Source organism: Lynx rufus, unplaced genomic scaffold (assembly GCF_022079265.1).
Source record: "Lynx rufus isolate CCGP_SWC_20201006 ecotype Redwood Valley unplaced genomic scaffold, mLynRuf1.p SCAF_8, whole genome shotgun sequence".
Lineage (NCBI taxonomy): Eukaryota > Metazoa > Chordata > Mammalia > Carnivora > Felidae > Lynx > Lynx rufus.
The window spans coordinates 97,216,807-97,360,985 of NW_025814896.1; positions in this window are offsets into that span (position 1 = coordinate 97,216,807).

A 144,179-nucleotide genomic window follows, 5' to 3' on the forward strand; every position below is an offset into this window, starting at 1 on the left:
GACACTTTTGCTTATCAGAATGCTGCATATCCATGATTTTGTATATTACTTACAATAACCTTAAGAAGTAAGAAGAGATGATATGACTGTCATTTTAAAGATAAGAAAACAAGGCTCAGGGAATTTAACAGGCTTAGAGGTTACCCATGGTGGTTCCAAAAAACCTGAATTCCAGGCCAGGATTTCATTAAACCAGCTGTTCCTACAAATTAGTTATATTCTCCAAGGTGCTCAGTTGTCTTCTTGAGAACAGCAGGATTTCTTTAATATTTGTTCCATAGATAAAGTTATGAGAATGTATAGCGTATCCAGCATAGAGAAATAATTGGCAGAATTGGGGTGAGAATTCTGTTCTCTAATTCAAAGCATATCTAATACATAACTTTGCTCAAGGTACTTTTTTGGGGGGCCTGAATGCATAGGAATGGTGGTTTGGTCCAAATAAAATATCTTAGTGGCTGCATGGGAATGATAGAGGAGAGTAGATAAGAAAGCTGTCAAGTCTTAAAATATTCTTATGGCCCCTACAAGTGTATGAGCAGGTGATGAAGATATTGTGTCAGCAGGATGAAAGTTCCAAGTGAAAGGCCATGGCATATTTATAAATTATAGTGCATAAAATATATGAGTAGTCCATATAAGTAGTTTTAAGATAGCTGAGATTGGTGTCCGGAAGTTGAGTACATACAGCTTTTTTAATAACCCAGATGGATTACAAAAAGTAGTGGGAATGCCTAGGAAGGAGTCTGTAGAAACATGGTAGAAGGATCATGTAAGTACTTGACTAGATGTGGAGGGATTATAGGCTGAGCCTCAATGTTTGTATTGGTCAACAGGTAAATATTGGTGCCATTCTCCAGGGTGTTCTCCACAAGCACTGCCTCAGAAACTTTTCACTAAACATCAGTTGAAAATAAATCAGTAACTCTTTTGCTCTCAAGTTTGGACTACTAGGGTCACGTGAGTTACCAAGTTACCAAGTTACCAAATTAGGGTATAATTTATACCAGCTAAGAAGCTGGTCAACATGTCAACTCACCCAGGTGATAACATTTGTCATTTATTTTCTGTGAGTACAAGCTATCTATTGGGAAAAAAAAATTCCACTCCATACCCAATAAATACAGGCAGAGTTATTTTAAAAACACGGATGAGTGAAGTTATGATAGGAATAAAATGTTAAAAAATATTTTCTCCATCCCCTGAAAAACTGTCACAATAACAGAGGATATATATGCTTTTATCATACATTTCTTTTGGTTAATAAACCAACAAAAACAGGGAACTCTAAGGACAGTATCAATGCAGACAATAATTTGAAGAAAATAACAATATTTGTTATCTAATTCATTAAATAGATATTTAATAAGTGCTTACTGTGCCCCAGGCATTATAGTTGATATTGGATATAGTTTTATACACACATTGATATATATGTATATGTGTGTGTGTGTGTGCGTGTGTGTGTGTGTATATATATATATATATATATGTATATATATATATATTATCTCAGACTTAAAGTATTATGGTCTAGTGAAGAGACATCTATATAAAACATAAAAGAAAACAAATTCTGTAAGAAATTTTCAGATGCAAATTTCTCCCTCAAATGAAGGCACAACAGGATTTAGCTGTGCCTAGGGAAGTCAGGGAAGAACTCATAAAGTGTGGTTTCAAATGAATACTTGAAGAATGAACAGAAATTTTCTGAACTACAAATGTGTGTATCTCACACATTACAGAAAAAAAGAACGTATGTCAGATTGCCGAAGAAACATGAAATTCAAGATTTCTGGAGGCAATAACAAAAGTTAGGCTGGTAGAAGAAAAATAATAACAGGCATATAAGCCAGACCAAACCATGAAGGGTCTTACAACATGTGCAGATACATTTAAATCATGTCTTGGAAGCCATAGGGAGACGTGGATGAAATGTAAGAACATGAATAACATTAAAAGTGTCTCAAAAAGGGCATTTTTATCGCGCTGAAAATAGATGAGTTGTGGGATGAGGAGAGCGTCCTGAGAAATGGGATGAGGTTAAGGAGTCTTTCATTCTAACTCTAGGTAAGTAAAGATAAGTGCCTGAACTGAGGACCTGGCCACGAAGCTGCAAAACAGAAAATATATTAGGTGGGTACAATCTGAATAGACTGACTTCCTTTGCTCTAAACAGAGAGATAAGTAATAATGTCTGACAGAGTTATGGTACCTGAAGCAGGCATGGGGGAGATATGAGACATTTAGATTTGTAGCTGTGTGGATATTACTGGGATCTCTTTTCTTTTCCAGGACCCTAAATCAAAACTTAAGTTGCAGAGTGAAGAGGTCATTGAAGAAAAAAAAATAGGTGAATTATTTAGCACTGATAATTGCGCATTTTATTTTAAAGACAATCAATTCATCAACTTAAATGTAATTTAAATTGCTTTGCTAAATTATTGGGATATCATTGTTAATGCAAAAGCTCCATTGCATGATGTTGGTGATAACATTATAGTGTCAAAAAAACTACATTGTTTCCAGTATTATGATACAAATGCCTTCATTTCAAGGGAATTATTATATATTACTTTAGCTAACTACTATGGGATGCCATTCAAGACATAAGTGGGTCATATAGCTGTTACTGTCAGGATAGAAAAACATAAATGAAATTCTTGTCTTAAATCTCCTTATGCAGATCAAATATCACAGTGTTCTGGAAGTGTCTTAAAAAGCAAGAATTAGAGGAAGAGTTACAGAGATGACAGAAAGTTAAAGAAGCTTAAGTTGCAAGAACCCTTACTTACCGGAGCCCCCTTACAAAAAGTCTTAGCAACATGTTCACTTGGTCATTAGTTGTAAAATTTGACCAACTATGATATTTTAACCACAATCAGTTAAGAATGGGCCCTCATAATACTCATGTCCCCCATCACATTTGCTCTCCTATAAGGTGGTACAGTGGCTATTGTCATTAAGGGGTGGACTAAAGTGAAGTTGACATGAAATACTGAGACCAAAGAAGACACCATAAGATGTATAATACACCAGTACAATATGACATCAACAGCAACTTGTTAACAAGTGACATCAATTCAAAGAACGTTTAGTCACTGACAGAAAACTTGAAATGCCCGAAACTCTCAAAGCTCATCTGTGAATGAATTCCCTAAATTTGACAAGGATCCTAAAAATTTTCATGACATCACCAGTACTGACTTGTGAAGTAGAAAGATGTAAATGAGAATGAATGAAAGAATGAGTGAATGAATGAATTAATTAATGAATATGAAAACCACAATAAAGGAATTACTATATTTCTTTTCTGGATAGATAATCGTAAAAGGTTATTATTGTATGAAGGGGTAATTTTTCAGCCAAAAAAAAATGCAGGAAGGAAGGAAGTAACATAGCACATTGTCAGGCTTTTATTGAATTAAAAATATTATATTATTCTATGAATATTTCATTATCGGCATTTGTCAGCTTAAAATTTATAATTTGTCATTATTACAGGTTATAAATAAATATTGTTTCATAATTAACTTTGTTGTTATTATTTTGTATTAAAAAGACTTCCAAGGGGCGCCTGGGTGGCGCAGTCGGTTAAGCGTCCGACTTCAGCCAGGTCACGATCTCGCGGTCCGTGAGTTTGAGCCCCGCGTCGGGCTCTGGGCTGATGGCTCAGAGCCTGGAGCCTGTTTCCGATTCTGTGTCTCCCTCTCTCTCTGCCCCTCCCCCGTTCATGCTCTGTCTCTCTCTGTCCCAAAAATAAATAAACGCTGAAAAAAAAATTTTTTTAAAAAAATAAATAAAAAAAAAGACTTCCAAAAAGATATGAGCTTCAGGCCACACAAAACACTGTAATATTCCTCTTAAGATTCCCAGTGACAAACAGACAGCTGTTCAGAAAATTGTTCAGGCAGTGATTATGGTTGAGTGAGCAAAGGTTTGAGGAGTTAGTGACTAAATGTCAAACAAAGTGAGGAAAGACAGGGAGCATAGTGTCCTCATCCTGTTGTTAAGAGTAAGGCAAAGCAAATTCAGGAAAAGAGAAATCTTAAAAAAAAATCATCTCCACTCTATTACTGAATGTTTGACTGTTTATGTTTATCACTAATAGCTTCATAAACTATTTGGGCACAGAAGTCGACAGATCTGAAGACTTTGGAGAAAGAGGAGGCCAATCTGTGCAAGACAAAAGGTGACAAGTCTATTACCTTTCCTCCTGATCAAGAGAGGTAAAAAAGCGAAAGGAGAAGAAGAAGGGGAAGAATAGGGAAGGGACATGTGTGGAGGAGAAATAAGAAGGGATAAAATAGTAGAGATAAGTTGTACAAGGTGAGAAATGACAGCAAAATTCTCCTACAATATGGATGCTGAAAACTATTTTAAGAATGGTGGAAACTTCTGTTCTATTTGAGTAATATATTGTTCACACAATAAAAGTGTTCTCCTGGGGTGCCTGGGTGGCTCAATCAGTTAAGCATCAGACTCTTGATTTCAGCTCAGGTTATGATCTCACAGTTGGAGCCCCACGTTGGGCTCTGCACTGACAGCACACAGCCTGCTTCAGATTCTCTCTCTCCCTCTCTCCCACCCTATAATAAATAAATAAATAAATAAATAAATAGGCTAAAAAAAAAAAGAAGTGTTCTCTTTCTTCCACCCAACCCAATTCTTTCTTCACTAAAATGCCAGTGAAGTCTACTGTACTCAAAATGCATATTATTATATTTTTGTTTCTTTTTAACTAAATGAATGGTTGGATTTTACATGTGGACTGGAACAGAGAACTCTGCAAGGAAGCAGTAACCTGGGAGGAAGAAGAGGACATGAGAATATGTGAAAGTTGAGGATTTTTAGAAATGGACAGGCTATAGATCTCTGCAGGCCACTGAATTGAAGGGTTTCAGACTTTCTGCCCAGATATTCATAGGCAGAGAATTGGGGTATCAGAAGTCTATGCTATCTTCTCCCTGACAAAGGAAAAATAGAAAAAAGAAAGAAAGAAAAAAAAAAGGAAGGAGGAAGAGAGGTAGAAGAAAAAGGATGAAAGGGAGAAATGATGTAAAAAATAATGAAGTTACTACAGGAAAGAAAGAAGAATGTGTTCATCTGCATGTGAACTTCTCATAAGTATCTCAAACTCAACAGAACAGTCTTCATTCATCTACCACCAAGGCAACTTCTAAAACCTCCACCCTAAGCCAAGTGTAAGCCACTGAAAGAGGGCCAAAGGACAAAGTATATGGTAGCATTGGCTTTAAAGGAAAAATTTGTGTTTAGGAATGAAAGTGTAATGTTTTTTGAAACAGCACTAACTACATTTGATTTGAGTTTAATGCAGAGTGTAAAAACCAGCAACTTCCACAAAAGAAACCAAAGGACAGGGAGAGGTTATAATTTAGAAAATCTAGTAGAAGGATAATATAATGAGTAAGGTAAAGGTGTGGAAAGAAATATTTGTGATGATACTGGAGTTTTCAGAGGGCATTGAGGCAATAAGTAGCTATGGGATACGGGAAAAGCACATTTTTGAAAGATTACTCTGACAATGTGTTAGATGGCTTGAAATTGAGGTTGGTATTATAAGACTTTAGAAATCATTCCACTGGGAAGTATGAAAGTCTGAAAAACATCAAGAGTAGAGGGAAAACTGATAAAGAAGAATATAATTGAGATTTTAAATATAAGATAATTGAAATTTGGGACTAATTGGCCATGGAAATAAAGTGAAGAGAAAAAGGAATTATTTTTAAATACCTGACTTGATCAACTTTGCCAATTTTATAATCATTATTTGCAAAAATAAATAAATAAATAAATAAATAAATAAATAAATAAAAAGAAAAAAAGACAGAACATGTCAAGAAGAAAAGAAACTTTTGGTATGCCATAGTCTCCTTCAGCAACTGAAGACTGGTTCAGGGAACCTTTTCTACAACATAGTGCCAGACTTCCTGGTCTTCTCCACTCCAAAAGTTTCAGTTCAGCAACCACCTTTATGGCCACATTCTGAACGTTGCTAATATGATAAAGTGTAACATTTTTGTAACATTTTTGACCTCACTAAACACTCTCAGCTTACAGCGTTTACTAATTTGTATGATCTCTGCTTACTCCAATATACCTACAGTTTAGGCATCTGATACCTGATACAACTGTAAAAGCAGCACTCCCCATTGCTTTCAATATAATTTGGTAAGAATTTGTGATTTTCACATTTAAAATCAGATCTTCCCACCAGAAAATAAAATTCCAGAGGGTAGGAAAGCTACCTATCTATACTTAGCAAGTGTCTGACACATTTCAAGCAAACAATTGTGGTAGGTGTTGTCTGATTATAAAACTGTATTCTAAAAAACACATATGGGGCTTAAAAATTTTAATAAAAGGATCCACCTAATTATTCTTTTTTCTTCTTTCTGCTTGGCTTTGGATAAATCACTAACTGCTTAACTCAGTTACGTTGTATGTTAAAGATATATAATGCTACCTTGTATTATCAAGAGCTTTTGTTGACATCCAGTGAAATACTTTAACCCTAAAAAAGCATAAGCGATATTATGAGAAATGAAAACAAGTTTGAATGGCCAAAGATTTGTGTGTTCTTTACTATTTGTTGAAAGGACACAAGCTCATTCATTAATCATTTTTATAGTGATATGTAATTCAGACTTCTGGTTTATTTGCTTTAGATCTAGAAGCATAAATTTCTTTTTTTTCCCATTTTCACAGCAAGGTGTATTTGTAAGTACAAATCAGTAATATGTGTGCTGATTTCTATAGTCTCTAGAAACTGGAATGTCTGATATTATTCAGTCCAGAGATTTTAAATTCATAGTAGTTCACACTAATGTTGGACTTGCTGTAGGCTTTTTTTCTTAAGACATCTGGTGCCTTGAGGAAAAGGTTAGCTCTCTAGCTTTCTGAGATATTCATTTATAGCACTCAGAATGGGAAGCAATGGGAACAGCAGAATGGAGACCCACCTAGAGGCAACATGTCTTAATTCCGTAATGCCAGAATGCTTGCCTGTCTGGCTGCCTTTCTTACTTATTGCCCTACAGCAATTTTTTAAGGTTCACATGAGAATGATTTTTTTCATATCTCCCACACTTGTTTATAAGCAAATGGAATTTGTCTCAACTGATCTAGGAACATGAAATCAAATCGTGCTTTGAATTACCTTTTGGGAATGGTGATATGTTCTTAGGTGCAAAGAAAAATATCCATCTAAGTACATAATAATGAATCCTACAGAACAGTTTGAAGTTTTATATAAGGCTCTTTTATATAATATCTCTTTAAAGTCTCAAAACAAGCTTTTGAGTGAGGCTGGAATTGTGTTTCTTCTCAACAGACTTACTGAAAGTAATTTGAATATATAGTAGGGTACAACCAAAGATGCTAACCATTATCACTACGTGTGTTTGAGATTGAGTAAAATCTGCCAATAAACAGTTCTTTCAAAGCACTGACATAGTCCTCTGGGGTAATGTGAATACTGAAATCAGGGTAGGTGATTTTATGATGCCTAACATAATATGACACCATAGTGTTGATGGATTTGTGATTATTGTTAATCGTCTGACTTTTGTATCTTTCATCCTTTTGAGTATGCGTTAAAAAAAAAGGCTGCAATGAACGCAACAATGTTGTACTTGCTGCTGTTAAGAAAAGATGGTGTATTGACGCCAGACAAATCTGGATATAAAGCTCCACAGTATCACTTACTAGGTTTGTGTCCTTGGAAACGTATCCTCCTCCCTCTGAGATTCCATTTCTTCACTCTTCAAATGGTGACAGCAGTGCTTTCACCTTAGCCTGGTCATGAAAACAGAATGAAATGATGTATAAAGTGGCAAACATCAGGTTAAGAAATATTCTTTCCCTCTCATCGCCCCACTCAAGAAAGCAGCAGAGGTGAAACTCACATGGCAGTCTAAGTACACATCTATCATTCTTACCAATATCACACTAACCAAATTACACAACACTGTTAATACATGGAAAATCCAAAACAGTCCAAATTTGAGGGAAAAGCTGTATAGTACAGGGCTAAAAATATCATTTACATCATTCAATTAACATTAATATTCCAAATGAATTGCAAAAAAAAAAAAAAACCACTGTGCTGACCAAGTCTACAATATTAAAACTTCATCTAAGCCTATATGGAACTATAATGAAGCATTTCATTGTGATTATTCATCTAGATCTGTTTTCTTCTCATGAAGGCAGTGGGTCAATATTTTTGAAACTGTATGATCTAATTCAATAATTAGTTAAATTTTAATAAAGCAAATGTGTCAATTATCCTCAGTTCAATTCTCTTTATGTGAAACAATCAGAAATTTTATATAACAACTTCTACCCACTGAGGTCTTATATTTGGACATCAATTGATAGATAATAATAGTTACATTTATACAAGAGGGAGGTTAAAATGTGTTTGTCTTGGACAAAAGGCAAAAATACCAAATAATATCTGAAATTACGTGATCATTTTACGTATTTGAGAATCCTGAAAAACTCAGGAAGTCTGCTGTCTCTATGTTTCTAATATGCATGAATTTCAGTTAACAACAGTTTAAATAATGCCAATCTCCAGCAACACAGTTCAAATTTCAGATACCATGGCATATTAACTGTGAGTAATTGGATAAAGTGCAAACATCACTGATATTGCTCTTTAGTTCACAAATCACTATATAAACAACTGATGTAGACTGTGATGAGTGACCAATCACATCAATATTTTAAAGTCTGGTGGTCACTGGTAATGCACATCTGTCGGTTCACATGGAGACAGCAAAGTGTGTAGACTCATGTTACCCCCTTGATTCGAAGGCATTAGCTCATGTGGCATTCTACTGATGAAAGAGGACATTGGCAAACAAAGATTAAAGTGCACCGAACAAGTGAAAAGTGATAATGATGGAAGTGAAATCTGAATTGAATACACATGGAATTTATAGAAGAAATGGTTGACGGTAGGAATGTCTACCTCAAAAAAATGCCAGCTTATCCATGTACATGAACAAAGTGGTTGTGACAAGAAAGAAGACATCCGAGGAAAGTGATAAAATAATAAGATAAGAAAGAAAGAGAGACAGAGAGGTAGGGAGAGAGAGGGTGGATGGAAGCAAGGGAAGAAGGGAGGGAGGAAGGGAGGAAGAAGGAAGGGAGGGAGACTTGGAAATATTTCAAGGGGTTAAATATTAGAAGGTGATTCAAACGGAGGAAAGAGTATGTCACTTTGCCATACTTAAGATGTGTGCTATCATTAGTTACACAAGCAATGTTGAAACAACTCTTAGTAAGATCAAAAAAATAAAAATTATTTAATTTTCAGTGTTTCTAATGTTTTAAAACACAATGTATAAAATATGTGTCTTTTTTTTTGTTTTCTTATCTATTTATAACTGACATTAAGTGAATTCTAAATATTTTGACAAAAATTTTATAGGTCATAGAATAATCAGAATATTTCCCATTAGGGCAACTGGGTGGCTCAGTCAGTTAAGCATCCGACTTCGGCTCAGGTCATGATCTCACAGTTCATGAGTTTGAGTCCCAAGCCGGGCTCTGTGCTGACAGCTCAGAGCCTGGAGCCTGCTTCAGATTCTGTGTCTCCCTCTCTCTCTCTGCCCCTCCTCAGCTTGCACTCTGTGTCTCTGTGTATCTCTCAAAAATAAATAAACGTTAAAAAAAAAGAATATCTCTCATTGATTTTTATGATCCCTTTGTGTGATTTCAGGTTACATAGCCTATTTTATGGTTCTAAACTTCTGTGCCAACTGAGAACTTCTGCAACTAAATATTAAAAAGTATTAAAATAAAGCTGTGCCTTGGTTTCACATTTTAAATAAAAAAGATGACTAAATCTGGGGAACTTTGCTTTTTCTTCTGGGGGGAGTCATGAGATATTGAGATGCATGCTTGAGCATTTTCAAATGTTTTCATTTTCTCTTGGTTATCAAGTAGTTTAATAAAGGCAGGAATTCAAATGCATTTTTCCTTCTATTTAACATAATTATGGAGTTTAGAAATGGAGTAATAAACAAGTCTTTTATTTGCGAATACGGCCATTTCTATTTCAATGCTTCTGGCAGCCAGAATTTAAAGTTTTAGCAGCACATGTGTCCATGAGTGAAGCTGAATTATGTAAGGAGATGAAAGCCTAGATAAACAAGGATGACTAATTTTAAAAGTTCAAGGCCTGTCAGAGTACCCACGAATCTGGAATAGCTTCTTCTCTTTACTCCATGTCCATGGGCCTAACATCGTCTTTGAATGCTACAAAAACATGACAAGTCACATTTTTCCATGTCTTTGTGTTTTGGTTTGACTTCCCAGTTCATACGTAGAGATGGCACTTTCCCTGCTCCCTCTATCTCATGACTACATATATCCATCCTGGATTTCTGGATTTTCTCTGATGCCAAGGTCCCAAGGCTCAATAGAATGCCCTTATCCCTTTTTTTAAAGCCAGGGCAAAAATGGGGCAAGAGGAAGAGGTTAAAGTCCACACGACTTTTAAATAGTATTATCTACAGAATATATGTGACTGATACCCTATGGTTTCCAAAATGAACTCAGAGGTAATTTGACTTCAGCAGAGTTCCTATGTTTTGAGTAGGCCAGACAAGGATTGCTTGGTGACTGTTATCATGACTTATATTAAGTCAAGGTAGGGTGATTGAATGATGGACAACTCCCAACATTAAGTGACTCAACACATTAAAGTTTGTTTTCACTGAACTTAGAGTCCAGAGGATCCATGTTGATTGAGAGGGGCTGGGAAGGGATTCTGCAACACGTAGTTTCAGAGCCTGTCAGTCAGGAGATTACCGTCCTGTCTAATCAGATTGGTGGACTAAAAAAAGGGAAGGCACACTGTCTTTTTACTGCCTTGGCCTAATGATAACCCACCTCACTTCTTTTCATATTATTATTTTTTTTAATGTTTATTTAGTTTTGAGAGAGAGAGAGCTAGAGACAGAGTGGGAGCAGGGGAGGGGCAGAGAGAGGCACACACACAGAATCTGAAGGAGGCTCCAGGCTCTGAGCTGCCAACACAGAGGCCAATGCGGGGCTTGAAGTCACAAACCTCGAGATCATGACCTGAGCCGAAGTCGGACGCTTAACCAGCTAAGCCACCCCGGCACCCCACTTCTGTTCACATTCTGTTGGTGAGAATTAATCACATGACTCACCTACTCACAAGGGGCTGGAATATAGTCTATTCACATATCCCAAGAAAGGGAGCCTGATATTGGTGAGCACTCACATGGCATGCGGCCTTAGTAGACTCAGGCTCATTAGACAAAAGCAATCATAGACCCAGGGCCAGCTGCATAATTAGAGTGACTCAGAACAAAATGAAAAGGGAGGGCTCCTTTTTCTAAAAGCAGGAAAATGGGGATAATCATAACTTTATCATAAGATATTTATAATACATTTTTATGCTAAAAATATAAAGAGTACTAAAATACAAGACATTTTCCTTTTTCAACAGACTCTCTCTTGACATAGTATGGTGGGTTTTGTTATGCGATGTCATCCTCCATGAGACATGAAGATACTTGTAGGGCATATGTAGAACATCACAGGCACCCAGAGTGCTGGCCCAGGAATCAGTGTGCATATGCAACTCACCAGCTACTGACTCCCCTCTCCTGCCAGCAACTGAACTAATCTGTCTCCCTGGCCATGAGTGGGGAAACCAATTCCCCATCCTTCAGCTTTCCACTTCAACCCTGGCAGACAGGTGACCCTCAAGAGATTGCAACCCAGAACATGCTCAGTTCTTGGATGCAGGGTGAGCCAGAGCTTTACTCCCACTGATTCACCTGTCCAATGGCCATGGAGCTGCCAGCCTGGAATTGGGATGGTGTTAGCATGTCCTGCCCTGAGACACCATGGAATGAACACGCCCAACCCTTAGTCTCCCCATGACTGGGGCCCCTGCTAGTTGCAGAAGGTGATGATGGGATGCATGTCTCCCCCTGAAAGAAGGACCTGGTCATTGTTCTAGGTGGATAGTTGTAGCAGTGCTGGGGTGGAAGAGGAAAAGGGGAGGCTGAGCAAGCCCAGACTCCAGAGGTTGAGACACTGGTTGTGAACCCCTTACTAGGGAAGTATGGAGGTGATGGGAAGCTCCACTGCCTGTGAGCCAAGGCTCCAAGCCAATAGCAGCAGTTGTTCCATTAACTTCCTGGACCTCACTTACAAACTGCAAGTTCAAAGGTAAAATTATTAATTCCTGTGCAACTACACTGGTCACATGCTCACGAAGCTGGACTTGCATAAACCACACTGGTTTAGCCTTTGCAGGCTCCCTTAGAGATGCCTCGGTGGAGAAGTGGCCTTTAGGGATCCTTCTTCCCTTTTTCATGTTTATCACACTTAAGTGCCACGATACAGGAGGTAAGTCTAAAGGCTTTTAACAGAGGTGTCCTTTCAAAATCATGCATCATGAATAGTCTGCCCCACACCATTGATAGAAGTAATTTTTTCTTCTCTGAAATGATTTTTTTCTTTTAAAGTTTTTACTTGTTTTTGATACTTTAAGTATTTCTATATTACTTCTTCCTAAAGGCTTTCCAGGATCACCCCTGAGGGAAAAGACTACTCCTTCCTTTCTTTACATGAGGGATAATAGGCTACATATCAGAATCTCCATGGAACATTCTGAAAACTATCTATGCTTACCTACATCCTCCACACTGAAGACTAAGGCATAAGAGATATGAGATAAGAGATAGATTGAAAGATTTCTCAATATTATTCTGATATAATCATTGAGGTCTCTGCATTAATGCCTAGACTTTATGAAGACATCTTTCTTCTATTAAGTATTACTTACGTTGTCCATTACATTTGGGCTTGGGCTAATTTCCCCTGTATTGAACACAACTTTTGCACCAAATGAGGTCTTATTCATCTTTATTTTCCTGTGTTAAATATATCCTTATCTAGTATGTAGTGGGTACTCCATAACTATTTGTGATCTGAATCAATGAATTTAGACTAATATAAATCTTGCATATTATACCTCAAAACAGAGTGCATAGATAAGGACTTTGCACAGTCGGACATGTCAAATGCCTGAAATTGCTTTAAGATGACCACAGATCCTAAAGTTCTATCTTAGATCAAATGAGACATTCATTCTTTTTTGGGGAAGAAAGTCAGCCTGGATATCAATGTTTGGGGAGCTGGACACACTTTACACTCTGTCTCCTTTAAAGAGGTATAAACCTGGATCCTGTAAGTCTTTGTGTGTGCCTTTTCTGTGTTGTCTTCTCTCTCAGTCCACATTCTGTTTGCTTTTGTAGGCTTAGAAGTTATGTATCCACTTGACTAAAATGGTGATCTTGACATTGTTAAGGTCCCTAAAGCCAGACTATACAAATGTTTGCACATTTTCTTAACTCAAAAGTATTTAGCCAATTGACTGTAGCATCTGCCTTGGAAATGGCAAATTTCCCAAATGGCAAATTGCACTAGCTCCTACAATTCTCGTAAAAACCAAGGTGGTTTCCTCACTTTTCCTTGCATCATATCCACAAACCATCCAGCACAGACGGCTTTGAACAGACAGTACTTTGCCTTTTAATTATGCAACAGAAACTATTTTTAATACTTATTTATTTTTGAGAGAGAGAGAGAGAGAGAGAGAGAGAGAGAGAGAGAGAGAAACAGAGCACGTGTGGGGGAGAGGCAGAGAGAGAGGGAGACACAGAATCCTAAGCAGGATTCAGGCTCTGAGCTGTCAGCACACAGCCTGACACAGGGCTCGAACTCATGAACCATGAGATCATGACCTGAGCTGAAATCAAGAGTCTGACACCCAACCGACTAAGCCACTCAGGAACCCCCATAAGCTGGTTCCCAGGCTGGCTGCTGTATGAGTCCCACAGAGCCATTAGCTGAGATGAGAAAGGCTGTATTCTTTAACAGGCATTTCAAAGTTTGTGAAGTACTCTAAAAGATGTCCTAGATTAGAAATCACACAAAATCACTAGTTTTAATGGTTGACACTTAGGCACTGAGTATGCTGAGGGAAATATTTGGGGAGCTAAAAGCTTTGCTGTGTAACCCTAAAGTATACTCATAAAAGCAATTCAGTTTCCGACAGTGGGGCTACTGAGATCATTTTATTCCATGTCTCTAGTTCTCCTGATCAATACCAAAATTAATTTCTTTCTTTGTAACTTGCTATTCTTCATTATTTTAGAATGCGTCCAGCCATGTGAAAAGGAAAACTTAGACTTAAGCCTACCTAATCTGCTTGAAGATAGAGGTTTTCAGGAAGATGTAAAGTCTTTAAGGAGCTAAATTAAAGAGTATGTCTCTAAGGTGTCTTGCAGACAGGTCAATTCCAAAGTTCTGTGTCTGCAGAAAGACTCATGCACACAAAAAAGGGGTTGTTCTCTTTGTTCAGGTGTACATACCAGAGTTTTCTAATACTAAATAATCAATTTGGTGAAAATAACTCTGGAATAGTTATCAGCTAATTATTCTAATAAATATTCTAATAATACAAGCTCTAAATGTTTTGTATATTTTAATTTATTTTATCTTGGCATTGATTTTATAAAATGAATAGCAGTATTTTTATTCATTTTACATATAAAGGCACACATAAACAGAGAGGTTAAATACATTGCCCAAAGTCACAGAGCTAGAAAGTGGGAAAAGTAGTATTTTAACATAGGTACTTGAATCTGTGCTTTTTGAAAACAGGTATGATTTCTCCCAATTCTCATAAATATATGTGTTTGAATGCACAGAGTCTATAATGTGTCAAATATGTTACAGAATTAAGTCAAATTTAGGTTTGATTAAACTAAAACAAGGCATTGAAAATATATTTTTATAGTAGGATTGTCATATACATTAAAATTTTTGAAAAGTTGAATAAAAATCTCACATTGCATGCCTTTACATTGGTGTATCCACTGTCCAAGTGTCCTTCTAGCCACTGATCTAATTATCAGAAAGAGTACATGGTCAAAAGAGAATACAGAGAAAGACACAAATGATATTTCTCTGTGCCCTACAGATTACATAGCTGCCCAAGAATTTGTCCATATAAGGATCAATCCCTAGGGGAAGAGGCCAGGATTCTAATGTGAGTATTAAAATTTAGAACCTAATTCCAAGGAAAGAACCTTAGATTAGACTCCAGAGTATAGGTTAGTTTTCAGAAGCAGCCATTTTCAGTTCCAGGATACTTGCCAAAACAACCAAGCAACAGTGATCAACAAACAAAATTAAATCCATTTGTGCTGAACTAATTTGTTATACTAATATGCAATTATCTAAATTTACTGGTAAAGTAGGTATTCATTTTATTCAATTCTGGTCTTGCAATAGTGACACCTTGCTGAAACAGAAGTTAATCATGAGCATGTCTTGCTGTCTGGAACAATGAAAATTCTGGGGGGATAAAAAGGAACATAATCTTCCAAGCAGCCAAAATGATATGTAAGTACTAAAATGCCATTGAAGATTTGGTAAGGCCTTTGTCAGATTCAACTGAAATTCATCAACATTAATAAAATGAGTTTTCTGCCTGTTACTGAAATCAGCACAGTGAATTTTTATCAAAATCAGAGATTATGTTTTAAATGATACAATTGAAAGGTTATGTGCTAAGCAAAATAATGCTGCTCCCCGCCCCCCACCCCCACCAAGATGTCTAAGCCCTCATCCTCAGAAACTGTAAATATATTGCCTCACCCAGCAAAGGGTAATTGAGGTAGACAATAGAATTAAGGTTGATAATTAGCTAATTATCCAGGTGGGCCTAATGCAGTCACCAGAAGCCTTGAGTGGGTGGGTCCCTAAAAGACCTTTAAAAAAGGAAACAGAAGAGGTGAGTCAGCAAGTCAAGGTTAAGAAGATTTGCTGGCTTTGAAAATGGAAGGGGCTATGAACTATGGATGTGGACAGTCTCTATAACGTAGGAATGGAGAGAAATTCTCCCCTAGAGCCTCCAGAAAGAAATGCAGACATGCCAACAGGTATGATTTGATTTTTAATCCAGTGAGACCTATTTCAGACTTCTGACCTCCAGTTCTATGAGGCAAAAAACTTGAGGTAAAATAAACCTGTGACAGGAAATTAATATAGATTATTTGGTTCATGAAAAATTCATTTTCATGAATTTGATGAAGAACCCTTCAAAAGACATAAAGAAACCATAATTTGAAGATTGCGTGTGTGTGCTCAGATCCATTCCTCACCCTCTCTCTGCCCCATTCAATGGGGCAAGGTGGTAACCCTGCATGTTTAATTTCCCAGGCCCCTGGGTAAGCTGGTTCCCACCTAGGTTCAGCCAATGAGGCAGTAGTGAGGGCAAGAAGAAAAAATCCAGTGAGGACATCTCTGGCCACCTCACTCTGCTTTACTTGGTATCTTTGGAAGTGATTCAGGTCTTATTTATGCTTTGGGCACAACTACAGGGGGATGCTTGGCAGCTTGCTCTACCCTTTCTGTGGTCCCATTTTGTACTGGATGTTCCTATAGATGCCCCAGGTTCCTAGCTCCAGAAATAAAGAGATGCATCCATAGTTCTTTAGTCCTTTCAACTGTTGCTTATCATTGAAGAACACTGTTCTCACCTAATAGGTTTCTCACTGTCCTATTACCTGTGTAACCAAATCCTTTGATTAATTTCCCTGTTTATATACTCAGATAACTTTTGTTTTCATAACTGGAAACTGATGGATAATAATTTTCCAAAAAGTATGAGATTTCTTAGGTAACTTCCAAGACAATAGCCATAGTTCTTGGTGAGGAACATTATCTTTTATTTGACTACGAGCAAAGGCCTCATGGAAAAGGAAAAACACCAGGGAATATTTCCTGTATAACATGATAAAGATGAGGTTGATGATGATAATGCTTCTGCTGTTGTCACTCATTAGGGCAATGACAACAATGTTAACAGTGATGAAAGAATCATGGAAATAACCCATTACTATTGAATTAAGGTTTTGTGCTCAGCCTTTGTCATCAAGCCCAGTAGTATGAGTATGCAATCTACCACCTAGTAGCTGTGAAACTTAGATAAGCTACTTCAATGCTCTGTCTTGGTTGTTTTGTCTGTAATGTGAGGATAATAATATATACTTTATGGATTTGGGGGATATTAGATGAGATATACAGAAATAGGTGATAATTTGGCATACAGGAAGTGCTTAAAAATGGTAGCAATAAGGCTGATCTTTCATATTGAACTCAAATATTAGTAAAGAATGATTCTGCCTTTCCTAAAGACAAGCACTCACTTTTTAAAAATTGAAGTCTTCCAATATTTTTCTGGGATTCAACTTTTTTACAGTTCTTTTTACTGATGATTGTAATGCAATGCTTGCCTCACAGAAGGAACTCCAAATATTGCTTCTTCCTAGCACTTGTTTTGCCCTGCTCCATCTGCCTGATGGATTTCACTTTGCAAATCCAGAGTCTAGACTGCTCACACACCTGTCACCATGCACTTGATACCAAGCCCTGTCTACCTGGCTGGACCCTTTCCAGTTATATGCTGCTGGGCTGCTCCTATGCCAGGGAAACCCTTCTTGCCTCATTTAACCCTTCTGTGCTGAGCTATTGAAGAAGACACAACAGGAGCCACTTTGCATATTATTTGTGAAAACTCTTATGTGCTTGAGGACAATGATAATACTCTGCTTTTAGCATAAAAAGAAAGATACTTCCCCTGGACATTGGAGACTACTGAACAAATTGTTGTTCCCTTTGTTCTATGAAACAATGACTAAAGCCATTTTCTGAAAATGAGTATTGTTAATCACTGGATCATTAACCTTTACAATGTCAATGTGTTCTCCATATCAAATTCAGTTAAATGACTGCTGGAGGTAACAGTTAAGGGGACATTTCACATAGATGAACATATTAATGCTTTATTTAGCTCTAAATGCACTGTGAAGGATTTAGGTGAGAGCTAATCTATGTTAAGAAAGCAAAATACCAGAAAGAACAATCTCACCACATAAAAATAAAATGCAGCCTGCTTCTTAATCTTTCATGTTTCTTTCCTACTTTTCTTTGTGTCTCATAGTTTGCTTTTTTACTTCCTTTCAATAGAGAATACAAACTAACCAGTGTGCATACAATAATGGCTTACCGTGTGTGTCTGTGTGCACGCATGCATGTGTACAAGTACATTGAAGCCCATAACTGTAATGGGCGTCTCTTCCATTCTGGATGAAAAAATTAGTCTCTTAATGCCTTCTCCTTACACTTGTTTCCTGGTTCAGTACCACATTTACACCCTTTCCACCACTTGTTCCAATACTCCACTGGTTCAGATCACGGTGGAGTTCATGAGTTAGGAGTTTAGGATGCTGCATTATAAGAGTAAGTCATTGCTTTAATTAACTCCTTACATTTATATTTTTATCAGAGGAATTTTTGAAGTAACTTATCTAAATTTTAATATATGTTACCAAAAGAATCAAAGTTGAAAAATCAATTAATATTAATAATACATGCTTACTAATTAGTCTGTGGCTAGCTATCAGTGTATAAGCAGCATAGTAGAAGTCAGGCAAATATATAGGCTATACTTGCTCTGAACATTGAGAAACATACCCTATGTAGCAAACCAGCCACTTTCACAAAAAGGAACTAGTGAAAATCTGATAATCTTAAGACATACCATGTGGTGTAAGTTCCCACATCTAGATCTCTACATGTTAGATATCTACATGTCTACATGTCTACATGTCTAGATCTCTATATGTTAGAGACTCTGACATGGACTTAACAAAGTTATGAGCTTTCCTCTCTCTCAAGAAAGAAAAGTAGAATAAAAGAGAACAAAATGATCTTTTGCAAAGAATAACTTGAATCATATTTAATTATATAATGGTAAGTAATTTGCACATTTTTGTATTTTAACCAATACTTGTACAAATTGCTAAAGTGTGCTTCCAAGCTGTTCTTGACATTCTATATGTCTAAAACTTTCACTGATAATCTCTGCTCCAGAACCCAATAAACACAGAAACCTTAAGGACAAGGATCATTGAGTGAAGATTCTGAGATTTGATATTTTGGAATTCAATCATCAAAGCCTTTCATTTTGTGAACACCATCAATCAACTCCAATTTTTCCTGCCACATACCCATCAGTGATGTTAAGCTGCTTCTATGTAATGCCAGATCAACCAGTCAGCTTCATCAAGTAGATGAAAACGTCTGTCAAACCAATCACTCCAAGCTGTGCAGACAAGAAAATTTGGTGAATCAGTTAATATTTCACTCTTCCAAAACACTGGTGGTGTCATGAGGACAAAGACATTGATTATGTCTTGGTGAATATCTCCTGATCTGAGACTTATTCCAGCCATGGCATATTCTGCACCCTCTTAGCCTCCTGTGAGGATACCTGGAGTTCCTTTTCTAGTTTTCCTTTAAATCCAATTTCAAAATTAATCCACCTTATAAAAGAGTGAAAATTATATGAAGGTGCATACTAATACATATACAAATCCTTAGTATGAATTCTGCCTGATGTGTTTCAATAATTCCCTTAGTTTTTACTATTATGCCTTAGACTCCAGAGTGGAAGTGGTATTTCGGAGGATAGAGGAGTCTGTCTGGTAGCCCTGAAATCATCATGCAGACAGCAGCTGATCTCACCTATTTTAAAATCGACCATGCCAGTAGGTTTATGTGATCTTGTTTATCATTCAGAGCATTTCCTCATTTGAGCCTCTGCAGAGCTCTAAACTTAGGAGTGTGAGTTGAAGAGGGAAAACAAAGAAAAGCTTGGAAAAATTATGTGATTTGCCAGGGTCTGCATATCTAGCTAGTGACTGAGCTGGGACTGCCTCTCGCTCATATTTGTTTCAATTATTTTAAATATTTTACATCATTTTGGGAATAAACTGAAACATGAATTTGCTCTTATAACTGTATCCTTAAGTTAGGTGACCATATGTCTCAGTTTATGTGGGACAGTCCAATTTATGTCATTGTGTAGTGTGATGATTAATAGCACTCCCTTTTCACTCTCAGAAGTGTCAATGTTTGGCTGTTAAAATCTTAAAGTTGAGATAATTCTGTATTTTAAGATATTTCTATCTGAGAATAAAGTTTTAGCTCTTTAAAACAATTCACACCATAATATTTTCATCAAACGTCTACCTAATGTGAAACCTAGCTTTTATTTATTCCTACAAACTTTGACTTCAAACGTCCTTACAAATGCTGTTACACTGACTACTTCGGAGCTGGAGTATACAATTGTGATAAACCGATATCTGTGCCTGGACATGACCCTGCTTTTGTTTTGGTATTTAAGTTCTGGTATCCTGCCTGCTTGTCTCTCCTGTTTTTGGACCCCTTCTGGGGTCCTTCCTTTTCTTTCTTGTATCTCAGAACCAATAATTGGGAACATGCTTTCCCTCTTATGTAACCAGTTAGCATGCGGTTCTATTTTTCTCTTCCTGAATATTAGGACTATTAGGAAAACTGATAAATACTCTTAAATACTCTAACATTTTCTATAGGTATGCCCTCAATTCTGAAGCTTCATTATTCAGCTTGATGAGAGTAACAGTCCATGACACTGACCTTCCCAATGAACTTCCTCTACATGCAGTAGCTGAGGGGTCTTCACGCCTAAATATTTGTGATCAAAATGCTGCTGAAGCTTTTACATTATACTCCATCAATCCATTTGGCAACTTGAAAAGGAAACAATTATTTAGAACCCTATCCCCTGAACTGTGACCTTGTCACTACATACCACTGTACCTTTCCACCATGTTCTCTATGATATGGATGCTGCCTTGTCGGTTAATTTGAGGAGGAACTGGAAACTAGCAAAGTAAGTGTATCTGTGGTGGCTGAAGCTCTGCTGCTTGAGGCCAAGTGTATTTATGTTATTAACTAACTAGTTAGTCTTTAATATCTCACTATGCCTCCGTTTCCTCATTTGCACAATGGAAATTTCCATAATATCTAAGTCACAGGGTTGTTGTGAGGATTTCATTAGTTACAATATGTGAAGCCCACAGTGATTGCTACCTAGTAATACTATTATTATTTCAATCTACAAGGATCAGCTTGGTTAAAAGTAGCTACCATTCTGTGAATACTGATTGAACAATCTATTTGCTTTCAAGTGAAGTTCAGTATAAGACCAAGGTTAATGTAGCATGAGGTCTGTTTCTTGAAATAACCATTCTCTCTGCTTTTAGCCACCACATATTCTTGCTGCCTATCGAGAAACAGATATGGCTGAAAAAGAAGAATTCGAAAGAGAAAAGCTAAGTTTGCATTGTAGGAAAACTGGCCACTATTCTTATGCCCTCCTTATTGGAGAAACTAGGAATACTAAGTAGGCTGCATGGATTTGGGGATTAAAACAGGAGGAGAGGTTGTCTATTACAAGAAGCAATGCACCAAAATCATGAGAATGTGGGGGGCCACAGGGAGAATAATGAGAGGTCTCTGAAAGCTACAAGACTCAGCCTATCAGGAGATCAAAGGCAGTCAGGAGATGAAATCAAAAGCTAAGAAGTCTCAAAGCCAGAGAAATGATGTCAGGGGAAAATGTGAGGGGAAACCATGAAATTATAAGAATATAGTCCTACTGACCTCAATCATAATATTTGGTACATTTGTAGGTTGTGGGTGAATCCATCTATATCTGAACAGTTAGGGATAAAGAAGTAAACTTCCCAGCATGAGCAATCTCACTGAAGGAACTGCTGCTTCCCTCCAGTAAGGAGGCCATTGGTATGGCTATTTTGAGACTGACAACCCTATCACTGACATATGATACCTTAAAAAAATGAGGTATCCACTCACTGATTCTATCATCTCTATTTGTTCATTGGAAGTATTTTATGGAACTAAAGGCCTGTAAAAAAGCATAGATAGGGTGTCTTTATATAAAGACATTTGTGACTTTACTCTGTTAACCTATTCAGACAGAACAAAGACCAATATAAAATCAGATCATGTTGGATGTGAGTTAATAAGCAACTTATAACTAAAACTGACAAAGTGCAATACTGAGCACTGCATGTTTGTAACAAAAACACAGATAGCTAATAGAAGCCTTTCTGATGGAAATCAATATTGAGTCATACTACAGTGGTTGAGAAGGACAGAGTTAAGCAGAAAGACTATTGCAGCGAAGGGAGAAAGACACTCTATGCAAAGTGGAAAGTAAGGGATAGCAAAGATGATTGTTTACAGGAAGTAATAAGACTTGAGAAACCTTGAAAATCCTTGATTCAATGTCTGTGAGTAGCACAGTGATTTTATATATTTGAATCAAATTTTCAAAATAAATATAACAAGAAGCAGAAGTATGTTCAAACTAGTTCAAGTAGAAATAGTATTACAAAGGCACAGGGAATGCTATGGTACCTAACTGTAGTAAGTAAAACCATTTGTCATGGGAAATGGAGAATCATCAGGGAACTGTTTTTTCTGTGTTTTGAAGCACAGAATTTTTATGAATATTTACTCTTGTATCTTTTCCACTTGGTTTCCTCCTCTGCAGGACTCTCAGCTTGCATATGGCTTTACATCTCCATATTGCCCATTCTAGACTTAATGTCTAATGATTTCGGAACTTAGATACCAGATCTAACAATTCAATTGTTAAAAGTGTTCAAGGATCCATATCTAAATTTCCTGGGGAGAAGATCTGATTGGTTTTGTCCTGACTACATATATAGGTTCTCCCCAGGTCAGGTGTCACACCAGGTCTAAATTAATATGGTCAGAGGGTTGTTTCATCCTGCATTAATGTTCTTAGGGTGTGTTGAAACAGATGTTCCAAAGAAGGGAATGTGAACTTGGATCTTTTAGTTACCAAAATCAATGGGTTCTTTTCATTCTTTATTCTTCCAAAACTATTTATAAAGGTAATACTGTTAAGCCCCTTTTCCACCTTGTCCTCCATTTAGAATTCTTTATTCTTTTATCTTCCTACCATGTGAATAGTAACTGATTCTGGATGAATCTCAAAAACTGAATACTTAAAAAATATTTGTAAAAATATCTTTTTTCAATTTTCTCCTTGACTTTGTGGACATTTGTTTTTCCTCTGTCTACTTTACTGTCACTGCGTAACAAGAGATGCTTTAAATTTTAATGTGCAGATATTTCGACGGCTCTATCCCCAGCTTTGTTTTCTTGTATCTCTAGCTACTCCAATTCTAGTAGAAGCAATCACATTCTCCGTTTCAATTGCTACCTCTTTATGGGTGATGCTTTTATCTCTACTCCAACCCCTAACTCTCATCTAAAGTACAAAATGGTTGCCTATTTATTGAACGCAAAATACCACTGCATAAATGATGAACGTTTCTCAATTTATTATTTTTTTTATATATGAAATTTATTGACAATTTATTAAGTCAAAATCTTCACATATTATTTCAATTGTTTAGCTTTATTTTTTATTGAAGGATATAGAGACTGGGATCTGAGTTCTTAGACCCTAAAACTGTTTCCCAAAGATGTTGTAGACTGCTTTTATGTATGGCAGAGTATAATGGGTAAACATATAGATTCCAGAGCAAAACATCTGTGCTTCTAATTTCAGCTCTTTCACTTGTTGAATTCTCTAAGGAAGAATACAACTTTTCAGTTCCTAAATTTTCTCCTCAGTAAAATAGGGATAATTATAGGAACTACTTCATAGAGTTATTGTGAAGATTGGCCAAGATACAGATATGATCTGCTAAAGTTCCTACTGATGTCATATGAATTCTCTCTATGGGATTGGTAAATAGGGATGTTATATTGAGTCACACATGATTTTTCCTAATCTGTTTATATTTTCTTTTAGTATGCAATAGCAGCTTAATGAGAAGTGCAAGCTGTACAAGAATTCAAGATTAAATAAATTCACTCTAATTCTTCCTTCTGAATCAGTTGGGCCATGTGCTTTGTCTTGGAAGTTCTTGATTCTCACCAATCTCTTTACATTATTCCCTTGTCTTCATAATTTAGTAGACTCAACCTTTCCTATCAGCCTCATTAATTAATGTACATTCAGCTTTTTAAAAAGATATTATTCTAAGTCTTTTATTATTTTTATTGAGATATAACTTCTGTATAACATTATGTTAGTTTTGGGTGTACAACATAATGATTTGGTATTTGCATAGTTAAATTATCATGACAGTAAGTCTAGTTACCATCTGTCACTACACAAAGTTACAAATGTGTTTTCTTATGATGAGAACTTTTAAAATTTACTCTTAGCCACTTTCATATATACAATATTATTGACTATAGTAACCATGTTGTCCATTCCATCCCCAACACTTAACTTATTTTATAGCTGTAAGTTTGTATCTCTTGATCCCTTTCACCCATTTCACCCACCTCCCACCCCTCTCCCTTCTGGAAAACACAAATCTGTTCTTAGTATCTATGAGTTTTGCTTTCTATTTGTTCATTTGTTTTTTTAGATTCCACATATAAATGAAATTAGACGAATTATATTTGTCTTTTTCTGTATGACTTATTTCACTTAGCATAACCTACTAGGCCCATCCATGTTTGTCACAAATGGTAAGATATAATTCTTTTTTACGGCTGAGTAGTATTCTATTGTATAAATATATACCAAACCTTCTTTATCCATTCATCCTTTGATGGGTTGTTTCCGTACCTTGGCATTGTAAATAGTAACATAATGAACAAATATCTTTTCAAATTCATGTTTTTGTTGTCATCTGGTAAATTCTAAGAACTGGAATTGCTAGATCATATGATAGTTCTGCTCTTAATTTTTTTTAATATGAAATTTATTGTCAAATTGGTTTCCATACAACACCCAGTGCTCATCCCAACAGGTGCCCTCCTCAATGCCCATACCCACTTTCTCCTTCCTCAAACCCCCCATCAACCCTCAGTTTATTCCAAGTTTTTAAGAGTCCCTTATGGTTTGGCTCCCTCCCTCTCTAACTTTTTTCCTTCCCCTCCCCCATGATCTTCTGTTAAGTTTCTCAGGATCCACATAAGAGTGAAAACATATGGTATCTGTCTTTCCCTGTATGACTTATTTCAGTTAGCAAACTGGTGCAGCCGCTCTGGAAAACAGTGCCAAGGTTCCTCAAAAAAATTAAAAATAGATCTACCCTATAGCAATAGCAATAGCACTGCTAGGCATTTACCCAAGGGATACAGGAGTGCTGATGCATAGGGGCACTTTTACCCCAATGTTTATAGTAGCACTTTAAACAATAGCCAAATTATAGAAAGAGCCTAAATGTCCACCAACTGCTCTTAATTTTTTGAAGAGCCTCCATACTATTTTCCATAGTGATTACACCAATGTACATTCCCACTAACAGTGCATGGGGGCTCCTTTCTCCACATCCTGTCCAACACTTGCTATTTCTTGTCTTTTTGATAATAGCCATTATAACAGGTGTGAGGTAATATATCATTATAGTTTTGATTTGCATTTCCCTGATGATTAGTGATGAACATCTTTTCATGTGCTTGTTGGCCATCTGTAGATTTTTGAAAAAAAAATCTATTCAGGTCCTCTGTCCACTTTTTTTTTTTTATTTTTTTTTCAATGTTTTATTTATTTTTGGGACAGAGAGAGACAAAGCATGAACGGGGGAGGTGCAGAGAGAGAGGGAGACACAGAATCGGAAACAGGCTCCAGGCTCCGAGCCATCAGTCCCGAGCCTGACGCGGGGCTCGAACTCACGGACCGCGAGATCGTGACCTGGCTGAAGTCGGACGCTTAACCGACTGCGCCACCCAGGCGCCCCCCCTCTGTCCACTTTTTAATTGGATTGTTTGTTTTCCTTTGCTATTGAGTGGTAGGAGTTTTTTTTTTTTTTTTCAACGTTTTTTTTTTTTTTATTTTTTTTATTTTTGGGACAGAGAGAGACAGAGGATGAACGGGGGAGGGGCAGAGAGAGAGGGAGACACAGAATCAGAAACAGGCTCCAGGCTCTGAGCCATCAGCCCAGAGCCTGACGCGGGGCTCGAACTCCGGGACCGCGAGATCATGACCTGGCTGAAGTCGGACGCTTAACCGACTGCGCCACCCAGGCGCCCCTGAGTGGTAGGAGTTTTTAATGTATTTTGGATATTAACCCCTTATCAGATACATAATTTGAAAATATCTTCTCCTGTTGAGTAGGGTGCCTCTTCTTTTTGTTGATTGTTTCCTTTGCTATGCAGGAGATTTATAGTTTGATGCAGTCCCACTTACTTTTTTGCTTTTATTGTCTCTGCTTTTGTTATCTTTGCTTTTGGAGTCAAGATTGATGCAAGGAGCTTATCTTTTGAAATTTTCTTCTAGGACTTTTATGGCTTCAAGTCTTACATTCAAGCCTTTATTACATTTTTGAGTTAATTTTTGTGTATGGTATAAGACAGTGTTCCAGTTTTCCCAGACCATGTATTGAAGAAACTGTCCTTTCCCCATTATATGTCCCTGCCTACTTTGCCCTAAATTAATTGACTATATATGCAAAGGTTTATTTCTGAATTATTTTGTTCCAATGATCTATGTGTCTTTCCTTGATGCCAATACCATAATATTTTGATTACTATACCTCTGTAATGTAGTTTGAAATCAAGGACCATAATGCCTCCTGTTTTGTTCTTTCTCAAGTGTGCTTTGGCTATTCAGGCTCTTTTGTGGTTCCATGCAAATCTGAGGATTGTTTATTCTATTTCTGTGCCATTGGAATTTTGATAATAATTTCACTGAATATGTAAGTTTCTTTGGATAATTTGGATATTTTAACAATATTAATTCTACTAGTTCATGATCATGTAATACCTTTCCATTTATTTGTATCGTCTTTAATTTCTTACAGCAATTTCTCATAGTTTTCAGTGTACAGATCTCTTATCTACTTTGTTAAATTTATTCCTATGTATTTTATTCTTTTTAATGCAGTGTAAGTGGAACTGTTTTTTGTTTTTTTTAATTTCTCTTAAAGTTCATTGTTGGCATATAGAAACAACTAATCTTTGTACATTGATTTTGAAACTTTACTGGATTTATTTATCTGTGCTAACAGGTTTTCAGTAGTAGTTTTAGGGTTTTCTGTACATAAAATCACGTTGCTTGGGATGCCTGGATGGCTCAATTGGTAAAGCATCTGACTCTTGGTTTCAGCTCCAGTCATGATCTCACAGTTTTGTGAGTTTGAGGCCCACGTTGGGCTCTGTGCTGACAGTGAAGAGCCTGCTTGGGATTCTCTCTCCCTCTCACTCTACCCCTCACCCACCAACACTGCCTCTGTCAATAAATAAATAAATAAATAAATAAATAAATAAATAAATAAAGTCATATTGTTTGAATATAGGGACAGTTTCACTTCTTTTCCAATTCAGATGCCTTTTTTTTTTTCTTGCCTAATTACTCTGCCTGGAACTTCAAAAATATGTTGAATAAAAGTGGCAAGAGTGGGCATCCTTGTCTTGTTACTGATCTTAGAAGAAAACCTTTCATCATTTCACCAGTGAGGAAAATGGTAGGCGGGACCTGTCATATATGACCTTTATTATGTTGAGGTATTTTCCTTCTGCACCCACTTTATTAAGTTTTTATTATAAATGGATGTTGAATTTTGTCAAATGCATTTTATGCATCTACTGAAATGATCATATGGTTTTTTATTCTTTGTTTTGTTAATGTGGTATATCACAGTGATAGATTTGTAGATTTTAAACCATCATTGCATCCCTGGAACAAATCCCATGTGACCATGGTGTATGATCCTTTTGATGTATTATTTTCATTTTACTAATATTTTGTGGAGGATTTTTGTATATATGTTCATCAGGGATATTGACCTATAAATTTCTTTGTTTTTTATGGTGTTCTCTTCTGGTTTTGGTATCAGGGTAATACTGGTGTCATAAAATGAATTTGTAATAATTCCCTCCTATTCAATTTTTTGGAAGAATTTGGTAAGGAAATGTATTAAATCATCTTTGAAAGTTTGGTAGTATAAACCAATGAGGGCATCTCGCCTTGGACTTTTATTTCTTGGGAGGTTTGGGATTACTGATTAAATCTCCTTACTAATAATTGGTCTTTCAGATTTTCTATTTCTTCTTGTTTGTTTCTTCATGTATTATTCTATTTCTTCATGTATGTTTCTAGGAATTTACTTCTTCTATATTGTCTAATTCATTGGCACGTAACTGTTCATAGTAATCTCTTATGGTCTTTCATATCTGTGGTACCATTTACAACTTATCCTCTTTCATTTCTGATTTTATTTATGTGATCCCTCTCTTTTTCTTGAAGTCTAGCTAAATTTTTGTCAGTTTTATCTTTTCAAAAAACCAGCTCTTACTTTCATCAATATTTTCTATTGTCTTTTTAATCTCCATCCCATTTTTTTTCAGTCTAGTTATTATCATTTCTTTCCTTCTACTAACTTTGAGCTTTATTTGTTTTACTCTTTGTAGTTCCTTTAGGTGTGGTGTTACATTGTTTAAAATGTTTCTTGTTTCTTGAGGTAGGTCTGTATTACTATGACTTTCCATCATTGAATTGCTTTCATAAAGCATCTCATAAGTTTTGGTATGTTGTATTTCCATTTTCATTTGTCTCCAAGAATTTTTTGATTCATCCAATTATTTCTTCATTGACCCATTGGTTGTTCAGTAGCATGTTATTTAATCTCTACATACTTGTGATTTTTCCAGTTTTTTCTTGTGATTGATTCTACTTTCATACTATTGTGGCCAGACAAGATGTTTGATATGGTTTAAATCTTCTTGAATTTATTGAGACTTGTTTTGAGGTCTAACATATATTCTATCCTGGAGAATGTTCCTAGTATACTTGAATATAATTTGTATTAAGCTGCTTTTTGATAGAATATTCTGTATGTATGAAGTCTATCTGGTCTAATGTGTCATTTAAGGTTGTTGTTTCCTTAATGAATTTTTGTCTGGATCATTCATCCATTGATGTAAGTGGGGTATTAAAGAACCCCACTATTGTATTGTTGTTACTTTTTTCATTTAAGTCTGTTAATATTTGCTTTTCATTCAGCTTTTTTTAAATATAAAATCCTATATTTAGTATGGTATTTCTTCATCAGGAATTCAAAATATCTTTTAAGTTGTGCTTGGGTTTATTAGGATCATTATGATTTTGCAATGGTTACAAAATTGCAAAAGTTTAAAGTAATCCATTCTATCTGTATTATATTTTCTTATGAACTCTGCTATTTTGGAGCAGAAGTCTGAAGAACAAGAGGATTTTCAGAAATGAATGCAAATGCCTGTACATTTATATAGTGTTTAGAATAGAAGGTGGTTTATAGAGTATATTTTAGGAATTTTCTAATTTGTTCATAGGCATGATTTAAGTCCTAAACTACAATTTGTCTTAAATAGTGCAAAGGGCCATATTTTCTCTAAACAGACTTTTTTTTTCCCCCTAGACTATCAATATCCTTCATGGATTCTTTCTCCTTAGGTTTTACTTAAGAACTTAATAATCTAATGGTAAAAGGACACATTAAAGAAAATGAATTCAAAGATAGAATGTACTTTATGGCTTATAATAGAGTAAACCTGAATCACCTATTCCAGGTCTCTTTAAAGACTCCAATTGACCTCATTCCACCCCAGATATGTACAATGCTTTTGCCATTTTAGGATCCGAAGGGAGTATCTGTCAATCTTAATACACTATTTTCAGAAATCATGAGAAAGGAAAGATCATAAAATATTAGCAAATACATGCTCATACCACTTCTATTTGTAGTACTTTTATTCCTCCTTCTGGAAGCTCTGTACAAGTAGTTTTGTGTTTTTAATGGTTATGTATTTTTCAGAGAGAGACAGAGAGAGATACAGAGAGTAAAGAGACAGCACAGAGAGAGCACAAGTTGGGGGGGGGAGAGAGAGAGAGAGAGAGAGAGAGAGAGAGAGAACAGAATCTGAAGCAAGCTCTAGGCTCTGAGCTGTCAGCACAGAGCCTGCTGTGAGGCTCAAACTCACAAACTGCAAAATCATGACCTGAGCAGAAGTCCACGCTTAAACTACTGAGCCATCCAGGCAACCCTAAGCAATTCTGTCTTTGACATCTCTCCCTATTGCCACAGCCATATTAGATTTTCTTTACCTATTTGGGACTCAAAAATGTAATGTGAACAAAGATTTAAATCCTTAAAATGATTCTTTTTTTATGTTTATTTATTGAGAGAAAGAGAGTGAGAGCACACATGCATGAGTGGAAGAGGGGCAGAGAGAGAGGGAGAGAGAGAATCCTAAGCAGGCTCTGTGCTGTTGGAGCCTGATGCAGGGCTCAATCTCATCAACCATGAGATCATGACCTGATCTAAAATCAAGAATTGGATTCTTAGCTGAATAAGCCAGCCAGGTACCCCTCCTTGAAATGACTCTTAATAAGGTGTTTGAATCCTTTTGTGTTTATTTAAAATCAAAATTACCAACAAAATTTCTGATCCATTGTATCTTCCCTGGTGTCTGCATTAACTATCAAGGTATCTTGATACACTACTTGTTTTTAATTTTTTTAATGTTTGTTTATTTTTGAGACAGAGGGAGAGACAGAGAGAGAGACAGACAGACAGACAGAACATAAGTGGAGGAGGGGCAGAGAGAGATGGAGACGCAGAATCCAAAGCAAGCTCCAGTCTCTGAGCTTTCAGCACAGAGCCCCACCCAGGGCTTGAACTCATGAGCTGTGAGATCGTGACCTGAGCCTAAGTCAGACGCTTAAACAACTGAGCCACCCAGGTGCCCCTTGATGCACTACTTTAACTGAGAAACACTATCAGATATTAGCATCTCTAGTCAACACTTGGTGCAAACTTCTACCTTCTCCTACATTTTTATTTAACATTTTTTAATATTTATTTTGAGAGAGAGAGAGAGAGAGAGAGAGTGAGTGAGCAGTGGAGGGGAAGAGAGAGGAGACACAGAATCCAAAGCAGGCTCCAGGCTCTGAGCTGTCAGCACAGAGCTCAACACGGGGTTTGAACTCATGAACTGTGAGATCATGACCTGAGCCAAAGTCAGATGCTTAACTGACTGAGCCACCCAGGCACCCTTACCTTCTCCTACATTTTAGCAAATCACATCTCTTAATTGCAGGAACTCAACCTGAAAATGTCTGTATCTCCATCTCTGGCCTTTTTCTCAATCTCCATGTTTAATCAGTTGGTAAATCCAGTTTCAATTCTGCAAAAATGCTTAAATCAATCCTTTCTGTCCAAGTCATTCTGCAATGTCCACATTCAAAATCCAGTCACCTCTCATCCAAAAGAATATTTCTGCTTCAAATCATCCCTTCTCTCTCCCTCAAGAGTCAATCTTCAGTCCTATTCCTAGAAACCATATGATTATTAGGGTTTTTACTTCAAAGCATTTATACAATCACCATATTCTCATTAAAAAGGCACAGTGATTGTACATTTATGTATATATGTGTGTATGTGTGTGTATATATATACATATATAGTGTGTGTGTATATATATATATATATATATATATATATGCATGTGTGCATGTGTGTATAATGTATGTTTATTACTAGGAATTGGCTTATGCAATGGTGGAAGTTGCAAAGCAAAATGTGCAGTGTGGGCCAGTAAGCTGAAGATCCAGGAGAGCAAATGGTGCAGTCTCAGTCTGAAGGCAGTCTTGCTCAGGGAAGCCAGACTTCTGTTCTATTAAGGCCTTAACTGATTAGATGAGGCTCCCACATTAGAAAGGACAATCAGCTTTGCCCAAATTCCACCAAATATTAATCTCTTCCCAAAACACTCTCCAAGTTGACACATAAAATGAATCATCACACTCTTTAAAACCTTAATCCAGCCAATCAGGTTTATCATATCCTCCATTTTGACTGTTAAACACCCTGTGTTCTAGATACACTGAACACCCTTTCTTTTTCTCTGTTAATTTGAACACATATTTGTTAAGTACCTACTTGGTGTTAGATACTAAGGAGAATATGAAAATATGCTATAATTATTATTCCTTTGTCTCTTTGCCTTTATTCACTTTCTTTTCCTTGGTATTCCTCTCCGTTTTCCACCCAAGATCAACACTGAAAAGTAAAACTGCTCAACTATCAAAAATATTCTCAAGTCCTACTTATTTAAATCATTATATTTCATTACTATATTTAGGAACCCCCTCTTTTTTCATTTGTGCCATGTATTATTAATTTTTGTAATTAAGCTTATAACACTTTTGGTACGTGTGTGTATGCATGCATGTACACACCTATTTTTATCTATGTATCTATCTGTCTATCTCTCACCATGAACGACTGAAGGAAGGAACTTTGCACCTTACAGTAATTAACCTCACTCCTGGTATATGGGAAGTGTTAAAAATGGACAAATAGAAACACCACCAGAGAAAACAGACTTAGTAACTTGCTTCTGGTTTATTCAGAAAAAAATATATAAATTCAGAGCTAACAAAAATTCATGCACAACACAGTAGTGATAGTCTATTCTCTGTACAAGTTTGTTCCATTAAGTCTAGGACCCTTAAATAGGAACTCCATCTCCTTCAATATAGAGAAGACTCTGTTCTATTTGTTTCTTCAAGGGAGTTTTTTAAATAGTCACACGTGTTTAAGGGGAAACAACAATCTGTTTTGTCAAATTTTCTTATGACATGGTACAAAGATCTCAGCTTTTAGTTTCCAAGCACCCATATTTTTATATTTTCTGGATAGTATGTTCCTTTTCCCATTTTAGCAGGGTATGATCAATAAAACTGAGCAATCAAGCTAAATGAAGGAAACTTTTTCAGGTAATTTTTCTCATTTATCTGGCCAAGTATCCATATAGTACAATTTTATAAAGTCACAGAAATTATCTAATATCAGTAATTTTCAAAACTGGATGCATTATAAATCTTTGAGAGGTTTCATAGAATAAACTGCTAAGCTCCATACTTATATATTTTTCATACCTACCCCATATTTTTATTTAATCAAGTCTAGGATTTCATAACTTAACACATGTGCCTAATGATCTGCTACATTCTCTTGGCATTTGAGAACCAATGACCTGGTCATATTTCTTAGATTTCAAATAAGGAGGTCACTGAGTGAATCGGTATGGTAGTGCATTTGAACCCAGATCTCCTGAGTGCTGGTTTGGAAGCCAGCTAGTTAACATTGTCTCTTCTAATAATAGATAACATATTGTATTAACCTGACTAATAAAGAGGCAAATTTATTGAACTTCAACTTGGCAAAAGCTGTAGGTCCCAAGATCCAAATATTCCACGGGAAACACCTGTGCTTCCATTTTCGTGGGCAAACCATTAGCATCATGAAAATGTGATTTCTGTAAAGGGGACAGAGTGATCAATTTAAAATAAAGCCAGAAGAATTAGCCTCGTATACACGGTGTTACATTCAGCTTCATTAGGAGATAAGCCAGGACACATAGCATCTCATCTTTGTGCAAATACTCAAAAAACAGCAGGAGGAAAGAAATGGTATGACAATCTGGAAGAGCTGATAGAGCCAATAAAAAATTCAACTGACATGAAGGCCACATATAAGGGGTAATTTGCTAATGGACTAACACATTGAGCATCTTGGAAATAAGGAAGCAAATTCCCTTGCATTCAAAAGGTGCAAAGAATTAGTGGAGTTAATAGGTTTTATGGAAGCATTTGCTGGTAGTTTGCTCTGACTATATTCAAAGACTAACCCTGTAATTGCAGAATAATGAAGCACAATCCAAGTCAGGGATGATAATGTCCATGAATGGCAATAACTTTATCAGCTAAGAAAGGATTTTCGAGAGCTGCTTGATCCAAACAAGATGATTCAGCTAAAGGTATACATATTTTCCAATTATGATAGTCTGCTGATTTCAGTGGCAAAAGATAGGAAAAAGGGAGGGAAAAGTGCAGAAAAACAATATGATTCCAAGTGACCTTATAAATCTGAGACTATATAAATGGTGGCCAACGATCTAATGTGTTTCTATTCATTTAGTAAATCATAAGATTGCTATTCTCCTTTGAATATTATTTCCCAGGATCAAATTGCTTGAGAAAGATGTTACTGAACAGTGCGCTGAGATTTTGAAATTGTTCTCAGTATTTTTAAAAGTTACTTTAGTTTTATTGGGAAACAGTGAAATACAGGTTATATCCTTTATATAAGTTGTTTGGCCTTCTCTCAGGTTCGGGATTATGGAACTTTAAATTGGAAAGAGACCTGAGTCATTTAAAGAAATGGTTCCCAAATGCTGGTATGCAGGATTGTGCTAAATTGGAAGTATCCGAATCAGCTGAGGAAACTGCGAAATACAGAACAAGCCTGGATCCCAATAATAAAAATGTTGACTCAGTAAGACTGAGATGGGGTACAAGAATCATAAATCTCATTAGGTTACCCAGACATATAGCCATTTTGGAAACTTTGTGTTGGATCACATAAAACCTTTACAGTATCTTGGAAAAAATAATTTTTGCCCCCGCATCATTTAAAAAAAATCTCTTGGAGGAATTAACATACAAATCACACTTTTTAAAAAAATCCCGAAATTGAACCACTAGTGTATCTTAATAATCCAACAAATTGGCCTTTGTTGACCACAGGAATAAAACCATCTGCACATGGCTTCTCCAACCAGGTGTGTGTCATTAAATTCCAGTTACACAGACACACAAAAGCAACCTAGCCATTGGCTTCTCACCTCATCCTCATTTCTACTATTTCTAATTTACTGATGACAGTAAAAGATCTATGGCTGTTTGTCATGGAAGCTGACTTAGTGCACTCAAATGTCAGGATACAGTCAGGCTTTGACTGATTCACAGAACCCAGTTATATAAACTGTAATGATGCACCAAAGCATATGTCTCCTTCTATAAAAATCATTTTTTTTTTTGGTCTGGAATACAGAGCCCAGATATTTAGAGTGAAAAAGATGTCATTAATCCCTTTCTGTTCCACAAATAAACTGAACCATAGGGAAAAGTCCAAAATAATCTAAAATAATCACATTTAATTTTAAATAAAGAGCAAAACTGCAGCATTTTAAATGATTTTTTTAATGTTTATTTTTATTATTTTTGAAAGAGCGAGCATGAGTAGGGGAGGGGCAAAGAGAGAAGGAAACACAGAATCCAAAGTAGGCTTCAGTCTCTGAGTTGTCAGCACAGACCTCGACACAGGGCTTGATTGGGGGCTCAAACTCATGAACTGCAAGATCATGACCTGAGCCAAAGTTGGACACTTAACCAACTGAGCCACCCAGGTAGCCCCAAACTGCAGCATTTTAAAAGTTGTGTCTATGTATATGTCAGTGTGAATCCAGAGTATATGGAATAGAAAAGAGGATTGCTGAGATCTGGGATAGATATTTTAATGGGTCTTTTTAGTTAGGCTAAATGAGACAAATCTAGGTGAGAACATTGTAACAATGTGACATTCAATCAGTCTCTAAAATAATGCTCATGGGATGCTCATGATCTTGTGGTTCATGGGTTCAAGCTTAACATTGGGCTCTGTTCTGACAGCTCACAGCTGGAGCCTGCTTAGGTTTCTGTGTCTCCCTCTCTCTCTGCCCCTTCCCTGCTCATATTCTGTCTCTCTTTCTCTCAAATATAAATAAACAGTTAAAAAAATTAAAATAATGCTCATTTGACTATGTTGAAAGGGAAGACAAAATCATAAACAGGTAAAACACATGTTCATTTGGGATTTGATAATTTGTTCACCTATAGTTCAGAAATCACCAAGGAGACATCTTTTCCTTAGGAATAACACCAAACACCGAATATATTTGGGTTGAATTCATGTAGTACAAAACTCAGGTAAGGTTCCTGCCTAAACAATTCTGGGCAAATTTATTGACCTTCAGCCTTGACTGGGAACTCTCTGTATCTGATTTTGAAAGAGATGGTGACTATGGTTTAACAAGACAGGTATGGTTCATATCTAGAGTAAATTTACCCTTGCTTCTAATTCTCCACACAGGACTCCAGACAAGATACAGAGCTATGTCTGCACAAAACTATGAAAATTTTTGGCACTTTTCCTTCATTTTATCCTTATTCCTTGTAAATACTGCCCTTTACTTTTTTTTTTAAAGAACTATAATTACAGGTATTGTTTCCATCCAAGTCTAATCGATTGAAAAAAGCTCAGATACAGTCCCTCTCACAGATCAATGTGCATTTTAAAAGAAATAAAAAATTTCCCTAAATGGATTACATTTTAACTATGGAATTTCAGACCCTTTCTGTTCATTCACTTAACAAGTATACAGTGAGGGGTGCCTGGGTGGCTCAGTAGGTTGAGCATCCGACTTCAGCTCAGGTCATAATCTCACAGCTCGTGAGTTCGAGCCCCATGTTGGGCTCTGTGCTGACAGCTCAGAGTCTGGAGCCTGCTTCGGATTCTCTGTCTCCCTCTCTCTCTGCCCCTAACCCACTCGCATTCTGTCTCTGTCTCTCTCAAAAATAAATAAACATTTAAAAAATTAAAAAGAAAACAAGCATACAGTGAGTGCCTATGTGCCAGGACTCCATCCAGAACCTAAGTCCATGAAAATGAATGATGCCCAGTGTGTCTACCACTAAGGAATGCAGAGTCATGTATGGGAAACAAATAAATAAGTAATGACCAACTGCATATAATATAGTTAATCTAGGTTCTGGGAGCAGAGAGCAGGGGCTCTTAATTACATCTGGAAAGGGTGTGTGTATGTCTGTATGTATGTGTATGCATGTGAGCTGACACATTTGGGGCTGGGTTAGGGAAGATCTTTTATTGGAAGAAAGGCATGATTTTGACTTGAGACTTGAGACGTAGGTTGGTGGAGGAGTGCTGGAAAGAAAAATTTCCTGTTAGAACAAAGATATGGATAGAGATAGAAGGATGAGAAAGAGGAATGTCTTTGAAGAATAATGTGTGGCTCTAAGGTCCAAATGAATGGGAGAAGAGATATGAAGGAATAAGGAGAAAATGAACAACTATCATGAACAATCAATGGCTTTCAGCTCCTGAAAGCAGACATCAAATACATGCCATTCTACAATGGAAGAAAACATTTTTTGCATTTCTGCTTTCCTTTGGACTACCCAGGACTAGAGGCAATTTATTCTCATTTCTTAATCAACTAGATAGCAGAACAAACAATTGAACAGGTATGGAGGTATGGTATAGGATAAGATATAAATAAGGGGTGATAAACACTAAATCTTTCATTAACCCACACCGACCTTTAAGTTTGACTGTATGCACTTCCCAAGGAGCAAGAGATGAGAACATACATTACTGGGATTAATGGTCAAGGCTCATGTCTGAATGAATTGGAAGGGTATATGCTTGATATTCTTCCGATTAGGGTAGGCTCTCAGGAATATTGTGGTATAACAGAGTTCTGATTCTAATTCTAATTAACCAAGTAATCTATAGAAATATTTAAATATATTAAAGCAATTAATGAATTTAGTCATTTATTCATGATCACTAATGACTTCAAACAGTGCTAGAAACACATAATTCATACTGGAGAGCAGTGTATTTGCCAGTCACCTATCCATAAATTGTTTTCCACTGGTTTTAGACCCAAAAATGACCTTAATATTATCAGTACTCTGTTTCTTAATTTTTATTTTTTATCAAAGTTATACTTTTTAAACATTTGAAATATCAAATAGTACTAAGATGTGTACAACAAAATACAACAGTCCTCTGCTTCAACTTCCTCCAGATACCTGTCCTGATCTTCAGAGGCCACCACATTCAGTTTTTACCTATACTCTCCAATGCTTTGTCTTCCTATTTCCCAGTGAATGCTTATAATTAGTATTTTCAATAAATATGTTTAGGTCTTATTTACTGACCTTTATGATTGTTGAAAATTAAACTTTCTGATACATCCACACAATATCCAATCTCCCATCCTTAAGCTATGTATGTCCAAATTTTTATGTAAACAGTTTTTATTCACATAATTCTATAAACACTTTTCATTGATCAGCCTAATAGTATTCTCTGATAATAGTTTTTTCTCTTATAGAATCTTTATAAACAAATCTGCCATAAACACATTAATATTTCTTCTCAGTAGTCAAAAATATCCTAAACAGTCTTCTCATTCCCATTATGTTTCTAGGACCTCTCCCTCTGTTTTTCTTCCTGCTCTGCTTAGTCCAAGGCAATTTAGGGTGTGCTATTTATTATTATCCAAAGGACTAAAAACCTGTTTATCTTTTTATTGATTGATGGTTGACATTGTATTGAATTCTTGGTTGAAATAAATGTTCCTTGGGTTTTGAGGTCTTTATTCCATTTTACTCCAAAATTCTGGGTGGTTGTCAAGAAAAATTAAGTTCTTTATATTCTCATTCCTTTCGTGTATGATGTTTCTCTTACCCCTCTTGATGCTGTTGACTGTTTCTCTCCATTCTTGATATTCTGCGGTTTCATAAGAATTTGGCTTGCTGTGGACTTTTATCATTCAATGTGCTGTCCACTTATTACTATGCTATCCAAAAGATAGACAAAATTCAGTCTGGCAAATTTATTTTTTTAATTTAATTAATTAATTTATTTTAAGTAGGCTCCATGCCCAGTGCAGAGCCCAATGCAAGACTTGAACTCATGGCCCCAAGATCAAGATCTAAGCAGAGATCAAGAGTCAGACACTTAATTCAGTAGAGTTCATAGGTTCCAGATGTTCTGTTACTTGAAAATAATACTTTGCACCTCAATAGCATCTTTTGGTCAAGGATCTTAGAGTATTTACAAACATGAATTACCCCTACAAAACTCTGTGAATCTGCCCATGTTGCAGACTGGTAATCTTTGGAGAGATTCAGCAGAACTCTGCCCTACTGCACTGCAAGTCACTTCTTGTGTTCAGTTTTACTGATTGTGGGGCATGAAAGAAATAGAGAAGATCCAAAAAAAAAAAAAAATGAGCACGGGGAAAGACAAAAGAGAGACAGCGCATGGCAAACCAAGAAACAGAAAGATAATTATAGAGAACAAACTTATGGTTACTAGAGAGGAGATGGGTGGGGGTATAGGTTACATGGGTGATAGGGATTAAGGAGTGCACTTGCTGTGATGAGCACTGGGTGTTTCATGAAATTGTTGAATCAGTATATTGTGCACCTAATATTACATTGTATTAATAAACTGGAATTTAAATAGAAACCATTAAAAATAAAAAAAATAAACAACAAATAAAAGGAGATCCAAAAAAAGGGGGGTCAGACACTTGACTGAGCCACACAAGCCCCCCCCACCGGCAAATTTATTTTTATTATATGTCTTCATATATTAGTTGAAATTTCTGCTTTTTGTACTGTTTGTGATATTCAACTTCACTTTTGAATGCTCTTCCCATTAGGGGCGCCTGGGTGGCTCAGTTGGGTAAGAGTCCAACTTTGGCTCAGGTCATGATCTCATGATTCCTGGGTGTGAGCCCCACAGCAGACTTTGTGCTGACAGCTCAGAGGCTGGAACCTGCTTCGGATTCTGTCTCCCTCTCTGCCCCTTCCTGGCTTGCACTCTCTCTCTTTTTCTCTCAAAAATAAACAAACATTAAAATAAATAAATAAATGAATGAATGGATGAATGAATGAATGAATGAATGAATAAATAAATAAATAAATAAATGAATGTATGTTCTTCCATTTGTGTATGCTCTCTCAAACAGCTGGTCACTGACTCTCTATTTATAATTAAGAATAGGACACTGGAAATCTGGCCATGAGCTTAATAGAGGGGGACACTGACTAGAGGTCTTGAACTTAAGGTGTTTGGGTAGAGAGGGAGATCTTTTGAAGAAAGATGCCACATTTCAGATTTTCTTTTTTAGATAGTTTCTGAAAAATTCAATGTTTTAGGAAAACAAAACAAAACAACTATCTTCCAGGATCCAATTTAGGGAGGATAAAGAATTGCAGGGTGATGGGAGTTGCCTGGAATATCTCATCACTCAGTTTTCAGCTTCCATTTTATTTTTGTGTTTTTATTTTGTTGCCTTGCTTCTCCATGCCCTCCTCCTTTGTCACTTTACCAGAAATCCAAAGGCTCTTGTGTAAAATATTTTTAGAGAACAACATATTCTGACAAGCTGGGTTGGATTAGTTACATGACTTTGATGTTGAGGGTGAGGCAAATGGATAAAGGAGGATGCCCATGGTTCTCACAATTCTGACAGATTTTAAACTAATCTCTCTGGTTTTAGCTTGAAGCCTTACCCACCCACTCCACCCCCTGCCACCATATTCCTTGTTAGTCTGTGCCATCAATCCCCATGTTTCTGAAACTTCTATCTAGTAAACTTTGCTTCTCATTGCCATCCTTTTCTGTAGGCAGTCACTCCAGTCTGTTAAATCGCATAAGGCTCCTTTTATCTGATAAGTCAGTTAATAATCCTCTACTGCCCATTTCCACCTTCTAGGACTCTGTTGGCATATTGGCCTCACTGTTGGCTAAACTCTCATTTTCTCAATCTTCATTGGTTTATATCTTTTCCTCTTTACTGTCACCATAATGAAATCTGCAGGGAAATGGAAAATGCATCTTTGTCTTCAATTCATTAGCTTTAACTCTTCGTTCAAATTTAGTATGTTTTCTATTAGTTTTTAAAAAGGATTAAAGCACTATTGAACTAAGTAGTAATTAAGATGGTCTTTTCAATTTTAAAAAAAATTACTATTTTCTTTCTGAAAGCAGTCTTAGGGTGACTGACAGAAATCCATTTCCTTGCCTTTTATTACAATCTCACTTCACTCAGCTTTGTAGCAGTCCCTGGGTTGTTAGAATGTCTAAAATGACAGGGGAAAGTATCCAAAGGCAAAAATATCTTGTAGGAGAAAAGGCCCTAGGATTTCCGCCTAACATAATGGCTTTTTATTCTCCCTCCCACTGACTATAGGGGAAAAATCATTTTAAGAACTGACAAAACCGTATCAACAGTTTTCATTAAAAACACATTCATGTCAACATTAAGTAAGTTCCCATCAATTATAATAGGACATTTATGTATGTGCAAAGTAAGGAAATGAAAACAGCAATGTAGGGCATATTGCAATCCATTTAGGAGAAGTTCATCATTTCCATAACAAAATCATAAAGCATTTCAGATGCACAATTTATCACAAGATTATTGGAGAAAGACTTCTTTCTCTTTTTCAATCCTTTTATCCAGTGCTTTGGCACAAAAAAATGTTTTCTTTCCCATCAAGTGTTGAGATGGAGCACTTAACTCTTAGCAAAATAACATAGACAAGTGAGGACTTTACCCTTATGAAACGATGCTCCATGAAAATACATAAAATAATATAGATTAGAAACCTACTGACAAACACTCCACCTTCCAATATACATTCCAAAAACACGTCCTATAAGTATTGAGATAAATTATGATCTATGGTTTGTACTATCCCAGAGATCAAAATATGAAAATGAGATCTGACTTCCCAAGACTACTGTTTCACCCTAGCTCAATCAGGTCCCTTCTAGCTCTTGACCAGCTCTCTGCTCTTGAGCTCTTTTACACAGAACCAGATAGACATCATTCCTTTGATTCTATACCACATTCTTTAGTTGAGTGCCCTTTTTCTGGTCTATGGGATATTCCTATCTTGGCCTCATTTCTGAAAATGAATTCCAGAAGAAGATGAACTATTCACTGAGATGGACAAGCCAATGAACATTGTTACTAAGTCTATATTTCATTTCTTTCTTCTAAATTCTGCCCACAGGAAATGGATAAGAGTTTGAAAACATAACAATGACAATAAAGCAGCATAGATACATATGGGAAAAACACTTTGTGATTTATATTTTCTATACACATTATTTTGTTGTTTTGATCCTCATATCAAACACATAGGGTAGGTAGAGAAGGACTGAATTTACTTCCATTTAACATAGTTTATGTAAAGAAGGCTGGTAAGGTAACCTCATACACAGGTGGAATTAAATTGTTGGGATTCATATACCAGATCTAAACTACTTTTCCAATTCAGTGTAGAGCTCAGCTCAGCCTTTTACTTTTGTAGAAATATGGAGTTAAATTACAGCATTTTTTGCCTCTGTTTTATTCCTTCCTCTTTCATTCCTGAACCAATTAGAAATAAAAAGCATCCAAATGGGAAAATAGAAGTAAAATTGTCTCTGCTTTCATATAATATAATCTTATATACAGAAAACCATAAAGACTCCATCAAAAAAAAAAAAAGACCTAATATATAAGTTCAGTAAAGTTTCAGGTAAGAAAATCAACATACAAAAATTAGTTGCATTTTTATAAGCTAATGGTGAGCTATCTGGAAGATATTAATAAAATAATTTCATTTATAATAATATGAAAAATAATAAAATACTTAGGTTTAATATAAATTTAACCAAGAAGGTGAAAGACCTGTGCACTGAAAACTATAAAGCATTGTTGAAAGAAATTGAAGAGGAGACAAATAAATAGAAAGGCATCCTATGTTCATGAATTTGGAGAATAAATAGTGTTAAATACCCTTAATATCCAAAGTAATCTATGGATTCAATGCAATCCTGTCAAAATTCCAATGCCATCTGTTTTCTAACCTTCAGATCTTTTTGTAATTTATTTATTTAAATTCAAATTAGTTAACATACAGTGTAGTATTGGTTTCAAGAGTAGAACCAAGTGATTCATCAATTAAATACAACACCCAGTGCTCATCCCAACAAGTGCCCTCGTTAATGTCCATCACTCATTTAGTCCATTCCCCCACGCACTTCCCCTCCAGGAACCCTCAGTTTGTTCTCTGTACTTAAGAGTCTCTTATGATTTGCCTCCCTCTTTTTTATTTTTTTAATGTTTATTTATTTTTGACAGATAGGGACAGAGAGTGGAGAGGCAGACAAAGAGGAAGACACAGAATATGAAGCAGGCTCCAGGCTATGAGCTATCAGCACAGAGCTCAACGTGGGGCTCAAACTCATAAACCGTGAGATTATGAACTGAGCCGAAGTCGGATGCTTAACTGACTAAACCACCCAGGTGCCCCACCTCCCTCTCTGTTTTTCTCTGATTTTTCCTTCTCTTCCCTTATGTTCATCTCTTTTGTTTCTTAAATTCCACATATGAGTAAAATCATATGATATTTATCTTCCTCTGACTTATTTCACTTATCATAATACACTCTAGTTCCGTCCACATTGTTGCAAAAGGCAAGATTTCATTCATATGTATGTGTGTGTATTATATATATATATATATATATATATATATATATATATAAATGTTTATTTTTGAGAGAGAGACACAGAGTGTGAGTGGGGGAGGGGCAGAGAGAGGGAGACACAATCTGAAGCAGGCTCCAGGCTCCAAACCATCAGCACAGAGCCAGATGTGGGGCTCAAACCCACGAACCGTGAGATCATGACCTGAGCCAAAGTCAGTGCTCAGCCCAGGTGACCCAAGATTTTATTCTTTTGAATCACTGAGTAAAATTCCATTTGTGTGTGTGTGTGTGTGTGTGTGTGTGTGTGTGCGCACGCGCACATACCACATGTTCTTTATCCATTCATCAGTTAATGGACATTTTGGCCCACTCCATAATTTGGCTATTGTTGATAGCACTGATAAAAACAATGAGGTGTAGGTGTCCCTCCAAATCAGCATTTTTGTACCCTTTGGGTAAATACCCAGTAGTGTAATTGCTGGGTCATAGGGTAGTTCTATTTTTAACGTTTTGAGGAGCCTCCATACTATTTTCCAAGGTGGCTGCACCAATTTGTATTCTCACCAATAGTGCAAAAGTGTTCCCCTTTCTCTTCATCCTCACCAACATTTGTTGTTTCCTGCAGTGTTCATTTTAGTTATTCTGACAGGTGTAAGGTGGTATATCATTGTGGTTTTAATCGTATTTCAATCAAAATACTAATGATTGATATATCATCACTGATGAGTGATGTTGAGCATCTTTTCATGTGTCTGTTAGCCATCTGGATGTCTTCTATGGAAAAGTGTTTACTCATGTCTTCTGTTCACTTCTTCACTGGATTATTTGTTTTTTGGGGGTGCTGAGTTTCATAAGTTCTATATAGATCTTGGATCTATACCAAATATAGATACCTTTGTGTACCCTTTATCTGGTAGATCATTTGCAAATATCTTCTCCAATTCCATAATTGCCTTTTAGTTTTGCTAATTATTTATTTTGCTGTGCAAAAGCTTTTTATCTTGATGAGGTTCCAATAGTTCATGTATGCTTTTGTTTCCCTTGCCTTCATAGACATGTCTAGTAAGAAGTTGCAGTGGCCAAGGTCAAAGAAGTTGCTGCCAGTTTTCTCCTCTAGGATTTTGATGGCTTCCTGTCTTACATTTAGGTCTTTCATCCATTTTGAGTTAATTTTTGTGTATGGTGTAAGAAAGTGGTCCAGGTTCATTCTTCTTCATGTCACTGTCCATTTTTCCCAGCACCATTTGCTGAAGAGACTGTTGTTGTTGTTTTTTCCCATTGGATTCTCTTTCCTGCTTTGTTGGAGATTAGTTGGCCATATATTTGCGGGTCCATTTCCAGGTTTTCTATTCTGTTCCATTGATCTATGTGTCTGTGTTTGTATTAATAACATACTGTCTTGATGATTATAGCTTTGTAACACAGCCTGAAGTCCAGAATTGTGATTCCCCCAGATTTTGTTTTCTTTTTCAACATTACTTTGGCTATTTGGGGTCTCTTCTGGTTCCATACAAATTTTAGAATTGTTTGTTCTAGCTCTGTGAAGAATGCTGGTGTTATTTTGATAGAGACTACATTTTATGTGTACATTGTTTTGGGTAGTATGGATATTTTAACCATATTTATTCTTCCAATCCATGATCATGGAAGTTTTATTTCCCCCTGTTTCTTTGTGTCTTATTCAATATCTTTCATAAGCTTTCTATAGTTTTCAGCATACAGATCTTTTACCTCTTTGGTTAGTTTTATTCCTAAGTATCTTATGGTTTTGGGTGCAATTGTAAATGGGATCAATTCCTTGATTTCTCTTTCTGCTGCTTCATTATGGGTGTATAGAAACACACATATCAGATCTAGCAGTTTTCTGGTGGAGCCTTTAGGTTTTCCAGGTAGAGTATCATGTCATCTGTGAAGAGTGAAAAGTTTGACTTCTTCCTTGTCCAATGGTATCTTTTTAAAAAATAAAGAAAATGTGAAAATTCCTATGGAACCACAAAAGATCCCAAATAGCCCAAGCTATTTTCAGCAAGAAGAACAAAGCTGGAGACATCACACTTCCTGATTTCAAAATATATACAAAACTATAGTAATCAAAACAGTATGGTAGTGGAATAAAAACAGACACATAGATCAGTAGAACAGAATAGAGAACCCAGAAGTAAACTGACACATACACAGTCAACTATTTTTTTAAATTTTTAATGTTTATTTATTTTTTTGAGAGAGAGAGACTGTGAGCAGGGAAGGGGCAGAGAGAGAGGGAGACACAGAATCCAAAGCAGGCTGCAGGCTCTGAGCTGTCAGCCCAGAACCCGACACAGGGCTCAAACTCACAGACCATGAGATCATTACCTGAGCCAAAATTGGATGCTCAACTGACTGAGCCACCCAGGTGCCCCCACAGTCAACTAATTTTTAACAAAAGTGCTGAGAACATAAAATGGTTAAGGGATAGTCTCTTTAATAAATGATCAATAAATGAAGTTGGGAAAACTAGATATCCACATGCCAAAAAACAAACAAACAAACAAACAAACAAACCCTGGATCCACATCTAACACTATACTCAAGAATCACCTCAAAACAGATTAAAGATTTAAACATTAGACCAGAAAATGCAAAACTCCTAGGAGAAAAAATATAGGAAAAGCTAGACATTGGTATTGGCAATGATTTTTTGGAGATGACACTAAATGCACAGACAACAAGAGCAAGGTTTACATGTAGAACTACACCAAACTAAAACGTTTCTGCATAGCAAAGGAAAAGGGCAACATAATATAAAAGCAAACTTTGGAATGGGAGAAAATACTTGTAAACCCTGTTACTTCCTAATGGGTTTATGTCCAAGATATATAACAACTCATACAACTCAATAGCAAAACAACAAACAAAAACCCAACAAAAATCCCAATTAAAAATGGACAAAGTACCAAATAGATATTCTTTTCAGAAAAACACATGCAAAAGGCCAAAAGGTATATGAAAAGATGCTCAACATTAGCAATCATAAAGGAAATGCAAATCAAAACCACAATGAGATACCGTTCCACACCTGTTCAAATGGCGATTATTAAAGAAATCAAAAGATAACAGATGTTGGTGAAGATGTAGAGAAGAGGGAACTCTTGTGTACTGTTGATGGAATGTAAATTAGTAAGGCTATTATACAAAACAGTATGGTATTACCTGAAAAAATAAATATAAAACTACCATATGATCCAATAATCTCACATATGGGTATATATCCAAAGGAAATAAAATTACTAGCTCAAAGACACATTTGCATTCCCAGGTTCATTAAAAACCAAGATATGTAAGCTATTTAAGTGTCCAACAGTAAATGAATATAAAGAAAATGTGAATATATATATATATATATATATATATATATATATATATATACACACACACACACACACACACACATATCATACACACACATACACAGTAATATAGTACTAAGCATTAAAAAGAAGGAAATCCTTCAATTTGTAACAACATAAATAAAAGACTGAAAGACACTATGCTAAGTGAAATAAGCCAGATACAAAATGACTAATATTGTGTGATATCACTTATATGTATAATTTAGAAGGAAAAAAGACAAATTCATAGTAGAAAAGAATAGAATTATGGTTATCAGAGGCTGGGGGGTGGGTCATGTAGGAAAAGGTAAGATTAAAGTAAAAATGGAAAAAATTAGAATGTGGCTGACAGGTGCTGGGAGGAGGGCGTCATAGGAAGTTATTATTGAATGGGTGCAGAGTTTCAGTTTTACAAGATAAAGAGTTCTGTGAGTGGAGGGTGGAGATGACTGCTTTATAATATAAATGTACTTAATATCCCTGATGTACACTTAAAAATGTTTATGATAGTAAATTTTATATGTATTTTGCCACATGAAAATTTAGGATGAAGAAAAATCAAGGCAGATATACTTAACATTGGGTTCATGGATCTGCAAGAAGGTCTCTGGACATGATGGGAAGACAATGACACACTTAAAATTATTTGCAAATTGTATATTGGGGAGAGATTCCAATAGCTTTCAGCATAGACTTAAGTAATGCCAGATGGGAAAATTAAGGAGAAGTCTAACAAAAGTTTTATTAGATGTTTGTAACTTAAAAGTAATCAAAATCCAAAGGTTTTGTTAAATTCACACGTTAAAAAGATATGTATAATGCCAGTAAATTACATTATTTGTTATCCAATCACTACAGCTAATCTCCTAGAGTTAGCAAATATTCTGCTTAAATGTGTGGACTTGCTGCTCTTAAATTTCAACATACCCCAGATTTGTAGATCCATCTCCCCATCTGACAGTCAAAAACTGGTGTCTAGAGATGGTAAATGGCTTGGTCAAGGTGACACAAATGCCTATTTTTCATCCTAACTAAAATCGAGGACTGCCATACACCTTATTCTCATTAAGGTCAGTGGACAGTTAGAGCTTTGTGAAATAATAACTAAGATTTATTATGAGCTCACTATGTACTACCATTTTAAGTACTACATACAGAATGTCATTTCTCTCTTCACAACATTCTTATGAGATAGGTGCTTATAAGTTTTCATAGCTTTTCAGTAGATGTTTTCATTTTACAGGTCAAACAAAATGAGGCTTATAAAGATTAACTTGCTTATTATGTTCAGATAGGAAGTGACAGAGATTCAGACTCAGGTACGTTTGACTCTAAAAGCCCAACTGTATTATTCATTTTCTAATTATGAATGAGGACTGAGCTATAACCATTGACACACAAGGTATATTTTATCTGATTCAAGAACACAGAGCTACGTGGCACAGAGAGGTGAAAGCAGCCACAGGCTTAGAGCCCTGTGTCTAAAACTGCTACATAAACTCTCTTGATTTTGCAGAGAAATAGAAAGACTAAGGAGGCAATTATTACCATTGATATTTAAACCAACAATAAGCAGATGGTGTGAATGAATCAAGCCACCTAAAGCAGACCTCCAGAAAAGGGAGAGCTAATATCTTGGCGTTGCCATTTACTAGGTAGAAAACTTGGGTAGTATCCTCTGAAACCCATCACCTCTCACATACTCTCTTCCTTCACTACTGAAATTAGAAATATCTCCTATGCCCCTTTCTACTAAATCATTTCTAACATAATTCAAACATGATAGAGCAGCTCCTATTGCAAATAACAACATAAACAATGAAGCGTGCTTGTTCTAATGCTTCCTTTCAACTGCAGCTCTCTCTGTCCTTCACAGCAGAAACATCTTCAAAGTATTGTTTAGAATTTTTATATCCATTTCTTATGCACTAATCTCTCTTTTAAAAATGATATCTACAACTGTAGCTTATTCCTTTGTTTTGTTATACACTGTTCAATTATATAAATAGATGTTAACTTATCTCTTCATTTAACTGTTAAGGGACATTTGGGTTGTTTCCATTTGCTATAATAAACAAGGGTGCTACCTTATTTAACATATATCCTAGGCAAACAAGTGAAAGAATTTCCCCAGAGCATATACTTATGAGTGTACTGGAAAAATGTTTAAATTTACTAGTAATGCAAAAGTTTCCAAAGGGTTTGAGCCAATTATTACTTCTACCAGCATATGATGAGAGTTATTTTTTGCTCTATAATCCTACAAAGAGATATTACCTGACTTAAAAGTTGTGCCTATACTTTCAAATAATTTGCTCAGTTTTCAACTGAGTCTCTTGAATACTTTATCATGACTTAAATGATTTACCTATATATTGTGCATAGCAATATAGTGAGGATTAAATATATTACAATGCCTTGTCATGAATTCATTTTCATTTTGATTTTTTATGACCAATCTTGTATTTTCCATTTCATTTCATGTTTAAGTCTTTAATACAATTTAAATTTAGTGTATGGAGATGAGATAGCATATAATTATTATTAACTTTCTATATATGGGGGGGGTCATTTCCTGGCATTTATAAGATTGGTTGATTTTTAGCTATATCTTTGTCTTTAATACATGTTCTGATTAAATAAGCATACACAAGAGGGCAAAAAATACAAATGTGTAGTTCAATGAATTATTATAAAATTACATATATAACCAATATTCAAATCAAGAAATAGAACTTTGTCCACATTCTATACGACCTTCTTGTATCTCTCCCTAATTCTAAATTCTCCATTATCCTCAAGTTAAATAATTTCTTTATATTTACAACTATAGTTTTTCTTATTTGATTTTTTAAAATGGAAGCATCTGTTATTCATTTTTTAAAATGTTTATTCATTTTGAGAGAGTGTGTGCACACATGAGTGGGGAAGGGGCAGAGAGAGACAGAAAAGGGTTAGGGATAAGCAGCCTCCATGCTCAACACAAGTCTGACCCAGGGCTCCATCCCATGAGCCACGAGATCATGACCTGAGCTGAAATCAAGAGTTGGATGTTTAACCTGCTGAGCCACCCAGGCACCCCATCTGTTATTCATTCTGTGTCTGGTTTCTGTCATTCAATATTATATCTGTCCCTCTGTGCAGCTAAGAATGGCATTTGTTTGAATTCACCAACAAAATGGCAATTTCATTAGTAGAGAATTATTTCCCCAAATTTTCTCTCTAGTCTCCATGTTGTTGCTCTATTGTTATCTAAAATATAATTTTGGAAGGACATAGCTTAGATAAGTTTAGTTTTTGTACATTTTGAGTAAACCCTTTTCCCCAATAGATGCTTTTAGATTTGTAGAAAACTATGTAAAAGACTAGTGACCTGGAAGATATGTGAGTAGAAATTACCTAGACTGAAGCACAGAGAATAAAACAAAATTGTATGCATTTGGAAATGGCAAAAACTTGATTAAATGTATATTTAGTACATTCAGTAATTTTTTTTAGTTAGCTCACAGAAGAATAGGGAAAGAGACATATTGAATATTCAATACTGTAAAACACTTCTAAAATTGATCAATGATATCAAGCCATAGAAGTAAGAATCATTACAATCCCCAAGCAGCATACACAACACACACATAGTGTTACAGGTTGGGTTCCCTTAGAAGTTGAATCTGAAATGGATATTTGCATACAGGAAGTTTATTAGGGAGTGCTCTTAGGATCAACACTGTGAGGGAGTGGAGTAAGGAGAGCTGGACAGAAGGAGAGGTTGGACTGCAATGGCTTCAGCTAATTTCACTGGGCTCTCTAGAGTTAGGGGAGCCTGTCAGAGTTGTTCTGAATTGGAGGATAGGGGCAAGGCCTACAAATATCTACATCACTGAATGTGAGTAGCCAACAGGAAGGAAATGTTACTTCAATTAAGTTGAAATTCTTCTGGGGCGCCTGGGTGGCTCAGTCGGTTGAGTGTCCGACTTCAGCTCAGGTCACGATCTTGCAGTCCTTGAGTTTGAGCCCCGCATCAGGCTCTGGGCTGATGACTCAGAGCCTGGAGCCTGCTTCCGATTCTGTGTCTCCCTCTCTCTCTGCCCCTCCCCCGTTCATGCTCTGTCTCTCTCTGTCCCAAAAATGAATAAACGTTAAAAAAAAATAAAAAAAGAAAAGAAATTCTTCTGTACAGGGACACCTGGATGGCTCAGTCAGTTAAGCATCTGACTTCAACTCAGATCATGATCTTACGGTTTGTGAGTTTGAGCCCCGTGTCAGGGTCTGTGCTGATAGCTCAGAGTCTGGAGCCTGCTTTGGATTCTGTGTCTCCCTCTCTCTCTGCTCCTCCCACACACCCCTACCACTTGTGATCTCTCTGTCTCTGTTTCTCAAAAATAAACATTAAAAAATTAAAAAAAGAAACTCTTCTACAGAGAGTCTTAAAGATAGACTCATGAGTATAATTGGCTACCAACACGCTAGGAGGTGGGAGAATGAGTGTTTCAGTGTTGGAGGGAAAATGTGGGTGTCACACAATACCATCTACTGCATACACAATGCACCTAGGCACATTAGTAGAACTGCTTATATTAAATCAACATTAAAGAGAATATTTTCTTTTTTTTAATGTTTATTTTTTATTTATTTTGAGAGAGAGAGTGAGAGAGCAGGCAAGCAGGGGAGGGGCAGAGAGAGGGAGAGAGAATCCCAAGCAGGTTCCACAAAGTCTGATGTGGGGCTCGATCCCAGGGTTTGTGAGATGATGGATTGAGCCAAGATCAAGAGTCAGATGCTCAACTGACTGAACCACCCAGATGCCCCATCAAAGAGAGTATTTTCAATGCTGAGTAAAAATGTCATTATCTTTAAGAGAAACACTTAGACTTACAACTGACTTCTCAACATTAAATGATAAAAATGAAAAGAAAATGAAATGACAGACTTAAAATGCAGAATAATTGCAACTTAAAAATCTCTAATACAGAAAGAAAAATCCTCAAAAGTAAATGTGGGTTAAAGCCATCTGTACACACACACAAAAGAGAATTTGTGGCCATCAAAACAACACTGAAATATGTATTATAAGGATTTCTTCAGAAAGAAAAAAATAATTATGAATAAAAATTCACAGAAATCTGAGGAGGTGTAAAAAGTAAGAGAAGTAATTCTCTCCACCTACTTCACCCATCCCCCTAGTCCCCTCCCTACTCTGGAAAATACCAGTTTTTTCTCTTTATTTGTGATTCTGTTTCTGAATCAGTACCTTGTACACCTGGAACTAGTAATACATTGCATGTCAACTGTACCTCAATTTTAAAAAAAATAAGAGAAGGGGCAAACGAGGAGATACATATGAACACTGACTAGATTGTTAGTTATATTGTATTTTTTTACATAGGTGGTTTTTATACGAGTTTGTTTACATTTTAAAAATATTTTGTGCTTTATCCATAAATTTTGCAGGTTTCTGCATGTGTGTTGCAGTTATATAAACACTGTTAAGATACAATGGAGCCAATCTTGAAGATCCTCCCACGAAAACAAAACCATTTAGAGCAAAACTTAGTCTACTGTACTTCATAAATATAAGCAAAACTTTGGTTACTTCTTGCAAATGCCTCTGATAATCATAAATTAATCTTAAGTCACCTTCCTAAAATGGTATAAGATAATCACTGTTAACCAATCTCCTGTTGTCTGGGTAGCCCTACTGTAATAACCAATAACTGTGAACATTAAATGACCTCCTCCTTTTCACTTTTTGAGCTGCTGCATAACATCCTGCCTCTGAACTTGGTAGCAGAGTTCAGGTTGAAGTCTCATGTACAGTTTGTTTCTTGCTGAATAAAACACTTATATCAAGTAAAGCTCTGAATTTTCTTTTGAGAACACACATAAACTATACCTTTGCATGTGGAAACTTTTGTTCTATTTTTAAAATACAGACTCTTTTTCAATAGCTCAATGTTGTGATTTTCTCCCTGTTTACTTATCATTGAACATGCAGTCCTGATAATGCATTATCATAATGCACAGAATTATGCATTTAACCTGAGTATCATTCGAGTTATAAATAAAACTATTCCATTCAAATCTTAAGTTGTGATTGAAAAGCTGATCTTTTGTAAATTAAGGTGTCCATGAGAGAAAGGACCAATTACCTCTTTTTTTTTAAGTTTATTTATTCATTTTGAGAGAGGGAGAGAGCACAGGCAGGAGAGGGGCAGAGAGAGGGAAAGAGAGAATCCCAAGCAGGCTCCAAGCCTTCAGCACAGAGCCTGATACAGAGCTCAAACTTACTCAGGAACCCTGAGATCATGACCTGAGCCACAATCAAGAGTACAATGCCTAACAGACAGTCATCTAGGCACACGGCCCTGCCCCTTTGCCATTCTCTCTTATTTATGATTGTGTTTAACTTTGTATCACCAAGCTTAAGGACTTCCATCTTTCCCTTGCATACATTAGTAAAATTGCATTTTTTGGTAACAGTAGTCCCAAATCTGAAGCGAAGAACAAGAGGATTGTGATGAGTGAGGAAAGGGGAGAAACAGTGTTATCAGGCTGAGAAGGGTGCCCCTGTGCTGACAGGGGGAGTCCCAGCTCCTGGTCAGTGAGGATCCCATTTTTCCTGTTGGAGACACACACAGCAGGGTAATTTGTACAGAACACACCTCAGTCATTGTTTCAGGGATTTATTCTAATTTTGATTAGCCAAAATTCCCCTGATGGCTAGGGGATTATTGAACCCTAATTTTAGTTTCTATTTCCATTGACAAATTCATCTATTTTTCTCTTATTAAAGTTGGATGATAAAGAGGTAAATGACACATGTATCTTCCTCCCCTGGAAAATTCTCTCATTCATTTTGATCATATTTAATTTGTTTGATTTAATAGGTCTTTGTGAGCCATTTCATACTCAGGCAGCATATAAACACATAATCTTTAAAAAACAACAGGTTGTTTTCATTATTGCATTGATTAGGATAGACTGATTGGCATTTTAATTTATTTAATCCCTTTCACTTAATAACATTGTCACCACACAAAGGTTTCCCACAGAGGTCTGCCTTTACTAATTTTAGCCTTTTTTAAAAAAAGCTTTGTTTATTTTTGAGACAGAGAGAGGGAGAGAGAGGGAGAGAGAAGAAAGAGAGAGTATACAAGTTGGGGAGGCACAGAGGGAGAGGAGAGAGAGAGAATCCCAAGCAGGCTCTTCACTGCCAGCACAGAGTACAATGCGGGGCTTGAACCTGCAAACGGTGAGATCATGGCCTGAGCTGAAATCCAAGGCTTAACTAATGAGTTAAGGCGCCCCATTGTTTTTTGTCTTTAAAACATTTTCCCAATGGTTTTCATGTCACTTAAAGCTGGATGGCTTACTAATATGAGATCTGAAATAGCTGTTGGGATATCTGGCTTTAGATTGGTATCACTACTGATAAACTCCTTGATATCAGGCAATGCTTTTCACCTCTCTCAACTTAATTTCATTTTTTTGTCATTTGGTAAAATGAGAAAATATTAGAGTAAATGATCTTAAAACTTCCTTTCAGCTCTGATACTCAAGCACTTCCATGAAGTGATGAGGTCTGTTCCAGGTTATAAAATAAGCTGGCAATAGAGTGGAAATAAAGTCCCCAGGACATTCTTTAGCTATAATCAGATGGCTTAGAGAAAAGAGAGAGATTTCATAAAAAAAAGAGAGAGTGGAGGAATAAATGAATCAAAGGTAATATCAAAAGTAATGTCAGAAATGTGAAATGTGGAAAAGAATAGAGATACAATTGTTTCAAAAACAGCCCAGGACAAACTAAAGGAACTCTGACGTGACTGTCCAATTTTCTTCTCATGATCTACATTTTCACAAAGCCTAGATTATTCAATCTACTCATTCCCCTACCTCTCCAAAAGTATGTGTTATGCAAACATCTGTGAAATCCTAAATCCCTGTTTATATTTAGGAACTCTTTTCTGCCTTGTTGCCTGTGCTTCCTCCCTACCATCCTCCTACATCAGAGACTTACCTCTCCTCAGCCTTTCCACATGTGCCATTGACCATTGTGAAGGGTAGTATTCCTCTAGACTACTGTTCTCTTCTACCAGCTTCCTAAACTGTGGCTCATGTATCTGTAGTGAGAGAAGTAATCTATAATGCAGCTACATAATTATTTTATTTTAAGGTAAATGCTTTTCATTTTCTGACTTCGGCTCACCTGGGGGCCTTTAGACAGATTGTGGAGTGATGGCATCTTTCCCCAGCACCATCTGGATGTGGCTAAATGAAGTCTCATGACAAAGTGGTGATACAAAAAAAAGAAGGGATGTACTTGTATTACACACCTTAGTGGCCTATAGCCCTAAAGTTCACTATTTAAGATCATATTTTCAAGACTGATAAGATACATTGAAAAAACAAAATACTGGGGGGGAGGAAGGAATAACCTATGGCTTTTAAATCCTTATACTTTATTTAACTTGATTATACAATTCATTATCATTACTAACAATAAAGTGGTAAGTTACATGAGTAAATACATGCATTTTCCAAGAATACAGAGGGACATAAAATGCTATATTTGGATTCTGAAGGGAAGTATATAGAATAAAAAAGAAGTTAAAGGAAAACTTCGCTGTTGTAACCAGAATATATAGTCTTGCAAAAGCTCTTCTTTCCTGGATGATAAGATCAGTCAGTCCATGGCCCTCACTGCTTCTAACCTTGGGTCAAATAATCACTTCCATGTATTGAGAACCCATAAAACATCTGACAATGTTTTATGTGTTTTATACACAGTTTTTAAATGAATGCTCATAACCATTCTTCATTTCAGGTTTTTTGATCTCCATTTCAAAGATAAGTAATTTCTCCCAAAGTCTGCACCATTATGTTATGGGGCTGAATTTGACTGATTTTAAAACCAAAGTCCATAATCTTAACTTCATCGAGCACTGCCCTTCCAACTATCTGATTTTTCCTCTTCTCCAGAGATCTGGACTCTTGATTTCCTAAAGCTTAGGGACTTTGAATACATAAAATAGGTACAAACGTGGGTTCAAATCCCAGCTTTGCTATAAACAAAATAGGGAATAATAACACCTGTCTTAAGGATCACTGCCAATGAGAGGAAATAATGTGCAAAAAGCTTTTACTCAGTGTCTAGCACATTGTAGCCATTCAATAATGGTGGTAGTGGTTACTTTTGTTTGATGTCAAGTAACATGGCATCAAAGCATTTTTTTATTATTTTTAACATTTATTTATTTTTGAGAGACAGAGAGAGACAGAGCGCGAGTGGGGGAGGGGCAGAGAGAGAATGAGACACAGAATCCGAAGCAGGTTCCAGGCTCTGAGCTGTCAGCACAGAGCCCAACACGGGGCTCGAACTCACAAACCATGAAATCATGACCTGAGTCAAAGTTGGATGCTTAAACCAACTGAGTCACCCAGGCACCCCGGCATCAATGCTTTTATCCTGGATTGTGCCTTTAATTTGTATACTCTCACCTACTACCTCACCAGGGAAGCCTAAGCCCTATCCAAGACCCCAGAGTTGAATATGTTTTTTACAGTTCCATGGCCCATTAAAAAGTCTGTCTCGGGGCGCCTGGGTGGCGCAGTCGGTTAAGCGTCCGACTTCAGCCAGGTCACGATCTCGCGGTCCGTGAGTTCGAGCCCCGCGTCGGGCTCTGGGCTGATGGCTCGGAGCCTGGAGCCTGTTTCCGATTCTGTGTCTCCCTCTCTCTCTGCCCCTCCCCCGTTCATGCTCTGTCTCTCTCTGTCCCAAAAATAAATAAACGTTGAAAAAAAAAAAAAAGTCTGTCTCAAGGCACTGGATGGCTCAGTCAGTTGAGCATCCACTTCAACTCTGGTCATGATCTCATGGTTCATGAGTTTGAGCCCCATGTCAGCCTCTGTGCTGATAACTTGGAGCCTGGAGTCTGCTTCAGATTTTGTGTCTCCTTCTCTCTCTACCCCTCCCCTACTCATGCTCTGTCTTTCTCTAAAAAATAAACACTAAAAAATAGAAAAGAAAGAAAGAAAGAAAGAAAGAAAGAAAGAAAGAAAGAAAGAAAGATCTGTCTCCTAGAGGTCTCCTGTGAGGTTGTGGTTTGAAACCTCAGAGGCCAGACATTCAGAATGTACAAAATGTAAAATTATCAAAGATATCTCTATTTAGATGAGAGGATGTTGTGGGACATAACAAGTCCAATATTTAAAAATAGTTAAGTAGATGCTATATTCTCTAATAGAGTTTGTACCAGGATCTTTATCCCACTCCACTGGGAAAAAAGACAACATACATTTATTTGTTGTATCTCTTTTAGGATAGAGAAATAAATATTTTGAGGTTAAGACTGATACTGTTTGACTAGTTTTCCAATATATTTAAGTTTGTACATTTCATTTCCCCTTTTATTCTAATTGTTAACTGAAGCGGCACGGGCATCTCTAAAAGATCATCTTTCCTCATCCACTTTAAAAGAAAATCCTGGATAAGTGTCAATTATAACCATTAGAGTAGAATTCTTTCCTTTTAGTCAAACTGGTTATTAAACTCTAAAGACTGCTACTAAGTTAACTTTTTTCTTAAAAATGTAAAAAACAAAAAAAAACCTTTAAAAAGATAAATATGTATAGATACTTTATAGGAGTGAAGAATATAGAAAGGTACATATGAATATACTTATTAAAATATACAGGTCCAATTCAATATAACAATTGATGTTTTTATTCCCTACTGAAACTATTTTTATATTTATAGATACTTGAACATAAATCAAAATAATAATATTACGCATTAAGATCATATGAAATTTAAATTTCTGTATCTATCAAATAGTTTTATTAGAACACAGCCATGCTCATTTATTTATAAATTGCTCATGATGGCTTTCATACTATAACAACAAGCTGAGTATCACCCACAGATCTTGAAATACTTATCATCTCATCCATTATTGAGAAGGATTGCCAGTCTCTGATATAAAACAAATACTGTACCTATGCATCACTCCCTTTTCTATACTTGAGTTCCTGCAGCCTACTGTGTCTTTCATTCCTCTTACCTACACTAGTTCTCTTGTGCATTAATTGAAGCCCTCTGATATCTTCACCACAAACCTTTTACAATAAAGCTCAATGACATTCCTTTTCTCATGCCAATTCTTCTATTGTAACTTTTACTCCTCTCCTTTGCTCTTCCTCAGTGAGCACCCTCTCCCTAGGAAAAGCAGCTGTTCTTAATAGAAGACATTCATTTTCTCATTTATATAACTCATGAAAGATCAATAAGATTTTCTATATGTTGAACATTCCAATGATAATTTTACACCATTATACCTCCCTATATGTTAATAACATTTTTTCCCTGTAGAATCCATACTTTTGCCATATATTATACTCTTACTAATTTATTTATTCATTCATCCTTCCATCCATCCATCTATCTATCCATTCCTGCTACAAATGTGTATTTGGTACATGCCACACAAGAAGGAAGATAAATTACATTGTGGCATGGGAACAGCCTTTACACAAATGAGAGGAAATTGTTGAGGAGGAAACTAAGAATCAAGGAGAATGGAACTTCCATATTTCATTATCATAGCCTTCCAACCTTTCCAACAGTCTTTTAACTTTGATATTTTATCAATATTGTCCTTCTATTGAAGCTCTTAGCGTCACTATGATCTCTTAGTTCCTCAAGCTCCTCTTCTCTGATAATGCCAAAATCTACTTCACTGTTACTTGCCCATATGAGTGGCCACAGTTTGGGTTTTTCATAGTGATTCTGAAATTGTTCCTCTGCAAGTGTTAATTAGTTCCGGTTTTCCTGCTTTTACTAAACCTGCTCTTGACCCATAGTTTGGCCTCCATTCTTCCACATGTACCATTAACCCACACTAACTTTATTTGCCACTCCCATTAAGCAGAGAAATTGCCCAGCTGTCGTATCAATAGTGCCTCTCTAGATCCCCCATGTACTTCAACTTTTGATTTTCACTTGTACTCATATTGCCACCCTGATACTTCCGCATTATGCCAATATTTGTTTCCTCTTCCTTGATTATATTTGAAGGATTGCTGCTGACAATCATAAAAGAGTGCTGCATTGTTCCATTAATCATTTGTGTTCTTTAATATCAGCATGGCCTTCAGTGCTATATAATATTCTTTAAAATGGCTACTTAAGTTCCCTTCCAGAATTTCCCAAACCTTCTTCATTTTTTTTTTTCACTGATTTCCATGAAGATAAAGCTTTGGGATTCTACTTTCTTCATCAATATGCAGTCTGTGCCTAAATTTGTTCCCCACACCCTTGTACAGTTCAGGTTTTGGAATACAACCTTCAGTACAGATTCCTGTGTCTTTAGCCAAGTGGGAATTTTAATCATTTCTTCCAAAATTAGCAGAAGAAAGCTTCTACATTGCCTCCAAATCAGCAGATATCAAGGATTCAGCACAGAAACCATAATAGGCACTATTCAGTAATAGGAAAAAGGAAGTGAGACGGCAAGCTGCATCTTGCATCTGAGATGTTTGGGACAAAAAACAGTCCATTTTCTATATACATAATAGTTAATGGCATGATACTGAAGGAGCCACACTTTCACCTGCCACTGCATTTGAAGAACGTTGAAAGAAGTGCATGGAATCAATTAAGTACACGGAATTAAGAATTATTATCTTTTTGTTATGGATGTATTTCCTAACTCTATACAGATGTACACAAATCTGACTCTGCCACTAACCAGCTATTAGAATTTTGGGTAGCCACATAACCCAATTCTAATTGAATTGGGTTTAGGATTCTATTGTGTATAATAAAGAAAGTAATACAACCTACCTACCCCCTGACAATATTCTCATATTTAAAATGAAACACTGCATACAAAGCATATAGCATATGTCTGGGACATAGTAAATGCCCCCAAAATGATACTTTTTTAAAGCCATAGAGAATGAGCATCACGTCAATAGATTCAAAATATACTCCAGTAATACTGGATTCAAAAATGATTGCATTCAGAAGAAATCTTATTCTTTTGGTTATTTTGAAACAAACAACAACAACAACAAAAACCTTCCAATATTAAATGAAAAGGAAGCTGCTCTTAGAAGATGAATGAAGATAAAAGTAAGTTCACACACACACACACACACACACACACACACGTTCTATTACAGTTATCTTTATAACCATCACTGGAGCTACATAAATGGTGTTACCTGACGTTGCATTCACTGTTTTAGAGTCAAACTTTAAAATAATATTGGTTGTTTTTAACATGATAGCCCCTTAGTGCACATAAATGAATGCATTTAAAACTAAACATAGTCTCAGAAACCTTCCCCATCCCCTCAATTCCAAGTTTCCATTTAATATCTCCTTATAATTGTTAATTTTCCAAGACAGAACTAATATTTTCTATCACAAGTTAACCTAAGAATCATTTATCTTCTCACTTCCTTCTACCTCCCAAGTCCTATTTTTCCCCACATGACAATGTGATTCTTATTCCTTCCATCTTTTATCTTTATTTTTAATTACCCCTTCACTGACAACATATTATCATTGTCTACTACTAAATATTCCTGCCACAGTCTCTGCACTAAATATTGTATCCTTCTGACTGTTAACAGATTGATATTCCTAAAAGTACTTTTTAGAAAAGGCCATGGAGAGGGTACCATCACATCTATGTGGGTAGAATAAATGAAACTACTTCCACAGCCATGTTTTTCACATCCTCTAATCACAAACAGGCCATAAATTCTTTTAAGGAGAGGTTCATACATTAATTCACTTTTGTAAACCCTGTGCCACCTGACATATAGCCTGGTTCAAAATAAAAGTTCAAAATGTTTATTTGTTCAATAAACATTGAACGAGACCCTTGTTCCATGTCATTACTTGATCTCTGTTCCTATGTTATCACAGAATGTTTTCTCTCATCCTTATTTATTTTAGCTAAGTGTAACTGGAACATATAACAAAATGCATGGCTGGAGGGAAATGCAAGAAAAGAAGGGGAAAACAAGACTTAGATACTGAAGAATTTAAGATGCTTCAGCATTCTCTTCTATTCCATATATCAGCAATGAGGATACTCACATGTGCAATTCATTAATATCCATGGGAATTTAGAACTTCATAATTGTACTTATGAAAAATAGTAAATTTAGGAAAGTTATAGGATTAAAATGGATAGGGTTCTGGCAGTACTCACTGGATAAAATCTAAACAAGAAAAAAAACTCAGAAACTGTTGACTTGTGTTATTTTCAATGACCAACATAAAGCTAGATAGTGAGGCAAATTTTCTTTTCTTTCTTCTAGGCATATACATTTTATTATCCCCCAGTGTAAGGACAGTTAGGAGAGTCATCTCAAAGTACAATTGCAATGTTTGGTTTGTTGTACAGGCATATAAATTAAACATTTTTTTTTTACTTTTTTTTCTATTTTCTTCACTCCAACTACCTTGGTTGAAGCTACTTTCATCCTAAATTATTATCTCAGATAAGCATCCTAAATCTTTGAACCTACTGAATCCGCCATATACTTTTCCATCAGAGTTCCATGTGGTTCACTTGACTGAAATCTTTCACAGACTTTTCCCCATGGGAAAAATGCAAATAACTTTTCATGAGCATATATCCCCTCAAAAATGATCCCAAAGTACCTGGATAGTTGTTGAGTGCTTTCAAAAATCATTTTTATAGAGATGCAGTTATAAAATATATCCAATAGGATATAAATCTCAGAACGTTGTGGAAAAGAAAAAAATCCTTCATAATGGTGCAAGAATGGAGTTAAGACACATTTTTGTTGTTATTATTGTTTGTTTTTCACCTAACCCATCTGTGCTGGAGATCCTTAAGACTACCCTCACATTTGTATATTCACAGGATTCATCATATAGTTATCTCATGGTTAAGACTTATTACTGTGATGTTGAAAGGATGTATAGCAATGTAATAAGGAGAAAATATCTAAGTAGAGTCTGGAGAAATCCATGTGCAGGATTCCTTATGTTCTCTTCCTCCCATAGTGGTCTCATGAAGCATATTTTTCTTCCACAGCAACTAAATACAACAACATGGGTGTGATGTTTTTACCCAGGGAAGCCCAGTAGAGATTCAGTGCCCAAAGTATGTGCTGGAGGTGGTCACATAGGCACCTTCTGTTTAACATGTGCCAAAATCTCAGGCTCCCAGAAGGAAAGCAAATGTTCAGCATAAATCATTGTTTGCAAGAAATATCTAGGAACAGTGAACCATTTTTACCAGTTAGCTGTTGCCAAAGGATCACCTTGCAAGCAGGTTTTATAAGATAGCAGTGTCAGCCTCGCAAAGTTAACCGTTTTCCTACACACCCTCAGACTCAGATATCTAGATAGAATGTCTAAAAAAGTGTGAGCCTGAATGCATCAGAAATAGTGATCTAATCATAGGAGGAGAGACATGGGGCAGGTTGCATTCCATACCCAACAGAGAGCAAAGAGATGGCAGATGGAATAAATAAGATAGATGAATATGTTAGTGTACCTAGTTGCCCATGAATATAGGTACACAGAAATCCCGTACACCTGGTAAGAATATGTGATAATTCTGATAAGAAACACAAACCATAATACACCTAAAGAAAAGACAGAGATGTCACCATGTGCAGTATTTAAGACCATACTGAGAACCAGATTTCAGTGCTTGTTTCCAGCCCTCATTCTGAATATCCAGAAAGATCAGTCATATCTCAGTGTATGTCTGGAACCAAAAGCCATCAGCTATTTTGCTCCAGAGAATAAGACTTGTCTTGAATACTACAATGATAGAGTAAACCCACTTGTGCACTCAGACTCCATCTTAAAAGTTGATGGGGGATGGGATGCAGAGCAGGGAAATTACTACTTACTAAACAAACCAGATCACTCAAAACTGAAATCTGATACAAATGAATAACATCAAATTTGTTAAGAAAACTTAAAAGGAGATATTAATTGACTGGTCTAAGGTGTAATGCTATCTAGTAAGGAAAGTTTAGGGAATTAATAAAAAGGATTTCATTTTTTTCTAATTTAAATTTTGGTTAATTTACGTAAAGTGCAATACTGTTTCAGGAGTAGAATTCAGTGATTCATCACTTGCATACAACACCCAGGGTTCATCACTACAAGTGTTCTCCTTAGTACCCATCACCCATCTAGACCATCTGCCACCCACTTCCTTCCAACAACCTATAGTTTGTTCTCCATTATTAAGAGTCTCTTATGGTTTGTTCCCTCTCTCCTCTTCCCCTCCATTCCCATATGTTCATCTGTTTTGTTTCTTAAATTCCACATATAAGTGAAATCATATGATATTTGTCTTTCTCTGATTGACTCATTTCACTTCACATTGTACATTCTAGCTCCACCCATATTATTGCAAATGGCAAGATTTCATTTTTTTATGATTAATATTCCATTGTGTGTGTGTGTCTGTGTGTGTGTACATACCACATCTTCGTTACCCATTCATCAATCAATAGACATCTGGGCTATTTCCATAATTTGGCTATTATTGATAGTGCTGCTATAAACCCTGGGGTGCATGTGCCCCTTCAAATCAGTATTTTAGTATCTTTTAGGTAAATACCTAGTAGTGCAATTGCTGGGTCATAGGGTAATTGTATTTTTAGTTTCTTGAGGAACCTCCATACTCTTCTCCAGAGTGGCTGGAGTTTGCATTCCCACCAACAGGACAAGAGGGTTCCCCTTTCTCTGCATCCTTGCCAACATCTTTTGTTTCTTGTGTTGTTAATTTTAGCCACTCTGACAGGTGTGAGGTGGTATCTCATCGTGGTTTTGATTTGTATTTCCCTGATGATGAGTGATGTTGAGCATCTGGATGTCTTCTTTGGAAAAGTGTCTATTCATGTCTTCTATACATTTCTTAACTGGGTTATTTGTTTTTTGTGTGTTGAGTTCTAAGTTCTTTATAGCTTTTGGACACTAACCCTTTATCAGATATGTCATTTGCAAGTATCTTCCCCCATTCTACAGACTGCCTTTTAGTTTCATTGATGTTTCTTTTGCTGTGCAGAAGCTTTTAATCTTGTAAAGGATTTCATAAATTTTATAAAATAAAAAATCTATACCACCTTTGCATACTTTTGTTGTATGATTCTATTTTCAAACTCACAGTACAAATAACTGAATATGATACCTTTGATACTATCTTTTTCTATAAAGACATAAAATTAGGGTGATATGATAGTGACTTGAGTGGGAAATTTCCTTGTAGATTTGTTAATTAGGAAAAGCCTCACTCTCCAAGGACAGCTTTGAGACTTGAAAGTCAAAGAGGACCTCATGATTCAAAATTCTCCACTGTGAGGCCCCCGGGTGGCTCAGTTGGTTAAGCATTGGACTCTTGGTTTTGTCTCAGGCCATGATCTCACGGTTCGTGAGTTTGAGCCCCACACCAGGCTTGGGATTCTCTCTCTCCCTCTCTCTGCCCCTCTTTCACTCTCTCTCTCTCTCAAGATAAATAAACTTTAAGAAAAAAAGCAAAACAAACTTCTCCAGTGAAAGTGCTCTAAATCTAGAAACAACTAGTGCAAAATCCCCAAGTATCGATTTAGCAAGAGAAAGGCACTCAAAGAAATTAATTTTGCAATAGTCTGAGATGTAATGGTAGAAGTAAAGGGATTAGTTAAACATATGGAATTGGGCTGAATGCAGGAAGAAGAAGGGGGAAAAGAAGCATCCAGAGTGCTTTCCAACTCTTTACTTTCCTTTATGTGTTAATATAAGATGAGGCCCACATAATTAAGCCTATCTTTTGGCTAGTATATAAGAAACATCACAATATATATATGTATGTATGTATATATATATATATATATATATAAAATACATAAAATATAAAAAATATATACATATGTATGTGGTAATGGTACTTTTAATAGAAGAGATTAGCAAAGCAACATTTTAATTCTGATCTCTTATTTCTTGTGGTCTTTATTACTATAAAAATGCTTTTAAGCTTTCAGATGAAAACTGGAATGGAACACCTAACGTTCTTTATGTCCTCTTATGTATTCAAGTTTGTCAGAGCTAAGGCAGATACAGCAACTGGTTTAGCCAGAATAAGCACAAGTGTATAAATTTAAAGCAGATAAAACAAATGCCTTAGCCAGGATAAGCAGAAGTGTATAAATTCTACTGAGGTCTGAATCACTGGCCACTTTATAATGTTTATAATAATAAAGGTGTAATGAACAAACACCTGGCTAAAATGTACTTCCTACTTCAATGCACACATCCTCTTAATTGAGATGTAATGCATGGTGTGCATTGGTACGCAACAGAATAAAAAACAGACTTTATCTTATTAAAATTATGACAATTTGTTTTCATTTATTAGCCTTTAATCTTGGAATATGTAGGTTTATTTACTCTCAATCTCTTTTCATTCATTTTGTGTATGACTCATATGATTTGCCAACTGTTTTAAATAAGACAATTGAACCCAAACCTGACTCTTTAATTCTACTGTCAACAAGAACTAAAACACAAAGACTCTTTCAAGAAAAACACGTAATTACAAGAATGTTTACTCTTTTAAAAATTTTTCTAACGTTTATTCATTTTTGAGAGACAGAGTCAGAGCGTGAGTGGGGAAGGGGCAAAGGGGGAGGGAGACACAGATTACGAAGTGGGCTCCAGGCTCTGAGCTGTCAGCACAGAACCTGATGGTAAGCTCAAACCCATGAACCACGAAATCATGGCCCGCACCAAAGTCAGATGTTTAACCTACTGAGTCACCCAGGGGCCCCAAGAATGTTTTCTCTTTCTCATCAAAAGACAAAATATAAAAATTCAGACTGGATTTGTTATTACTGAAATATTTTCAATAAAGAATACACACACACACACACACACACACACACACACACACACACACACTTTCTTCTCATTTCCAAAACAATTAAATAATTTTTTCCACATAAATAGCTAATTATTTTTAAGGGTAACTCAATTCACATATATTCAGCCTATGTTTTATGGAAGTTGCTTTACTGAGTGTTGCAAATGTTAAAAAGTAAAGAGCATTTCTATCTACATGGGAACCTGTGAACTAGAAGGAGAGGCTCAGGATTATATTGATTAATCCTTCAAAGCACAGCCAGTGCTCACATGGGAAATTCTAGCCATTAATTCCACAGCTGGAGGAGTTTGGGGAGGGTTCAAAACTTACCACAATTCCCTGAGGGAAATTCAGGTGGAACTCTTATCTGGGAGATGGTCTCTTCCCACTAAATATTTCTACTATTGTAGTGCAGGATGAAAATGCTCCAGTTGGAGACAACAGGCATGTGTGGACCTGGAGTTGAGATCCAATTCCTACAACCAAAGCTGTTATATAAGTAGGAACCTGGGGCATGTTAATAGATCTAGAAGTGGGAAGAAACCTAATCGCACACACAGGACACTCAAGAGAAAAAAAGAAGTATCACAATTTTCTCTTATTTTTCTCCAAAACATAGTTATTGACTACTGCCAGGTGTTTTGCTAAATTGATTATACCAGTCACTTATCCAATATTGATTCTTTCCCTCTTCCCAAAAATCCCAGCGTACCTAAATTTTGGGGAAAAAAAAGAAAACAGCAACTAAAAATACACAAACAAAGCAAAAATAGTGATGTTCACAGTTTCTTAGGCAGCTCGAGGTAAGCAGAATGAAGGTGGCAGCAGTGAATGTGCCAGAACTCCAGGAAAGTTCTTTAAAATAGTTGAATCCACTGGCAGACATTCTCTTGCTCTGCCAAATTTCTCACATGAAGACTAATGCTATAGACACTGCCACTTTGCTAACCCATGTCCTTTCAGAGCCTTGGCTTGACAAAGAAACTGTTTCAAACTTGTCTATTTTCCCATTGATTTGATAGCCACTCAGGCTGAGGATCTCTTCACATATGGAAGAAAAATTTACACTGGTGTCCCTGCTCCCAATTTTAAGTCATTGCAAACTGTCTTCAGGCCTCAACTTTTCTCTCTGCATCCTCTCTCCGCAAACTTTAGACTAGAATTGTACAACCCAGAGACTGGCCACAGACCAACAGCTGGTACCAGAAACACATAAACTAGGGATTGTGGGGGTGGGTAAGAGGGAGGAATGGTTGGACCTACCTGTGTTCCAGCACTGTGGTTTTAGGGCTTACTTTTTTGTCTCAGACCTCATCAAATGAGCACAAAGCAATCATGTCACCCACATGGGTCAATGTGAAGAGAGCCCAACCCAGCCACTGATACAATGGGTGGAGACTAGCTGTACTAGTAAGAACAATATGCAATGCTGGTAAAATGTTTAAATATGCATCTTTTGGACTCCGTAATTGGGAAAATTTTATTCAGATTAAAAAACTCTTTGATGTGCATACAGATTTTTACAAAAGTAAATCCGTCAGAGAGAGAAACTGAAATATCTATTGAGGAAAATACATAAGTTAAATACATTAATATATTGAAATAAAACACTTAAAAGTTATGTTTATATATAAATATATTAAAAGCTTGAATAAATGGTGATTATATGATGTCGAGAGATAATATGATATAATACTGATAAAACAGGTGATTTTAATTAAACAGACATATGTAGGCAGGAATTTATGTGTCAAAAATCATAGAAAAATTTCTAACTAGTGGTATTATTTTTCCCTAGTTTTCATTAGTTTAATATTTAGGAAAAAAACATGAAGGTCATCTTTAAAAGAAATCTTAAAATGCCACTTCTCTGAGTTCTAGTGAAATTAGATTTTTTGTTTTTTTCTGATAGATGGACTATCTGAGAAGATAACTTTAAAATTTTTTTTCAACGTTTTTTATTTATTTTTGGGACAGAGAGAGACAGCATTAACGGGGGAGGGGCAGAGAGAGAGGGAGACACAGAATCGGAAACAGGCTCCAGGCTCCGAGCCATCAGCCCAGAGCCCGACGCGGGGCTCGAACTCCCGGACCGCGAGATCGTGACCTGGCTGAAGTCGGACGCCCAACCGACTGCGCCACCCAGGCGCCCCGAGAAGATAACTTTTAAAGCAGGACATAAATAGAAAACTTAGCAACATTTTTTTAAGCAAGCCATTTTAAAATGTCTCATTTTGATATGTCTTTTAAATTTTTTAAATTTTATTTTTTCTATTTAAGTTTTATTGCAGGCTAGTCTACAGTCCCTTGTCTGGAACTAACCTACTTCTGGGTGGCACTATGTGTTTGCTGGACCAGTATGGCCCCTTCCTCTGGTTATTCCTTCCCTGTAGTGAAGACCCTTCCAGGACACTTCATACTTTGGAGTCACTTCCAACCTGCCTGGAATTATCTTGTATGATTCCTTAATAAGTAATGCTTCTGCTTGCTTTTACTTTAATTCCTTTCTCTGTCCTTTTATTGTACTCTAGTAGAGATAACAAACTAGGACAGCTCCCAAATAGCTGCTTAATTCATGGGAACCTTGTTTACACTGTTTCCTTCATCAATGATTTATATTTCCTCAAGAGGATAGAACTGCTTAGGCTGCAATGGGTCTGATTGATACTTCCTTTGGAAGATATACTCATGTAAAATACTTAGTTATTTCCCCTGAAATGTTTTTTTCAAGTTTAATCACCCTGGGATGCTCTTATCTTGAAACTAAATTCTCTTATTTTGCTGAATTGTACTTTCAGTAGGAAATACAGCTGGTAAAATAGCTTGAGTTTAAGCTGTGACCTAGCAGTTTTTCTCAACTTCCCCATTTCCAGACGAAGAGGAAATCTCTTTTCTTTCCTATTGTTATTAGATAATCAAAAACCACAGTATATGTAAGGAGGAAACTCAGGTTAAACTGCATTAAAAAATGCACACTATAAATATAAACTTTGAATTCCAATTATAAGACTCGCCGGATGCATGATCTTAAACAAGTTACGGTATATAGTCTTCAGTTTCCACCTATGAAATTAGAGATCCCTACCCGATAGCATTCCTGTGAAATTAAATAAACTACTTCAGGCAATACGACTGGAAACTAATAGGTCCTAAAAACATGTTTGCTATTTTCCTAATATGTGTTAAATCAACTATATAATCGTGTTCTTAAACCCACACCCTAGGTAATAATGAAATAAGCTAGTTTATATGTATCTTTACAAATCCTTGAGAGGATGTTGGGATTGTTGTAAGTTTCAGGCTATGTTTTACTGATGATGTATTTAGAGTTATTGGATCTCTGAGATAAAATCAGAGAACTTAGAAGATTGTTGAGACAATGTTTTGACTATGTTGACAATTCCCCTTTGAGATAACTAATAAATTCGCTTGTATTCCACTCATTCATTCAACATGTATTTATTAAGAATACTTTGTTTTGGGGCGCCTGGGTGGCGCAGTCGGTTAAGCGTCCGACTTCAGCCAGGTCACGATCTTGCGGTCCGTGAGTTCGAGCCCCGCGTCAGGCTCTGGGCTGATGGCTCAGAGCCTGGAGCCTGTTTCCGATTCTGTGTCTCCCTCTCTCTCTGCCCCTCCCCTGTTCATGCTCTGTCTCTCTCTGTCCCAAAAATAAAAAAAAAAAAAAAAAAAAAAAGAATACTTTGTTTTACATGCTGTGGAAGGTATAAAGAAGTTTTACAAATGAATATAAAAGTTTTTATACTTTAAAAGAACTTATAGTTTATTCAAAAAAGAAAATCACAGTATTATATAATATAAATATAATAAAATAAAGATATATCCATCATATAGTAGGAGCCTAGTTGTAGCTCTGTAGGTATTTAGACTGGAGGGATTTGACCTTGAAATTTTATTGTCTGAGAGGAAAAACTTTCTTCTAATCTCTTAGAGTTTTGTTTAGGGGTCTGCAAATTAAATTGGCAAATGGATAACAAAATGGGTTTAATTATGTATTTAAGCAGAAGTTCACAAAGAAACATGACTCAAGGAGACAGAATATGAGGCTTATATGATCTTAATACGGTGCAGGAAGGGGTTTAGGGGCACTTCTGGGAGAAAAAAAATGGCTTCCTAGAAAGAAGGAGAAAGGGCACCTATGGAGAAATAAATGCATTTTTGCAAAGATAAATGGGCCCTTAAGAGACCAAATGGGACAGATGATCGCTTTGTAATAATGTCTATTTGGGTGTGGGGCTGACTTCTTTTGTCTGATACTAAAGTTGTTCCCTAAGAGTAGATATGACAACTGAGTTCTTTAGGGAGATGCTGCTTTTAGCCAGAAGTGGGCTTTGAGAAACTCAAATGATTTATACTCAAAAGTATTTTTTATGCCACTGTGGTTTATTATGGACCACTTGTTCACTATCTTTAAGAATAGAGATTTGAGTATTGAACTCAGAAGTGGAGGGACAGATTACAAACAGATAATGCATGATGGTAGAGTCAGTTTAGCTTCACTGACCAGAGGATAAAGAAAGGGTACTATGTACTGTTAAAGAACACCAGAACTGGACATTAGTTAAAATGGTAAAAAAAAGATTTTATTCAGGAACTATTCCAATAGGGAAAATGACATCTCAGCCTAGAACTGGGCTCACTTCCAAATACAACAAGGACAAATGGGGATTTAACCAAGGAGCAGAGTGGGGTCAACAGACATAAAATTAAAGAGAAATGTGAGGCGGGGAGGAGTCTGGTTAAACTGACTTGACAGGAGCTTCTGAAGGCACGCTGAGGTGATCAGATACCCAGAGAAGGGAATGAGGGATTTCATCAGGCATCAAGGGAAATTAGATATCAAGGATGGGGGAGTCTAGCTAAACTGACTTAGCAGGATTCTTGCAAAAAGTGAGTGATGCAAATAAATCATGGCCTAATTCAGCAGGGGGCTCACAGGAGCCTGACTAAGTTTGGTCCAAAAAAGAGTCTTTGTCATTATGAAAGTAGGGAGTGGAGAGAAACAGTGGTAGTGACAGGTGTAAATGGAAATAGGATAAACTCCCAGAATTCTTGTACAGAGGACCTACTCTGATTTTCCTTCCCTTCCCTTCCTTTCCTTTTAAAAATATCTATGTTAAGCTTGAATCTCAATCACTGGTCTAGATTTGCTACATCACTATGCCTTCAGGCAGCAAATAATTTTAAATACAAAGAATTATTTGGGAGAAAGTTACCAAACTGGCAGGACTAACTACTCTGATGAGGTCAGAGCCTTAGTGGAGAACAATATTGATCATTAAGGGAAAGCTTTGCTGTAGTTGCCCTTGAATGGACTGAATTGCTCAGTGAGAAGATTTTCTATTGAAAAGAAGTTGTCAGAATTGCTCAAAATTCCTCTTTCTTAATTAGGCCTTTGAATCTGAGCTATAATTTCAGACAAAAAAAGGGGCCAATGAAATTCTATAGCCGGTGAGGGATGGTGAATGGAATAAAAGGATAATTTTAAAACCTCATGAAAACAGAAAATAACAGCAATTTAGGGAGCTCATTGACATCATTTTACTGTTTCTAATTGGTAGGCAATTAGCATGCAATTGTCCCATCTTAGTTGCTTTTCAGAAAGTTTTTTCTTTTTTTTTTTTTCCACACACTGGAAAATTATTGGAACATTTTTTTCCCAGACTCTTCTAGCCTTTTCTTATAGGTCTTATTTTTTCCCCTATAATCTTATATCCCTTAGAAAGTGTATATGTTTTTCATAACAATGTTGCCAAACATAAGAGTCCATGTGTTTAAAGTTACAACTTCTTCTTGCCATGTTGTAGGAAAACACAACTTGATTTTTACTTGTTGATACAGTAATAATTGCTAAAATTGTGTCATTTTAAGAGCAACGAAAAAAATAATTTTTCAGCATCAAAATACCTTTCCAACTGATGCTTGAAATTCCCTAAGATTAATTTATGGGCATTTAGTGAAAATTTTCCGGAAGTGCAAATGTCTCTTTGTGGCTATTAAATAAAATATGAACTTAGGATGGATTTTCTGTTTGTTTTGTTAGAAAGAAAATTATTCAAGACTCTTGTTTAAAAACCAGTAAGACTTTACCCAAAAAGGATTATCACAATAAATATACAAGGGGGCTATGACAATGTGGTTTTGTAGTAGGGGAAAGAGAGAGGGCTGAACTTTGAATACAAAAAAGAAAAGTCGGAATTTATACCAAGGTGCAAGGTGGGGGTCAGTGAATGGAAAATTATGAAGAGAAAACATCAGGGATAAAAGGAGATTCTGGCTAAACCAACCTGACAGTTTTTGTTGTTGAAGGGAAAGCCAAGGTGATCAGATATCACCTGGGGGTTAAGAGAAGATGAGACACTCAATCAGAGATTAAAGATGACTAATCTGACTTACTAGAATTCTTGCTGAAATTGGGTAACACAGAGATATACATGGAAGTCCAAAAGTCAATGTCTACTTATAAAAGAGCTCAGAAGAACTTCAGGAGAATTTGATCAATGAGAGAATAGTTTTCAGTTTTCACGTAAGCATATTTTCAAGAATTTTCTCTCCTGCTTATAATGCAAGTTTTCTGGATATGACAAAATATGCACCCAAACCAAAGGTAAAACACAGTTTTACTACATCCAGCAAAAAGGCCTGAATCCAGATGTGCTCTATGCAATCCCGATACCACTGGGTCAATGATCACCTCAATCACTACAAAATTCTCACTGTGTAATAATGGAGGTGGAAAAACATAACCTAAATGAATCTTCTTTACAGACATTTTCATGGAATGTGGTACAGATAGTTAGCTCTCCTCTCTCTGATCTGGAGAGTTGTTACCATTGGCAAGCTTGGATTTTCTCTGCCAACACAACCTTGAAAACACTGTCAGCTACGTTATGTATCAATTCTAGTGTTCTTCAGTAGTTAATAACCAGAAACACTACTTGCTAATGTCCCTGCAACATATCCCCTATTTTTGCTATTTTTGGTCTCTTGTCAGTGTCAGGCAGCTTACACCTCAACTCAATGTCTCTATAGTTGTACTTTGAGTCTAAGCAAAGTGAAATATTTGGCTGGAATAGTAACGCATGGCAAATTGCCTCTCTGCCACTTGGCTGTCCTTAACGAAGGGTACTTTATGGTATAATCACTACTGCTTCAAATCGTTTTGTGCTAAGCAGGAAATACTTAGGAGGGTCCCGAGAAATCAGTGTTATCTTTTTCTCTGGCTCCTCAAGTGTTCATCTTATCAAAACTCTTTGCTACCTTTTGCTACCACATGTGTCAGCTCTTTTATGTAGAATCTTTTAAAAGGATGTTGGAAGCAGTCTACATAATCCAAGATTCTGACTTTTTTAAATCAAACTTTGAAAACTAATTTATCTGTAAGAATGCCTTTGAAGGCTCAGGGGCTGATAATTCAAACAGATAACATGACAAGCATTATTACCATCATAATTTCCTATCAGATATAAAGGAGTCTTCATTTTTTACCATCCCACCAATCCTGTTTATTGAAATTTGTCACTTGAAACATTCACCACTAGTGGTATTGTCTGTAGTACTCAAGGCTCAACTTGTATAAGAGATCAATTTCAAACAAGCTTAAGAAAAAAGTAATGAAAATTTATTAGTTCATTTATGGGAGGAATCTAGAGATGGAGTTGCATTTCTGGAGATCCAGAAATGCAAAATACTTGATTTTTCACTCTGTCCTTCCTTCTTTCTCTGAGATCCTATTAAGTGTTTTGCCCTTATTTCCTTCTGCTTCTAGAAAGGGAGCCTTGGCTACACAGAAACAAAACTTTGAAGTATAAGCCAAAAATTAAGAGAAGGAATCTTAGGAGGAATCCACAGATAATGAGCCCATCCTTTGACAAATCACTCTAAAGGGAGGAACAGGGTCATGGGGTATAATGATTAGCCATTATGGGGTCACATGCCTACTTCTATATCTACAGTGCTCTAAATATAGCCTGAAGTTACTACATGGAAATTGGGTTGGTAAATTCCTCAAAGAGATAAGTGTTTTATTTTGAAAAGAGGCAAAGTATGATGAGCAGAAAAACACAATAAAATAAAACAGATGTCCATACCATATAGCTTTTTTCCATTTCCCCTGAGATATATACATTTAGATTCAGATTCTTGAAGGAAAGCAGTCACTTTCAGAAACAGTTGCCTTCCCTTTTGTTAACTGTAAAATAAACATATCTCTAGGGGTATAGGTGTCATATTTTGATAGTTTTGCCAAGAAAAAAATAAAAAAAGGAGCTGTGTGTTGGAACTATTTATGCTCGAAAATATTTTTCTTGCCATCCTGAGATTCCGTCATCTGTAACTCCATTGTATAAGCCATTAAAAGCTCATACAAAAATCCCCATAGAATTGAGATTTTATAACTGGAAGAGGCCTGCAGGACCATTAAGTGTACCTTTCAAGCCATTCAAGGAATACTGTCTTTAAAATTTTTTTTAATGTTTATTTATTTTTGAGAGAGACAGAGACAGAATGCGAGTGGCTTAGGGGCAGAGAGAGAGGGAGACACAGAATCTGAAGCAGGTTCCAGGCTCCGAGCTGTTAGCACAGAGCCCGATGTGGGGCTCGAACTCATGACCTGTAAGATCATGATTTGAGCTGAAGTCAGACACTCAGTCCACTGAGCTACCCAGGCGCCCCAGGAATACTGTCTTTTTAATGGCCCGGCATGAACCTGATCTCTAGTGACAGTGAGTCCATCTGTACCCTATGATAGCTTGTTCTGGTGTTGGACATCTCTGATTATTGCAGAATAATTTCAATATATTATGAAAAGAGATATACATGAAAATGCTATAAAGTATTTTTTCCATAATATTGAGATGAAGACTACTATCCTGTAATCTCTTCTCATTAATACTGGATCAAATACATCTTGAGACAGCCCTTCACATACACCTAAAGCCAGATGCATGTTCCCTCTTCAAGATAAGTATTGTTAACTTCTTTAGCCTTTCCTCACTTATATAAGTCCAAATCATTCTTGTTTAAGAATAATCTCCATATTTTTTCAAAAATTCCTAAGACTTATGAAAGAAAAAAACACACAAAAACTTCCCTCTCTCTCTTTCAACGTCTCTCTCTTTTTCTCTGGATTGGATGACCAAGGCTTAATTTCACTTAATCATCACAACAACCCTGGAAGTCAGGTATGATTTTCTCCATTTTGCTACTGAAGAGATTGAGGCTTTTCAAGGGTAAGTGTATTTCCCAGGGATCAAAATTCAAATGCAATTACTTCTGACTGTGAAGGCTATGCTCTCTCCACCTAGCATGATAGCCTGTCACAGGAATGGTTTCATGCTATTTCTACCAGTTGGGATGATGCCCATTTGTCCTGCATTTCCTATTATTCTGATACAAGCTATAAAACACATGAACCTCAATGTTATGCAAAGTGAAAGAGTTCAGTCATGAAAGACTGTGTATTGTATGATTCTACCCATATGAAATGGCCAGAAAAAAAAAAAAGCAAATCTATAATAGTAAGTGCCTAGGGCTGGGGGGTGTATATGGGAACAGGAATAAATTACAAATAGGTTCAAGGAATCTTTGGGGAAGCATTGAGAATGTTTTAAAAATGGATTGTGGTGATATGTGCATAATTTTATAAATTTACTGTAAATTAGTGAATTGTATATTTAAAAGGGGGAAATTCTGTGTGATGTAAAGTGCCTCAATGAAGCTACTAAACAACCACAACAAAGGACTTTTGCAAATAAAAATGAGAAAGGACCAGGGGCATCCTGGTGGCTCAGTCCGGCTTTGGCTCAGGTCACGATCTCGCGGTCCATGAGTTCGAGCCCCGCGTCAGGCTCTGTGCTGACAGCTCAGAGCCTGGAGCCTGCTTTGGATTCTGTCCCCCTCTCTCTCTGCTCCTCCCCCACTCATGCTCTCTCTTTCTCTCTCTCTCAAACATTAAAACATGTTTTTTTTTAAATGAGAAAGAACTAAATCAAGCTGTAGAGTTTGTACCTTGTACCTTGATAATTGTATTTTTTGTGGATTCTGAGATGTTGTAAATTATGTCACACCATCATTTTACATATACTAAGAAAATATTCTGCCAGTTAAACTATAATAACGTTTCTTATAATTTTATATATGCTTATTTTAAAAGTACTTTAAAGTTTTTAATGTTTATTTATTTTTGAGAGAGACAGAGCACAAGCAGGGGAGGGGCAGAGAGAGAGGGAGACACAGTATCTGTAGCAGGCTCCAGGCTCTGAGCTGTCAGCACAGAGCCCTACATGGGGCTTGAACCCACAAACCGTGAGATCATGACCTGAGCTGAAGTCAGACACTTAACTGACTGAAACACCCAGGTGCCCCGAAAAGTACTTTTAAATAAATTTAGGCATAATTTGTATCCTATATTACAATATGTACAACTCTGAGAAAGTTTACATGTGTACTGATAATGACAGCTAAATCATCACTGTTATTTGACTGGCTTTAAGACCCCACATACTGAAAGGTGCATGCCAATTTCCAAAAGGAGAAAACATGAAAAACATTTGTATTTGAGACTCTATGATCAATAGTATAATGAGAAGAAAGCCAAATGCCTAGAGTAGCCAGTATGAGACATAAGTCAGAGACACTTAGGTTAGGACATGGGAGGATGATATTCTAGGGAGAAGAAATTTGGTGAAGAAAAAGGGTCCCAGATGGAACCAGCTAAAGAGAGGCAGGGGATAACCACGGGCAGACCATATATGAATATCACAACAGAAACTCATTCAGGCTGAGCCAACTCTTCAGATAACATGTCCATCAGCATTTAAGCATGTATCACAAGTCATCTCCACCAAGGAGCCATTTCCACTGGGTATACCTCCCCATTGACATGTGTTTACATACTCAGCCCCTGCATGTTAATGAAGTGTGATCTGCTTATGTGTCAAGAGTTTCTGAGCTACATCTTACCTAGTGTGTATCCTTTACTGGCAATGGTGTAGAATATTCATAAGCCCATTCACCACTAAAACAGAATGTACAGTCTCTGTTACTCAGACACATGGAAGAGAAAAAAAAAAAAAAAAAAAAAGGGCCCCGGTATATGCACTCAGGTAGTAGTGGAAAGCAATAATGACTTACCTCCCTTCCAGTTATCACTCTGTGATTTAAAAGAAAAAATATAACTGGGTTGACCTGTGAATGAATACTGCTAGCTTTAAACATTGTCTTGAGTGTAACGTAAAGAGCATGACTTTTGAAAGCAAACAGATCAAAGGATATATCTTACTTTTGACACTTATTAGCTACTTAACCTTATACAAGTTATCTCAACTATCAGAGTTTCAGTTTCCTCTTTCTAAACTAGGGATACTGGGCACTTTGGTGGCTCAGTTGCTTAAGCGCTGACTTCAGTTCAGGTCATGATCTTGCTGTTCATGAATTCAAGTCCCGCATCAGGCTCTGTGCTGAAAGCTCAGAGCCTGGAGCCTGCTTCAGATTCTGTGCCTCCTTCTCTCTCTGCCTCTTCCCTGCTCATGCTCTCTTTCTGTCTCTCAAAAATAAATAAACATTAAAACCCAGACTTGGACCCACGAATATATGGCCAACTAATCTTTGACAAATGGAGAAAAGACAGTCTCTTTAGCAAATGGTGCTACGAGAACTGGACAGCAACATGCAGAAAAATGAAACTAGACCACTTTCTTACACCATACACAAAAATAAACTCAAAATGGATGAAAGACCTGAATGTGAGACAGGAAACCATCAAAACCCTAAAGGACAAAGCAGGCAACAACCTCTCTGACCTCAGCCGCAGCAATTTCTTACTCGACACATCCCCAAAGGCAAGGGAATTAAGAGCAAAAATGAACTATTGGGACCTCATCAAGATAAAAGGATTCTGCACTGCAAAAGAAGCAATCAACAAAACGAAACGGGAACCAATGGAATGGGAAAATATATTTGCAAATGACATAAAGGGCTAGTATCCAAAATCTATAAAGAACTCACCAAACTCCACACCTGAAAAAAAAATAATCCAGTAAAGAAATGGGCAGAAGACATGAATAGACACTTTTCCAAAGAAGACATCCAGATGGCCAACTGACACTTGAAAAAATGCTCCACCTCACTCATCATCAGGGAAATACAAATCAAAACCACACTCAGATACCACCTCACGCTGCTCAGAGTGGCTAAAATGAACAAATCATAAGACTATAGATGCTGGCGAGGATGTGGAGAAACAGGTACCCTCTTGCACTATTGGTGGGAATGCAAACTGGTGCAGCCGCTCTGGAAAACAGTGTGAAGGTTCCTCAAAAAATTAAAAATAGAACTACCCTATGACCCAGCAGTAGCACTGCTAGGAATTTACCCAAGGGATACAGGAGTGCTGATGCATAGGGGCACATATACCCCAATGTTTATAGCAGTGCTTTCAACAATAACCAAATTATGGAAAGAGCCTAAATGTCCATGAACTGATGAACAGATAAAGAAGATGTAGTTTATATATACAATGGAATACTACTTGGTAATGAGAAAGAATGAAATTATGCCATTTGCAGCGATGTGGATTGTATTATGTTGAGTGAAATAAGTTAGTCAGAGAAAGACAGATATATGTTTTCACTCATATGTAGATCTTGAGAAACTTAACAGAAGACCATGGGGGAGGGGAAAGGGAAAAAATAGTTACATACAGAGAGGGTGGGAGGCAAACCATAAGAGACTCTTAAATACAGAGAACAAATAGGGTTGATGGGGGTGGGGGAGAGGAGAAAGTGTGTGATGGGCATTGAGGAGGGTACCTATTTGGATGAGCACTGGGTGTTGTATGGAAGCCTATTTGCCAAAAATTATATTAAATAAATAAGTAAATAAACATTAAAAAAATAAACCAGGGAAAATAATAACCATATTCCCAGCATTTTTTAAGAATTAAGTGAGACTGTGCATAATATATAATATAGGACCTTAAATATAGTAAAAAAAATCAATAAAAGTCTAACATCATTATGATTACCACCATAATCACCACCATCATAATCATAACTGTTTTATTATCATGATGATGATTAATTTATTACTCAGAGGCTCAATTTGGAAAGCTTTCTTTTTTTTTCTCTTTTTTTTCTTTTCTTTTTTTTTTTTTTTTTTTTTTAAGGTTGCCTCTCTCTCACTGCAGGCTCATGTAAGGAGGCAGGCATTTTGGCTTGTGAACTTGTTGCGCAAGTGACTGTTATTATCAATTCAAATACAATAATTGCTGAAAGCACACAAAAGACTAGCCATATGCCAAAATGCCTTTATTAATGAACAGTATAGGTATAACATACTATCTTCAGAGAGTATGAAATGTTTGTTAATTTCATCTGGTCTTTTTATGGTAAGCATATTTCCTTATGACTTCAATGTAAACTATCACTTAACAACTATACTCTAAACTACAGACATGAGGCACATGTCAGCTAAAATCCAGTGTGCTCAAGTTTCACTTCTGGTTGTCTCTTAGCTGGCTATAGATTTATATACTTACATTACTGTCTGATATTTCATGCGATCCATCACTACATCTAGATTTGGTCCCTTGCTGTAAAAATTCTTGTTTTAGGGGCGCCTGGGTGGCGCAGTCGGTTAAGCATCCGACTTCAGCCAGGTCACGATCTCGCGGTCCGTGAGTTCGAGCCCCGCGTCAGGCTCTGGGCTGATGGCTCAGAGCCTGGAGCCTGTTTCCGATTCTGTGTCTCCCTTTCTCTCTGCCCCTCCCCTGTTCATGCTCTGTCTCCCTCTGTCCCAAAAATAAATAAACGTTGGAAAAAAAATTAAAAAAAAAATTCTTGTTTTAAAGATTATAGCACCATCTCTCAGTCCTTGGCTTTTCTTCCTGGTTCTGCAAACACGGATTTAGTAATGAGTTTTCCCCTGAAAGGCTGGTTCTAACGTATGCCATCCAGGAGCGTACAGTCATTTAAGTTATACTTGTTAAAAAGTAACACCTTATACTACAAAATGTAAAAAAGCATTATTGCATAAATATTCATATAGGGATATGTATGTCTCATATATCCAGCAATATAGAGACTAAATTGAAGTATAGGATAGAATTTGAGCTGAGGTTTATATCTCTCTGAGATTTTAGAAATAGCCAAAAATTGTTGAATTGTAGCATGGGGTAAAAGACTGGCAGGTTTGATATGGGTGTACTCTAGATAGAATAAAGCAGTTTACAAAGTCAATAGGTATCAGAAACAGCCCACTCATTATTTCCATTGTAGAATACAAAATTGTTTCTGTCTTATTTCAAGAAAATAATAAACATATTTGTATGTAATTATTTCATATTAATTATTTTAGTCACATAATTTAAGTTGTTTCTATCCTAATAACACTCTTAATTACTGGTATAAGTTAAAATTTTCATTTTTAACAAATGAGGTGGGAATACAAATAGCAAGTCACATTAAAAAGCAAGTGTACCATAATGACCTAATTTGATTTGAAATGTGTTTAAATATCCAATTAATCCAAATATCTGTGGCAATTCATACATAACTGACAAAGAAAATATTAAAAATTTAAGTTAGTAATACTTGATGACTAGAATGCTTTATTATTCTTTCACTTCCAATCATTTCCTTCTCAATCTTTTTCCTGTAAGAAATAAACAGAAAAGTTAAACTAAAAAATCAAAGTACTGGGGCAGGGAGAGAAAAGGAATCCTGAGTTTGGCAGGATTATTTTATAAATCCTTCAGAGTACCATAAATAGGTATATTTAAAATTAAACTTTTTCATTTCTGGGAACATATTCTTAGTCTTTTATAATTGGAAATGGAATTTTGTAGAAATAAGTACTTTACAACCCAGATCAGGAAGTAGATTTCTTTGTCTCACATGGGGTGTGTGTGTGTGTGTGTGTGTGTGTGTGTGTGCACGCACATCTATGGGAAAGAGAAAGACGCAGAGAGAAAGAGAGCACGCACAAGTGAACACATTCAATATGTTTTTGTTTACTTATTGTTTGGAATTTTCTATCTACTTTCCAGCCCATATTTCCTTCCATTTTACTTCCACTGAAGATGACTGAGATGCCTGAAGTAAAGAGAGATATGAATTATCACTAGTAGGGGATAAGACAAGTTTTACAAAGAAATCAGCTACGATTCAGCCCAAATACATCCATGAGAAGAGCCCACACTTTGATGTTTGTTGAAGAGAGCAATACAGATAAGAGATGACCTTGAACACAATGTTCTAGATACTTTATGTTATGTGTTCATTTGAATTGGGATATAAACTTTTATTTTTTGTAATAATATTTGCTGAAGTGTAATATAGAGTCTGAAATTTAAAATAAACAAACAACACTTTAAACTTAGTAACAATTTTTCAGAAATTCCAAAGATGTTTGACATAGACCATCGTCTTGCAAAGGTGGCTCTCTCTCAATAGAATATGGCTTTGTTATTTATAAGACAAGTCGCTTACTTCCCTCTCTTGACCTTAGTTTTCATGTTTGGGAAATGTGATAATAAAGCATTCAGGACTGTAAGAGTTAAATAAGGTGATGAATATAGAGGCTTAGCTCTGTATCATGTATACAGTTAAATACAAAGATTATTGAAGAATAGGTAGCTAGTCATCTAAAATATTAATTATCAACTAAATAAAGACGTGACTTTTATTCATGTTTCCCCAACATTTTTATTTAAAAATTTTTCCAACATACAGAGAAGTTTGAAGAGTAGTACAATGATCATTCACAAATTCTTTACCTGAATCGCTAACATTTGCTTACACTGGCCTCATTTCTTAATAGACAGTGAATACATAGATAGATAGATGCACTGACTATTTTTATTGAGCTATTTATTTTTTTTCAACGTTTTTTTTTTATTTTATTTTTTTTTTTATTTTTGGGACAGAGAGAGACAGCATGAACGGGGGAGGGGCAGAGAGAGAGGGAGACACAGCATCGGAAACAGGCTCCAGGCTCCGAGCCATCAGCCCAGAGCCCGACGCGGGGCTCGAACTCACGGACCGCGAGATCGTGACCTGGCTGAAGTCGGACGCTTAACCGACTGCGCCACCCAGGCGCCCCAATTGAGCTATTTAAAAACAAGTTGCAGAGTCTAGCTAATGTCAGTAAATAGCAAAATAGGTAGTTCCTGGCTTTGGTCCCCCTCATAAAGGAGAAATTAGCAACTAACTATACAGAGAAAGATTCCTTTGTCAAGATCCCAGAACCTAGGAATAAGGCTACTCTACCACCTTAGACCACAGAAACCAAGAAAAAATACTACAGTAAGAGAAGCAGTTTCACTTTGACTGCATTGCCCTTCCCCCAAGCTAGCACAGTACATTGACAGGTTACCCTGAGCCTACCGTTTCTCCAGTAGGAAAAGGAAATCACAATTTGGACATCCAGGTTCTCCAGCATTCCAGGATGCATCATGGGAGGCCAACTTAGGTACTGACTCACAGTAATCACTGGGGAAGACAGCTAGAGATGGAAAAGGGAGGTGGGGCTCACAGTGCATCCCTGCTAGTGGCAGCACACTAACAGAGATCCCAGCCACTGGCCAGGGAGCTCAGTTGGCAGTTCTGTCCAGTTTAGGTCCCTAACCAGTGGACTGTCCTGTATATGGAACCCATTCTACAACCTGCCCAGGAAGCAAAACCAGTTGGAAGCTCCATCTGACCAAGAAGCCTTGCAGAGAAACTTGGTACCCGTGGAACCTACTCTAAAACCCTGTCCTGGCAGGGAGCCATGCCAGTATTCCTGCCTAACCATTAAGCACAACCTCAGTCCTTCCTGAATAGAGATCCTAAACAGTTCTTCAGGAAGCCTGGGAAACCTCAGAGAACAACTTGTAATACTGCCCAATGTGGAGCCCAGCCTCTAACATTACATCACATACAGCCTGGCTAGTGACTTCTCCTAAGAGTGGAGCACAACCAGTAGCCCGCTCAATCATGAAGCTCAGCTAATGTTCCCACCCAAAATTATGGGCCACTATCCATGATAAACATAGATGTAAAAATCCTAAACAAAACACTAGAAAACCAAATTCAACAACACATTAAAAGGATCATATATGATGATCAAGTAAGATTTATCCCTATGATGCAAGGATGATTCAAATATACAAACCAATAAATGTGATATACCAATTAATAGAAGGATAAAATCAAATGATTATTCAATAGATGCAGAAAAAACATTTGACAAAATGTATTATTTCATGATAAAAACACTCAACAAATTGGGTATAGAAGGAACATATCACAACATAATAATTGCTATAACTAACATCATACTCAATGGTGAAAGGTTGAAAGATTTTCCTCTAAAATCAGGAACAAGATAAGGTGCCCACTCTCACCAATCCTTTTAACTAACATAGGACTGGAAGTCCCAGCTAGAGTCATTAGGCACGATAAAGAAATGAAAGACATCCAAATGGGAAAGGAAGAAGAAAAGTTGTCTCTGTTTGCAGATGACATGATCTTCTATATAGAACATCCTAAAGATTCCACTAAAAAATAGTTAGAACTAATAAATAAATTCAGTAGAATTTCAGGATACAATAAAGAAAACAATCCCATTTATAGCAGCATTAAAAATAATAAAATACTTAGGAATAAATTTAACCAAGGAGGTGAAAGATCTGTACACTTAAAGCTCTAAGACATTTTTGAAAGAAATCAAAAAAAGACACCAATAAATGGGAAGATACCCCATATTCATGAATCAGAAAAGCTAATATTGTTAAAATGCCCATACCACTCAAAGTGATCTACATATTCAGTGATTAAAGACTTAAATGTGGAAGCTGAAACTATAAGTTCCTATAAGAAAAGATAGAGAGAAAGCTTTACTGCCATTGAAAAAGCTCTAAGACATTGGTCTTGCCAGTGAGTTTTTGGATACGACACCAAAAGTACAATAACAAAAGCAAATACAAACATATTGCACCATATCAAACTAAAAAGCTTCTGCACAGCAAGAGAAACAATCAACAAAATGAAAATGCAGACTACAGAATGGGAGAAAATATTTGCAAATCATATATCTAATAAAGAGTTAATAACCAAATATATAAGGAACTCATGCAATTCAATAGAAACAAAACCAAATAACCAATTAAAAATGGGAAAAGGACTTGAATAGACTTTTTTACAAAGACAACATAAAAATAACCATCATGCACACTAAAAGGTGCTCAACATCACTGATTGTCAGGAAAATGCAAATCAAAACCACAAATCCATTACACCTCTTAGCATGGCTATTATCAAAAAGACAAGAGATAACAAGTGCTGGTAAAGATGTGGAAAGTCCTTCTGCACTGTTGGTAGGAATATAAATTGGTACAGCCATTATGGAAAATATTTGGAAGTTTCTTTAAAAATTAAAAATAGAACTACCATATGTCTAGCAATCTCATTTCTAGGTATTTATTCAAGGGAAATGAAATCCCTATCTTTTTTTTTTTTTTTTAAATTTTTTTTTTCAACGTTTATTTATTTTTGGGACAGAGAGAGACAGAGCATGAACGGGGGAGGGGCAGAGAGAGAGGGAGACACAGAATCAGAAACAGGCTCCAGGCTCTGAGCCATCAGCCCAGAGCCCGACGCGGGGCTCGAACTCACGGACCGCGAGATCGTGACCTGGCTGAAGTCGGACGCTTAACCGACTGCGCCACCCAGGCGCCCCTGAAATCCCTATCTTAAAGAGATATCTGCACCGTCAAGTTCACTGCACTATTCCCTATGGAAACAACCTAATTGCTTACTGGCAGATGAATGGATAAAGAAAATATGAACACACACACATGCATACACACACACACACACACACACACACACACACACACACAGGTGTATTATTCAGCTTTAAAGAAGAAGCAATTCCTATTTGTGACCAGATGGATGAAAAACGACAAAAAAATACTGCATGCTTTGACTTATATGTGGAATATATTAAATTGGTGAACTTGGAGGGCGCCTGAGTGGCTCAGTTGTAAGTGTCTAACTTCAGCTCAGGTCATGATCTTATGGTTCATAAGTTTAAGCCCCACATCAGGCTCTGTGCTGACAGCTCAGAGCCTGGAGCCTGCTTTGGATTTTGTGTCTCCCTCCACCTCTGACCCCTCCCCTGCTCGCTCGCTCTCTCTCTCAAAAATATATAAACATTAAAAAATTTTTCAAAAAAAGGTGGTATCGGGGAGGCTGGGTGGTTGAGTTGGTTAAGTATCTGACTTTGGCTCAAGTCATGATCTCGCAGTCTGTGGTTTCGAGCCCTGCATCAGGCTCTGTGCTGACAGCTCACAGTTGGGACCCTGCTTCAGATTCTGTGTCTCCCTCTCTCTCTGCCCCTCTCCCTCTCTCTCTCTCTCTCTCTCTCTCTCTCTCTCTCTCTCTCAAAACTATATAAACATTAACAAGACATTTTTCACGTTGAACTCAAAGAAACACAGTAAATTGGTGGTGACCAGGATCTAGGGTATTGGGGAAATGGTGAAGTATTGACCAAAGGGTAGAAAATTTCAGTTATAAGATGAATCAGTTCTATGGATCTAATGCACAGCACGTTGACTATAATTAATCACACTCTACTGTATATTGGATATTTGCTAAGAGAATAAATCTGAATTGTTTTACCACAAAATAATAACAGATGTGTTAATTAATGTGGTAATCATTTCAGTATATACATATATTAAATCATGTTGTACAAATTAAACCTACACAATGTTATTTCGCAATTATATCTCAGTGAAGCTGGAAAAATGTAAAAGTAAGTTGCAGATATCATGATATATGAAACATAAATACTTCAGCATGCATTTCTAAAGAAATATTATTTAAGTTTTTAAGGGGAGAATATAGTTATTTTTACGAAGTCAGTAGATTTTGTGATTAAATTTGAGCCAAAGCTCAGTGAAAAATAAAATTTTATCAGTCACTTTCTATATGAGTAGAACACTGTGCTTTTCAAAAGTCATATGCCTACACTATCTCATAGATCCAACCCTAATTCCATAATGTGGGAAATATAGCCACTATTGTATTGTGTTTTAGTAGTAGTAGTGTAGTAGTAGAGAAAAATAAGCACAACAGATTTAGTTGCTGGAAATCAAATAACGTGTTTTAAAAAGCTCCAGAACTCCAGTTTCCCAATTCCCTAGGTGAAGAAAAGTACAGAGCTTAATGTCAGGCACCATGCTAAATGTTTACAATCATGATTAACCTTTATCAATTTAATATCTCTATAAGGTAGGAATCATTTTCCTCAGTTTATAGATGATCCAGAAACTCAGAAGAAACACATTTCATATCCAAAGTCAGAGAGAGTGTAGTAGAACTGAAAATAAGTATCCATGTGCCAGGGCATAGCACCGGGTTAGCAGCCGGACAGAGGAGGCTATGAGACCAATGCCTGGTGGTGAGGGCGATGAGGTGCCTGCAAAGAAAGAGTGATGGGGAAAGGATTTCGGGCCACTGTGAGGAGCTCCATTGGTTACAACAAGATGCCTCGGGTGCAAGGCCAGTTGCCACTGGGGCAAAGACGTGATATGTATATACACACACACACACACACACACACACACACACACACACACACACACAATGGAGTATTACTTGGTGATCAAAAAGAATGAAACCTTGCCATTTACAACAACATTGATAGAACTACAGGGTATCATGCTAAGCGAAATTAGCCAGTCAGAGAAAGACAAATATCACATGATTTCACTCATATGTGGAATTTAAGATAAAAAGCAGATGAACATAAGGGAAGGGAAGCAAAAATATATAAAAATAATATAAAAAATAATATAAAAACAGGGAAGCAAAAATAATATAAATTATATTTATAATATAAATATAAAAAATATATAAAAATAATATAAAAAAAGGGAAGCAAAACATAAGAGACTCTTAAATACAGAGAACAAACTGAGGGTTTCTGAAGGGGTTGTGGGTGAGGGGATGGGCTAAATGGGTAAGGGGCATTAAGAAAGGCACTTGTTGGGATGAACACTGGGTTATTTATGCATAGGGGATGAATCACTGGAATCTACTTCTGAAATCATTATTGCACTATATGCTAACTAACTTGGATGTAAATTAAAAAATAAATAGTTTTTTTTTAAAAATTAAAAAAAATTAAAATTTATAAAAAAATAAACATTAAAAATGTAAAAATTATAATTGTATGATCATGCAAACCAATAAATATTTTAAATTGAAAAAAAATAAAAGATTACTCTTTCTGACTTTTGAAACAATGTACTTATATTACCAAATTGAGTCCATCCAAATGCCTTTCACTGCTCAGTTTTATAGTGCCTTGTTACAGAGGGCCATTGATTGCCAACAGAAACCATAATTTAGAAAATGCCTTTTTCTGTCTTTGGTAAAAGTAATAGCAGAAGTGGAAAACAGTAAACAAAATTTACCTGAAAAATAAATTCAAGGTACAGAAGGAACTAGTGCTTAGATGCATATTAATTGACATGCACTGACCTAATACCTATATAATTAATCCTCAAAAGAGCCCAAGTATATAGAAATATTTCCATCATTATATATGAGATAAAAATGATAAATAAGAGAGAAAGTATATGGGATTTTGGATTTTGTATATGCTGTTTTCATTTGTCAAAATGTTATAGTTCAATGGCAAAGTTCAGCCTTGGATGTAACAAGAATGTTGTTTTGAGACAAGTCCTGGAAAAAGCAAATTCAGAAGAAAGTGGTCACTTTTTGGAGCTTGTTTTGACCTTCCTATGTTTCCATCGGCCTTCGTGACATCATGTGCCCTCTTACTGCCTGTGAGTCATTTACCTCCTACTAGTAATCACTTAGTAGTATGACTATGACCACTTTCCAAAAAAAAAAAAAAAAAAATTGCATCTGAATAAACTCTGCAATTTGGCAAAATGTCTATCATAGTGGAGACATTATCCTATAGGGCTGTGGACATTCAGTTAATGGTGGGACACTGTTGACAAAAAAAAAAAAAATCGATCGCCTCTCAAATCACACAATGGTGATGAAAATTATATTATACAAGACTAAACCAGATCTGTATGTGGTATTTTACATAGAAATTGGTCCCATCGCACATTTTTGTTTTCTATTCCTCTTAAGAACTTTGTAGCTAATATCAGACTAAGCAAAACCTAGTATGTCACATAGACTCCCATTCTGTGCCTGTTTCCTTCTATATGCCCATCCTTTCCCTTCCCCTCTCTAGAGTTCTAATGATCCCCAAGGCTCCTTTCTCCATACTCTCTACAAACTGTGAGCTCAGATATGATCTAATTTAACATTTACCCCTTCTTGTAAATATGACCATAGCAATATTAGTAGTATTACATTATCTTTATATATAATATTTTACCTAAGATGAGTCACTAATTTCTTATTCTTATACTTCTAAAACATTAACTCAAATTCTGGTTAGAAAAAGAATTGTTCCCATTATAGATATTTCTAGCATCATTGAGTAAATCTGTGTGTATAAGTGCTTTGCAGAGATTCTAAAATAATATCCCACAAAGTGGCCACCTATTCTGCTTACATAAAAGCAATGCTCTCTAATCTGTGGGATTAGAATGCTCTCTAATCTGTGGTTGTAAAAGAACTAGATCATATATAACCAAAAAAAATTATATTCAGTTAAGTTGGACCAGTCCCTCTCCTCTCTAATAAGGAAACAGAATAAATTAATTCATATCTTAACAACACTGGGAAGGAGTAGGTTGTCTACCCTGATCTCTGAAGCTTCCACCTGTCACATGAATCCTCCTGGAATAGCTCAGGTCTAACTTGAATAGAAGGGAATCCTTCTTTTTCTCTAACTGCACATGTATTCCCTTCCTCAATATATGTTTATGAACTTGTATCAATTTTAGAGTGATTATGATTATAAACATACAAACACAAGAAATAGACACTTGAGGCAAATACATGGTTAAAGCAGAAGTGATAATTACATTTTAATCACAATTATTTAACTTTCCAGGAGAATATGGTTAATGATCTAGAATTATTCAAACAATTGATAAATTTTTTATCACATTTTGCCCGCACAGACACAGTCTAAGTCTCCATCTTAGTTGGAGTGGTAAGGAATGTTCTGGAGCTTACACAATACAGTTAAAAACCAAATCCAAGCCCATAAATGCAAAGGATAATAAGGATTTAGTATTTACATAGGTGCTTTATTAATATCACCATATGTTTTTAAGTTATCTTTGTTCAGCATTTCCATAAATTTATTCTCAAATAAAAAAGAAAAATGTCATTTACTTTCAACAACTTGACATGCAGATAACAGATGGCCGTGTTTTTTTTTTCAGAGTAAAAAAGCATTCAGAATAAGGCATATCATCTATTATTTTGCCTTGCCCTCTTTATCACTTTCAATCTAAACAGAAAAGTGATGTATTACAGGAAAATGGCCCACTTTGTGACATTTCTGATATGACTATACAATTTCTTCACCAGGGTGGTTCATTTTCTGAAATAAATGAGACATGCTTTAACATTTCACGAATTCCATGTTTTGGAAATGAATGCTACAGAAATTCATTAAGCTACTGCATAAATTCTAAATATCAAAAATTATATAATTTCAATGACAAATATATCCTGAGAAGTACCCTAAATTATGCATGTGTGGGTGAAAATGGACACAACAGGAAAAACTGTTAACCAATTAATAATTTCTTGCTCTTCTAATTGTAAAGAAGAAACTGAGTATCAATTATGCGTAGGTGATACCTCTCTCTGTGGGAGAATTTTGAAGCAGTGGTGAAGACCCTTTTCCAAAATAGTCTTCCCCAGACTAGCTCGGTGAAGATTTGTTTTCCTTTTTCAGTACAAAATAGCATTTGTGATGATTTATGCTCTGCTAACTAAATACTTTTCACAGAGGTATGTGCAATTTTGAATTTGCCTCAAAACTACTGAATATAGGGGCGCCTGGGTGGCTCAGTCAGTTAAGCGTCCGACTTCGGCTCAGGCCATGATCTCACGATCCGTGAGTTCAAGCCCCGCATCAGGCTCTGTGTTGACAGCCCAGAACCTGAAGACTGCTTCAGATTCTGTGTCTCCCTCTGTCTCGGACCCTCCCCCGTTCATGCTGTCTCTCCCTGTCTCAAAAATAAATAAACGTTAAAAAAAAAAAAACACAACTACCCAATATAGAGTTTAAGAAACATTTTCCAAATAAAATATTTAATAAACTGTGCAGCTAGGCTCAGAATGCAGATGAACTTGAGGCCAAAATTCTAGACTTTTAACCAGTTTTACAGTTTTGGGATTTTGGTTTAAAATGTCACCTGTATAGAATATGTAATTATTTTAATAATATATTACAGGTTATCATGAGAAGAAAAACAAGGTTTACTCAGGAAAATAACAAAATAGAAAAAATGTTGATGAAACTCTATTTTATGAATTTCCTATTTTTTTCCAAATAATCTCTCCTATCATTGTGAGAAGCAAATAGGTAACTGTCACTATTTGAGAAGGAAACCGTTTTTTCTAGTCTTAAGAAATTATATAAAGTCACAAGACAATACATGTTTCTGACTATTGGATAAAACTTGGAAGTTCCAAGATCTCACTACACTGTGGGGAGAAAATAAGATAGCATTAATACAGTGTTTCATTTCTCATTTTGGGTATACCTCTGACAGCTTGGAAAATACCCACTGAACACCTCTATTTCTTTTCCCAGGCTCGCTCTTGCCACTGCCTTCACTCTTGTCTTCCACGGCTCACAGCACAGCACAACACGGTACTGCCTTGCTCTAAAATCACCGTGGGTTGTGTGCATGTGGATGGAACACCTTCTCTGGCATGATGCTTCAAGCTGTCTTCTACATGTCATCATCATTGAACCTGAGGAGATGCCCACAACCCCGATATATCACTGCTTTTCTTCCAATCCTAATCCTGATTATTGTTCCAATGTGAAATTGCTAACTCCTCCTGTTGGACCCTTTTAGGGATATTTTCTAGCAAACACTTTTGGGTCCCAAGATCATTAAATCTTTTGGCATTATGTACACACAGTTCTTCCTGTAGGGAATGCAGACACTACCAGAGTAACTGGATTACAAAGTTTTAATTAAAATTGTGAGAATTTACTCAGAACTATTTTTCACCTCCAATGCTTAGGCCTTGTTTTATACATTAACCAGATAAAAACATAGCTACTCTAGATGAAGTGACATTGGAGAAATCTAGCTGTAAAGAACCTCCCAATCTTTCTCCCTACAGTAGCAGTCAAGGCACACAACAAGACACAAGTTGTACACCACTAATCTATAACACCAACTGATTGCTTTTTACAATGTTGTATATCTCTAGATGCAATTATTTGGCACTTCCCTAAATTAAGGACCTGATCATTATAACTGTCTCATGATACAGAGTCTTCTATATGAAAAGACACAATTATGCCCCTTATTATTTGATTTAAACATATGTTTAGTATAGTTCTGGAATGGCTTCCTGTTTAAAGTACTAATATATAGAGCAAAACTAAAAATAAAACATTTTAAAAACAAAACAAAACAAGCCCAGATATTTGTGAATAAGAACATTTAAAATGTAAACATTGGGTTAAACAATGCAAAATATTTTTACTTCTTCCCAATCATATGGATACATTTATATTAAGGGCATTTAAAGTTAGGTTCTGCTATTTCCAAAGTAGCATGTTAGGACCAATTCTCATTTCACAGTTGAACTAAAAGCCAGAAATGAATAACCTATGGCCCATGGCCAGGCACCCACATGAGAGATGAATAGTTCTGCCATCTGGCATCCCAATGGGGCCTTCATAAATAGCACCAGACTGTCAGAATTAAACTGAGTTTAAAGAGGGACAGCATGGCAAAAACAGGAGAACACACTGAGGGCATGGGCAAAGGGAAAAAGCGGCAGACAAAATAACTTTTGCCTGAAATTCTCAAGAGAGAAGTACACATGTTATCCATGCTCTGAGAACAGGGCGCAGACTATTTCGGGAGGAAAACAAGCCCTGATATAAAATTTTTGGACTTGGCCGTGCTACTAATCATCCATACAAAATGAGAAACATGACAACTGTATAGTCTCCCATTTATTTATTGTTAAATATATAAACACATGCACGTGTGTGTGTGTGTGTGTGTGTGTGTGTGGTAAGGCTATCCTGGGATCTCTTATGGGTATACTGGTCCATGATGATAAATAAAAACTCCTTTTCCTGACACTTATGCCACTAACACATTTGCCTACCCAAATTGTATTTTCTTTCTCTTATTTGTAACATATCATTGTGTCTGCCTTGTTTGTGCTTATGTCTCATTAAAAGGTGGTACTATTTAATGGAATAGAAAAACTGCACTTATAAATTATTCTAATCTAGAAAAGATGGGTATTCAGCATCTCTCCTTGTATAATTAGTCAATTGAATGTGATATTGCAAAATCATTAGTTGAATAAAACAATCAGGAGAACAAGCAATTTCATTGTGAGTCTAGGGAGGTTTAAATTTGGTTCAGCACTAGCGAGCGGTATTGCTTACCGGAAGGACCTTCTAGGTATGTTATATGTTCTATGAATGATAAGCCCTGAGGTAAAAGGCATAATTTAACGCTTGAGAACCACTGTACATCATAGAGTCATTTATTATACAAGTCTTTGTTCCTGGATGTGAAGAGGAAAAAATGTACTTATGCAGAGAATGGAACATTCAGATATAGCCTGTCATTTTCAATTCCTCAAGTCAGCTTTGCTGTGGTTATTTAGCATTCCACCTGGCCACATTTCCAGAAGGAATGAGGGAGCATTCTCTGCCAAAGGGTTTCAAAAATCACATGAAAATGTTAAGTTTTGAAAAAAATCCCAGATTCCTGGACTTCAAGTTGGTTTGTTGTTTCTTGAAAGCCTGTGAATTAGTGAGATCATCATTTCTGAATTTGCTCAAGATAGAGCTGAATATATGTGTGGTCTAATATAGTGCAGCTTGCTTTATCAAGTCATAAGCTTCAAAGAACCTTAACAGTTGTGAGGTTCTATACTTTTCAAAGCTTTCATTCTATGGAGTACGGTATTCTCAGCAGGTTCATAGACTTACAAATGTTTCTCTTCCTTTTAGTTTGGATCATCTGATCACGTATCAATAAATACACAGAGGGAAATAGTAAATCAAGTTAATTGGGATAATGAGAAATAGACTCGAGTTTTTAAAATCTGTTATTAATCCTCTTTGTTAGTAAATTTTAATGAGAAGCATACGTGTATGTATATATATAACAACTGTATATATATGATATAATATATACAGAAGCATATATAAAACACATAAGCATATATAATTATATATATATAATTGTATTTAATATTTTATATAATCTAATTATGTAAATACACATCAAATGTAAAAGGATTTTGAATACATATTTATCATAAGATTTTAGACTTGAAATTGGAAATCTATTCTGTACCTTCTCCTAAGAGTTTAGCAATTACATATTATTTTCATTATAAATGTTTATTTTCACTGACACTAGTGTTCATGTTGTTGCGATTGTTTAAAATGTATGTGTAGGTAAACTACATTTTATTATCTTAATTTCATGATAAAAAAAAATTTTACCATATGTTCTTGGCCTTATGGCACTGACTAGAATTTCCAGCACTATGTTGAATAAAAGAGATTAGTGGACTTTATTGCTTTGTTTCTGATCTTAGGGAGAAAGCATTCATTCGCTATTATGTATAAAGTTAGCTGCAGGTTTTTCATAGATGCTCTTTACCAAGTTGAGGAAATTTACTATCCCTGTTATTCTGAGAATTTTTATCATGGAAAGGTATTGAATTTTGTCAAATGCTGCTTTAAAAACAATTGTATGATTATGTGATTTTTCTTTTTTAGTCAGTTAATATGATAGATTACATGGGTATATTATGAATATTAAATTTGCCAGCCATGTATCCCTGGAATAGAACTCACTTGGTTATGCTATGTTGTTGTATTTATTAACTACTGAATTCAGTTTGCTAATGTTTTGTTACGAACTTATACATTTTAATTCATGAGGAATATTGGTCTGTGGTGGTGTTGTTTGTTTGTTTTTTGTATTGTCATTGTCTGGTTTTGGTAACAAGGTAATTCTAGCTTCAAAAGTAACCTGGGCATTCATCCTTCTATTTTCTAGCAGAGACTGCATAAAATTGGTCATAAAATTCTTCTTTAATTGGCTTATAGAATTCTTTAGTGATACTATTTGTGTCTATAGATTTCTCATTGAGAGTTTTGTTAATTATAGATTCTACTTCTTTAACAGCTAAGGTATTCAAAGTATAGATTTCTTATTAGGTGAGTTGTGGTAGTTTGTGGTTTTCAGGGATTGATCCATTTTATCTACATTGTCAGTTTTACAGGTGTTTAGTTGCTTGTAGCACAATTCCTTTATTGTCCTTATAATATCTGTGAAGTCTATAGTGATATCCCAGTCTGTTCCAACTACTGGTAGTTTGTCTTCCCTTTGTGTGTGTGTGTGTGTGTGTGTGTGTGTGTGTGTGTGTTTGGGGGGGGGTGTTTGTTTTTGTTTTGTTGCTGTTGGTCTTGCTAAGTTTTGCCAGTTTTCTTGGTATTTTCAAAGAACCAGCTCTTTGTTTCATTGACTTTCTCTATCATTTTTTACTGCTGTCGATTCACTGATTTCTGTGCTTATCTTTATGATTTCCTTATTTCTGCTGGCTTTGGGTTTGCTTTGCTCTTCTTTTTCTAGGTTTTTAAGGTGGCATTTTAGATTATTGAGATCTTTCCTCTTTTCTAACATACACATTTCATGCTACATTCTTCTCCATACTGCTTTAGCTGTGTCCCATAAATTTTGACATGTATTTTCACTTTACTTCAGTTCAATGTATATATATTTATTTCCCTTGAGGCTTCCTTTTTGGCCCATGGATGACAGTAGTGTGTTGTTAGATCTCCAAGTGTTTAGGTCTTTTCCTGTAATTTTTCTTTTATTGATCTCTATTTTGAAACCAGTAGGGTCGGGGCACCTGGGTGGCTCAGTCGGTTAAGCGTCCGACTTCGGCTCAGGTCATGATCTCACGGTCGGTGAATTCAAGCCCCGCGTCGGGCTCTGTGCTGACAGCTCAGAGCCTGGAGCCTGCTTCAGACTCTGTGTCTCCCTCTCTCTCTGACCCTCCCCCGCTCATGCTCTGTCTCTCTCTGTCTCAAAGATAAATAAACATTAAAAAAAAAAAAAAAGAAACCAGTAGGGTCACAGAAGGTTTGTTTTGTGGCCCAGGGTGTAGTCTATCTTGGCATAAGTTCAGTGGACACTTGTAAAGAATGTGTATACTGCATTTCTAGAAGTAGCAAGTAAGAGCCTTAAAAACGTTAAACCTCTTAACATAGTAATCCTATTTTTATGTGCCATTTAGTGATGGCACATTGATGGTTTAAAACCAGCAATGGTGGGAATTTTTATATAATATCCATTTGTAAAGTCTACAAATCACTTCTCATCTCCACTGACAGGGAGCAGTTAAATGTTTATCAGCATCCCACTGGAAAAAATCAGTAAATTATGAAACACCTATAGAAATAGCATTGGGAAGCAATGAAGAACTGTATTTCATCAAGCAATATTTAATAAAAGAGAAAAATTGTTAATAAAATTATTGAAAAGGATATAAAACTATATGAATTAACAGTGATAACATTTTACAGGTTTTATACAGTACATTAAATATTAAGTGCCTCATAAAATATTTTGTATTTATATATTATATGTTTTTAACTTTTTTAACATATTGGAAAACATGTAATAAAAAGTCACTTGCTTTTCAGTATAATTCTGGTTACATACATTTGGAAGACATTGGAGAAATATTAATAAAATATTTTTAATTATAAAATAATAACTAGTAATGAGCAAAATTAATGCCCTAGCTTTTAGTTTATATAAAGTATCAGAAACTGTAAGTGATTACCACCATGCAAATATATACACTTTGCATAAAATAAGGCATAAACATATAACACTACGAAATTTCCCAAATATCTGACATAACTAAATAAACATTAAAGGGATTCCAAAAAATTAAAGCCCTAATCTATATACCAGTGCCTAAAATACCAAACTGAATAAACCATTCTTCACCATCAGGTTTGAAAGGACTAACACACACTTTAAAAAAAGAACAAAATAAAGAAGGGTATACAAAAGAAGACCTGCATTTTGCTGGATTAGAGAGAAATATGAAAAATTGCCACAGAAGAAGGAACATTCCAGGTTTTTAATAACCTAGGATTTTGTCTTTCAAGAGGGCATAACAAAAATCCAAAATATGATCTCCTTGGTTTGCTGATACCATTCTCTTTGCTAAAAATATCTTACTGCACATGAAACTTGAAACTTACTTGGCTTCTGTAAGACCCTGTGTGCCATTTTTACTTACTAGTTTTCTTCTTTCTTTTCTCTGTTTTAAAGTGATCAGGTGGCCCAATTTTGAATGAGTTTTTAAAATTACTACTCCTGGTTCATTATATGCTTGCCACGAAATCTTCTGTGTCTGATGCAGTACACCTGTTACCTGTGGCTCGATGTACAACCTCACACTGTCACTGCTGTATGTCCCCATTATGTGGGCCACCATGTAGTTTGAAGTCCATGTTCTAACGACCTAAACTAGCTATCTTTCCATCACATACTACTGGTTCTTTCACCCCACACCCATCTCTCCTTCTCCCAGTAGTACTCTTCAGTGTCAAGATTTCAACTTGCTCATGTAGCTGAGATGAATTTGTTCAATGAACAAAGGGACCAAAAAAGGGAAGGAGGGAAACCAGGAAACAGACTCTTAACTATAGGGAAAAAGTACCAGAGGAAAGGTGGTCGGGAATGGATGAAATAGGCAATGGGGATTGAGGGATGTACTTGTGATGAGCACAGGGTATTGTATGGAAGTGCTGAATCACTATATTGTACACCTGAAACTAATATTACTCTGTATGTTAACTGGAATTTAAATAAAACTGAAAAAAATAATAAAAGAATTTGTTCATTACAAATGAATATTAATATATATCGATATATGTGATTAGAAAATTGTAAGGGAAAAGTCCTTTTTTGATGCACAGCTGATCAGTGATTCATCTGATATGTAAACATAGATGTAAGTGTTTTTAAATATTTTTCACCCTGTTTTGTGTGTTTCTCTGTTTACACGGTAAAACAGAGCCTGCTAATTATTCCCAACTGAGTAATATGTATTTTGTGAAACTCTTCCTGAAGTGCAAGTACTAAATATTATTTACTTTTAGATTTGTTATAAGAAAACATCATTATTCAGGATTTCCTTTACATGTAAAAGGTATAAGAACATATCAAAATATATGTAAGATAATATAACAAAGATAGAGAAGGAAGTACTCTAAAAGATAAGTAACATCGTTACTTGTTTGTTTTTGTTTTTGTCTTAACTAATGCTGAAACATATTATGTGGAAAAGTTAGATGAAAATGGGGAAAAAGGTCAAAAAAAGATTCCACAGGAGCCTTAGCAAGGAACTGAGGAAGGACCCCATGAGGCCCATGGTCACTGAAGTTTCCCCTCTGACAATTTTATCAAGGTTTTAAGAAGTTCAGTTAACTCTGTGTTTACATAATCGAAAACTAAAATAGACACTGGACAGGTCTTTTGTAAAAACAAGAAAGATAAAAAACAAAAAATGAAACAAAAAAAACAAAACAAGAAAAATAAGGTAGACATTTGTTTGACAGTCTTGACAGTCAGCAGTTTTGCATTAAATACTTAACTATGTAGTATATAATAGTATGCAATATCCTGAAAACATTGTATTATATAGTCCCTGATCTTTTCCCTCAAGGAGATTACCATCTAGATTTATAGATGACACAGTCCTCTCAAGTGTTTTATAAAACAGTAAGATTAAATAACAGTATGAAATAATACTAGCAGAAACAATATGTGGCATCTTATGTAATAAAGCCATTTGTGAAGACAGAACAATGATGCAGTAAATATTACCTATTATGAAAAAATACAAGATTACAAATGTTTAAAAGAAAAGAGATGTCACCATTGCTGGAATGATTAAGGATAACTGTATGGAGAGGTAGGATGTGTGCTAGGCCTGGAAGCATGGTTATAATTTAGATAGGTTAGGAGTATAAAGAGAGAAGTGTATAAATATTGTCATACAAAGTAAAGTAACAGTGTGAAAGAATAAAGACCACTTCGGTTTATTTATAGGAATTATAGAGACTATTCAAATACAAGAATAAGAGAAAGGTAATTGCTTCCAGAGTTGATAGGGACATGGGTCATCATGAAAATAAATATTTCTTCAAGATGTTTACTTCACTGGTCCTCAGTTTCTTCATATGTGTAACAAGGGAATGTATAAACTATAAAATATTCCGTTGCCTTTTAATTGTGTAAAGGTGTGATTAAGTTCTAGGGAAATTCTACATAACATGGAGGAAGTCAAGGGTTGGTACTTGCCAGAGTCTTTAGGCAGATTGTGAGAGCTAAATCATTTCAGGTTTAAGAGAACAGGATGGGAAATCTCCCTGTCTTGAATACATGGTCTTAAGAATCATTTTTATTCAGAAGCTGAAAATAGATAGTATAATGTGTACCTTCCCCCTTTAATCTTGCCTCTGGGGAAAAAAATCCTAATAATGTTTCTAGTTAACAAATCAAATAAAACACAATGACTAACTCTTAATGGCTTTTTAAATGATTGCCCACAACTCTAATGAGTAATTATATCATTTGCTGTAATGGCATTCATGAAATTAATTATGGATTTTGAAGGAAAAATATATATGACATTACTGTGAAGAAAGAAGTGAGGTAGGAATGCTAGGGTATTGATGGCAAATTGTACGCATTCTGTATAATTACACTTTATGCAGCTTGCAAGCATTTGCCTTTTACATGTATTGGCTCTACTTTGGCTTTTTTAAAGCACTATTCTCAACATATTTTATTGAATTTGGTTGAATGTAGTCACAATAAAAAAATGCAATCTAACCAATTTGTAACACAGGTAAGACCTATCCTCACTATGCTGAAGGGATTTACTTGAGGACACACAGTTAATCCATCATTGGTAAAAGAAGACCACTCATGTGGTTGGGTTCTATATTTTTGAAATTCTATTTTTCATACTTAGCATAATAGAAGTGCCATGTTAATGATATTTATAACAATTCAAATCAGAAATACATACATGAAATTATCTCACTAATTTGTTGCTCATTAATATAATGCTACAGATAATCAAATGTGAAAATGGCTGCTTGGTAAACAGTAATGAACATACACAGCCATAATTAACGTTTTCTTTTTTTGGAAATTTCACATGTTTCCAACAACACATCTGAATTCTAGTTCACAATCTCAGAGAATGCATTTCTGAAACAACCATGTGGATCATCAATTGTTGGCAGTTTGGCCCCCCTCTAGCTGTGGCCCCAGACCTACAGCATTGTCAGACTTGACATCATTAAACTTCAAATGCTCTTAAACCTTCTCAAATGGAAATCATTCCCTTAATTACCAAATTCACCTCTTTAGATCTTACCCATCACAGCACACACAAGAAATGCCTGCAAAATTAGCTCTTTATCACCTGGCTTCTGCAAAGACAATTCACGAATCTACCTTTGAAGAGTGAGCAACTTCCCTATGTGAAATCTGTGTTGGTTGTCTTCATAACAAGTCTCTCCTTAATAGTATTATGAAGAAGAACTTGAGTTTCAAACAAGTTTCCACTGTTTTCCTTTGGGTAAACAGAATAAGTAGATTCTCGTTCCTATGCTCTCTTCAAAAGATATCAAAGGGAAAATGAACATCTAGAGAATTTAAAATGTGTCTTCCAAGGTCATTGTCATTTTTGCTCTATTGCCTTCTCTGACACATAACTCTTCTTTCAGGCAAATGCCCAAGAATCACAAATGAAAGGTAAGGAGAAAGTCGGAGTTTTAAAATTTCTTGTTTTTTTTTTTCCTCTAAGAGAAGAAAAACATTTTCTGTACAAAATCCTGTGAATAATATCAGTCAATATTTTAGTCTTTAGTTTTTGTGTCAAAGACCCATAAATCTTTGTTAGACCTTTTCAAATAATCTTGTTTGTTTAGATGATTATTTTAAACCATAGATTGTCAACAGGAGTTTCTTGAAATTAATAGCTATGAAACATAATTGTGACAATTACAAGGTTAAATAACTAGAGGGAGTACTCAGGGTGTCTCTGTGGCATAGGCTAGAAAAACCTATATCCAGATGTAGCGAGGGCTTTTTTCATTGAAAAGCTCTCGCTAGATGTAAAATAAAGTTGATTAAACCAAGGGTTTGATTCAGAAAAAAAAAATCAATCTTTTGGTGAAGAATTCCCAATGAAAGTATTATTGGAAACAATTTCTATGTTTGGAACTAGTCATTACCCATTCACCCCAATATAATGATCAGGCTCACAAATATTTGGAAATTCTCTGCAAAACAGTTACTAAATGAACTCCTGAAACTTTAATATGAAACTGTAAAAAATAAAAAAAAAACAGGTTGTAGTACGCTGACTCTAGCATGTCATTTAATCACAGACATCTTTTTCTTAGTTTTAGGACTTAGACTATTTAAAATGCACATTGGGATATGTTGCTAAAGAGATAATAGAAAACTGGGCTAATGAGTTTTCTTCCTTCTAGTTTTAACACTACCTCTAACTTTATGAGCAAAATTATTCACACTATCTTCACTGTACTTGTATGAATTTTACATATTGATGTAAACAAAATAATTGTTGAATGCCTACTAGGTGGCAGGCACTGTGACAGCAAATAGGACATATGGGAAAATGAAGAAAATACCCTTTCTTCTCTAGAATTTTACAGTACAGGAGTGTAAGTATAGTACAGGTACGAAGGCTACTTAGAACTGATTACAATAAAGTGAGACAATTGCTTTGTTATAATTAGTAACTTTCATTTAGTGAGGTCTTCCTATTGCCCTGAATCTCATACTGTATTTCATTTAATCCTCACAACTACATGATGCATAGTTTTCATCTGCACGTTACAATGAGGTACTTGCAACATGTAAAGCTAAATATCGCAGTTAGTAAGTGGGATATATTCAAATGCAGTTCTGCCTAAATATAAATTCAGTTTTCTTAACTTCCCCTCAGTAGAAACTGGTTCAACCTAAGGGAATCAAGATTTTACAAGTAAAGTAACATTGGATCTGGAACTTTAAAGGAGGCTGAAGGATAGGAGAGGGCACTAAACCAAAGATATGAAAACTAGAAAGGTGTAAACTCACGAAAAGCATACCATAAGCAGGTAAGATGCTAGTTTAGCATAGAATTTTTAACAGGAAAGGATGAGAGATAAATTTAGAATGAAGGTACTAAAGAATCTCAGAGGCCATGCTGCAAGTTATAAGCTTCATTTAAGAGGCCACCGAGCTGTAGTAAAAACAATAATAGTTACTATTATTATTACAAATAATTTGGCAAGTGACACCATCTGGTGAATACTTTCAAGGTGCTATCACTGGCCTAGAACCTAGGAACAACCAGATATCTGCCCCAGTTCTCACCGTATTTTTTCAGCAAAAGTCCCAGAAGAAATACTATACTCCAGTCAATGAGACTGCTGGGTCAGGATGCCACTGCCTCCAGGCTAGGCATCTGAGCCAGGTCTTCAGCTTGTCACTTTGTTTTAAATCTTCCTCTTTAACTTTCTAATCCATCCTGCTCATTTTGCCAAATCTACTCAAGAAAGTAGTGATTGCCTCTTAAATCAAGTAGAAATTCCTACAGTTGCCCTGTGTATCTGGCCCCATGCTTAAATCCCATTTTCTCTGAGGAAGCGGCATAGCAGCATTCAAATAATAATTTTACTCCCACACTCTGCCTGTGTCCATGCTGATTGCAAATCCCCTATTACCTTTCCCCTCACATTCATACAGCTAATATCTACTCATTCAGGCTGGAGTTAATCCCATCAATTCCATGAAGCTACCTCCTATTACTCAAATGTATCAGCCTTCTGATGCTGAAGTTCTATTGTAACTTCCCGATTACCACAATCTAACTCTAAAAAATTCCATGTGTACTTGTTATAAATGAGGACCAACTAAAACTGAACCTCAAATTTCCTTCCAGCTGAAGATTAATTGTATTTGTTTGTAACATTCACAGTAGGTGAGAATTAGCTTAGTAATGAAACATACAATTTAAAAGAGCTTTAAAACACCGATCCTTAGGCTTTTGCTACATAGCAGCTTTTGGTTCACATGGTTTTGGCTTTAGTGAACATTCTGGAATTCACAGAACAATCTAGACTTTCTACAGCTATTTCCTTTGATCAGAAAATAAAGGGGCGCCTGGGTGGCGCAGTCGGTTGAGCGTCCGACTTCAGCCAGGTCACGATCTCGCGGTCCGGGAGTTCGAGCCCCGCGTCAGGCTCTGGGCTGATGGCTCAGAGCCTGGAGCCTGTTTCCGATTCTGTGTCTCCCTCTCTCTCTGCCCCTCCCCCGTTCATGCTCTGTCTCTCTCTGTCCCGAAAATAAATAAACGTTGAAAAAAAAATTAAAAAATAAAAAATAAAAAAAAATAAAAAAAAAAGAAAATAAAATAGGGGTCACCTTTGGTTGAAGGCAATCAATAATCACCTTTGATGCATACCCATCCTCTGGAAAATGTTGTTAAAAGGCAACTGGGAAGCCCCAAAGGATTAGAAGAAGTGTAAGGCTGATAATGTACAGATTAATGGAAATATTTTCTGACATAAGCTTAATATCCTTACAGCCATCCCATGTTGAATGTGGGCATCTGGTATTAATAGTACTTCTACTTATGATGAAGGACATAATGGCTATGGTTTCTCGCCAGTGTTGGCATTGTCCAGAGGGAGCTCAAGGCTGAAATTGCAAAGCTTTTGTTAGGTGCATTAAGGTGAGAAATTTTAATAGAAACACAGTAGAGGAGACAAGACTTGGTGGGATAGAAACCTTAAAACAACAGCATATATACCTATGAAAACACAAAGAAATGCCAGCGTTCTGAAGAGGTACAGGTGTAAGGACATCAGAAGCGATGCCAGGAAGGCGGGATGATGTGTCACATGCATGGCACATTGGGTGGGTGAAGGGTGACAGAATTACCTCTTACACATCTATAACTTGGTACTGAAGCCCCTACCGGTCTTGGGAGAGCTGTTTATATCTGACTTTCATTTTCTGCATCTTTCTTATATAATTCTTAATTCACATTTGCCTGTTCATCTGCAGAAAACGCAGTCATCTATTTTATATAAATTTTGCTCTTCAGTCTCACATATTCCCTAGCCCAAACCAGAATTCACTCCTGCTGTATCCATTCATTCAAGGTATGATGAAAAAGAAAACCCAAACTTAAGATACTAAACGTTTAAATGCTGTTAACAATATTATAGTTGCTCATATATATCTGATTATCATATTTTACAGTAATTATGTCCTATGAAATCACCATGAACACTGAATTATCAAATACTGAAGCATTACTTCTAGAGGAGAGATGGAGTTCCTCTGATACCATGATTACAATATTTTCATTGACCAATAAGTATATAACCTGCTGGAAGCCAAGCTATCCCAGCCTGAGTGGCAGGGCCCGGGCTGTGGACGGAATGGTGACTGCAGGGGGGCCCACGACAGTGAAGCTTCTTGTACTCCTGCTTTTAGGTAATTTGGCCTTGTTCAAGTACCTGGGGTATTGTCTGTTGGGGAATTGCCCTCAGCAGGCCCCCTGGGAAAAGAACCATTAGGAGAAAATAAGTTTCTGCAAGAAATTGTGCGCCCTTACGTTTAGCCCTTGCCATCCTCTATGGAGACTCTTCTACTTACAGGAAGGATAGCCTCATGCATTTGCCAGCAAAGAGGGCCTGTAAAGGAGAGACATAGAAAGCCTCACTCCGGCAACTAAGGAGTGTATCTCTGGGCACAGGTGACTTCAACCCCTAGGCCCACCTGGCCCCTCGGAGGCATTCCAGATGATGACTGAACCTAGTCAGTTAAGCTACAGAATGGTTCATTGGTTCCTAGGTGCATTGTCTCTCTGAGAATGTATGAGGCATGGGTTTCTAACGCTTTTTCAGCCCCTTTCTGGCACCTCTGACCGAGGCAAACACATTGTTCTTCTGGCCTCATGTGGTTAGGAGGTCATGTCCCTGTAACTGTTCCACTTCAGGTGTTGAGAAATGGAGGGCCTTTCACGAGAACAGCAAAGCAAATGCTTTGTAGATTATAGATAAATGTAGATGCATAATGGAATAATGTAAGAAATTAATCTATAATCAAATGGTATGTGGGAAAGCTAGGGGAAAATCACCATGTTATTTCTTAAAGGTTGTTTACACATAGGAACATTTTCAAAATTAGGTAATGTTAGAAAAACATAGATGACGTATGTTATAAGGAAATCACTAGCATATATAATGCCATGTTTACTGCAATAAATCAGCCAGTTCAACACACTGCTGTTGTCTGTGTCCATTTTTATTTTAGTTTTAGGTTTTTATTTTCTAGTTTTTTATTTTAGTTTTCTTTTATTTTCACTGACACCGTTCTTCCTTCGGGAACCCCTGGGCCTGTTGGAACTGGACTCCGGCAATAACCCTTATCTTATTTGTATTTCTATTTAAATACACCTTGTTTAATATATACTTTTGACATATTGACACTGAACTCACAGCCAACAACATTGTAACTCATGCCTAAGTGAGGCTATGTAAGAAATATTTTCTCTATTCAGCACATCACAGCTTTCTTGTGCTTGGGAACACTAGACAACACTTCAACACTATGCTTGGAGACCATTTCAAATAGCAAAATCATCAACAAACAGCACAAAAATATTATTAAAATGCCATACTAAACAGACTATGAAAATAATACTTCTTTACATTATGAAAGCCAAAAGAAGAAGAAGGCAGAGCATTGTCTTTTTTTTTTTTTTCACTTAAGCTGCGAACATGTGTACTAGGTGACCCAAATATTTCCCCTCTGTGCATGTGGGGAAATGACTGCTAATATGCCACAGATATTGATTTTGGGATTGCATATAAATTTTAGTGAGTAGGGAAAATCACAAGTATTGAATCCATGAATAATGAGGATAGACTGAATACACGAGTCTAGAATAGCAACCTATCTGGAAATCAATAGTTTTATCTTGTCATAGAGTTCCATGGAAAAGTTCTTTTGAGATGTTTATAATTTAAGACAAGTTTCCTAGTAAGAGAATAAAACAGAAAAGAAAATGTTGGGATCAGCTGTCACAGAACAGGTAACTGATGATGTACCTAATCATACAGAAAAGTCACTTGGAGGAAAAGATTGGAATTTGGGAAAAAACAAGTTGTGCTCAGAAATGAGAACTCTAATCATAATCAAGCATCCTAATTACTTTCTTAAAAACAAAGTATAATATTTAGACTGTGAGGCTAGCCTGTATTAATATATAATGATCAGAATTGGCAAAAAAAAAAAAAAAAACAGCCATATAAACTTACTGGCTTTTATAAGTATTGGTGTATAGTCTATCTTCATATGTCCCCTACCAGTGTCAGCTGGATCCATTAATGTTTCTCATTTTCAACAGGCCTTCCAATCAATTTCTGAATATTGAAGAAAACTTTAAAATATTTTAGCTATTCTTAGTCCAATTAGTTCAAATATGATGGGATTTATCATTAAATATGCACATATTAATTATCCTAATAATGGAACGAAATGTTCCCTTAGGCATGGTGATTTCATTATACTGACATGAGGTTATCTATACCTGAATTCTAGATCAAAAATCTCAAGCGTTGATTTCTGGTTATTCCCTGTAATAATGAGGTCATTGCTGGGGCACCTGAGTGGATCAGTTGGTTAGGTGTGTCCGACTCTTGGTTTTGGCTCAGGTTATTATCCCACGGTTTCATGAGTTTGAGTGCCATGTTGGGCTCTGTGCTGGCAGCATGGAGCCTACTTGAGATTCTCTGTATCCTTCTCTCTCTGCCTCTTCCCTGCTCATGCTATCTCTGTCTCTCTCAAAAATAAATAAGTGAACTTAAAAAAATAATAAGGTTATTCTCTGCTATACTGTCTAGTGTCTTGTGGTCTCCCTGGGCATAGTATCAATGGCTAGTGTCATGTTACCCGCTAATTGACTTGCACCATGTACTACCTTCCTGTCATTATGTCCAATATTGCTAGCCCCCTGGATTCCTCACCATCATGTTATCACTCATCTTTAAGGATTCTTCATTACTTTATACAGAACCCTTAGTTGTTGGTATTACATACTCTGACTGAAAACTGCTATAACCTTTGAACAGTGAAGTTAGGTTGCCAAGTTAAATCTGTGTTTACACCCCAAACAGCCCTCACAAATCTTTAAGTTCTTGTCTTCCGAATTGGACAAATCAAAACCAACCTTTTGCTTCCATTAAAAATCCAAAGATAGAAAATAAACAATTCCATAAAACATGTATAGAACTTTTGAATTCTATATTTCCAAGTAGTAAAAAATCTACTATTCATGCTGACTTTTGCATTGATAAGATTAATAATGGCTGTAGAGTATGTGAGTCTGGTGAGGGTTGAAATGTCTAGATTTTAACAAACTTCTCTTTGCAGGCTTCCTATAATCACCTCTTTCTGATAATGCCCTACTTACTTGGCTCTCTCATTCTCCTTTCATTTTTATTTTTTTGATATGATGTGATAAAAGATAGTCATTAGTCTCTGACTTTCTGATCACTTTTTCCCTTTCACAGCATGCATGCTGACCAAGTCATGTTTCATAATCCCCCCTGCGGAGCTAACTATTTCCCTTCAACTTTGCTTTCCTTTGCTTCTTCAACGATTTATTGCCTTTCTCACAGTCATTTTACATAACTACACTGCAACCATTTCTAATAGCACTGCCCTCTTCCTGGCAGCATCCTATCCCTATTGACTCTTCAGATTCAATATAGGGAAATGATGCATTCCTACTGCAAAGTTTTCTTACTCTAATTAGCACTTTTTTTTTTGCTAAAACAAATACTGTAATCATAAGAGCAGCACATCAGCTCCTCTACTTCTTGACTGCAGTACTTTATTTAACACTTTATCCTTATTTCCTCACTACCTGCCCACATCTTGCAACTTTGCACTTCTCAATAATAACATAGAAAGTGCATGCACTTGCCTAGTGTATTCCATAGACAGTTGGTACTTTGCTGTTGTGGAATGAAATTTCCAGATCATTTACCATAGAATACTTGTCAGTGTAACCTCATGCAGTCCTGAACTTGAAACTATTTACACTAATTCTTCTTTCCTCCTAGTCCTATTAAAAGGCATATGGGGAGTAAAAATACTACTTGAGGACTGATCTTATTTTTCTCAATCAACCTCTCTGGGTAATGACAAAATTAGAACAGTTTTATTATTCTCATTCTAAGATGGGTAGTCCATGGTTTTAGAAGCATTCCTTTCAGATTTTGAAACATCTGAGAAGTATTATTAAGGTTATCCAGAGGATAAACAAAATAAAAAATATACATAAGTAAATATACATTGAGGTCTTATAATACACCTACACTGTATCAGTGTCATATTGTTATAGTGCCTCACAAAACTGCTAAATATTATGTATTGTCATCTGTTTTTATATATAATAAAACTTGTACTCAACGAAGTTAAATAATGTAATGGTCATAGAGACAAACCATACCTGGTCTCCCTCAATCTAAACCTTGTGCTTCTTCGGATTCTCTGGTCTTCTGTTCCTGTTTTCACTCCTTGATTGGCAAAACTATGAAGAACCATACATTGTTGATAATCAGTCTTATGTTATTACCCAAAAAGTCACACAACAGAAAATTTCTGGAATGGTGTATTTATACAGCTACTGTAAGTAAATTCTGAAACATGCAAATGTCTAATTTAGCAAAGCTGTCAGTATACAATTAAAACAACCTATTATCCTTATTACACATAATAATAAGCTATAAGATTAAGTTGCATTAATAAGTAATAATATCGCATTACTCTTCCACTGACTTGTCATTAATCAACGCTCCTTTTTTGTTTCTCTATTTTTTTTTCCTTAGAGACAGAGAGTGCACAAGCATGAGTTGGGGAGAGGAACAGAGAGCGGGAGAGAAAATCTTAAGCAGTCTCCATGCTCAGTGCAGAGCCCAAGATGGGGCTCAATCCCATGACTCTGGGACCATAACCTGAGGTGAAATTAAGAGTCGGGCACTCAACTGACTGAGCCACCCAGGTGTCCCTCTTTCTCTATATTTTTAATTAGTTCAAATATCCCAATATTTCAGGCTTATCCTCTAGACAGAGTGACAGCTAGCTAAGTTAAATAATTACTAATGTGAACCCCCTGATGCTATAGCCATGTCACAGAGAGGCAAGCATCCCACACCCCTCCATGCCACAAGGGTGCAACAACTGGCCAGGTGAGCATCCTGCCCTTTCCCCCTATACTACAGCCAACCCAATGTGTCTCAGCCATACCACAGCCAAGGAAGAATCAGCAGACTGAATGAAGCAGAATGGATCAGCAAGAAGGAAGATAAAGCAATGGAACTCATCCTGACAAAACCCCAAAAGAAAAAAAAAAAAAGTGAAGTGACCTTAGAGGATCTATAGGACAACATTAAGTAGAATAACATCTACATTATAGAGGTCACAAAAGGAGAAGAGGGAAATAAAGGGGGAGAAAATTTATTTGAAGAAATAATGGCTGAAAAAGGAAAGAGACATCCAGGACCAGGAACCTCAGAGAATTCCAAAGAAGAACTCAAAGAGATCCACACCAAGACACATTATGATTACAAGGTCAAAAATTAAAGATGAAGATAGAATCTTAAAAACAGCAAGAGAAAAACAACTTGTTACATACAAAGTAAACTCCTTAAGGGGTATCATCAGATTTTTCATCAGAAAGTTTGCAGGCCAGAAGGGATTGCCATGACCTAATCAAAGTACTGAAAGGAAACAGATGAAAAAACAAAACAAAAACAAAAAAAAAAACCTTCTAACCAAGATATTTACTCTGCAAGGTTATTTTTCAGAATAGAAGAGAGATAAAGAGTTTTCTAGATAAGGTAAAGCTAAAGGAATTCATCAACAGTAAACTGGCCCTACAAGAAACATTAAAGGAACTTGTTTAAACTGAAAAGAAATGGCACTAATTAATGATAAGAAAACATATGAAAGTAAAAATCTCACAGGAAAAGCTAAATATACAGTAAGGGTAGTAGACAAATCACTTATAAAGCTAGTATAAAGGTTAAAAGACAAAGTAGCAAAACTAACTAAAACTACAATAATTAAAGTGCTCGGTTAGCTTAGTCAGTTAAGCATGAGACTCTTAGAACTAAAATAATTAGTTAAGGGATACATTTTTTAAAAAGTAAAATCAGAAACAAAACATGGTAGGGGGAATAAAAATGTAGAGTTTTGGAATGTATTCAAATTTAAGTTGCAATCAACTTAAAACAGACTGGTACTTGTCATTTGCAAATATCTTCTCCCATTCCACAGGTTGCCTTTTATTTTCTATAAAGAACTTATCAAACTCTACAGTCCAAAACCAAATAATCCAGTGAAGAAATGGCCAAAGACATGAATAGACATTTTTCCAAAGAAGACATACAAATGGCTAATGGACACATGAAAAGATGTTCAACATCGCTCATCATCAGGGAAATACAAATCAAAACCATGATGAGATACTATTTCATGCCTGTCAGAATGGCTACAATTAATAACACATCAAACAACAGATGTTGGCAAGGACATAGAGAAAGGGGAACCAACTTACATTGTTGGTGGGAATACAAACTGGTGCAGCTACTCAGGAAAACAGTATAGAAGTTCCTCAAAAAGTTAAAAATAGAACTAGTCTATGACCCAGCAATTGCACAACTAGGTATTTACCCAAAGGATACAAAAATGCATACTTGAAGGGGCACATGCATTCCACTGTTTATAGCAGCATTATAAACAATAGTCAAAAATTATACTGTTTATTCCCATTATTATATTGTCCATCGACTAATGAACAGATAAAGAAGATATTATACACACACGCACACACACAAATAAACACACACACACATACACACACACACACACACATACATACACACAATGGAAAATTACTCAGCCATCAAAAACAATTAAGTCTTTCCATTTGCAATGATGTGGATGGAGCTAGAGTGTACTATGGTAAGTGAAATAAGTCAGTCAGAGAAACAAATACCATATGATCTCACTCATATGTGGAAATTAAGATATAAAACAGATGAACATAGGGGAAGGAAGAAAAAAATAGAGAGAAAGGCATATCATAAGAGACTATTAGCTACAGAGAACAAACTGAGGGTTGCTGGAGGGGAGGAGGAGGGAGGTATGGATTAAACGGGTGAGGGGTATTAAGGAGGGTACTTGTTATGATGAGAACTGGGTGTTATATGAAAGTGAAAATGACTAAATTCTACTCCTAAAACCAATAGTATGCTATATGTTAACTAACAGGAATTTAAATAAAAATGTAAAATGAAATGAAATGAAATGAAATAGAATAAGAAATAAAATAAAATGTTATATATGTAGGATGTTATATATGAACTTTACAGTAACCACAAAGCAAAAACTTATATTAAATACACAAAAGAAAATAAGAAAGTAATCTAGGGACACCTGGGTGGCTCAGTTGGTTAAGTGTCCGACTTCGGCTCAGGTCATGATCTCATTGTTCCTGAGTTCGAGCCCCATGTAGAACTCTGTGCTGACAGCTCAGAGCCTGGAGCCTGCTTCAGATTCTGTATCCCCTTCTCTCTCTGCTCCTTCCCCCACTTGTGCTCTGTCTCTGTCTCTCTCTCAAAAGTAAATAAAAATTTAAAAAAGAAAGTAATCTAAACACAATAATAAAGAAATTTATCTAACAATAAGGGAAGAGAGAAAGAGAAGAAATGAACAAAGCAGAACTACAAAAACAGCCAGAAAACAATTAAGACAATGGTGATAACTGCATATCTATCAATAATTACTTTAAACCTAAATGGATTAAGTTTTCCAATCAAATGTCAGAGAGTGGCTAAATGGATTTAAAAAAAGACAGATCTATATGTTGCCTATAAGAGAAAGACTCACATCCAAATACATAAAAATGAAAAAAAAACAAAAACAAAAAAACAAAAAGGAGGGCATCTGGATAGCTCAGTGGGTTGAGCATCCAGCTCTTGATTTCAGTCAAGTCATGATCTTACAATTCGTGACATCAAACCTCATGTTGGACTCTATGTTGATAGTGAGGACGCTGCTTGGGATTTTCTCTCTCGCTCTCTCCCTGACCCTCCCCTGCTCATGTTCTCTCTCTCTCTCTAAAAATAAATAAATAGGACTGCCTGGTTGGCTGAGCTGGTAGAGGGTCTGACTCTTGATTTCAGCTTAGGTCATGATCTCACAGTTTATGAGTTTGAACCTTGCATCTGCACTGGCAGTGCAAAGCCTACTTGGAATTCCTTCTCTCTCTCCCTCCCTCTCTGCCCCTCCCCTGCTCATGCACACTCTCTCTCAAAATCAATTAATAAACATTAAAAACAAAGAAATAAACAAACATTAAAAAAAAGTAAGTACACACATAGATTGAAAGTGAGGAGGTGAACAGACATGTTTCCAAAGAAGACATACAGGCACAGAGGCATATGAACAGATACTCAACATCACTAATCATCAAGGAAATGTAAATTAAAACTACAAGATGACATCAATTCACACCTGTCAGAATGGCTAGTAAAAAGGGGAAAAGAAATAACAAGTGTTGACAAAGATGTGGAGAAATCGGAACACTCATACAATGTTGGTGGGAATGTAAACCGGTGCAACCACTGTGGACAACAGTATGGAGGCTCCTCAAAAAATTTCAAAAAACAGAACTACTACATGATCCAGTAATTACACACTTCTTGGTTATCTATCTAAAGAAAACAAAAACTTTAATTAAAAAAATTATATATAGGGGCACCTGGGTGGCGCAGTCGGTTAAGCGTCCGACTTCAGCCAGGTCACGATCTCGCGGTCCGGGAGTTCGAGCCCCGCGTCGGGTTCTGGGCTGATGGCTCAGAGCCTGGAGCCTGTTTCCGATTCTGTGTCTCCCTCTCTCTCTGCCCCTCCCCCGTTCATGCTCTGTCTCTCTCTGTCCCAAAAATAAATAAATGTTGAAAAAAAAATTTAAAAAAAATTATATATATATATATATATATGTGTGTGTGTGTGTGTGTGTGTATATATACACACACATATATATACATACACAAACACACTCCAATGTTCATTGCAGTATTATTTACAATATATGGAATCAACCTAAACGTCCATCAATAGATGAATGGATAAAGAAGATGTCACACACACACACACACACACACACACACACACACATTATTCAACTGTAAAAAAGAATGAGATCTTGTCATTTGTGACAATATAGATGGATCTTCAAGGTGTTATACTAAGTGGATATAGGTCAGAAAGACAAGGAAAAATCCTGCATGATTTTACTCATAAGTGGAATCTAAAAATCAAAACAAACACAAAATAAAGGAAAACCTAGAGAAAATACATAGAACACACTGGTGATGTACGGAATTGTTAAATCCCTATATTGTACATGTGAAACTAATATGACAAGGGATTTTAACTATACTGGATTTAAAATAAAAATGTAATAAAAAATAAATATGTCCCCATAAAGTGGGTAGAAAGAATAAACTCTCAAGTTCTACTGTCATAGAAAATGGAACACCTAAGTGTGACTAATGATTGTTTTATAAATACATAGAGAATGCACTGGTTGTTTAATATGTACAGATAAGGTGAAAGGACAATTAAACAAAACAGCTGAAATTTTGATTTTCATGTATATATAGTCTGCTTCTTCAACCTTCTGGCTAGTAGCCAAATTTGACTTATAAAGTAACAAAACCAAAACCATCATGTATTTTCAAAATTCTAACTACCAAAAAAAATTAAGTCATCAAATTAATAAGTCATTGTAGGTTTTATAAGATTATTTGTAATCCAGAGTTTACAAAAAAAAAAAAACAGAGTTGTTTTTTTATAAACCAGAGTTTCAGCACATCATCAATATAACTAAACTGATCTTGTGAAGATTCATTGAAGAAACATTTTCTGAATGTGCTAGAAATAAAAAATACTGAATATGGATTATTCGAGAAGATATGGAAGATACCACTATATATCTTTCAGAATGCATACTGTTATAGCCAAAATTAAAGGAAAAATATAACCAATATCAAGTGAAGTATACACTTTACATAGAACACTGAAATTCTAATCCTAGGTGTTTAACAAAGAGAAATTAAAGCTAGATTTATCTTTAAAAACTTCTAACATGAATTTATATAAAAATATTATTCATAAACCCTAAAAGCTGAAACAATTCAAGTGTTCTTCAATATTTGGAGAATGTATAACAAAATAAAAACTGAACACATCCATAAAATGGCATACTGCTAAGCAATAAAGGAATAAATCAATGATGGTTACAACATGGATGGATGTCACACATATTAAGCCAAGTGAAAGAAACCATACTCAGAAGACATTTACATGACATTTTAAAGTGGCAAAATTCTATAGGCACACCATAAATTAGTGGTTGCCAGGGGTTAGGAGTGAGGTATTTGTATTCTTCATGAATACAAAGAGGAATGGGAAAAAACGGGCTTGATATAATTTTTTTATATGTTGACTGTGCATGTATACATGACTTTATTGCAACTGTTGGAACTGATCATTTTAAGTATGAGTATTGCTGTATGTAAATTATGCCTTAATAAATAAGTGTGACTCAATAAAAGAAGTTATATATGTTCTTAGATGAACACAGAAAATAGAGAATGAAACTTCTGGAAGCACTCTGCTTCTGCCACAGTAAATGTAGTTACCTTGTTTTCATGAATTGTGAAAAGAGAAATTAAAAAATGAGTTAAACCAGTATATTGGAAGCATAAAAAAGTAGAGAAGTAAATTATACATGAAAGAGAATTAATAAAAAATATAAATCTAAGGTGATGAAAGGGAACAACAAAGCCAGAAATTGATTCGTATAAAGTTGTTAAATTAATAGATGTCTGTTTTGATTGACCAAGAGAAAAAAAGACAAAGCACGATTATATAGTATAAGGAATGAAAGGAGTTACATTTATTATGGAGATATTAAAATAAAACAAAATTATTTTGAATAACTTTATGTCGAAGTTATTTGAAATTTAAAATATGATACAAATTCCTAGAAAGTAAACTTTCTCAAAAAATTTCTTAAGAGAATTTGAAAGCCTAAGCTTAGATGGCACCATTAGCACATTGTATGTAGCATTTACATAAAAATGGATTTGATATTTGCATTAATTCTCCAGTGACTACAAAGAAGTATACACTTCAGAACTCATTTTCTTACAGCCAGTGTGTCCTAGAAAACACTGTAGAAATGGCAGAAGAAAGCAAAATAGTCTAATCTACATAATCATAAACATAGCTGCAAATGTCTAAGCAAAATAGTAATTCTGAATCAAGTAATAAATAGAATAATACACTTCATAAATATGAGTTTATTCTGTACCTTTGATTCATTACTAGAAAATCAGTCAAAGTAATCTACTATATGAAAAGGCAAAAGGATGTCTATGATAAATTCAAATTATATAAGAAAAAATAGCTGTTGATAAAATTCAATATACTTCGATGCTAAAAAAATCAAAACAAAAGATTTCCATTTCTACATGTAAGGAGCTTGGAAGTCACCACTCTGTCCTTAAGAACAAGTTAAAAGCTCAACAGATTAAAAACTAAACTACTCTTCTTGGATCTATAAGAGGGGAGGACACAGAACAAACCAATGCTCCCAAAACAGGAGAGAAGACAAGCTGATGGAGTAACAGGTTTCTGGATCAGAGACTCATAAGCAGGAATTGCAGGAGGACTCAGTGCCAGGATAGGAAAACCTGAACTAGAATTGATAAACTGATGCTGGAAGCTTGGTGTTTATCAATCTGAGAATTAAAACCCCATGGGGAGGGGCATCTAGGTGGCTCAGTTGGTTAAGCATCTGACTTAGCCTCAGGTCATGATCTCACAGCTCATGAGTTTGAGCCTCACATCGCACTCTCTATTGTCAGCACAGAGCCTGCTTTGGATCCAGGACAAAGAATCCTGCTTTGGATCCTCTGTCCCCCCTCTCTCTGCCCCTTCCCTGCTTATGCTATCTCTCTCTCAAAAATAAATAAATATTAAAAAAATTTAAAAAATAACCACCAATGGGGACCCAGCCATAGGAGTGGTCCCCAAAATAGTGTGAGACTTAATCTCCAGGAGCTCTATCAGATTTCCACAGTAAACATCAAAGGAAAAGTCCTTCATACTTCTGTGAGGAGGAGAAGAAAAGGAATCATTTTGAAATATGACAGAGCACTGTCCTCAAAAAGGCCTGCCCTCAGGATAAACTAATTAATCAAAACCTAACCATCTGAGGTAGTAGCAGAGCCTAAGTGACCTGGGGAAAGGGAAATACTGAACTTCAACCAACTCTAATCTTCCTGGCCATCTAAAAAATTGAGAAACTCTCTGTATTTACCCAAAGGAGTTGAAAATTTTTATCTACACAAAAACTTGCACATGAATGTTTACAACAACTTTATTCATAATTACCCCAATTTTAAGCAACTAAGATGTCTTTCAGCAGATGAATGGATAAGCAAATTGTGATAGTCAGACAACGGAATATAAGTAAGCATTAAAAATAAATGAGGTATGAAGCTATGAGGAGATATGAATGAAACTTAAATGCATACTACAGAGTGAAAGAAGCCAATCTGAAAAGGCTACCTACATACTAGATTAATTACAACCATATGACTTTCTAGAAAAAGCAAAAATATGGATACAATGCAAAAATCAGTGATTGCCAGGGATTAGGGGTGGGAAGGAATGAATAGGCAGAAAAAAAGAGTTTGAGGGCAATAAAAATACTCTAATGATATTATAATGATGGATAAATATCTATCCATAAATGAATGGATAAAGAAGATGTGGTATATATACCCAAGGAATATTAGACATCATAGAAAAGAATGAGATCTTGCCATTTGCAGCAACATGGATGGACCTTAAAGGTATAATGCTAAGTAAAATAAGACAGGGAAAGACAAATACCATATTATTTCACTCATGCATGGGATTTAAGAAACAAAAATTAACAAAGAAAAAAGAAACAAACTAAAAATCAAACAAAACAAAAACAAAAAAAAACAGACTCTTAAATATAGAAGTCAAATTGGTAGTTGCCAAGGGGCAGGTGGGATGGGGATAGGTGAAACAGATAAAGAGGATTAAGAGTACACTTATCCCGATGAACACTGAGTAATGTACAAAAGTGCTGAATCATTATATTGTACACCTGAAGTGACCATAACACTGTATTTTACTATATTTCAATTAAAAAAAGAAAGACTACAGAGCTATTTCAAATTGAGAGAGACTGAGTAAACACAATGGTGAAATGTCACTTTCAATCCTGGATTGGGTCTCTTTACTGTGAAGGAAAGCATTGGGACAATTAGTAAAATTTGTATATAGTCTGTGGATTATATGCCAGTAATATGTCAGCATTAGTTTCTTCATTTGGATGACTGTTTTATGATTATGTAAGAGAATGTTCTTGAAGATAGGAAAAATTAAAGTACTTGGATATGATGGGACATCATGTAAACAGCAAAAGCAAAAAAGATCTTTGTACAGTCTCCCAACTTTTCTGGGAATCTGAAAATATTTTAAATACAAATGAAGACTGAGAAAACATCAAAAATATTAAATAAGATGCACCTGTCATGGTGTCTATAATTAAAAAGTGTAATCATACTAATTATCGATGTCAGCAATAAGGAGTTTCATATACTACTGGTGGATGTATACATTGCTTAATTCATATTAGAAAACAAATTGAAATTATAGAGCAAATTTGAAGACATGCCATCTCTATAATCCAGCTCTGGTAGAGAGAATTTTCATGGTTCTTACAACATTTCTCCCTGGTTTTACTCCCATGATTACGTTAAATTACAGAGCAAAAGAGATTTTACAAATGCATTTAAGGTTACTAATTAGTTCTCTTAAGACAGGGAGATTATCTAAGTGAGATGTATGAAATCATCGTTAAATCAGAGGGATTTTTTCCCCCAGCTGGTGGCAAAATAGGAAGTCATAGAGATTTGGAGCATGACAGGAATTTGAATTTGGAACAGGGGATGTACTTTGTATGAGCCTCTTCAGGACCTCAAGGAACTGTGGAGACCTCAGTCCTACAACCACCAGCATCTCACTTTGCAAAAAAACATGAACAAATTTGACATAGATTCTTCCTCATAGCCTACAGCTAAGAGTCTAGCCCAGCAAACACCTTAATAATGGCTTTTTGAAACTCTGAGGCAAGAAATCAGTTGAGTATGCCCAGACTTCTGACCTACAGAACTGTGGGATCCTGAATTTATGTGATTTAGGCTGTCAAATTTGCAATAATTTGTTATACAGCAATAAAAAACAAATACACTAGCCATTCCACCTCTAAGTATACACTGGAAAGAAAATATATGTGTGCATGTATGAATGACATAACCACATTCTTCTAATAGCTAACAAATACAAACTCATATCCATCAATAATTAAATTATGATATTTTCATTCAATGAAATACTTCTGTAATGCAAGTAAATAAACTGCAGCCACAAAAAAATGTGGATAATCTTACAATGTTGAATAAAAACAATATAAAAGAATACGTAAAATATGAATCTATTTGCATAAAGTTCAAAAATATGCAAAGTCAAGCTATGCTTTTAGGGATGCTTACATAGGTATTTATTAGTATAAATTAAAACACGGAAATGATAAACACAAATGTGTACATAGTGATTTTTTATGTACCATAAGTGATTCTTTGTGTTTGCAGAGAATGTAAACAAACAAAAGGAAAATTATAATTAAGGCAAAAATATTTCACAGATATGAAGAAGAATTCTAGAATTGAATAGTACAACTAGACCTAAAGGTTTTTTAATATTTAAGGATAGTTAGGATATTAGGCAGCTCTTGAACTTCTAAATATCTTCTTTTGTCCCTAGCTATCAAATACCAGCAGCTGAAATTCTTACTTTTGGTACTTTTTTTCTTTAGAATTTATCCGTGTGGTCTTCTAAATCAGGAATAAAGATCAAATATTAAACTAATTCTTCTATATCAAGTGTAACTTACCAGAACTATTTTTTTGAGCATGAACAGTTAATCCTCAAATACTAAATACTTACTGGATGTTGGACACAGAGATAGGACAGAATGTATTGAAAAAATGTGGGTCTCACAGCAAAATTAATGTAAAAGGGACATTAAGCGCATTGAGAAAAGACTTCACTCACATCATATCCCAATTTTGGATCCTCTCCCTTTATTCCAATACACACACAGAGTTTGGGCCAAAATAGCTCTTATCCTATTATAAGAAATACTGAATGAAAGAAATATTCAAAAAAGGTAGTGATTATGTAGTTATACGTAAATATGGGCCTCAACAGTGAACTTATACTTGGAAAGGAAACCTCTAACTAGAAAATGAAGAATACAGACTTTAAAATTTCTTTCATAAGAAAATACCATTTGCAATATAGAAATACAAAGAAGAAAAATGAGAGAAAAGGGGAGTGGAAATGTAAAGAATCTCCATCCCTAAAAAACTTTAAGCAGAAAATTTACCTTCAGTGGTTTACATCAGGATTTTATATCTTTATCAAATCTAGAATTCTTCATTCACAACCCATCCAGGTTTATGTTGATAAAGGCAAGCAGATGGTTAGGAAATTATATGACTAACAACAGGCTAAAAGAGCCATCAGAATGAATGAACAATCATCATATGTACAATCCACATTCTATTTTGAAAAAGTGTAATATAAGAATTAGCTTTAAAAAGAAAGCAGAATTGTAAAGTTTCAGGAGCACCTTTCAGACAAGGAACTGAAAATCTCTCAGAGGCCACTATAAAAGGTGGGAGTGAATGTATATAATATGAAGATCCTAGGGACAAGTTGCAGTCTCATTAGCCCTCTACTAATCAGATAATCACAACACCTCCTCCTTTCATGGTAATATATAGGTTATATAGAGAAAGAGTGTAGTAAGTGGTTAAAAGCTCAAGATGTGCTTTAAATATACAGTAAAAAATGAGTTAAATCCTCTTCTCTAGTAACTGCCTGCTCTAAAAGAACATATGCAATCCATGGCTAAAAGCTCTGACACTCAAGCCAAAGTAAGCTGTTCATGGGCAAATCCTTCCCAGGTGAAGTATAGGGGCTTCTCAACCTCACAGGTGATGTTGTCCTTCCACTTATAGATGATGAATGTTAAGTAATATTCCTTGAAATACTGTAACTCATGTCATCCAGTCAACTCATTGTCTTCCCAACTGGAAAATCTAATAGCAAAACCAAACTGATATACAGAGGGTATCTTGGGAATAGGGTGTTGAGTCATGGGTGTTAATGAAGTTGGTGGTGAAACAAAGTCAGGAGGACGAAGGACCTGGTTTCTAGCTTTCACAAGCCACACTGAGTGCCAGAGCCTCCTGTCTTACCACAAGGCTTGTTACAGCAGGGTAAGGAACAAAGACCAGCAAGTCAGATGAAAGATCTATTAGTGCCTCAAGACTCTGGACCAGACTGAGTATGACCTCAGCTTTGAAGAGTCTTTTGCAAACCTGGGATAACACTGTCCTCTTAATTTTCTTTCTTTCTGTAAAGTTCATTTATTTATTTTGAGAGAGAGAGGGAGGGAGGGAGGGAGGGAGAGGGGCAAAAAGAGAGTGATAGAATCTCAAGCAGGCTCCATGCCATCAGTACAGAGCCTGATGCAGGGCTCAAACTCAGGAACCATGAGATCATGACCTGAGCCACCCAGGTGCCCCTTAATTTAATTTAATTTTTTTTTTTGGTGCAAGTAATCTTTTTATTTTTTTAAGTTTATAAAATTGTTTATATTAAATATAATTTATTGTCAAATTGTTTTCCATACAACACCCAGTGCTCATCCCAACAGGCGCACTCCTCAATGCCCATCACCCACTTTCCCCTCTCCCCCACCTCCCCATCAACCCTCAGTTTGTTCTCAGTATTTAATAGTCTCTTATGGTTTGCCTCCTTCCCTCTCTGTAGCTTTCTCCCCCCTTTCCCTCCCCCATGGTCTTCTGTTAAGTTTCTCAGGATCCACATATGAGTGAAAACATATGGTATCTGTCTTCCTCTGCCTGACTTATTTCACTTAGCATAATACTCTCCAGTTCCATCCACGTTGCTACACATGGCCAGATTTCATTCTTTCTCATTGCCAAGTAGTATTCCATTGTATGTATAAACCACATCTTCTTTATCCATTTGTCAGTTGATGGACATTTAGGCTCTTTCCATAATTTGGCTATTGTTTAAAGTGCTTCTATGAACATTGGGGTACAAGTGCCCCTATGCATCAGCACTCCTGTATCCCTTGGGTAAATTCCTAGCAGTGCTATTTCTGGGTCATAGGGTAGATCTATTTTTAATAGCTAGTATCCAAAATCTGTAAAGAACTCACCAAACTCCACACCTGAAAAACAAATAATCCAATGAAGAAAAGGGCAGAAGACATGAATAGACACTTTTATAAAGAAGACATCCAGATGGCCAACAGGCACATGAAAAGATGCTCAACGTCAGTCCTCATCAGGGAAATAAAATCAAAACCACACTGAGATACCACCTCACGCCCATCAGAATAGCTACAATGAATAAGTCAGGAGACTATAGATGCTGCAGAGGATGTGGAGAAATGGGAACCCTCTTGCACTGTTGGTGGGAATGCAAACTGGTGCAGCTGCTCTGGAAAAGTGTGGAGGTTCTTCTTTTTCTTAAATTATCTGTCTTCTGTCATATTCTTTCTTTTGCTGCTAAAGACTTTTGAAAATGAAAGTCTGGATAGTAGCCTGTTACTTCTGCTTTTTGTCCTTACCTGATAAAATTAGGTATAGTCCCTATATGACTATGGGGAAAAGGAAAAAAAAAATATATACACACACACACACACACACACACACACACACACATAGACAGAGGAAGTATGGAGGAAAATAAAACAAAGAATATAAGTTAATATGTAGCCATATATTGTTGCATGAATTGGTCTTCCTGCCTAGAATTTGTGCTGGGGCCCACAGCCAAATACAAAGTATTTGACATCATGGAGTTAGCTTAAAGTGTAGCCTGTCTTCTCCCCCATGTTATGACAGCCCCATCACAGAAGATCATCAAAGGCACTTACTACAAAGTAACAATAAAACTATTCCACGATCAGATCACACTTAGTTGAGACTGCTCAATAAGCCAGTAATGGGTCTTTCCAATTAACAATCGACACACATTTAATTTCTTCACACCTGTAACAACTTCTTGTTTTTAAGGTCATTTCACTTGGAAAATACAGAATCCTGCAAATTTCTTCTCTGTTCCTGAATCCCTCAAGTAGTTGTATAAGATCATGGCAAGTGTCTTAATTGGTGATGCTGATTTAAGAATGGACTGATGCTGCTAATGAAGTATGAGATGAGATTCTGGCCAAGAATCCAAACAGGATGGTACACTTAACATTTTTTCACTTCTCTGAAGCCCAAAAGGGAGTGAGGAGTATTTAGCATGTAAGTATGTAAGTAGGATTGCCAGATATAGCAAATATAAATACAGAATGTGAGTTAAATTTGAACTTCATATAAACAATGTTTTATAATTATGTCCCAAATATTGCATGGAACATCCGTAAAGCCAAAAAATGTAGGTTTTGTTTATCTGAAATTAAAGATAAACTGAGTGTCCTATATTTTATTTAGCAATGCTGCACCATCTCAGTGATCCCAAACTATAGGTTTGCATTTAGATCTGTCACCAAATTTTTCCCGTAGATCTATGCATCTACAAATGCGACCAACTTTATTAGTAAGAAACAAAGCAACTGATTTTTCAATATTGATTTTCAAAATTGTTCAAATTTTTCAATATTCCAATTTGATGGAAATAGGAAAAAGGAATAACATAAGACATGTCAGATTGATCGAAACCAACATGATCTGAAGCTTCAAATTCTATCATTAATAGTCCATTTCTTTCTTGTCTTCTACTGGAACTCCTTTTTCAATAGGAACTGTAAGTAGTAGTCACTGAGTTCTGATGCAACTGGATGTTAAAAATGGAATTCTCTTTTATGCCAGTTTCATGTGAGTTCCACAGATACCAAAAAGAAGCAAGTATTTTTTACAGACTTGAGGTGATAGTTGTCTGTGCAGGCTTTGGAAACAGTTATCTTAAAATTATGTTCGTAAAAATTAGCCTAATTCCCAGCTCAAGAGCATAAAATTATCAAGATTAAAGTAGCTGGGAGAGAGGATTTTTTGAGGGGAGAGTGCTTAGTATTCAGTGAGACACGCTCCTGTCATGGAAAAGATGGAGGCTTGCTTTCTCCCATATCAACTCAGTAAGAAGAGCTTCAAGGGGATCTTTTAGAGAACATAATATGTTCCTGGAGTGGAATGCTATCTGCTTTAAGCATTAAATAATCAAATAAATGAAAGGAAAAGAAAAAAATGATCTCTAAGTACAAGTGTGGCTGAAGTGGTTTGTGGAGGCAGGTTGTAAGATTATTTGGGGGAAATAACTGTGCTCTCACTGAAAGTAGACCATAGTTTTATGTTCCTAAGGGACCAGATACGAGAGGAGTGCCAGTTAGAAATAGTTTTAAAATCTCAAGAGGGTTTCCTATAAGAAGTGACACTAGTTAGCTAGAGGCTGAGGTAAGTTAACATGTGGCCAACGAAAAAAATAGGCTTTGGCCATTTCTAGGTAGTTCCAAGTGTAGGCATTCAGGAGCAGATCTCCAGGACATTGATGCAAGTACTAGGAGAAACATATTCAGCTTTAAGCAATGGCCAAAGCCAGGGGAAACAAAGCTAGTTCAAAGAATGCCAGTCTTACCTCTGTGTCCTTCCAGTCTGAAACTACAGAAGCCAGGGCACTCGGTGAGTGGAGGAGGATGGAAGAAGAACTTGATAGATATGGAAACAGAAAAAGATGCAATCATAGGCCATCCTCAAATGTCAACTACCAACCTGATGCAGGCCCAAGCTGAGGGAGAAATCAGAGAAACTTAACTTGAAATGAACTTTCTGCTATTCTCCAGAAAGAAATATTTTAAATACTACACGAGTCTATTCTTGGATTAAAAGTAACCAGAGGACTGTTTATTACATAATTAGTACAGAAAATTCTGCAACTTTCCCAAGATAGACCTCGCAAAGTGGTGAGGAGTAAATGACTGACAGTACATTTGCAAGGTAAACAGAGACTTTTGTCTGACCTCTACAGCAGGGGTCAATTAATTTTTTTTCTGTAAAGGGCCAGATAATAAATATTTTAGGCTTTGGATGTAAACAAGAAAAACTGAGGACATCATGTAGATGATTATAACAATAGTTAAAATACAAAAGGTTTATTAAATGAATTCCAAATGTAATAACACTTAGTAATTTTATTTTATTTTTGGTAATATAGGTCTACAAATTAGAATGGAATTCTTTTTTCAAAAAAGTATTTATTTTGAGAGAAAGAGAAAATGCTTGTGCATGCACATGAGCAGGGGAGGAGCAGAAAGAAAGAGAGGGAGAGAGAATCCCAAGCAGGCTCCACACTGTCAGCACAGAGCCTGACTGACTCATGGCTTGATCTCACAAACTGTGAGATCATGACCTGAGCTGAAATCGAGTCAGGTGCTTAGCTGATTGAACCATCCATGCGCCCCGAGAATGGAATTCAAGTTTATCAGATGACATTTCACATAATTGGGCTTAAAGGTCACCATTCCCTATTATCAAATTGATTATAGATGTTCATTTGCAAAATCGGTTCTTACTCATAAACTATACAAAAACAGGCTGTGGGCTAGATTTGACCCCTGTGCCATTGTTTCTACCCCCCAGAGTAGAGTCCCAGTGCTTTCATAGATTTCATTACAATTGTACTTGGGTAATTACCTAAAAATTCCTAAACGAAGCCACCAGGAGTGAGGAGGGTCAGAGGCAAGAGAGACAGTTGTCAAGCCCTAGGAGGGAGAGAAGTGGGAGGCTACAAGACATCACACTTCCTCTGTTTCTAGTGCTCACCCTTGTGCAAAATACCCTCCATGGTAACCTTGCTCCATTAGCACCTACAGAAACTATCAATTGACACCAAAACCTACCAAAGAAAATGAATTTTCTAAAAGGGAGAAGAGACATCACAAAGGCACTCCTCTCATACAAGAAAGCAACTAAGATGTTTGCTCCATAGATTTCTTCTTATTGGTCCTCTCCCTGAAAAGAATTAGTCAAGTTAAATTGGTGCCACTTGTAAGGACACTGAGATAAGTAAATGACAAACTTTGCAGTATATTTGATCAATATCTGAAATTATGTTAATTTTTCTCTGAATGGTAGATGAGATTTCTTCAGCAGAAAACACACTACTCCAAATAATACTGCATTTAAATGTGTGACACTTTAGCATTTTCAATATTTTTCTCTAAAGTAAGGCACCCAAAATTAAAATCCCCAAAATGTAGTGATACAGTTTGATTCAGTGCTACATCCAGTGAGGCAGTAGTTATTGACTTGCAGAGATGAAAGAATTTTGTTATTGTTTTCTGAGGTAGAAAATGAGCAAAATATATATAGCATAAATGTAATATGAACTCAAGGAAATGCCAACAAGTTACTATAAATCATTATGCGAGACAGAAAGCAAGGAACAGCCATGAAATCTCAAGATTCCTTCGTTTTGATTCAGAAGCTATTTGGTTTGCTTTGATACATTCCTAATGTGGTGTGGAAATGGGTTTACTAGATATATAATGCATCATCTGGTTACCTGTAAAAGAGGAGAAAATTCCCAGGGAATCACTTCAATGTCATTTTGGAAGACCCATATGATGCTCAGTACCAGTTAATTGAAGAGGTTAAGGAGACAAGCCCTGCTTATTGGCAGTTCTCTGTGTTCAGGATTTCTCAGACTTTGTTGACCCTTTCAAACAGGAGGTGCCAATTATTCCATTAGATGTTAACAGGGATGCAAATTGGTACAGGGAGCTGATCTCAGAGTGGGAGACATTAGCTTCCCTGTCGCCTGTCTAGACTGGTTGAAGGTAGCTAAAGGTCATTTGTAAACCTCATGTCAACTTCTAGAGATCTGACGAAGCTTGTAACCTCAGGACTTACAAGAACCTTATTCACACATGGCCTGCTAGTTAAAAAGAAAAACAAAAGGAGAGACCAAAACAAACAAACAAACAAACAAACCACAAAAAGAAACATGACTAGCTTTTTAAACTGGAGTATAATTATGCTTGGTGGGGCAAGAAACAGCTCTTATACGTCTGTAGTAGAGAAAAACTTAAGTAAAATTTAATCAGAAATGTACCAGCAATCCCTTAAAAAATGAAACCTAAGAAATTTTATCAAATATTACTGCAATATCATTTGTGGACATTTCATGGTACTTCATATTTTCCAGTTTGCAAATGTTTTGTGAATATACACTGTTTTCAGATATTATATTAAAAATCAATTCAATCATAGGCAGCCAGATCCTAGAAGGGACCTTCAAAATAAATTGGGCAAGAATTTCCCTGGCTTCTGGGAAATAAACATCAGTGGTAACCTCTACTCACATGTCAAACAAAAATCGTCACCATATTACTCCCTTGTTTTATAGATGGGGTAACTAAACAAAAGAAATTAGATGACAGTAAAGATACCATAGCATAGTCTTTTTGTTTTTTGGGTTTTTTTTTTTTCTTAAAGTTTAATACACCTAGACTAGCCTGACTCAAATCCTAGTTCCCACATTTACCCAATGGAAGATCCTGAGAAATCTGTTTAACCTCCATCAGCATTTATTTGTTTTTCATGTTAAAACAGAATATAACAAAACAAAACATGTAGCTGTATTTACTTCTAAAAGATGTTTTTACTTGCTTTTCCAAGTGATCTTAAGTATTTTATAAGCAAAAATATTATCTTCAATGTTTCTGAGTGTTTTAAATTTATCTTATTAATTATGATAGCCAACATGGAAGTCTGTGATTAAGGATTCTGTACTTTGAGGACTTTCTGTGGCTTCTCCTTAGACCCTACCTTTCATTTCTTCCAAGATTCAGAAAATTCTGAAAAGATCCCTGAAACTGCAGTTCAAAGTCTAGTTACCAGATCAATCACAAAGCAACTCTGTGGCTTAGACACCAAATTTATTCATCTTCTTTATTTCCCTATCTGTAATATAGTGATAATAAAACAACATATGTTAAACGTTTTTTTCTAAAAATTAAATATAAACTACCATACAATTTAAAAGTATACATGTTCCTTAAAAAATTTTTTTTAATGTTTATTCATTTTTGAGAGAAAGAAAGAGGGAGACAGAGCATGAGTGGGGGAGGGGCAGAGAGAGAGAGAGTGACCCAAAATCCAAAGCACGCTCCAGGCTCTGAGCTGGCTATTGGCACAGAGTCAGACGTGGGGCTCAAATTCACAGACCACGACATCATGATTTGAGCTGAAGTCAGATGCTAACCAACTGAGTCACCCAGGTGCCCCATAAAAGTTTACATGTTCTTAAGAGAAGATTTGTGTCTAGAAAAAATATTTATTTACAATTTTCTTTATACTATAACATCACTGTTATATAGTAGGGCAAAGACTGTACTTTGTAGCATTTTTACTGGACAGTTTCTTCCCACTCAATTGGATTATCTCTTACAATTTTTTGCAATTTCTAGATACATACTTCCCTCGTTGTTGAGAATAAAGTGTTGATACTCTCCTGTAAGGCAAGCCTAGATAGTTGGGGGCATACATGAGGTTTCACAGAGTTTAGGGTTAATATTAAAATGCAGCTGCGGGGCGCCTGGGTGGCTCAGTTGGTTAAGGTCTGACTTCAGGTCAGGTCATGATCTCACAGTCTGTGAGTTTGAGCCCCACGTCGGGCTCTGTGCTGACAGCTCAGAGCCAGAAGCCTGCTTTGGATTCTGTGTCTCCCTCTCTGTCCCTCTCATGCTCATGCTCTCTCTGTCTCTCTGTCTCTCTGTCTGTCTGTCTATCTCTCTCTCTCTCTCTCTCTCTCAAAAATGAATGTTAAAAAAAATAAAATAAAACAATACAGTTCAAAAATAAATAAATAAATAAAACGCAGATGAGACATTGTCATAACAGCAGCATAGGTAGACTAACAACTATGCATAGAAAATACCACCTAGATAGAAAATCCTAGAAAATGGGGTGAGGCCAAACAACCCCTATCCCACAGAGACGGAGAAGAACCTCATTGGAAGGCTAAGAGGATTGGCTACACTCAGATACCCCAGACCAACAGAGCCCCACACTGAGAGGTCCTCTTTGGGACTTCAGTTTCTCTACTGTGAAATAAAGAGCATAAAGTGGACATGCATATTCTCCAGAATTGGAGGGTGCATCCTAGGAGGCTCACAGGAATCACTGTGGGCCTTGTCTCACAGGAATCACTGTGGAAATCTGCTGGGCCTGACAACTGAGGATAGAGATGGAGAAGGGGAGTGGGTCTTACAGAAACCATAACTCAGATTTTAGCAGATTGCATTTCTCCTCACAGCTGCGCCCAAATGGAGATCTCAGCCAGTGGCCTTGCTGGCCACAGAGCTTAGTGGGAAGTTCTGCTTGGTGCAGGTCACCAGAAGTAAGCTGTGCAGACCATGACTTGCATTCTATGGCCCCACCCAGGCAGGGAACCAAATTTCAATCCCCAGAGCCAACAATACCACCCTACCAGAAGCCAAACCAGAGAATCCAGGTAGCTGTGTAGCCCACCTTTCAGACATGCTTGTAGTGGCACCCAAGCAGAGGACACAGCCAGTGGCTCTGCCCATCTACAAATCCAATATAGTGATCTTATCACCAGGGGAGTTTGGTGTGTAAGTTCTGCTTGATTTAAATCACCAACCAGCAAGCCATACTGGCTGTATGTTCTACAGCCCTAATTTGGCAGGGAAGACAATTCAAAGCCTTGCTCAACTGTGGCGTATAGCCTCTAGATCTGCATAACCAGGATGTCTGATCAGAATCTAGACATCCACAGATGCCATTTTATAGTCACGCTTGGACAGAAAGCCAAGCCAGCAGTCCTATATAACTGTGAAATATAGCCTCTGGCCCCACATAACCAGGGAGCCTTAACAGTGACACTAGAGAACCTTAGAACCTAGCCAATAGTACCACCAAGATGGGGAGCCCAGCGTACAGCCCTGTCCCATAGTAGAGCCCAATCATGACCTTGCCCAATTGCTGAATGTAACCTACAGCCTTATCCAGGCAGGGATCCCAGCCAGTGATCCAGTCAAATCATGGAGCAAAACCTGAAGCCTCACCCAATGAGGAATCCTGGACAGTGACCCTACTTAACCAAAGAGCATAGTCTCTAGCCCCACCCAACTGCAGGATACAGCTGGAAGCCCCTGCCAACCACAAAGCCTAGCCAGCAACCTTGCCCAATAGCAGAGTACAGCCAGGGTATCTGGTCATGGATCCTGGTCTGTGTACACATCCAACTTTGAGATACTCTTTGTGTACCTGCCTGACCACAAAATATAGCCTAAATCCCTATCCCACTGCAGAGCCTGCCTATAGATTTGTCTAAACTCACAGTCTAGCCAACAGCACCATCTAGTCAAGAATCACACCCTGAGACCCCATTCAACCATGAATGATTGTGAAGCGAAGCCCATAGTCCTGCCAGTCCAACCAGTGGCACTGCCATGGTAAGGAAGATAGCCAGTGACCTCATCCAATCAGAAGTGATTGCAAAGCTCAGCCAGTGGTCCCATATAACCACGGAGCATAGCCAGCAGCTGTACCTGACCAGGAAGTGTACCCTACAGCCCCACATAAACACGGAGCCTAATCAGCACACCTACCAAATCACAGAGTTCAGCCAGTGGCACACCCATTCCCACCTCAAAGCATAGGCAGTGGCCTCACCCAGATAGAAACCCTGATAGAAAGCCCTACCTGCTCCAGGACGCTACCAGCTAACCCCAAACTGAGGTGACTGATGAACGAATGTCTCTTCCAAAGAGAATCTGGAATTTGGAAAAGGAAACTTTTACTCAAATGCACACATATAAGTGCAAGAACATAAGGATCATGAAAAATCAGGTAAACATGAAACTAACAAAAAGAAAATAATAAAGCTCCAATAAGCGACACAAAAGAAACAGACATCTAAAAAGTATCTTAAAATGATTAGGAATAATCCTCTAAAGAGGCTGAGTGAAATAACAAGGAAATGCAGACAGACATCTAAATGAAACTAGGAAACCAATGCATGGGTCAAATGTGCAGTTCAACAGAGATTTTTAAATTATTAAAAAAAAAGAAGAAGAAAAAAAGCTTATAACTGAAGAAATACAATGACCAAACTGAAGAATTCTATAGAAGACTTCAAAATCATACTGGAGCAACCAGAATAAAAACAAAACAAACAAACAAAAAAACAGTGACCTAGAGGATAAGTCATATAAAATTATCCAGTCAGAGGAGGAAAAATGAAAAAAAGATATAAAGAGTGAAGAAAGTATCCTAGACTAATGGGACACATTCAAAGGAGCAATGTATGCACTATGGCAATCACAAAAAGAGAAGAGAAAGATAAATGGACTGAAAGTCTATTTAAAACAGGAATAGCTAAAATTTTCTCAAATGTGGAGAGAGGTGGATATGCTGAGTCGTGAGGACCAAAGGACCCCCAAATAGGGTGAACCCTCAAAGGGCTGGACTGAGGCACATTATAATTACCAAAAGTCAAAGAAAACAAGAATTTGGAAACCAGCAAGAGAAAAACAATTCATTACATACAAAGAAACCCCCATTAAGAGGGGATTTCTCAACAGAAACTTTGCAGGCCAGGGAAAAAGTAGAATGTTATATATATAATATTATCAACATTATATATATATAATACATATACATATACATAATATATATATATATATTATATATATATATAACATATATACACGTATATATATATATATATATGAAAAAAACACTTTTTTTTATTTTATATATATGAAATTTATTGACAAATTGGTTTCCATACAACACCCAGTGCTCATCCCAAAAGGTGCCCTCCTCAATACCCATCACCCACCCTCCCCTCCTTCCCACCCCCCATCAACCCTCAGTTTGTTCTCAGTTTTTAACAGTCTCTTATGCTTTGGCTCTCTCCCACTCTAACCTCTTTTTTTTTTTTTTCCTTCCCCTCCCCCATGGGTTTCTGTTAAGTTTCTCAGGATCCACATAAGAGTGAAACCATATGGTATCTGTCTTTCTCTGTATGGCTTATTTCACTTAGCATCACACTCTCCAGTTCCATCCACGTTGCTACAAAGGGCCATATTTCATTTTTTCTCATTGCCACGTAGTACTCCATTGTGTATATAAACCACAATTTCTTTATCCATTCATCAGTTGATGGACATTTAGGCTCTTTCCATAATTTGGCTATTGTTGAGAGTGCTGCTATGAACATTGGGGTACAAGTGCCCCTATGCATCAGTACTCCTGTATCCCTTGGATAAATTCCTAGCAGTGCTATTGCTGGGTCATAGGGTAGGTCTATTTTTAATTTTCTGAGGAACCTCCACACTGCTTTCCAGAGCGGCTGCACCAATTTGCATTCCCACCAACAGTGCAGGAGGGTTCCCGTTTCTCCACATCCTCTCCAGCATCTATAGTCTCCTGCTTTGTTCATTTTGGCCACTCTGACTGGCGTGAGGTGATACCTGAGTGTGGTTTTGATTTGTATTTCCCTGATAAGGAGCGACGCTGAACATCTTTTCATGTGCCTGTTGGCCATCTGGATGTCTTCTTTAGAGAAGTGTCTATTCATGTTTTCTGCCCATTTCTTCACTGGGTTATTTGTTTTTTGGGTGTGGAGTTTGGTGAGCTCTTTATAGATTTTAGATACTAGCCCTTTGTCCGATATGTCATTTGCAAATATGTTTTCCCATTCCGTTGGTTGCCTTTTAGTTTTGTTGGTTGTTTCCTTTGCTGTGCAGAAGCTTTTTATCTTCATAAGGTCCCAGTAATTCACTTTTGCTTTTAATTCCCTTGTCTTTGGGGATGTGTCGAGTAAGAGATTGCTACGGCTGAGGTCAGAGAGGTCTTTTCCTGCTTTCTCCTCTAAGGTTCTGATGGTTTCCTGTCTCACATTTAGGTCCTTTATCCATTTTGAGTTTATTTTTGTAAATGGTGTGAGAAAGTGGTCTAGTTTCAACCTTCTGCATGTTGCTGTCCAGTTCTCCCAGCACCATTTGTTTAAAGAGGCTGTCTTTTTTCCATTGGATGTTCTTTCCTGCTTTGTCAAAGATGAGTTGGCCATACGTTTGTGGGTCTAGTTCTGGGGTTTCTATTCTATTCCATTGGTCTGTGTGTCTGTTTTTGTGCCAATACCATGCTGTCTTGATGATGACAGCTTTGTAGTAGAGGCTAAAGTCTGGGATTGTGATGCCTCCTGCTTTGGTCTTCTTCTTCAAAATTCCTTTGGCTATTCGGGGCCTTTTGTGGTTCCATATGAATTTTAGGATTGCTTGTTCTAGGTTCGAGAAGAATGCTGGTGCAATTTTGATTGGGATTGCATTGAATGTGTAGATAGCTTTGGGTAGTATTGACATTTTTACAATATTTATTTTTCCAATCCATGAGCAGGGAATGTCTTTCCATTTCTTTAAATCTTCTTCAATTACCTTCATAAGCTTTCTATAGTTTTCAGCATACACATCCTTTACATCTTTGGTTAGATTTATTCCTAGGTATTTTATGCTTCTTGGTGCAATTGTGAATGGGATCATTTTCTTTATTTGTCTTTCTGTTGCTTCATTGTTAGTGTATAAGAATGCAACTGATTTCTGTACATTGATTTTGTATCCTGCAACTTTGCTGAATTCATGTATCAGTTCTAGCAGACTTTTGGTGGAGTCTATCGGATTTTCCATGTATAATATCATGTCATCTGCAAAAAGCGAAAGCTTGACTTCATCTTTGCCAATTTTGATGCCTTTGATTTCCTTTTGTTGTCTGATTGCTGATGCTAGAACTTCCAGCACTATGTTGAACAACAGCGGTGAGAGTGGGCATCCCTGTCGTGTTCCTGATCTCAGGGAAAAAGCTCTCAGTTTTTCCCCGTTGAGGATGATGTTAGCTGTGGGCTTTTCATAAATGGCTTTTATGATCTTTAAGTATGTTCCTTCTATCCCGACTTTCTCAAGGGTTTTTATTAAGAAAGGGTGCTGGATTTTGTCAAAGGCCTTTTCTGCATCGATTGACAGGATCATATGGTTCTTCTCTTTTTTTTTGTTAATGTGATGTATCACGTTGATTGATTTGCGAATGTTGAACCAGCCCTGCATCCCAGGAATGAATCCCACTTGATCATGGTGAATAATTCTTTTTATATGCTGTTGAATTCGATTTGCTAGTATCTTATTGAGAATTTTGGCATCCATATTCATCAGGGATATTGGCCTGTAGTTCTCTTTTGTTACTGGGTCTCTGTCTGGTTTAGGAATCAAAGTCATACTGGCTTCATAGAATGAGTCTGGAAGTTTTCCTTCCCTTTCTATTTCTTGGAATAGCTTGAGAAGGATAGGTATTATCTCTGCTTTAAATGTCTGGTAGAACTCCCCTGGGAAGCCATCTGGTCCTGGACTCTTATTTGTTGGGAGATTTTTGGTAACCGATTCAATTTCTTCGCTGGTTATGGGTCTGTTCAAGCTTTCTATTTCCTCCTGATTGAGTTTTGGAAAAGTGTGGGTGTTCAGGAATTTGTCCATTTCTTCCAGGTTGTCCAATTTGTTGGCATATAATTTTTTCATAGTATTCCCTGATAATTGTTTGTATCTCTGAGGGATTGGTTGTAATCATTCCATTTTCATTCATGATTTTATCTATTTGGGTCATCTCCCTTTTCTTTTTGAGAAGCCTGGCTAGAGGTTTGTCAATTTTGTTTATTTTTTCAAAAAACCAACTCTTGGTTTCGTTGATCTGCTCTACAGTTTTTTTAGATTCTATATTGTTTATTTCTGCTCTGATCTTTATTATTTCTCTTCTTCTGCTGGGTTTAGGCTGCCTTTGCTGTTCTGCTTCTATTTCCTTTAGGTGTGCTGTTAGATTTTGTATTTGGGATTTTTCTTGTTTCTTGAGATAGGCCTGGATTGCAATGTATTTTCCTCTCAGGACTGCTTTCGCTGCGTTCCAAAGCGTTTGGATTGTTGTATTTTCATTTTCGTTTGTTTCCATATATTTTTTGATTTCTTCTCTAATTGCCTGGTTGACCCACTCATTCGTTAGTAGGGTGTTCTTTAACCTCCATGCTTTTGGAGGTTTTCCAGACTTAGAAAAAAAACACTTTTAACTATGAATACTATGCACAATAAAGCCATACATAAGTAAATTTAAAAATTCCCAATCCAAAAAAAAAATTGAGGGTGTACACCTAAACTAGAATTTCCTGGCAAGAAATGCTCAAGAGCATTCTTCAAGCAGAAATAAAAGGATGCTAATTAACAACAGAAAATATAGGAATGTGTAAAAGTCACTGGTAATGGTAATATTATAGTCAATGTTAGATTCTCTATTATAATGGTGGTTCATTCACTCACAACTCTAACTTAAAAGTTAAAAATCATGTTAAAATCACCATTACTGGAATAAATTGTCGTTGGATATGTAATACAAAAAAAAAGAGAGAGAGAGAGAGATGTACATTATAACATCATTAATCTAAAATGTCAATAGGGGTAGTTAAAAGTATAAAGTTTCTCTATCCTTTTGAAATTAACTTGTATTCAGCTTAAAATATGATGTTTTAAATATATTTTATATAAGCCTCATGGTAACCACAAAGGAAAAACCTACAGTAGGCAGAAAAAAATATCTATGAAAAAGGAGTCAAAGCATACCACCACAAAAATTCATCACATCATGAAGGAAGGCAGTAAGAGGGGAAACAAGAAACAGAGGACCTACAAAACAGTCAGGAAAAACAATTAACAAAATGGCAATAATAAGCTCTTAACTATTAATAACTTTAAATCTAAATTAATTAAATTCTCCAATAAAAAGACATAGTATAGCTGAATAGGAAACAACAAAAAGATTCAACAATATGCTCCATCAAAGAAACTCATTTAGCTTTAAATGAGAGACATGTAGATTGGCATGACATGTAGATTGGGAGTGAAGGAATGGAAAAAGATACTTCAAGCAAATGGTAACAAAACAAAGCAGGGGAGCTATACTTTTGTCAGAAAAAATAGACTTTAAGTTAAAATGGTCAAAAGAAACAAAGAAGGTCATTTTATAAAGATAATTATATAATGATCAAGCCATCAAGAAGATAAAAACTGTAAATGGTTATAAATCAACATCAGAGCACCTAAATATACAGAGCAAATACTAAGAGAAATATAAAGGGAAACTGAATGACAATACCGTACTATTTGGAAACTTTGACACTCCACTCTCAAAAATGGATAGATCATCCAGATAGAAAATCACAAAGGAAACAGTGGATATGAACACCATAGATTAAATGGTTGTAACAAACATAGATACAACATACTATGGATGATAGCAGAATACATACACCTCTCAAGTGTACACAGAACATTTTCTAGGATAGAGCATATGTTAAGTATCAAAACAATTCTCAAAAATTCAGGAGAAAGAAATTATATGAAGTATCATTTCTGAACACAATGAAATGAAACTAGAAATCAATAATAAGAGAACTGGAAAATTCCCAATTACATGGAAGTTAAACACCATGATCCAGAACAACAAATGCATCAAAGATAAATCAAAAGGAAAAAAAAATCTTGAGCCAAACAAAAATGAAAATGCAATGGAAACCAAAACTTACAGAATGCAGAAAAAACAGTTCTAAGAAGTTCACAGTGATAATAAATTCATATATCAAGAAAATAAATTGTCTAATTCAAATGATGAATTTTTATTTGATCTATGTGATGGTTAGAATATTTTATTTTTGGTCATATGGAAATTGATAATATATTATTTCCATCCTTTAAAAATATGCTAAGTTTCCCTTATAGTCCAGAACGGCCAATTTTCTAAATGATATGTATTCTATTGAAAGAAAATGTTTATTTTGAAGACATTGCATGCAGCATTACATGCATTTAATTTAGATGTACTTTATTAAAAGTTTGGTATCTCATAAAATCTTTATTTTTTTTAATTTTCAGGTTTTTTGACCACTTACTATAGAAAAGGGTTCATTAAAATCTCTCCTTATTTTCATGGATTTGTTTATTTTCCTTTTAATTTTGCCAGTTTTCCTTTGTATATTTGAATGATATATTGTGTACAATTTAGTACTTTTTATCACTAAAATAGAACAAATTTTTTATCTTTATAAATTGTTCTTTGTCTTTAGTGGTGATCTTAACTTAAAAAAGTCCTGCCTGATAGTAGTATAGATCCACAAGATTCATTTTTGGAGAGTGTTTCCATGATACATCATTTTGTAATCTTCTAACAATTCTAGGTCCTTATATTTAAGTATATCTCCTGTAAGCAATAGATAATTGATTTTTTTTAGTGCAGTTGCTCAATATAATCTGTGCCCTTTCATATAATATTTAATTTGTAACAGAATTACTTACTATTGGTTTTTAAATTTAATATATTAACATTTATTGTGATGTTATTAGGGATGTATTTACCCAGCTTTCTGTCAGTAATGCCTTTCTGATTTTTGATGTCTTTTAACAGTTTTTGAAAAATCATTAGCCATTATATCTTCAAAAATATCTCTCTTCTGTTGAAACTCAAACTACATTTAATATTAGACCATGACACATGTCTTTATCATTTTAATATCCTCTTTCTTATATGTATTTCAGTTTGTATATTTGGTTCTGTTCAATACTCTAGGTAATTCTTTCTTCTGCTAGGTCTGATTTGTAATTTTACACACATACCGTATTCCTAACATTAGCAATGTATTATTTCAATTATAGATATTATTTCTTTTTCTATATTTTTCCAATTATTTAACAAAACTCTTCATGTTGAACTTTAATTCCTTAAAATAATAACCATAATAATTTTAGTGTATATCTCATTCCTCTATTATTTGAAATTCCTATGTATCTATTTCTATAATCTCTTATTTTACTAGATTTGTGGTCAAGTTGTACTATATTTTATTCCTGATTGATTTTAATGAAATTCTAGATATTATGTATTAAAATCTGGAAAGATACTTTGGCTTCTGGCAGATAGCCATATGAGGAGCATATCATTCAGTACAAATTAATGGGTTGAGATCATTCAAGTTCTAGTTTTCAGTTTTGATTTGTTTCCTTTTCATTCTTTAAAAATTTTTTTTAACGTTTATTTACTTTTGAGACAGAGAGAGACAGAGCATGAATGGGGGGAGGGTCAGAGAGAGAGGGAGACACAGAGTCAGAAACAGGCTCCAGGTTCTGAGCTGTCAGCACAGAGCCCGAAGTGGGACTCGAACTCACGGACCGTGAGATAATGACCTGAGCCAAAGTTGGACGCTTAACTGACTGAGCCACCCAGGTGCCCCTATTTTCTTTTCATTCTTACTATACTTTCATATTCCTGTGAGATCTCATTTGACAGTCTAGGTGCTTACTGGGATATCTTCTACTCAGGAGGTGCTGATGTCTAATGTTTTCCATCATCTCTGAAAGATCTACTTACCTTCTCAGCCTCTAACTACCAATTTCATAATTGGAAAATCCTCCAATGTGAAATGTATCCCCCCAAAGTCTGCCTCACCTGTGTAGACCTTCTTTCTCTGCATTTTCAGCACCTAAATGTCATTACCTCTAAATCTCATTATGCCTTCAAACAATCAAAACAAGTAAGCAAACAAACAAAAAATGGTTTTAGCAGGAGGGTGATCTGTAACAATGTAATCTTTTCTTGGACAATAATAGTTATCTGTCAATGATATGATGACAGTTTTTTTTTTAATTTTCTTTTTTAAAAATACATACATTTATCAAATTTTCTAAGTGGTGATACATTTCTTTCATGGAATTTATTAAAAAGCAATATTTTTACCTATAAAAATAATACATAGGGGACATCTGCTTTCAGGTCTGACATGAAAAAAAAAAAAGTAGGAACCCATCACTCCTGTACCTATAATAAGAAAAAGCTAAACAAAATGAAAATCAATGCTTTGGACTTATCAGGCAAATACAGATAATTACAGATAAGATAGTATGACCTGGATTAAAAAATACAAGAAGTACAAACAGTAGGAACACAGAAACAGTACTATCCTTAAATTCCTGAAAGCTGAGTATGGATCACCATGAATTTGAGAACATTCTATATACTTTTGAGTGTTTTATCTCTAGAAACATCACAAGATTCTCACAGGAAAGAGTCAAGCAAAAATCCCCTCAGTTCTCTAGCAGATGAAGGAGAATAAACCATTTTGAAATACTTCTAGAGGGTTCTGCATAATATAGGATCACTCTCAAGGGGAGAAAAACAAACAAACAAACAAACAAACAAACAAAAAAACAACTCTATCAGAGTGTAACTCACTTATGTGGAATGAAAATCAAACAACTCTAGCTCCCATTAACCTGTGTTTCAGCCAAGGAGGGAAAAGGTTAAAAAAACAAACAAACAAACAAACAAAAAATACCTGTGTGGTCACAGTCCACAGTGCATGCAGAGAGACACAGGCCTACTAAAACCCAGAGATTTAATAATAAGGCTAAAGAGCACTTTCCTTCCCCCATACCACACCATCAAATCAACAGGGCTCCAGGATAACAGTGGATTAGTCCTGAAAGAACTATAAAGCTGAGAATCCCTATAAAAAGAGGTTCTTAGGAAAACATGAAGACAATTGGGAACATGCACATGCATACACACACACACACACACACACACACACACCAAAAACAAAAACAAAAACAAAACAAACAAACACCAAGGACCTAGAGGAATTTGAGGCATCTGGCTTGCACAGCTATGGCAAATATTTAACACAGTCTAATTCCTAGCCGCATTAACATAAATCCTATATATTTCACTTCCAGGAACTAAAAGCTTATTTCTGTTACTTCCAATTACCAGATACATCATGTTTGGCTTTCAGGAAAAAAATGGTAAAGTGTGCTATGAGGTAAGAGATGAGAATAGGTTAAGAAAACTCAGTGACACCATCAAGCATAATAACATTTGCATTATAGGGATCCGAAAAAAGAGACAAAAGAGGGCAAAAAATTTTCTAGAAGAATTAATAGCTGAAAATTTCCCAAATCTGGAGAAGGGAACAGAAATCCAGATCTAGGAGACATAGAGAGCTCCCAAGAAAATCAACCCAAGGAGGTCTAGACAAAGACACACAGTAATTAAAATGGCAAAAAGTAGTGACAAAAAGAGAATTTTAAAAGCATCAAGAGAAAAGAAAACAGGTATATACAAGGGAAACCCCATAAGGCTATCAACTGAGTTTTCAGGAGAAACTTGCAGGCCAGAAGGGAGTGGCATGATATATGCAAAATGCTAAAAGAAAGAAAAAACACAAAAAAGCCTGCAACCAAGAAAACTCTATCCAGCAAGACTGTACTTCAGAATAGGAGAGAGAAAGTTTCCCAAACAAAAGTTAAAGATATTAATCACCACTAAAGCTCCCTTACAAGAAATGTTAGAGGGAATTCTTTGAGTGGAAAGGAAAGACCATAAATGTAGGAGTAAGTAGGAAGCACAAAAGCAGTCAGATCAGTATATCAATAAAAATTTTCAAGGACTTCACAAAATAAAAGGATGTAAAATATGATATCACACACCTAAAACATGGGAAGGGAGGGAAACATTTTAGTGCTTTTAGATTGTATTTAAATTTAAGTGACAATCAACTTACTACACAGATTGCTATATGCATAAGATGTTATATATAAACCTAATGGTAACCACAGATCAAAAACTGGTAATAGATATACAAAAATAAAGGCAAAGGAATCCAAGCTATCAGTACAGAAGCCATAACACCACAAGAGAGGAGAGACAGAGAAGAAAGGAACAGAGAAGAACTGTAAAACAAGTAACAAAATGGCAATAAGTACATATCTATCAATAGTTACTTCGAATATAAATGGACTAAGTGCTACAATCAAAAGACACAGGGTGAGAGAATGGATAAAAAAAGCAAGATCCATCTCTATGCTGTCTACATAGACTCATTTCAGACCTAAATCCACATGCAGATTGAAAATGAAGGGATGGAGAAATATTTATCATGCAAATGGAAATGAAAAGCAATACTTATATCAAACAAAACAGACATTAATACAAAGACCATAACAAAAAACAAAGAAGGATACTATATAATCATAGAAGAGACCATCCAAAAAGAAGATATAACAATTATACATACCTATGCACCCAACATGATATATGCTAAATACATAAGGTGGCTATTAACAAACATGAAGGAGTTATCATGTGATAATAATACAGTAACAGTCAGGGACTTTAACATGCCACTTGCATCAGTGGATAAATCATTCAAACAGAAAATCAACAGGAAACAGCGGCTTTGAATGGCACACTGGACCAGATGGATCTACCATATATATTCAGAACATTCCATCCTAAAATACCGGAATATACATCCCTTTCAAGTGTAGAAGGAACATGCTACAGAATAGATCACAGGGAGGACCCAAAAAGAAAAAAAAAGTCTCAACATATTCAGAGAGACTGAAGTCATATTATGCATATTTCTGAATACGATGCTATAAAACTAGAAATCAACCACAATAAAATAAATACATGGAGGTTAAATAGCATGCTACTAAACAATGAATGGGTCAACCTAGAAAGTAAAGAGAAAAAGAAATACATGGAGACAAATGAAAATGAAAACAAAGATTCAAAATCTTTGGGATGCAGCAAAAGCTACCCTAAAAGGGAAGATTATGGCAATACATGCCTATCTCAGGAAGCAAGAAAAATCTAAACCTAACCTTAGTCCTAAAGGAGCCAGAAGAAGAGAGCAAATAAAACTGCAAACTGGGAGAAAGGGGAAATATTAAAAGGGGAGGGAGCCAAGAGGGCGGAACAGCATGGAAGTTTTTTGTGCGTCTGGCATCCATGAAATACAGCCAGACCAAAACCAAACCATCCTGTACAGCTAGAAAAATGATTTGAGGATTAACACAACAATCTGCACAACCTGAACCACAGAATTCAGCAGGCATGCGGTGCGGTGAGGTGAACTTGGGGAGCGAGAAGCCATGGCAGGCAGGGAGCCACATTTGCAGGCAGAGAGAGGACAGAGCCCGGGGGTGGGGGGAGAATACAAGAAAAGCACCCCTCCCTAAAAGCAACTGGAAAGAAAGTGGAAAATTGGAAACAGCCACAGGGACTAAACTAAAAAGGGAGAAAGGAGAAAGGAGAGGGTTTAAATTCCAGTAAGACTGTAAACAAGGGGAGCGCAAAGTCTGCAACTCTGCAGCTCCATACCTGGCGGTGCTCTGGTAGGAAGGGCGAATCCCCAGGGAACAGGGTGGGGTCTGGGAGATTCTCGGGCCACAGGTGGAAAAGCGGTTCCACTGCTGGAAAGACATTTGGTAGAGACTGTTAAAGCCTCTGGTCTCAGCAGACCCCAGAGAATGGCCACATTTGCTGGTGCTGGAACACGGTCGTTAAGAGTGAAGCCTGGTGCCAGATGCGTGTTGTGATTTTCCATAATCCCTGAAATGCTGTTGCTACACTATCTTGGGAACTTTTTCTGGGGCGGGCTGGCACCTGGCCACAGTCTCAGGGCACCAGCAGCAGCAGAGTCCAGCAAATGTTCCTGGGTGCTGATTTTTGGCCATCGCTCAGTGAGACCCTCCCGCAGAGGAACAGGTCAAAGCCAAAGTCCTTCAGAAGTAAGGGGCTGGGGAAAACAGCTGCACCTGAGACAAAACTTGGAAGAGAGTTACTGCCTGGGGCTTGGTCACAGACTGTGTAAAAGCAGGGAGTGGACGAAAGCTGAAGACAGAGGACGGGTGTGTGATAGCTGATTGGGGAGAACAGAGTTCTGATACTAGAGACTGGGTAGCTGGGTGACACCATTTTCACCCTCCCGCACATGCACATAAGCACCTACAAGCACCCCAACAATCTACCCCAGTAGGCTAGCAGCGCCTTCTAGTGGAGAACAGAGCCATTACACTAAGCCCCACCCAACTGGGCCAACCTCGCTCTTCAAGAAGACAAGTCTCACTGCCTGCTTAGTTTATGGACAATAAAGCACTTCACAGTCTGACTTCTAGGGGAAAATGAAGTAATTTCAGTCGTACTTCAATCTGTTAGCATGTCCATCTATTCAATTTTCTTTCTTTTTTCTCCTTTTCCCTTCTTTTCATTTTCTTAGATACAGAAAGAGAAAAAAAATCAATTTTGTTTTCAATTTTTATTAAAAAATTTTTCTTTAAATTTTTTACTATATTTTTTACTTTTGTGTAAATTTCTTCAAATTCTAATTTACTTCCATTTTATTTTAGTCTACTTCAATGTATTCACTTTTTCAAACTTTTTAAAAAATTTTTTCTTAATGTTTTATTTTTGAGACAGAGAGAGACAGATCATGAGCAGGGGAGGGGCAGAGAGAGGGCGAGACACAGAATCCAAAGCAGGCTCCAGGCTCTGAGCTGTCAGCACAGAGCCTGATGCGAGGCTCGAACTCATGAACCATGAGATCATGACCTGAGCCAACGTCAGACACTCAACTGACTGAGCCACCCAGGCGCCCCTACTTTTTCAAACTTTCAAACTGTTTCCTTTTTTTTTCTTTTTGTTTTCTCTCTTTTTCTTAAATACAGGAAGAGAAAAAATTCAATTTTATTTTCAATTTTTATTAAAAATATTTTTCATTAATTTTTTTACTATATTTTTTACTTTTATGTATTTTTTCAAATTATATTTTACCTCCATTTTATTTTAGTCTACTACAGTGTATTCACTTCTTCAAATTTTACACAACTTCCTTTTCTTTTCATTTTTCTTTCATTTCTTTTCTTTTTCTTGAATATAGAAAGAGAAAAAAATTTGTTTTTATTTTTAATTTTTATTAAAAATATTTTTCTTTATTTTTTCTACTATATTCTTTACTTTTGTGTAAAGTTTTTTCAAATTCTATTTTAATTCCATCATTTCATTTTAGTCTACTTCAGTGCATTCATTTTTTCAAATTCTCAAATGATTTCCTTCCCCCACCCCCGCCTTTTTTCTCAAATCTATCAAACCACTTTCAACACCCAGATCAAAACACACCTGGGATCTAGCATCATTTATTCAATTTCTGTGTGTGTGTGTGTGTGTGTGTGTGTGTGTGTGTGTGTGTGTATGTATGAGTCTGTGTGTTTAATTTTTCAATTTTATTTATTTTTTTTATATATGAAATTTATTGACAAATTGGTTTCCATACAACACCCAGTGCTCATCCCAAAAGGTGCCCTCCTCAATACCCATCACCCACCCTCCCCTCCCTCCCACCCCCCATCAACCCTCAGTTTGTTCTCAGTTTTTAACAGTCTCTTATGCTTTGGCTCTCTCCCACTCTAACGTCCTTTTTTTTTTTTTTTTTTTTTTCCTTCCCCTTCCCCATGGGTTTCTGTTAAGTTTCTCAGGATCCACATAAGAGTGAAACCATATGGTATCTGTCTTTCTCTGTATGGCTTATTTCACTTAGCATCACACTCTCCAGTTCCATCCACGTTGCTACAAAGGGCCATATTTCATTTTTTCTCATTGCCACGTAGTATTCCATTGTGTATATAAACCACAATTTCTTTATCCATTCATCAGTTGATGGACATTTAGGCTCTTTCCATAATTTGGCTATTGTTGAGAGTGCTGCTATGAACATTGGGGTACAAGTGCCCCTATGCATCAGTACTCCTGTATCCCTTGGGTAAACTCCTAGCAGTGCTATTGCTGGGTCATAGGGTAGGTCTATTTTTAATTTTCTGAGGAACCTCCACACTGCTTTCCAGAGCGGCTGCACCAATTTGCATTCCCACCAACAGTGCAAAAGGGTTCCCGTTCCTCCACATCCTCTCCAGCATCTATAGTCTCCTGATTTGTTCATTTTGGCCACTCTGACTGGCGTGAGGTGATACCTGAGTGTGGTTTTGATTTGTATTTCCCTGATAAGGAGCGACGCTGAACATCTTTTCATGTGCCTGTTGGCCATCTGGATGTCTTCTTTAGAGAAGTGTCTATTCATGTTTTCTGCCCATTTCTTCACTGGGTTATTTGTTTTTTGGGTGTGGAGTTTGGTGAGCTCTTTATAGATTTTAGATACTAGCCCTTTGTCCGATATGTCATTTGCAAATATGTTTTCCCATTCCGTTGGTTGCCTTTTAGTTTTGTTGGTTGTTTCCTTTGCTGTGCAGAAGCTTTTTATCTTCATAAGGTCCCAGTAATTCACTTTTGCTTTTATTTCCCTTGCCTTTGGGGATGTGTCGAGTAAGAGATTGCTATGGCTAAGGTCAGAGAGGTCTTTTCCTGCTTTCTCCTCTAAGGTTCTGATGGTTTCCTGTCTCACATTTAGGTCCTTTATCCATTTTGAGTTTATTGTTGTAAATGGTGTGAGAAAGTGGTCTAGTTTCAACCTTCTGCATGTTGCTGTCCAGTTCTCCCAGCACCATTTGTTTAAAGAGGCTGTCTTTTTTCCATTGGATGTTCTTTCCTGCTTTGTCAAAGATGAGTTGGCCATACGTTTGTGGGTCTAGTTCTGGGGTTTCTATTCTATTCCATTGGTCTGTGTGTCTGTTTTTGTGCCAATACCATGCTGTCTTGATGATGACAGCTTTGTAGTAGAGGCTAAAGTCTGGGATTGTGATGCCTCCTGCTTTGGTCTTCTTCTTCAAAATTCCTTTGGCTATTCGGGGCCTTTTGTGGTTCCATATGAATTTTAGGATTGCTTGTTCTAGGTTCGAGAAGAATGCTGGTGCAATTTTGATTGGGATTGCATTGAATGTGTAGATAGCTTTGGGTAGTATTGACATTTTGACAATATTTATTTTTCCAATCCATGAGCAGGGAATGTCTTTCCATTTCTTTAAATCTTCTTCAATTACCTTCATAAGCTTTCTATAGTTTTCAGCATACACATCCTTTACATCTTTGGTTAGATTTATTCCTAGGTATTTTATGCTTCTTGGTGCAATTGTGAATGGGATCATTTTATTTATTTGTCTTTCTGTTGCTTCATTGTTAGTGTATAAGAATGCAACTGATTTCTGTACATTG